This window comes from Mustelus asterias, chromosome 5 (genome assembly GCF_964213995.1).
Source record: "Mustelus asterias chromosome 5, sMusAst1.hap1.1, whole genome shotgun sequence".
NCBI lineage: Eukaryota > Metazoa > Chordata > Chondrichthyes > Carcharhiniformes > Triakidae > Mustelus > Mustelus asterias.
This window is the reverse complement of record NC_135805.1, coordinates 74,229,990-74,374,168: the sequence shown is the minus strand read 5'-3', so window position 1 is coordinate 74,374,168 and position 144,179 is coordinate 74,229,990. Positions and strand designations below refer to the sequence as shown.

At 41.4% G+C, this 144,179-nt stretch overlaps 3 protein-coding genes across 5 annotated transcripts; 1 reads left to right on the top strand and 2 right to left on the bottom strand.

Moving 5' to 3' along the window:
- Positions 1–44,277: 44,277 nt before the first annotated feature.
- On the bottom strand, positions 44,278–116,877 carry trmt11 (tRNA methyltransferase 11). 2 transcript variants are annotated; one of them, XM_078213711.1, is made up of 13 exons: positions 116,551–116,877; positions 113,267–113,332; positions 111,721–111,794; positions 107,496–107,577; positions 107,309–107,401; positions 104,132–104,266; positions 99,459–99,615; positions 96,548–96,628; positions 94,550–94,714; positions 93,658–93,730; positions 88,731–88,862; positions 80,193–80,313; positions 44,278–45,459 (listed from the first exon to the last, which is right to left on the bottom strand). In XM_078213711.1, the coding sequence occupies exons 1-13, from the start codon at positions 116,626–116,628 to the stop codon at positions 45,328–45,330; spliced, it is 1,389 nt and encodes a 462-aa protein (XP_078069837.1). In that variant the 5' UTR covers positions 116,629–116,877; the 3' UTR covers positions 44,278–45,327. The 2 variants fall into 2 exon arrangements, with proteins under 2 accessions (XP_078069837.1, XP_078069838.1); XM_078213712.1 differs by lacking the exon at positions 116,551–116,877 and adding an exon at positions 116,130–116,200 and having other exon boundaries at positions 45,134–45,459.
- Positions 116,878–119,291: 2,414 nt separating this feature from the next.
- On the top strand, positions 119,292–122,230 carry LOC144494120 (actin-binding Rho-activating protein). Its single transcript, XM_078213709.1, has one exon. The coding sequence runs from the start codon at positions 119,446–119,448 to the stop codon at positions 119,908–119,910; it is 465 nt and encodes a 154-aa protein (XP_078069835.1). The 5' UTR covers positions 119,292–119,445; the 3' UTR covers positions 119,911–122,230.
- Positions 122,231–125,752: 3,522 nt separating this feature from the next.
- hint3 (histidine triad nucleotide binding protein 3) lies at positions 125,753–135,639 on the bottom strand. 2 transcript variants are annotated; one of them, XM_078212822.1, is made up of 5 exons: positions 134,729–135,639; positions 131,483–131,600; positions 129,879–129,948; positions 129,061–129,187; positions 125,753–126,271 (listed from the first exon to the last, which is right to left on the bottom strand). In XM_078212822.1, the coding sequence occupies exons 1-5, from the start codon at positions 134,828–134,830 to the stop codon at positions 126,227–126,229; spliced, it is 462 nt and encodes a 153-aa protein (XP_078068948.1). In that variant the 5' UTR covers positions 134,831–135,639; the 3' UTR covers positions 125,753–126,226. The 2 variants fall into 2 exon arrangements, with proteins under 2 accessions (XP_078068948.1, XP_078068947.1); XM_078212821.1 differs by having other exon boundaries at positions 135,029–135,570.
- Between the last annotated feature and the right edge of the window lie 8,540 nt (positions 135,640–144,179).

Genomic DNA, 144,179 nt, shown 5'->3' with positions numbered 1-144,179 from the left:
AGGTCGCCCCTCATCCTCCGTCTTTCCAGGGAGAACAACCCCAGTTTACCTAATCTCTCCTCATAGCTAAGACCCTCCATACCAGGCAACATCCTGGTAAACCTTCTCTGTACTCTCTCCAAAGCCTCCACGTCCTTCTGGTAGTGTGGCGACCAGAACTGGACGCAGTATTCCAAATGTGGCCTAACCATCGTTCTATACAGCTGCAACATCATATGCCAACTTTTATATTCTATGCCCCGTCCAATAAAACAAGCATGCCATATGCCTTCTTCACCACCCTCTCCACCTGTGCTGCCACCTTTAAGGATCTGTGGACTTGTACACCCAGGTCCCTCTGTGTGTCTATACTCCTGATGGTTCTGCCATTTATTGTATAGCTCCCCCTTACATTAGATCTACCGAAATGCATCACTTCGCATTTACATAGAACATAGAACAGTACAGCACAGAACAGGCCCTTCGGCCCACGATGTTGTGCCGAGCTTTATCTGAAACCAAGATCAAGCTATCCCACTCCCTATCATCCTGGTGTGCTCCATGTGCCTATCCAATAACCGCTTAAATGTTCCTAAAGTGTCTGATTCCACTATCACTGCAGGCAGTCCATTCCACACCCCAACCACTCTCTGCATAAAGAACCTACCTCTGATATCCTTCCTATATCTCCCACCATGAACCCTATAGTTATGCCCCCTTGTAATAGCTCCATCCACCCGAGGAAATAGTCTTTGAACGTTCACTCTATCTATCCCCCTCATCATTTTATAAACCTCTATTAAGTCTCCCCTCAGCCTCCTCCGCTCCAGAGAGAACAGCCCTAGCTCCCTCAACCTTTCCTCATAAGACCCACCCTCCAAACCAGGCAGCATCCTGGTAAATCTCCTCTGCACTCTTTCCAGCGCTTCCACATCCTTCTTGTAGTGAGGTGACCAGACCTGCACACAATATTCCAAATGTGGTCTCACCAAGGTCCTGTGCAGTTGCAGCATAACCCCACGGCTCTTAAACTCCAACCCCCTGTTAATAAAAGCTCACACACTATAGGCCTTCTTCACAGCTCTATCCACTTCAGTGGCAACCTTTAGAGATCTGTGAATATGGACCCCAAGATCTCTCTGTTCCTCCACAGTCTTCAGAACCCTACCTTTGACCCTGGATTATCTGGATTAAATTCCATCTGCCATTTCTCCGCCCAATGTTCCAGCCTATCTTTTTCCTGCTGTATTCTCTGACAATGTTCATCACTATCCACAACTCCAGCAATCTTCGTGTCGTCCGTAAACTTACTGATCACACCAGCTACATCTTCCTCCAAATCATTTATATATATCACAAACAGCAGAGGTCCCAGTACAGAGCCCTGCAGAACACCACTATTTCTAGCTACAGTACCTTTCCTCCTAGTATGTTCCCTGTTGGTTTAGAAATTCTTCCACTCTCTTTTTAACCTCAATTTCTCTGCATTCTTCCTTATACTGTTGAGCTTTGTCTTTAGAATTTTCACCTTCTCAATTTTTTTCTACCATATCTGGATTAGATATTTTTCAAATATAGCCATCTTGAGGTCTAACTTTCTGCTCCAAAATTGATTAGTGTAAAATCTTTCCCTCCTAAAGAAGTAATGTTTGCCCCAAAGCCTTTCCCTGTTGCCAATGAAATCCATCCGCTGCTTTCCACACTACCTTTTGAACCACTTGTTAAGACCAATTATCCTGCTCAACCTTTCATCACCTTCTGTCATCACCAGAAGGAGCCCAGATCTCACCACCTTTTTACCTAATTCTGAAAAGCATATTCACCATTTCTATACACTTCTTCTTTAGTTCCTGAGACAGCCTGTCTCTAACATCACTCGGACCCACATGTGATACTGCCACCAGCTCTTCCCTAACTCATTTTAAAATCCTATCATGTGTCTATATTATATGAATATACGGGCTCTGTGCTAGACAAATAAAAGCAAAGACAAAGTTTTTTAGTGTTTTAATCAGATCTGCACCCCTATTCCAGGAAAATAACAATATTTAAACTAGAGCCATTAATGAACCATTCATTGTGTATTCTCCATAAGAATATGCATGGCGTTTTTAAGAATACACTTGCTTTTGAAATTAAAATAAAGTTCTTAGAAGGTGGCGCATAACTACCAAACAAGAAAAGCATTACTTGAAACAGTGGATTGGCACAGTTCACAGGTTCAATTTCAGCCTTGGGTCACTGTCTGGGTGGAGTTTGCAGGTTCTCCCTGTGTCTGCGTGGGTTTCCTCCGGGTACTCCGGTTTCCTCCCACAATCCAAAGATGTGCAGGTTAGGTTGATTGGCCGTGCTAAATTGCCCCTTAGTGTCAAGGGGACTAGCAGGGTAAATACGTGGGTTTACGGGGATTGGGCCAGAATAGGATTATTGTCGGTGCAGGCTCAATGGGCTGATTGGCCTCCTTCTGCACCGTAGGGATCCTATGAAACATTTAAAGTTATTAAAAAAACTTATTAATCATATTTTAAAAACTCAGTAACAAGAACTGCAAATTATGCTACCAATCACAACCTTACTCATTTCCCTGTGTACTAATTGGTAAACTATCTCGTCATCCCAATAGTTGTGACCTCTTCAATGCCCAGTTCCACAAAGAGCTCAGAGTTTCTCCAATGAGTAACTAAGCAATTTGCAGTATACCAATGCAGTGCATGTAAAATTATATTGTGGCAAAACAGTACTAACTCACTTGCATATAATGTCTCAGTGGCACAGTTTATACCAATGAGCGGTACAGGCTTGGAGGGCCGAAGGACCTGTTTCCTGTGCTGTACTATTCTTTGTTCTTTGTTATCTCTAAAGTGGAAATAATCCCCCTTTAAAAATTGCCTACCAGCATAGACTAGGGCCAATTACCCTAGAATTCTCCTTTTCATAATAAAATAAAAAAGTGCAATTACGTTTTAGAGGAATATTTAGGTGAGCTCAGTTTGTGGAATAGCCTAGTATAAAATTTGTGACATAGTTGCCACGATGTTCATACAGCAATTTGATGCTGCAGAATGTGTGATTTCTTGCAATCAGCTAAAACTCATTAAAACGCAATCAGCACTTGGAACCAGGAGTTATGCAACAGAATAGTATTGTCACCAATAACATCACTACACACTTCTCTAGATACAAATCCAGTAAACTATTTTGTAATGTCAAGTGTTAGCATGTCTTTAACAGAGCACACTTAGCTCCACTAATAATAGTACAAAGGAGTTAGTCATTGAGTGTCGGAGCCACAATGAACAGAACATTACCAGGTTTCCTCACCAGTCCATGCTGAGTTAGTTTAGATTGACAAATATGATGGAATTGGGACATTAAAATTGCCCTCAGCACTCCTGGAGAAACTTGACCATTACTTTAGTTCCCTATCACTACCCATCAAGCCCTGCTGGAAATCCCCACACAGAGATGCCTGCTGGGAGTTCACCGGCCCATGCTTAGCGGGCTATGAGGCAAGAAGAATCCAATAAAATTCCAGGGAGCCTGGAATTTTATGACTTATCATGTCATTAGAAATCCACTCACACTTGTATCCGCTCACAATAATTGCTTCCACCGCCCCAACTTATACAGCTGGGCCTCCCCAGCATAACTCACCAACTGCTGGTAGGACTTTATTCGGTCCAGAAATAGTAAAACGAGCGTTTTAATGATGCCAGAAGTAATGTTGGGCGAGGATAGATGGAAGTCTCACCCAAATACACTTCCAGTCAGCATATCACAGCACTTGGAATTTAAGGACAATCTGCCAACAGCACAACAAAACGTAGCAGCTCTTCGCTAAATTGCAATATTTGGCTTTTCAGCAGCTGTATTCACTGTTTTAGAGAGACACATGTTATCTGGGCAATTCTCAGGGTGGAAATGACTTTAGAAGTTAGGACTGATAATGCCATCCAGACCTAAATTCTCCATTTGTGTGACAACATCTTATCCAGGGCGGGTGGATCTTAGACCATCCCCAACTTGCAGTGAAACATGCAACAGAACTTAAACTTGTGGATCCTTTCTTCTAAATTCAGGTTTTCCACAGCATAGATCCACCTGGCTTTCACTCTGTTAAACACTTGGATTTTTAGACACTTTGGGGGGCAATATTTAAATTTTTAAAATCTAAAACCCAACACCCAACTATCTATTTCAGGGTTTAATGGAGATGGGATGGGGATTGGTAGCCAACTCAATACTGGAGGTGGATTAGCCATTTAATAATTATCATGAAGTTGGGATCCTCACATTCAACCAGTTTTAACCCTTGCTAACCAGTTTCCCAAGAAAAACCAGCAGTTCAAGGGAGGCAAGGACAGCATTGGAGATAAGGCAAATGCTTGCACAGTACTGCTTGTGGACCATGAGGTGCAGAAGGGCAAACCCTGGATCTAAAACTAATCTGCTTTCCTGTGGTCAGACCACCAGTCAGATTCCCCTCCGCCAAGACAGTCCCCATCATGGATCGGACCTCCCGCCCCGACACTCTCACTAGCAACTGCAGGTTCTTTCCCTGCTCTGGAACTTTCCCAACCTGTCTGGAAGCCAGCCTATCAATCAGGCTGATAAAGGCAAAATGCTGCGGGTGTTGGAATCTGAAACAAAAGCAAAAAGTGCTGGAGAAACTCAGCAGATCAGACAGAATCTGTGGAGAGAGAACAAAGCCATTGTTTCAAGTCAAGATGACCCTTCATTTGAGCTCTGAAGAAGGGTCATAGAGTCAGAGAATCATAGAGGTTTACAGCATGGAAACAGGCCCTTCAGCCCAACTTGTCCATACTTCCCTTCTTTTTAACTGCGAAGCTAGGCCCAATTGCCCACGTTTGGTCCATATCCCTCTATACCCATTTTATCCATGTAACTGTCTAAACGCTTTTTAAAAGACAAAATTGTACCCGCCTCTACTACTACCTCTGGCAACTTGTTCCAGACACTCACCCCCCTCAGCATGAAAAAATTGCCTCCCTGGATTCTTTTGTATCCCTCCCCTTTCACCTTAAACCTATGCCCTCTAGTTTTAGACTCCCCTACCTTTGGGAAAAGATATTGACTATCTACCTTGTCTATGCCCCTCATTATTTTATAGACCTCTATAAGATCACCCCTCAGCCTCCTACGTTCCAGGGTAAAAAGCCCCAGTCTATCCAACCTCTCCTTATATCTCAAACTATCAAGTCCCGGTAGCATCCTAGTAAATCTTTTCTGCACTCTTTTTAGTTTAATAAGATCCTTTCTATTATAGGGTGACCAGAACTGTATGCAGTATTCCAAGTGTAGCCTTACTAATCATCCCGACTCGAAACGTTGACTCTATTCTCTCTCCACAGATGCTGTCTGACCTGCTGAGTTTCTCCAACATTTTCTGTTTTTGTATCAAACAGACTGATTCGATCCAGAGATCTTTCAGGGAAAATAGTTGCATGCTGGAGAGCCAAACCTGGACTTACTGCTTTCCTGATTGAAACTCCGTGCCCCTACCTCACTCCTTCTCTCCCCACCCTTCCATTTACTAAACCCACTCCTGTCAATCTCGGGGTCTTGGTGCTTCGAAGTTTGGTGTTATTGTTCTGTTCATAATAATAAAGAAGTTTTATTGTTGTAAACAGAATATTTTGGAAGACATTGAGAAGGATTGTGTGGTAAATTGTATCTCTACTGGTTATAGAGTAATGTAGCAGCCTGGATTGCCAGTCCGGTGTAGAACCTGCCTAATTTATAAAGACAATGGAATGAAAAGTGGATGGATACTACAAAGAACGGTGATAAGCACAGGCAGTGGATAAGAAAATTTACCCCCACATTTCCATTTAAGAAAAGTCTTTCTGGGCCTTAGTTTTTTTTTAAAAATAGTATAAATTAGGAATGCATTATCTGCCTTTTGAAATTTTCCAGTGTGTCTCATATGAACATCTGAGTTGTAAAATCACAAGGGTTCTCTTTATTGTGGTTAACAACACATGACCACATTGGATCACATTAAAAAGTTTGTAGAAAACAGACAATCCACAGAAATTTCTGAGTTCAAAAAATTATTTTATTTCCTGCAAGTGTTCTTGGAATGATGCAAGACTCCTTATTTCAGGCTATAAAGTTTGAGTTACAGCAAACTGTGCTTCGCTGTCTATATCTGTACTCCAAGTCATTCTTTATGTGGTGCTGCTAAAACCTCACTCACAAACATTGGCAGCAAATAAAAAGCCTCCTTAAACAATGTGGTTTTGGTGGGGTGTCTGCTTTCTGTTACAGGTTAAAAGTTTTTAATTTTACATTCCTCTATTTATTTAACTGAATCATTTGAGTTATGTGTTGATGCTATCTTCAGCTTTTATGGAACTGTTTTTACATGAAAGAGGTCCCACATTATTATCTAAACACTGCTTACATGGAGCGCAGATACTTTGTGGTGAAACAGTTGTGCATGGTAGGAGAAATGTGGTTAAAAGAAGATTGTTCTTAGGACTGGAAACCATTTACTTTTGTTTGTCTTAACCTCTTCCAAGGTTTTTCCTTGCATGTTGTAAGGTTTTCTTTTCAAATTGGCTCTATCTGCAGAGATTTTCAGATAGTTTCAACTGGAAGGATAAAATCAAGAAAAGTAAAACAAAATCATTTGTTAGAATGCTATTCATGCAACATACCTACAGATGCAATTTGTGCCAGTTATTGGCCCTCTCTATCGTACAGATAAGCTACTCTGACACTGATTATGTTCTCATACTTCTTCTGGATTTACTGTAATCCATTGTTTAAGAAAAAGCTAAAATGAAAGCAAAATACTGCAGATGCAGGAATCTGAAACAAAAACAGAAAATGCTGGAAAATCTCAGCAGGTTTGACAGCATTTGTGGAGAGAGAATAGAGCCAACGTTTCGAGTCTGGATGACTCTCCATCAGACTCTTCACTGAGCTCTGGCAATGAGTCATCCAGACTCAAAACGTTTGTTCTGTTCCCTCTCCACAGATGCTGTCAAACATGCTGAGATTTTCCAGCATTTTCTGTTTTTAATTGTTTAAGAGTATTTGCTCAGCAGGACTTCAGGCATCACAATAATTATTTTTCAAGGCTCTTCTTGAGATTTTCACGGGGGTTACTTTTTCACAAGGAATTTCCTGGACACCATATTATTTCATCTGGCATAAAAATACAACAGACTAAAACTAACAACAAAAATTTTTCAAAATAACTAACACATTTCTACACACAAAAATTCATCAGTCTAAACATGCCTTCCATGGACTAATGTGCTTTCCATCACATTGCACAAAGCTGGAAAATCTTATCCAGACAGTTCTTACCCGTTTTACTGTATCTCAGATCGCAAACTCAGATTTGAATTAAACAATTGATCTAGTGTTGATATTGTTCTAGCATCGACTGCCATTCATGGAGAGAGTGCCAAACTTCTACCACCCTCTGTGTGTAGGAGTTTGGAATTCTCTCCATGAATCTTTCCTAAAGTCACTCCTGGAAGATTGGGCTCTAATTTTGAAATCGTGCTCCCTCGTCCTAGATTCCCCCAAGTAAATTGATCATTTACCTCATCTCAGGAGGTTTGGCTAGCGGGCCCAGAGATTTCAGTCCCGGGCCTGCTAATAGGATTTAAATTGTATGCAAATTAGAATTTGCATGAATTATTCAGTGCCGCGCCAATTTCTGGAAATCCGGCTGCTGGAGAATCGCAGAGGCTGTGGCGCCCAACAGGGAACCCGTGAAACGGCCTCCGCTCAAGTCTCCCAGACCACTGCCCTCCCACCACTTGGAAAGCAGAGGGATGGGAGAAGCGACCCCCCGCCCGAGTCTGCACTCAGTTTCCTCAGCTGCACTCCATTTGCCTTAGCTGCATTAAATAAGCTTATATTTACAACCAACTGATCTAGGGCTAGAGTAACCAGATTCAACCAGTTAGTGAATTAACAACTCAGCTCTCAAAGCAGAGTGAGTTTACCTCTTCTCCCTTGTGACTATGACCCACTTCGTAGTCTTTTGCCCACTTTGAGGTCTCTCCCTGACCTCCCTCACAGCCATTCCATTCACCCCTCCTATGCTGGCAGCCACTCCCTCCCCACCTCCCCTTCCCTCAACCCCTCCCTCGTCACCTCCCCTTCCCTCAGCCACTCCCTCACCACCTCCCCTTCCCTCAGCCACTCCCTCACCACCTCCCCTTCCCTCAGACCCTGCCTCACCACCTCCCCTTCCCTGCAGCCACTCCCTCACCACTTCTCCTTCCCTCAGCCCCTCCCTCACCACCTCCCCTTCCCTGCAGCCACTCCCTCACCACCTCTCCTTCCCTCAGCCCCTCCCTCACCACCTCCCCTTCCCTGCAGCCACTCCCTCACCATCTCTCCTTCCCTCAGCCACTCCCTCCCCACCTCCTCTTCCCTGCAGCCACTCCCTCCCCACCTCCCCTTCCCTCAGCCCCTCCCTCGCCACCTCCCCTTCCCTCAGCCACTCCCTCGCCACCTCCCCTTCCCTCAGCCCCTCCCTCACCACCTCCCCTTCCCTCAGCCACTCCCTCACCACCTCCCCTTCCCTCAACCACTCCCTCACCACCTCCCCTTCCCTCAGCCACTCCCTCACCACCTCCCCTTCCCTCAGCCACTCCCTCACTACCTCCCCTTCCCTCAGCCACTCCATCACCACCTCCTTTTCCCTGTAGCCACTCCCTCACCACCTCCCTTTCCCTCAGCCCCTCCCTCACCACCTCCCCTTCCCTCAACCACTCCCTCACCACCTCCCCTTCCCTCAACCACTCCCTCACCACCTCCCCTTCCCTCAGCCCTCCCTCACCATCTCTCCTTCCCTCAGCCCCTCCCTCACCATCTCTCCTTCCCTCAGCCACTCCCTCACCATCTCTCCTTCCCTCAGCCACTCCCTCACCATCTCTGTCCACTCCCCACAGCTTCTCTCACCATCATTGCTGTTGTGCTCAAGCCTCAGAGTGAATGTCGCCACTCATAACCCCACCTTCGGGAAGCTTGACCCGCCCTTTAAAGTCCTGAAAACATAATTGCTAAAGTTCATCCCACTGTCAGGAAACCGAGTTTTGGCCTCCTGATAAATTAAATTCCGCTGCCAGCAAGTTTCCCACCAATATTGGCGGGACCGAAAGATTCCATCCGTAGTTTCAGCCACAAAATGCTCCAATTTGTTGCTTAACAAAGATCACCATTCTGAGTCGTGTTCCTCCCCCATTCCCTGCCCCATTCCCAGTGCTGGTCCAACAATGTCACTCCAGAGATTCTTCAATAACAACGGAAAATTCAGAATTATATAAAGTTCCAGAGGCAAAAACTAAACACAGTGTTGACATGTGGCTCAAGAATTATACGATAAACCTGAGATATATTACATTGCTTGAGTTTGGACAACCTCCACACAAAATGAAACCTTAGACTCCATTTATTTAAATTTTGATACAACCATGCTTCAGGCTGAAAGAGCCTTGACCAACCCTGGCTCCCTGCCTTGTAATGTTGTCCCACAGCAAGCATTGTTAATAGTCATGGTGGCTGGGGACAATCCAAGTGTAAACAGCAAAACATGCTTGCAGTTGTGAAAGATATGAGCTGAACCGACAAAGGATCATAAGAATATTCCTTTTTGCTCTAATGAACAGTTTGATTGTGTAACAATCTTATAATGCATTTAAACCAGTTGTATACATTAGAGTAATATAGAATCTACTGCAGAGAACAAAACATTGTTGTAAAATCTTTCAGAGCATCACATAATCCTGCCACTATGGCAAAGTGGATGTTACAGAATGATGCCTAACTTTAGGTGAGAATGCATTGTTCATTTATTTTCTTTAAAATGAAACGACAACAATGTATGCGCTGGAATGAGGTAATGCAGCCACAGGGTTCAGAGGACATTTCTAACTAATTCCAGCAAAGGATTCTGTCACTCGAAGCTCTCAATTACATCCTTGTTAATCATTCCAAGTTTTCTGAAGTTGTTGATATAACCATGTATAACCAAGGATACTTCTAAAATCACAAAAGAAAATCATGATTAGATGAAGAATAGGCTGGAATTGATGACGAAAATGATCCAGGCACTTTTCTAGCAAATACTGTTTCCAGATTCCCAAAGCAAAACGTACTTTGGTCTGCTTCAGTGAATGATGATGTCACCGGCAAAATCTGTTCACTTCAGCAGATATGCAGCAGTGAAATTTGTGAGGCAGCAAGGAAGGTTTCTCCTTAGTGCAGGTGGTACAATGTATAACATTTCCACTACATTTATTTCTTGATCAACTACCCTGGGAACACACAAGTCATGTCATGCAGGGCACTTGGCTAAAATAACACAACACCCCTGTTCATCTACAGCGCACATGGATAATGCACTTCAGACAAAGTTGCAGTATCTACTCTGTTTTCCCTGGCATGCATTTGACATGAAATTTTTGGATAGCAGGCTGATAAATGGTACCATAAAACATTGGCACATGTTGAAGATGAAAACATGTTATTTTAGCAGAATATGCTACAAGTTTGCATTAATTTTGCTCAGGATGCTGAATGGATTGGAATCTGATTTTGATTATTATTGTGGTGAATGATTCAAAGAATTGACATTTTGTGGTGAGATTTTTGGCTAATTTAAAACTGGTGCATCTGGAATGCACTTGCAAAGTGCAGGTCGCCCAGTGTCATTGCTTTCATGTGTTGGATGCTAATAATACTATTTCCAGTACTGCTGGGAAGTCATATATAGTTGCGACATCACTGACTTTATATTCTTCTGGTCAACACAAACGACCTGGCTGGTTTTGGAGAACAGCAAGCCCACTCAAAGAGAAGCATAAATAAATCAGTCAGATTTCACCCAGTGCCTCAGCCATTAGTTAGTATGACATTCTGCTGTCAATTGACAGCCATCACACAGTTTCTTATGATCACATTAGATCAAAATATACTACTGTAAATCATTCTAAATGATATAAATATAAAAATGTTATTTTGGGAAACAATGGTCCAAATGTTTCCACTTTTTCTGAATGATGGAACCATATTTGGCTCCTGAATCCCATCGCTACAGCAGGGGGACTGCTTCTAATCTGGGGGAATCCAATTAAGAGGCTGCCTCTGGGATTGCCATACAATTAGGAACAATGGGGGATTAAGGAGGCAAGTGTGCAATTTGGAGTCCCTGATTACAAGGGCAGCCATCAGCTTGCGTCTGCAGGGAATGTGCCATTGAGATGAATGGAGGGCGGGAAGAAATGCAAGCAAGAAAAGGAGGAAATGGCAGTCACTCCTTCATCACCAACACCTTCCGTAACATCAGTCTCCAGGAGATAATAAATTGCAAGCCTCTGCCTTAGACAACCTCAGGCTTGCCAATTTGCATCTATAACATGCAGATTGCATGTTATTTTCACGGTGCAAAGACCTCTCACACTTCACTCACCACCTGCGAGTTAACGAGCTGCAGACACTGCGGGTGTCACATGCACCTCTGGTTAAATTCCATTGCCCTTGGAAATGCCTGCTAATTGCTTAATTAGCAACAGCAGTTGGCTTCCTGTCACAGCTGGGCCAGTTGCCATCAGCACACACAAGCCACCTGTGAGAAAAGCAGAAAGAGATGGGGGTGATTCAGATGGGGACAGGTGGTGGTGGGATAACTTTCCCTTCTCCTCTGGGTTGTTCGCAACAAGATGTATATTTTAAGGGGGAGTGCTTTTAAATATCTTTTGGGTGATGTGACTTAACAATAGTCAAGAAACAGGTTTTCTGGTCATTTTAAATCAGAAGACCTTCTTGTGATAAACAAGTTCCTTTATACCTTTTCTTGCTAAGTTTCAAGTTCTTGGACACTGAATCTGAGGGGCTTTTGGTATTTTAATTCCTATACATGGCCAACAATGGGGCTGTAATTCCACAAGTGCTCTCACATTTTTCATGTCTTTTCCAGGGATGGTCTTCCACCCATGGACATGTGCATTTTAATGACTTTCCAGAAGCATGGTTAGACATGAGTTGACCATTATCCATTGAAAAACTACAAACAGGAGTCACCTGATTTTCTAGCACCCATTTTGGGAGAGTGCAGTTGTTCATATTTTGAAGGTTATGAATGTGACATGCCTTCACTGAGCATGACGATTACTGTTCAATGTCATTTTTCCTCATTCTTGTGTGCCCCCCCCCCCCCACCCCTCCATCTCCAAACCTGCCTCCGAGGGCTTGCTAAAACTCCCCTAGTGTTTGACAACCTATGTGGATCACAATATTATTGAATTTTGTTTGAATCAATTTGACTTCTGCATTATCTTGGAGCTACTGAACAATTTGTCCAAGACTTTGGTTAAAGGAATCAGAATACCGATGACAGTGGCCTTGAAAGCTGTTAAAGGACAAAATCAATACCTGAGTCATCAAACAATCAAGAGTAAGCAGGAAGGACAGAGTAAAACTTATGCATTTTTCCAACAGCATCTGTGGAAAGCGAATAGAGCTAATGTTTTGAGTCTAGATGACCCTTTGTCAGAGCTGAAGACAAAAGAAAAAATGACGATATTTATTTCTTTGTCTTCAGCTCTGACAAAGGGTCATCCAGACTCTCAAAATTAGCTCTGTTCTCTATCCACAGAAGCTGTCAGACCTGCTGAGATTTTCCAGCATTGTCTGTTTTTGTTTCAGATCCCAGCATCCACAATATTTTGCTTGTACCTAATGCGTTTTTCCATTTTTTTGCCAGAGATTGAAATGTATAGATGAAGTTTATGTAAGGAAGTCAAAAATTGTATACACTGGGAAGAGTGTACTAACATTAAACCCTAAATTTAGAAACTCAGTTTACAAAAAAATCTATTTAGCCGTACTAGAAAAAATATGAATGCAGTATGGCAGTGAGACATCTGTCAGTGGCAGAGTATAGGAAACACACGTGACTAATATGCTAAAACATTATATCAAAACATTATGACTAAAGAATGTCTTTACACATATGCACCTGCGCACTTTTGTCTACAACTTATACTTCTATAGTGCCTTTAATTTAATGGAATGTCCCAAGACATCACAAATATTAGTAAGGAAAATAAGCATTGAACCAAGAGCGCTGATTAGCAAGGTTGATAGTTGAACATATAGGTTTTGAGAAGAATTTTTTGATTTAGAGAAAGTGTGGATGAACAGAATTAGGGAGGAAGTCCCAGAGAGTTGGAGCCCAACGAGATGTACACGGTTTTATTTATTTATTTAAACAAATAGGCCAATTCTGTTTAGATTTGGATTGTTGAATTAGACAATCTGATGTAATTTTGTTTGCTGAATTGAACAGTTTTGTATTGATCCCAGATAACCTGTCATTTTCTAATCCTAATACTGTTTCACAATTTAAATCTTCTATTCTATGCTATCTCATGTCCCACATCTCCACCTGCTTTTAACCAACTGGGAGATGCACAAGACTAGCTGAATATAATTAACTGCTGAATTTGAAATTATTTCCATCAGGAACTGCATAGCCTCTGCACTCTGATTTTCCAAATGGCACAACAATGATCAAAACTCAACATTGTGGTCAACCTGCAATATTAGCTTGTCACCCATCACCATGGAGCAGTTTGTTGGTCAGAGTACTATCCTGTCCAACTGCACCCACCAAAGGACAAACTCACATGCCTCACTCCACTAAAGGACAAACTCATACACATGCCATTATCTCTATACAATGAGTATGACTTTGCAACTGGATTTTACAAAGGTTTATAAGCATTAGTGATGTTATGCAAGGGAAATTTTAAGCTTAAAGCTTTTCAAATTCCCTGAACTGTCACTTGAGAAGATCAGTTACATAGGGACAAGCAGAACAAAAAGCAATCTCTCTTGGAACTTAATAACATATATCACAGCAACACATTTACAGTTCTCTTTATCATATATTTTGCAAAGTATTATGAGGCTCTCAATGTTCCCTCTAACCATTACATAAAGTGCTATCACAAGTGGACTGAGCAACAACTTAGTCTCACCCAAAGCAGCTGATTATGTAGCAATAAAAACAGAAAATGCTGGAAAAACTCGATATGTCTGGTAGCATCTGTGGACAGAGAAATAGAGTTAAAGCTTCAAGTTCGAATTACTCTCCATCAGAGCTCTTCAGTTCTGAAGAAGAGTCATGCAGACTCGAAACGTTAACTCGGTTTCTCTCTCCAAAGGTGCTGCCAGACCTGCTGAGTTTTTTGAGCTCGTTCTGCTTTTATTTCAGATCTACAGCATCCGTAGTATTTTGCTTTTATTTTAGTATCATCAGCAATGCTGTCTGACCCCCATCTGCAAGAAAAGTTAAAATAAAGTCAAATAATTCACTGTTGGTAGAATCTTGGGTGAGATGATTATGAGTATCTACTGAATCACTCTATTAATACTGGTGCAGAAACAAACAAATAGAACAGGAAAATGCTAATTCTAGTGCTAATAATGCTCCAGTATTATCTGAATTTGTGCTGATATTGATAGTATATGAGATGAATATCATTGTATAATGTCATGATAAACAACTACATACTCCCATTTCTCATTGCAAAGCATAACTGACTGACAAATGCTAATTGTAATAATTAACAGATTTTTAAAAAATTCATTCATGGGATGTGGGCATCATTGGCTGGACCAGAATTTATTATCCATCCTTGAGGACATCTAAGAGTCAATCACATTGCAACTGTAATTATTGACTATGAATAAAACATTTATTGCAATAATTTGTTAAATAACCACAATGTTTAACACTTTCTTCAGGTTTGTGTTAAATTTAGTTTTGGTTCAGCAAAGCGTTCGATAAGGTCCCCCATGCAAGACTTCTTGAGAAAGTGAGAGGGCATGGGATCCAAGGGGCTGTTGCCTTGTGGATCCAGAACTGGCTTGCCTGCAGAAGGCAGAGAGTGGCTGTGGAGGGGTCTTTCTCTGCATGGAGGTCAGTGACCAGTGGAGTGCCCCAGGGATCTGTTCTGGGACCCTTGCTGTTTGTCATTTTCATAAATGACCTGGATGAGGAAGTGGAGGGATGGGTTGGTAAGTTTGCTGACGACACCAAGGTAGGTGGTGTTGTGGATAGTTTGGAGGGATGTCAGAAGTTGCAGCGAGACATAGATAGAATGCAAGACTGGGCGGAGAAGTGGCAGATGGACTTCAACCCGGATAAGTGTGTAGTGATCCATTTTGGCAGATCCAATGGGATGGAGCAGCAGTATAAAATGAAGGGTACCATTCTTAGCAGTGTAGAGGATCAGAAGGACCTTGGGGTCCGGGTCCATAGGACTCTTAAATCGGCCTCGCAGGTGGAGGATGCGGTCAAGAAGGCGTATGGCGTACTAGCCTTCATTAATCGAGGGATTGAGTTTAGGAGTCGGGAGATAATGCTGCAGCTTTATAGGACCCTGGTTAGACCCCACTTGGAGTACTGCGCGCAGTTCTGGTCACCTCATTACAGGAAAGATGTTGAAGCCATTGAAAGGGTGCAGAGGAGATTTACAAGGATGTTGCCTGGATTGGGGGGCATGCCTTATGAGGATAGGTTGAGGGAGCTTGGTCTCTTCTCCCTGGAGAGACGAAGGATGAGAGGTGACCTGATAGAGGTTTACAAGATGTTGAGGGGTCTGGATAGGGTGGACTCTCAGAGGCTATTTCCAAGGGCTGAAATGGTTGCTACGAGAGGACACAGGTTTAAGGTGCTGGGGGGTAGGTACAGGGGGGATGTCAGGGGTAAGTTTTTCACTCAGAGGGTGGTGGGTGAGTGGAATCGGCTGACGTCGGTGGTGGTGGAGGCAAACTCGTTGGGGTCTTTTAAGAGACTTCTGGATGAGTACATGGGATTTAATGGGATTGAGGGCTATAGATAGGCCTAGAGGTGGGGATGTGATCGGCGCAACTTGTGGGCCGAAGGGCCTGTTTGTGCTGTGGCTTTCTATGTTCTATGTTCTATGTTCTCATTTCTTCAGATGTGGCCTAATGAGCCAAGTTGTTGTAAAATAGCCATAAGACATACAGTGGTTCAAGAAGAAGGCTCACCACTTTCTCAAGGCAATAGAGATGGACAATCAATGTAGCCAGTCAGCATCAGCCACATCCCAGGAACAAAATAAAATAAATATCACATATCGCCATGTCACGTGATGCAACATTTTATATGAGAATGTTCGCCATAACTCTTGACCTGGTGCAAGTCAGTAGATCGTGTTCTTAGAGAAGTGTTAACATGAGTTATTTGCTGCATAGAATCAATTGTGTTGATGACTTTTTAAAGTTTGTTGATTAGGGACACAAGTAGGCTTACATTAACACTGCAATGAAGTTACTGTGAAAATCCCCTAGTCACCACACTCCGGCACCTGTTCGGGTGCACTGAGGGAGAATTTAGCATGGGCAATGCACTTAACCAGCATGTCTTTCAGACTGTGGGAGGAAACCATAGCACCCAGGGGAAACCCACGCAGACACAGGGAGAAACTGCAAACTCCACACATACAGTCACCCAAGCCCAGAATCGAGGCAGCAGTGCTAACCACTATGCCACCATGCCAATTTACAAGCTGTAGCATAATCTCAGGATCTAAGTGAGATTCATAAACAAATCAGTTAAGAATTTTGTACTGTCATCTGAGCCACTTGCAACTCACTGAAAGCTAATGCTATGTGATCTGGTAATCCTGCATATAATCCTCCTACTCCATATATGGTGATGTCATGTACAGTATCTCCCTTGCCAACTGCATTTCTCTTTAGCACTTTAATTAGTTCTACATCATGTGCATCCAGTTTACTGTGTGCTTGCCATTCACTCACTTTCCTTATCTGACACAGACAAGGAAAGACCATTGCACACTTCCAAATGGGAATTCGGCAAACTGCAACTCTAGGACAATGACTAAATGAGGCACAAGAAGCCTAAAAACTTATTTGAATGTAGTTTAGGCGTTAAAGAAAACAATTGAGGAATTTGTCTAATTTGGTTATTATTGGAGGTAAATGATCAGTTTTGATTTAAACAGAGGTGTTATCATTTTGGGGTTGAATACTCCCACAGTCCTCAGAAGCCTTCCCTATACTTTGTTCCAATGAATCATAGAATCCTACAGTGCATAAGGAGGCCATTTGGCCCATCGAGTCTGCACTGACCACAATTCCACCTAAGCCCTATCCCCATATCCCCATGCATTCACCCTAGCTAGCCCCCCTGACACTAAGAGGAAAATCTAGCATGGCCAATCAACCTAACCCGCACATCTTTGGAATATGGGAGGAAACCAGAGCACCCAGAAGAAACCCTCGCAGACACGGGAACAATGTGCAAACTCCACACAGACAGTGACCCAAGCCAGGAATCAAACCCGGGTCCCTGGCGCTGTGAGGCAGCAGTGCTAACCGCTGGTCTCATTAATTCCTACTGCATCCTGCTGTATATCACCTCTGCCTCTAGGAAAGACATGCATCAGTGAGTTTCATGCAATTACTGAATGGAAGCGCTACGAAGCCTCTGAAATTAGAAAGTGCAGCAGATGCCATATTTTCAAAAGACTTTTAACGTGGCCGGCTTGCAGCAGCCACATCCCATGAACTAAATAAAATAAATAACACTTATCACCATATCACGTGATCCAACATGAGAACCATAACTCTTGTCCATGACACATTTCCATTAGGAAGTGCAGCAGATGCCATTTCTGCAAAGGAGTTTGAGCACACACTCCTAATGACTACAGATCAGAGTATTAATTGCTGCCATTGTGTGGATACATACTGCAGCCAACGGACTGTCTTCACCTCCTTCAAATAAACTTGTACTCAACAACATGAAAGACCTCCCCTCACCTATGACTGTTAAGAAATCATTAACTGCTTTGCAGTTTACTCATTGGATTTTCTTTCTAGTTGTTGCTGCAATTTGACATGATTTGGTAACTTTTCCAGACTTGTTTGAAGTTTCAATAGTCTAATGGTCTGAGTAGTGTCGAAGTACATTTTTTTTGTGATTTAAAGATTTGTGTACGTATAAACTGATTCTAGACATGGATCACCTTGTAAGATTTTCACTTTGCATTAAGCATAACTGGGAGAATAGCAGAGATCATATGGAGCAGGACAAGCTGGTAGAGGAGGGAGGAGAAGGAGAGAAGGGCTTTTATCACTGTTCCTTCCCACGTTGTCTCCTCCAAGGCGATTGAAACACTTCTCCCTCTCTCATTAATTCCTACTGCATCCTGTTGTATATCACCTTTGCCTCTAGGAAAGACATGCATCAGTGAGTTTCATGCAATTATTTTTGGGTGATGTGGCATGGTTGAATAGCTGTCAGTGTTTTTAAGCTGTGAGATGTGGGTATGAGCTTTGTAATAGTGCTAAGTGTGTGAGGGTGAAGTGAAAGCGCATGAAGGTAAGTGTGAGTTTGTTAGTTGGTGAGTGATGAGGGTGAAGAATTGAGCAGTAGATAAGGCTAGTGATGGAGTATAGCATTTGAAGATGTCCCCATGAAATTGGCAACTTGGGTGAAATTATTAAACATTTTCTTACACTGTTTCCAGATCCTTGGAGTTACCCTCCCAGTATTGACCACTGCTGCTATCTTTTGCCACTGTTTTCTAAGTGTGTGTCTGGATGGTCTCCAGCACCCCTGAGGATACATATATCTCTGCTTTCCAAATCAAGGCCCCTAATGCAGTGCCAGTAAACATTGGTACCTGCACTCCGCCATGGTCAGCCACTGTTGAATTTTCCACAACACGTTATATAAAATGATCAAACCTCCACCACCAGCCATGAAGCACTTCCACTTTAAATAGTGCAGACTAGCTTTAAGCAGTTCCCAGCATTCATGATATTGGACCATATACAAATGAGCGCAGTCGGTGAGCACTGCAGGGAGAATTGGCTGCTTGCAGCTGTCATAGAAATGAGCAGGCAGTGCAAAGTGGCATTTTAGCTGCAATGAACATGCATAAGTTAATCGCACATCGCAATCTCTGCACCTGGTGTTGGAGTTATCCAAATTAATCCCCAAAATGTTTTCTGTTCTAGTCCTAAATATAACAATGTAAAATAAGCCGAGGCAATGTATTGCCAAATGTTACTTTTTAGAAGATAGTTTCCCCTCTTCTTTATATTCATTAGTTAATTTAAGTAATAACCTGTAACGCCCCTCATCCATCCTGTCTCATCCCCGGCTGTACATGACACCTGCAGTGACAATTAATGAATCCTATGGAAAACATGGGACAGATTATCTCGGAACTTTAGTTGCCATGCATCAAGAACATGATACCACAAGTGATCTAGCATGTGACCCACAACCAGATTTTTGCAGAGTCGAGAAGACTTCATGGATCCGGATGTGGAAATCTCACTCCATTTCTGACAGATCCAATTTTACTTGTGGGAAGGAGGCAGGGTGTGACTCACACAGGAAGGAAACCAAAACTCAGGAAGGACATTTGAACTTAGGTACTTGCTGAATTCAAACAAATCTCATTTTAACTATTGCAAGGACCTTAACCTGAGACGTGGGTGTCACAAATTGATGGAGTAGACACAAATATTCTTGAAGAATGGGCAAGATCTGTTAAGTGCCATGATCTGAAGTTCTTTTTATATCTCCCACTCTTTAAATATGAAAATAAAGGCTGAAGCTGTTACTGAGAGTTTAAAAACCCTCTGTTGGGCTACTTGACTGACAGTTCATATGCTGTGGGTCAGAAAATATCATTAACACCTGGTGATACCGTTCTTTGTTGACATTTCCCCAAGAACTACGATTATGTCATAATGAATGTTTAACTGGGTTTCAAAATCTACAATTATCTCAGAATGGGGTTCTGAGTTCACATTTCAATTGGCTGTTTAAAGAGGCTATTAAAGGTTTAGCTGTCTTTAATGTGGGGCCTGAATAGAAGTTTGTTTGCTTTCATAAGAGATTGATCACTTGAGGAGATTTAAAAGCTTTGAATGAGGTTTTTCACGGCTAAATGTGCAACTGTGAAAGCTGCATTAGATTATTACATTTCCTTTTTCATCTCCACATGGCTCTTGTGTTCTTTCCATGATGGATGAGTGACTATGAAGATGACATGAGGGGCCTCAGGGTATGAGGGAGCATGGAGTTGGGTGTAGTTATGTTGGCATGGAGTTGGTATGTGGTGTTGAGGGGGCATAGGGATGCAAGGGAACATGAATTAGCATGAGGTGGATGGAGGGCAGGAGTTGGAATGGAGAGGCCATGGTGGGGAAGGAGGGGTGGGGTTGGGTGAGGTTGGGGGGTGAGGTGCAGGTTAAACACCTGGGGCTAAGTCCCAGCCAACCGAGACAGATCTTCACCCGCCTTGGCACTAGCCTGTCCCCATGGCTAGCTAGGATCTGCTTCCTGGTCAACAGGCCCAATTCGATGCTTCCCTACTGCCCTGGAAATTGAGTCTAACAGAGCTTGTTAAACCAAGGCTGGTCTACCAAGTCAAGGAATTGCCCAACTTGGGTTATCCGCTTTGGGACCGAAAATCCACTACTTGTAGTTCACTCAAGCTCAGCACGGTTCATCCACTATCTGATTAGATGTATGTTTCACACATTGGCATGCCAGTTCTTTTAATTACAACAAAAAAAACACCCGGCTGATTCCTGGCAAGAAATACTTAAGAATTGTTTCATGTCAGCTAACAATTTGATAATGGAGAAAAAATTTCATTTGATGACACTTTGATATTGCATTTTTAATTTATTATAATTCCATGTGGAATTTAGTTTCATTGCACAGTGTGGCTTCTGAAACAGCTGAACACATGTTTCTCTGAATCTTCCAAAAGCTGTGGGCATTGTTTTATTCAGCAGGGGACCAGTTAGCTAATACATTATGTCCTAAGTATTAAGAACAACTCACAATCAGCAAATCCATATCAAGCGCACCCAGCCGAAGTCCTGATGCTGTTTTCAAGTGTGAGAATGTTCTATGTACAAGCTGTTCCCAATTTACATTCAAACTATAACAAATATATCAGTAAAAGTTTATCCTTGATACACTAAAACACAGGTCTTTACATCTTGGTATTTAGACTATGTGGGCAGTTATTTAAAATAAAGCGCACGGCAAACAAAAACAAGTAATCATATTCACTTCAGGAGCAGACATTATACTAAAAAAAAAATTTTCAGCTAATATCAGAACTAGCACTTAAGCAAGACTTAAGCAACAGCTCTTATCTGTGACCTTAGTAAAATACAGTCTATTTATATAGCTGCTTCGGACCGGGCAAAACATTTCAGCAGTTTTCTGAGAACTGACAAAGTTTCATTGTATGAGTACTAAGTTATCAGTTTTAAACCATTAAGCAAAGGGTTAAGAAGAAATTAATTTCTCTTCCCTTAAGCAGTTTTAGCATTACTGACCTAATTGTTGATGGCACATCTGCTTTGCAGGCATAAAACAGACACCAATGTGTCCAGTGTGGCAACAATGGGCTGCACATATTCCACTCGGTGGGGGAAGATCCACCCATATTGTCAAAGGGAGAAAAAACTGCATCTGTGCATCTGGGTAACAATGAAGTAACTGAAGCCCTGAGTTTGGCTGGTTCAACCCGATTCCCCACAAAAATGAATCCAGAAGAGGCAGATTGCCTTAGATTGGAATCAAGTTTATAGAACACTTGTTAAAAGTATTTGACTGCGAAGCTGTACCTAGGCCCAGAACATTGACTCAAGGGGCAGTAGAGAGCCCTGGATTGGGAACAGCTTGGTCAAGCACACAAGCATTCAGGTAGTCCTCCGTAGACACCCCCAAAGTTTACAGGCTGTATGGCGCAGTCTTAAATGACTCCATGAAGTGCTGATGCTAAACAACCAAGAATCTGGATCTCTGGACACAGCAGCTAAAGGAACACTCGAGCTGGCTTTCTGTCCACCAAATTTCACTTCTGTGACTGTCCCTCCACTTTCTCCTCCTCACTCATGCTCTATGTTTTATCCTGCAACTCACTAACAGACATTCCCCCAGAATGGAAAGATAGAATCATAGAATCCCTACAGTGCAGAAGGAGACCATTTGGCCCATCGAGTCTGCACCGACGACAATCCCACCCAGGTCCTATCCCCTTGACCCCACGTCACATATTTACTCTGCTAGTCCCCCTGACACTAAGGGGCAATTTAGCACGGCCAAGCAACCTAACCGGCACATCTTTGGACTGTGGGAGGAAACCGGAGCACCCGGAGGAAACCCACGCAGACACGGGGAGAATGTGCAAACTCCACACAGACAGTGACCCAAGGCCAGAATTGAACCCAGGTCCCTGGCACTGTGAGGCAGCTATGCTAAACACTGTGCCCAACCGTGCCACCCAATCTGAAATGATGCTTGCCACTGACACTGATCCTGTGAATTCCTGGCATCAATAACAGTGGAAGATCACTGCCATTACGGCATGAATTTGAACCATCTAAAAATTTCAATTAAATAAATAAAATTGAATGGTTAAATAATGTTCGGTATGTGAAGTAATTGAGAGCTGGAGACATTTACAGCTGTAATAGCTGATTGATAAGTGTTCAAAATAACACAATGGGTTTTTTACGCTCCCTGGATTGTCTCAAATGACTCCAAATTAAACTTGATAGGGTTAAAATACATAGATCACTTTGTCTGGAGAAGACTATTTAATCAGATCATAGGGAATCAGATTGAACCAGCCAAACGCAGGGCTTCAGTTACTTCACTGTTGCCCAGTGGTCTGCACTGATGCAGTTTTTTCTCCTTTTGATAATGTGGGGCAGCACGGTGGAACAGTGGTTAGCACTGCTGCCTCACAGCGCCAGGGACCCGGGTTCGATTCCCGGCTTGAATCACTGTCTGTGCGAGTCTGCACGTTTTCCCCGTGTCTGCGTGGGTTTCCTCCGGGTGCTCCCGTTTCCTCCCACAGTCCAAAAGTTGTGCTGATTAGGTGCAATCGCCATGCTAAATTCTCCCTCAGTGTACCCGAACAGGCGCCAGAATGTGGCACCTAGGGGATTCTCACAGTAACTTCATTGCAGTGTTAATGTAAACCTACTTGTGACTAATAAATAAGTAAACTTAAAATAATGTGTTACCATTCAAGATAAGATGTTACTGTTGCTTATTGTGTCTGCTTCGTCATGCCATTGTTTTATAATTTTTAATTAAAAGTGTAGCAGTCTCTTGTTTCAATGTTACCACACGGAGCTGTTTAGGTTGTTTCCTCCTGTCTTTTGAAACAATTTGCATGTTGCTGTGGTGATTTATGGTGTTGTCTCCAGGGTAACATGGCAGAGTAGGGGTCTCCTGGCTTGGGAGATCGATTGAGACTCGGAATGAGTAATCATCCCAGGGGGCAGAGTCCACTCTTAGGCAGAGGACATGTAGAGGACTGTGTACAGGCGGGAGGTTGTTGTACTCCTGTACAATTTTTCTTATTGATAAATACCTTTTACATTTCTAATAAAGTCTGTGAAAGTGCATCGTTACAGGGCACAGCAGAATAACTATTCTGGCTCCCTCAGGAAGACAGCAACTGTTAGCAAATTATTTATCTCAAGGGTTCGGCATGATTCAGGCAGGCTGTGGGGGAAATATAAACTGATGCCTCTCATATGATTGTACAAATCAGTTAGAGTTGAAACAAAGGGGTACAACAATCCTTCCACTGCTTTTACGATAGAGAGGCCTGCACTGTTCCTCTTTCAAGCAAATCTGTGAACTTACTGTGAGTCTGTGCCATTATTCTCATTGGCACTTGGACTGTTTGTTAGGGAAGGAAACAGCTGTTGTTGTCAAAAGTTGTTGCAAATAAACCTTCTGATGATAAATTCCAAATTCAGTAGACAAATTAAACTCCTTTCATATTTTTGGTCTGACTTAAGTATGAAATTTATCCTGGCCTCAAAATTCCGGTGGTTTGATCGGCAGGAAATCCAGTGACTCAATCTTGGATATGTTGGAATTTGAGACATAGCCCAGACTCACCAGATATTCATGCTACTTAGGTCTAAATTCTACTAGAAGCGTAGGCACCAATCCTGGAGAGAATGTAGCCATGCAAACGAAACATTTTGGTTTGGAAGATATCATAGAATCATAGAATTGCTATAGCATAGAAGGAGGGTACTCACTCCATTGTGTCTATGCTGGCCCTTCGAAGGAGCAATTCACCCAATGTCACACTCCTGTCCTTTTTAGATTATGATCTAATTCCCTTTCAGAAACCTCAGTTGACTGTGCCTCCACCATTCCCTCAGGCAGTGCATTCCAGTTCCTAACTACACGCTGCATGCAAAACTTTTTTCACGTCACGATTGCTTCTTGGTCCAATTACCTTTAATCTGTGCCCACTGGTTCTTGGTCATTCCACCAGTGGGAAATGTTTCCCTATATCTAGACAAGTATTTGTATAATTGCATCAAATCTCCCCTCGCCCTCTGTTCTGCAATAACAACAGTCACAACTTCTTCCATCTATGTCACTGAATTTCCTCATCCCTAGAAAGATCCTTGTGAATCTTTCCTGCACCTTCATTAATGCCTTCACATCCTTGTGTTGCCCAGAATTGGACACAATGCTCCAGTTGAGGCCAAACCAATGTTTTATACTGGTTTATCATAACTTACTTGATTTTAAACTCTATGTCCCAATTGATAAAGCCTCAGATCCCATATATGCACTCTCTCAACCTGTTCTTGCACCTTCAGTCCCCTTCGAAATTCCAGGTGTTACGCATAAGGAGGCTGCTGTTTAGCCCACAAGATCTGAAAGAATTTTGCACCATTTGCAGGAAGTTCTGTAAATTTCTTGAGGACATAGATATCTTGTGTGGTTGGATGAGAATATGTGGGGGATGGTTAGTAAGTTTGCAGATGACACCAAGATTGGTGACATAGTGGACAGTGAAGAAAGTTATCTCCAATTGCAACGGGATCTTGATCAACTGGGCCAGTGGGCTGACGAATGGCAGATGGAGTTTAATTTAGACAAATGCGAGGTGATGCATTTTGGTAGATTGAACCAGGGCAAGACTTACTCAGTTAATGGTAGGGCGTTGGGGAGAGTTACAGAACAAAGAAATCTAGGGGTACATGTTCATAGTTCCTTGAAAGTGGAGTCACAGGTGGACAGAGTGGTGAAGAAGGCATTCGGCATGCTTGGTTTCATCGGTCAGAACATTGAATACAGGAGTTGGGACGTCTTGTTAAAGTTGTACAAGACATTAGTAAGGCCACACTTGGAATACTGTGTGCAATTCTGGGGCACCCTTTTATAGAAAGGATATTATTAAACTAGAAAGAGTGCAGAAAAGATTTACTAGGATGCTACTGGGACTTGATGGATTGAGTTATAAGGAGAGACTGAATAGACTGGGACTTTTTTCTCTGGAGCGTAGGAGGCTGAGGGATGACCTTATAGAGGTCTATAAAATAATGAGGGGCATAGACAAGGTAGATAGTCAATATCTTTTCCCAAAGGTAGGGGACTCTAAAACTAGAGGGCATAGGTTTAAGGTGAGAGGGGAGAGATACAAAAGTGTCCAGAGGTGCAATTATTTCACACAGAGGGTGGTGAGTGTCTGGAACAAGCTGCCAGAGGTAGTAGTAGAGGCGGGTACAATTTTATCTTTTAAAAAACAGTTAGATAGTTACATGGGTACGATGGGTATAGAGGGATATGAGCCAAATGTGGGCAATTGGGATTAGCTTAGGGGTTTTTTAAAAAAAGGGCAGCATGAACAAGTTGGCCCGAAGGGCTTGTTTCCATGCTGTCGGTGCAGACTCGATGGGCCGAATGGCCTCCTTCTGCACTGTAGGGTTTCTATGATTCTATGATCTATGATGAAATAAATTGGAAGAATGCTACAATGAAGTTCACATTGCAATCAAATTAATATTGAATTGGCCACTAGACTTTTAAAGGAAGATTTTGGTACTTAGGTAAGTCCTGAAGCTCCCTCATCTCTACTCTCAGTGTTGTGAATTATATTACTCTGCTATGTCCTCCACAATTTTGCTATTCAAAAGGCAGGATAATTGTCATTCCTGATGACCTGAGACAAAGAAATGTGAATTTGAAAAAGAGTAAGGAGGGTCATTAGCATTTTGATTCACTCCACATGGTATCAAGAAATAGTTGAATGCACTATATACAGCAATGCTTATGAGCCTAACATCACATCTGTACCACTGAAGACTTGTGCTACAGAACTAGCCTTGTTTCGAACCAAGGTATTCCAATACAGCCACAACACTAGCATCTAGCCAGCAAAGTGAAAACTGTCCAGGTTTTTCCTTTCCACATAAAGCACGACAGATCCAATCTGATAAATTACTGTCCCATCTGTCTATTGTCAATCATCAGCAAAGTGACAGAAGGTGGCAGCGACAGTACTATCAAGCAGCATTTATTCACCAATAACCTTCTCAATGATGCTCAGCTTGGGTTTCACCAGGATCTCTCAGCTTGAAACCATATTGCAGCCTTGGTCAAAATAAGGCTAAATTAGTTCAATTCCAGATGTGAGGTGAGAGTGACTGCCATTGTCATCAAGGCATTATTTACCTGAATGCAACATCAAACATCCCTCATGAAATTGAGGAATCGGAAAGGGGAGAAAACACTCCATTGGCTGGCACAAAGAGAGATCTCAATACCAGGACATTAGGAGTTCCTTAAAATAGTGTCCTATGCCTAACCAGCTTCATTAATGATCTTCCTTCCATAAGCCCAGAAGAGGAGTTAATGGCTGATAATTGCATGATATTCAGTATCATTCAGAACTCCTTAGATAATGAAGCAGTTTGTGCCCAAATGTCACAAGACTGGAACAGGATTTGGGCTTGGGCTGATGAATGATAAACCTCATTTGCATCTAATAAATTTTAGGCAATGAATATCTCCAGTAAGAGAGAAACCAGCACCCCTTAGTGTTCAATGACATTATCTTCATCAAATCACCTAGCATCGACATCCCAGGAAGTACAAATTTAACTGAACCAGCAGCAACATAAAATATGGAGGCTATAAGAGTGGGTCAGAGGCTGGGTATTCTGTAAAGAGTAACTTACCTCCTGACTCTAAAAAGCCTTTTCACCGTCTAAAAGGAATAAGTTAGAAGATAAAATACTTTCCACTTGCCTGGATGAGTGTCGCTCCAACAGCACAAAGAAGTTCAACATCATCCAGGACAATTCAACAGCCCACATGATCAGCACCCATCCACCACCTTGAGCATTCAATCCCTCCATCACCGGCACATCGTGTCTGTATTGTGTACCATTTACAAGATTCAGTGCAGCAACAAGGCGTCTTCAATAGCACCCTCAAACCTGTGATTTGTACCAACTAGAAGAACAAGGGCAGTAAGCGCTCCTGGACAGGACCATCTACAAGTTCCCCTCAAAGTTCTAATTATCCTGACAAACATACATCAGCTAAAGTTTGTAATCTCCCCCCCCCAACTATCTGAGTATGAAAGATATGCCTGAAAATGCTAGTGCCACTCTGTGCAAGGACTAGACCACCATTTTTATCATACCTTAAAAGCTACCAGCACATTTTGCTCATTTTTCAGGTGCTATTTCTAAAGTTGAGCAAAAAAAATCCTTGCTTCTAAACCAGCCAAAATATTATTATTTTTTTAAATGCCTAATATCAAAATGTACTAATTGTAATAAAAGGATCCGTTAACCTAAAGAGTTAACATGAGACTTAGTACCACTCATACAGTGACATAAGAACGCACATGACCTAGAGCTACGGCCAGTCTAGAAATAAGTAGCAATGTGTATGGACCTAGTATGGAGTCCTCTCTATATCTACTGTAGTATGTACATGGTTCAGTATTGTTAATAAAGACTCCCTTGTAACGTATACAAGACTGCCCCATGGTGTACAAGCAGTAAGTATCCTTCCAGCACAGGGACAACAAAACCTACCATGGTATCAGCGGTAGGATCCATCAATAATCAGCTCAATGCGTGATATGTTAATCCAGGAATACTTGCTTCCCAATCAGTAAATTAATCAATGGCCCTAGACTCCAATTACATTCAGCCGATGTGGTAACATCTGGACCCAGTTTTACCTGTCATCTTTCAGAGCTTACAACAATCAATCATCGACCTGTGTGCTGAGGCCTTGATGTCTCATTTCTCAAAGCTAAGTTAATTAGTTTGCGTCAGTGAACTTGTATTTAACTGGACAGCTAGGGAACTAATCAGAAAACAATTGAGGAATGTACTGCATTAGTACTTTAAGGGTAGGCTGACAGATTTGTTATATTTAATTGACAAATGCTGAATATAAAACCTATGGACTGGTAACTGTTTTCACCTCATTATAAGATCTGTTGGAGAGGAAATCATTACGGTGTCTTAAAATGGATGAACTAACCACTGGATTTGGAACAGGCTCTTAAACGTAAAAGTAATACCATTTATTATTTGGAAAAAGAAAGATTAATGTGTCTGGATCATTTATCAGTCCCCAAATAGCAAGTTGACACAGATCTTGATATAAATTTGCAGGGCAGGCTGACATGAAATCTTCTCCTTTAATTGTAATGTGGCACCATATTTATGCAGAATGAACATGGTGGAGTAGTGCCAGCCCTGACTAATGCCTATCCCTTCAACTCTTTCTTTCCTCTCTCATTCCAAATGTTTTTTCTTTGCGATGAAAAACCTTTCATGTTCCAAAAATATTTCTTTTTTTGTTCCATCAAAGCCAGCTTGTATGAAAACAGCAAGCATTGGATGAGTGTTAAAATAGAGATAGAAGAATAAATGCACAGCAAAGAATTGCAGATGTTGATCAGTCAGCATTGTGGACAGAACAACACCAGGTTACTTCCACCCCACTCCTTTTTTTTCCTTCTTACTTCTATCCCACTTTACACATGCTGCATGACAAAGTGCAGTTGTATTCAACAACTAATCATCAACTTTTCCTTGTCCTTCACACTAACAGCCAACTCTTTCGCTACCTTATATTTCAGGTCTTGATAGGTGAAGATTCAGTCCACATTTTTATGGATCCACAATATCTTCAGGATGACGAAGCCAGGCTTGTTTACATTATGGATAACAGCCAACAGAGGAAGACCCATGGGTTCATAGTCAGCTGCACTTGTGAGTTGTAAAAGCTTAGGTCACAAAACCCCACACAACTCCAGTTTATATTGGCAGTAAAAAACTACTGTTGAGGTAATTCTGGGCGAACCTACAGAGTATACAATAAGAACATTTGCCTTCGATCTTTGGCATATAATGTGCCCTCTAGAATCCAAGTACAAACAGTTGGTTCAATCAGTGTAAATTATCCACAACAATGTTGATGGTTGGAAAATCAGCAGATAAAAGCCAATGCACATGTAAGCTATTTCCAAGAATTTACCTGAGGGATTTTTAGGGCAAGCAAAGATTAATAAACATAAAGTACTAACATTGTATTTTCTCAATGTTAATGTTTCTCCATTCTCTATTCATTCATGGGATGTGAGTGTCGCTGGCTGTGCCAGTATTTATTGCCCATCCCTGCTCAGCCATTTCAAAGGGCATTTAAGAGTCAACCACATTGCTGTAGATCTGGAGTCACATGTTCACATGTAGGCCAGACCAGGTAAAGATGGCAGATTTCCTTGCCGAAGGGACATTAGTGAACCAGATGGGTTTTTACAACAATAGTTTCATAGTCATCATTAGACTTTTAAATTCAGATTTTTATTGAATTCAAATTTCACCATCTGCCGTGTTGGGATTCAAACCCGTTTCCCAGAGAATTACCTTGGGTCTCTCGATTACTAATCTAATGACAATACCACTGCACCACTGCTTCCAGTTTTTACTCAGAAAAGATGCAGAGTAATTAGAAGATTGGCACTGGGCTAGTTTTTCTGCTCAACCATTTAGTGTCAAATTGACTTCAATGAATTTTCCAGGGTCAGTCTTATTTAAAGAACGCTGCACAAAGCAATGCCATCTCCTGGACATTGAGTTGCAGCCAACTCAGTGATGGTTCTTCTGACAGTGCAAAGATCGTTAGTCTGTTAAACTTTCATGGCATTGGCTCCTTCCAAACCACCATCATGACGTATGTCAAATTGCTCCACATCAAGCAGGTGACAGAAGCTTTGTTTTTAAAAAAAACAGTACACTCATCACATACAGTGTGGTAAGGGGGCTCGAGTTTGATGGAGTACAGAATGGTGCCAGGGTGGCAGGGTTCCTAAAGGTGCATAGCATCATAAATTGCACATAGGTGGCCATCTACTCAGCAGCTCTCTGCTCCTCCTCTGCCACGACCACTCCCTCTCCCACAAATTTGCACTTTATTTAAATTGCCGTTACCTGGTGTTACCTCATTGTGCTAACAAATTGCATCTTTTAGGATGTGCCCAGTTGTGCTGCTGCTTGTAACCTCTGGTTGAGGGATGCAAGGTGCTGTGCTGGTGGCTCAGGTTGTTTATCTAGGTCTGCAGTGGTAAAAAAGACACAAATGTTAGATTACTGGTTCCCCAGCAAACCTTCAAACAGAGCAGTGCATCATTGTCTGTCAAAAAAAAAGTGGTTGTCTGAGGGACAGATGTTACGTCCTACCCAACTTTCATCTTCCTCAAATACTCAACACTGTATAAAAAAGATTGCGTGTGAATGCTTTCACTGCGAAATACTATTTCTCAAGTGGGTATATGTTTATATAGATCACTAATTGGTGTGAGGACAGGAGGTAATGTACAGGCCTTTCATAGCATAGGTTGAATTTCTTACTGCAGATAGGGATAACTAGACTTATGCACTTTCCCCACAGCCAAACAAAATTTTCTTTTTTATTGTAGATAGTTACTATTAAATTTGCTTCCACCACCCTTTTGGGCAGTGCATCCAGATCATAACAACTTCGTGCACAAAAAAATTCTTATCTCTATTATTATGGCATTATCTTGAAAAAGTATTATCCCTGGGGTCTTGGCCAGTATTTATTCCTCAATCTACTTCACAAAAACAGACTACCTGGGAGTTTGCAGTGCATTAATCTGCTGCTGCATTACTAACATTGGAACAGTTACATTTCAAAAAGTACATCGTTGGCTGCAAAGAATTTAAAAATGTTCAGTGGATTGTGAAAAATGCTAAAATCTCACTTTTTCTCCCCTGGCCATTTTGCTAATTATTTTAAATTTGGATCCTCATTTTTTTTTAACCATCTTCCCAGTAGAAGCAGTTTCTTCCTATTAATTCTATTAAAACCCCTCAAAATTTTGAACTCTTGTAGTAAAATTACCTAATCCTTCTCTGCTCTTTGGACAACTATCCCATCTTCACCAGTCGCTCAATGTAACTGAAATCTCTGCTCCTGGTTCAATGGCAGTAAATCTCCTTTGCAACCTTCCAAGGCTTTGATATCCTTCTTGAAATGTGGTGCTCAGATTTGAGCATAATACTCCAGCTGAGGTCTAACCAGTGATTTAAAGGTTTAGCATGATTTTCTTGCTTTTGTACTTAACGCATCTATTCATAAAGCCCAGTATTCCAAATACTATGTTCTTTCAAATAAATGTAAATGTTTTAATAAAATATTCTGAAATGTTCCTTCTCTCATTACCTAAACTCATGTCCTGTACAACGCCAGCGGCCCTCTCCCTTCTCCACGGAACCAATCAACAAAGGAATGTTTGCCAGATCTCATGTTCCCTGGATGTTCATATCCTGGAAGGTTCACTGGTGGATCCCCTGGAAGTCCCAATGCAAGGACTCTGCGGGAATGACCCGGGATGTTTCAACTTCACTGCATCTGGAAACTTCCAATTCTCTGAGTTAGTCAAAGATGTCGGATGGTTCCCACTCAGTCACCCTGGAAAAAGTTAGAAGGATTAAAACCAGTTCTAACTCCTGAATATATACTGTTGATCCCCCGACTCCCCCCACTCCACCATTCCCCCAATCCCTGACTACCTTGCAACCAACCAGCCAACTACCCCTGAAGCCCCCCCACACCAATACTCCCCACACTCACTTGCCTTGCACACTTAGCTTCTCTCCATAGCTTGTCAAAGTAGCTTTGGGGAAAGTTGTACAATTATCTGAAGAGAAAGAAATTGCAAAGCTACAGGAAAAAAACAAGTAGTGGGACTGGGTGAGTTGCTTTTGTAGAGGGCCAGTAAAGACATAGTGGGTTGAATGGCCTCTATCTGTGCTGTAATCATTCTAAGATTCTATGAACATGGTAGTCAGGTCCCTATTGCACATCATTATTTACAAGCAGCCATTTTTTTAATCCAATAATATATGTGCTCTGCCCAGAGATAGGGAAGATGCCATCACCCCTCAGCTAGGTTTCTATCAAGGCCAGGATGTCAATGCAATCATCCACAAGGAATACAAAGTGTAGTGGTATTGTCACTAGGCTAGTAATCCAGAGACCTGGGGTAATGCACTGGAAACTAGGAGATGGTGAAATTTGAATTCAATAATAATCTTAAATTAAAAAGTCTAATGATGACTATGAAAGCAATGTTGTAAAAACCCATTTGGTTCACTAATGCCCTTTCGGGAAAGAAATCTGCCGTCCTTACCTGGGTCTGGCCTACGTGTGACTCCAGATCCACAGCAATGTGGTTGACTCTTAAGTGCCCTCCCAAATAGCTTAGCGAGCCATTCAGATCAAGAGTGATTAGGGTTGGGTGATAAATGCTGGCCCAGTCAACAATGTCCACATCATGTGAATGAATAAAAAAAGTTAGTAGATGACTTGGGCCTTGTTCACAAGCGAATGGACATCCTGGAGGGAGATGCATAGAAGGGAAATGATAGCCGAACTACTAGCAGAGACCACAGGGTCAGTAGTGTAAGAGATGACTTGGACATGGGGAAGATTGGCAAGGTTAGTACCTTCCACTGGGCAAAATAGACAAGAACGTTGATGAGAAAGTGGGATTGAGAAATTGGGGCTCCTGCTTATAAGTGAGCCAGTGCTGAGTATCTTGATGAGAAATGGCATTAATTGACAGTTGCACTATTTCTCCAGAGTTCCTCCACCATAGTAAAAGGGGAAATTGAAATAACCCACTCAGAAATTCTAGGCACCAAATCAACTGATTTAGGTGTGCCAAATGTCAGAAAGAACAAAACCACTCCAAAAGAAATCTGATGTGGTCAGATTGTGATTGATGCGAAATACGATAGGTTCATTTACCTTGACTTTAAACTTGGCAGTGAGCTTCCATCATCAGCGCTAAGAAAGCGGTATTAGGATTCATTTTTCTCAGCTTTGAACATAATCTGTAGCACTTATACTGGAGGAATGATATGTACTGAACCTCACTTCCAGTGCTGACTTGCTCCATCCTGTGAGGATGTCTGTGCCAGACTGTCTGAAATGTTGTGACTTTTTATCTTTACCCTTGTCAGGGCATTACTGAGTGATGGGGCGTGTTGTGAATGGCCTATTCTGTATGAGGAGAACTTGGTGTCAATATCAACCAGAATTTAATGGTTGGCAACTATTCCCTGGGGATGCGGGATACTGAGATCTTTGCAACCCCCGCCCATGTCAGGTGCCCCCTTTATGCTGATATTGACGCTAATGCTATTTGTGCTTTGACAGAAACTGATAACTTTATTTTCAAATTGAGCAGTGCCAATTGCCTTCAATAAGCAATGCAGTTTAACCTTTTCTTTCCTCATCAGGCAAAATGTGCACCCAGAAATCTGTTAAGGTGAATCTTTCATCTTTTAATTCACAATATTTCATTTTCAGTGGATTAAAAACATATCACGAGATCACAGACATAATTTACTATCTGCACATTTAGTTAGAAAAATGGGTTGTCTTATGGCTCATTTGCCTGAAAGAAATGCAGATGAGCTCAGGTTCGGGTAAGAGTGGCAGCAGTGTTTGCTCATTGAGGTAGTCCCAAAACACTTAAACCTGCCGTCATGTCAAGCTCCCACTGCAGTGAAGTCAGAGAATTTGGCAGCCAGCCAAATCTCCGTTCACTGCGGCGGGATGGGAAATGTCCTGTTGGCGTGAACGGTGATAAGATTCTGGCTATAATTTCTCTGGTGCCTCCAGAAGAGCAGGCTCCAGTGGTGACTTCCTCCATTTATTCATGCTGCAGCTTCCCACTCCTCAGCCAATTGATAAAGGCCAGTACAATGTGTCTGAGATCCCTGTCCGGTGCAGTAAAACATCAAACTAAGGTCCCCGCTGCCCTCTCAGGTGGACTTAAAAGGTCCCATGGTAATATTTCAAAGAAAAGCAGGGGAGTTTTCCTTGGAGTCTGAAGTCACATTCGTCCCTCAACCCAACATCATGAAGAAGCAGATTATACTGGTTATTGTCATACTGCTATTTGTGGGAACTTGCTTTGCTCAAATAGGTTGCTGTTTTGCTCAGGCTACAACAATTAATTTAAAAAACTATGTTGTTTGCTGTAAAGCATTTCAGGATGTGCTGAGGTAGTGAAAGGCACTATATAAATGCAAGTCTTTCTTTCTCTTAGAGGACAGAAATTAAACTGTGAGTCTGTGGCTGCCCCCAGTGCAACAGGATTGCTTTGACTGGAAGTCGCTGTGTTATAAATAATCCTTATTCATAGGTTCCCCACCCAACACACAAAAACAATTGTGGTTGATTGATGAAATTTTGGCACCGATCTGCACTGTATAATTTTCTAAAAATTCATTCAAAGGAGGTGCGCTTCAGTGGCTAGGCCAGCATTTATTGCCCATCACTAATTGCCCATTAGAAGGTGGTGGTAAGCTGCCTTCTTGAACTGCTGCAGTTTCTGTGGTATGGTTACTCCCACAGTGATGTTAGGGAGGGAGTTCCAGGATTTTGATCCAACGATAGAGAAGGAACTGTGATATAGTTCCAAGTCAGGATGGTGAGTGACTTGGAGGGGGACTTCAAGGTCGTGGTGTTCCACTTGCCTGCTGTTATGGAGAGACATCCATTTTTGGTAATATTCTTGAAATCAACCATGTTTTTCAGGATGTCCTACTATCCTTTTTATTTTTAAAATTTATTTCATGGGATGTGAGTATTGTTGGCTCGGCCAGCATTTGTTCCCATTCTTTACTGTCCTTGAGAAAATGGTGGTGAGCCACCTTCTTGAATTGCTTGTTTCCATTTCACCCACACTGCTGTAAGGAAGTGAGTTTCAGAATTTTGACTTGGCAACAATGAAGGAATGGTGATATATTTCCAAGTGAAGATGGTGTATGGCTTCGATGGGAATTTGCAATGATGGTGTTCCCATGCAACTGCTACTCTTATCTTTTTAGGTGGTGGAGTTTGCAAGCTTGTAAGGTGCTATTGAAAGAGCCTTGGTGAGTTACTGCAATGCATCTTGTAGCTGTAACTGTGCGTCAGTGGTGGAGAGAGTAAAGATTTAAGTGCCAACTATGTGGGGTACTTTGTCTTGGATGGTATTAAGCTTCTTGAGTGTTGTTGCAGCAGCTGCATTTGTCCAGGCAAGTGGAAAATATTCCATCACACTCCTGACTTGAGCCTTGTAGAGGGTGGACAGACTTTGGGGAGTGAGAAGGTGAGTTATTCTCTGCAGAATTCCCAGCCTCTGACCTGCTCTTATAGTCACAGTATTTATATGGCCAGTCCAGTTCAGTTTCTGATCAATGATAACCAATGATAAATGTTGTTGATAGTGGGAGATTCAGTAATGGCAATGCCATTGAATGTGAAGGGCAGTTGGTTAAGGGACTCTCTCATTGGAGATGGTCATTGTCTGGCACTTGTCAGCCCAAACCTGAATGTTGTCCAGGTCTCACTGCATTTTGACATGGACTGCTTCAGTATCTGAGGAGTCACGAATTGTGCTGAATATTGTGCAATCATCAGTGAACATCCACACTTCTGCCCTTATGATGGAAGGAAGGTCATTGTTGAAGCAGCTTAAGATGTTTGGGATTAGGACACTACCGTGAGGAACTCCTACAGTGATCTCGTGGGACTGAGATGATTGACCTTCAATAATCACAACTATCTTCCTTTTAGCTCAGTATGACTCCAACCAGTGGAGACTTTTCCTCCTGATTCCCATTGACTCTGGTTTTGCTGGGGCTCCTTGATGCCACATCTAGTTAATTCCAGGCTTGATGTCAAGAGCATTCACTCTAGCTTCATCTCTGGAGTTCAGCTCTTTTGTCCATGTTTGGACCAAGGCTGTAATGAGGTCCTGGAAGAAGCAAATTGAGCTTCAGTGAGCAGGTTGTTGCTGAGTATGTACCATTGTTAGCACTGTTGATTACTACTTTCAGCATGACTCCTTTCATCACTTTACCGATGATCGAGATTGGCCAGGTTGGATTCGTCCTGCTTTTTGTGAACAGGGCATACCTGGACAATTTTCCACATTGCTGGATGGATTGTTGTTTCACAAATGAATCCAAACGCTAAATCCTACAAATTGTACAGGAGACAACTGAAACAAAAAGAACCAGATAATGGCTCCATCAATGAATTGATTCGAAGTGCCAATCCAATCAAAACCTCAGCAACTGACCCTACTAAGATTCAATAATTAATAACAGGATGTAACTGTTGCCCTACCCTTGGGAACATAGAACATTACAGCGCAGTACAGGCCCTTCGGCCCTCGATGTTGCGCCGACCAGTGAAACCAATCTAAAGCCCCTCTAATCTACACTATTCCAATATCATCCATATGTTTATCCAATAACCATTTGAATGCTCTTAATGTTGACGAGTCCACTACTGCTGCAGGCTCCCATACACAGCATACCTCAGGCTTATGACTTGAGTACCAAGCTAGAACTTACACATTTCTTTGGGATCAAAATTTCAGTTCCTAAACTTTACCTCTTTCTAGTCGGTTTACAATTTTGGCAGATTTACGTGAATTATTAAAACTCTTGTGTAGCATTAAGGTTGGTAAATAGCTCACTTTGTTACCAATGACTTTCATTTTTAATGTCACAGCCATCCACACCCTCAAAATTATGGAATTTAATTTCAGAAGATCATTAATATTTTTAACAAAGTTCAACTAAGGAAATATGTCTGTATACTATAACCTCTGTTAGACATCTTATTACAACTTATTAACTTCAAGCCCAGTTCTCAGTCAGTAATTCAGAAGATAGATCTCACATCAGTGCTGATTGAGGTCGTGCCAGTTACAACTAGAACACAAGTCAGGAAAAGGAACGAAGAGCCAACATCCTTCGAAGAACCAAGATCTGGATTTTTTCAATTTGGAAGTTGACAGAATGTGCAGACTTTTGGCTCAATAAAAAATAACTGCACCACAACTTCTGATTGAAATACATTTAACGACTCTCAGCGAAGTTATAGTGCTCTTTTTCTATTGTCATGCAAGTTCCAAGTTATTTACAAATAAATATATTGGCACCCTCAAATCTTGAATTGCAAGAACCACAATTCACAGATCCATCTGTGTGCTTATCTCAATTCACACTTCCTACAAAGGACAAGCACTGAATGGTGGAGCAGGCTTGAAGGGCCAAGTTGCCTACTCCTGCTCCTAGTTTGTATGTTTGTGTGGTCATCATGGCTACTTTAAGATTTTAAGAAATAGGAATTATTGTAGGCCGGTTGGCCCATCAAGCTTGCTCGACCATTCAACCGCAGTTGATCTGATTGTGGCCTTACCTCCACTTTACTGCCTAGCTCCCATATCCCTTCGCTCCCTTATCAATCCAAAATCTGTCTAACTCAATCTTGAATATATTCAATGGACAGCCTCCAGTGGTTCCCCTTTATTAACCTTGCTTATTATTTCCTCAAAGAACTTTAATAAATTTATCAAACACAATTTTCTTTTCACAAAGCCATGTTGACTCTGCCTGATTGTATTATATTTTCTATTGCGACTACCTCCTTAATAATGAATTCTAATGTTTCCCAATGACTGATGTTAGATTTGCAGTTTTCCAATTCACTGGGGCCTTTCAAGAATCTGGAGAATTTTGGAAGATTATAACCACTGAAGATGCACAGAATCTTTGCTGTTGGCCTGGAGTTTAAGCTGCAAGGGAGAGATGGACAAGGAGGTACACCATAGTGTCATGGGCACCCGGTGGTTTTATGTAAATTTGGTGGGCTTTGCCACAAATTCTGGCAGGTACAATGGTAACATACCTGTCAGGATCCCTGCCCACTTGTTCTCAGGGTCAATGTGATTTACTAAATGAATTTTGATGCCGCTCTAGCCCAGGATTTTAAAAGAGCAAAATCAGTAATGGAAAAATGTAATCACCTTTTGGTTACTGTAGAATCTCAGACCATTCAGCTCATCATGTCTGTAGTCCTTAGGATAAGGATCTGTCACATGTAGGGTTCCCCGGAACGGAGAAGCTATGACATCTTCTCCAGAGCCTTCAACATGTAATTGATGAAGACGAACATCTCGCCAAAGCCATCCCCACACCCCCCACTTCTTGCCTTCAAACAACTGCACAACCTCAAACAGACCATTGTCCACAGCAAACTACCCAGCCTTCAGGAGAACAGTGACCACGACACCACACAACCCTGCCACAGCAACCTCTGCAAGACGTGCCGGATCATCAACATGGATGCCATCATCTCACGTGAGAACACCATCTACCAGGTACACGGTACATACTCTTCCAACTCGGCCAATGTTGTCTACCTGATACGCTGCAGGAAAGGATGTCCCAAGGCATGGTACAATGGGGAGACCATGCAGACGCTACGACAATGGATGAATGAACACCGCTTGACAATCACCAGGCAGGAGTGTTCTCTTCCTGTCGGGGAACACTTCAGCAGTCATGGGCATTCAGCTTCTGATCTTCGGGTAAGCATTCTCCAAGGTGGCCTTCACGACACATGACAACGCAGAATCAGAGCAGAAACTGATAGCCAAGTTCTGCACACATGAGGGCGGCCTCAACCGGGATCTTGGGTTCATGTCACACTACCTGTAACCCCCACAACTTGCCTGGGATTGCAAAATCTCACTGACTGTCCTGGCTGGAGACAATACACATCTCTTTAACCTGTGCTTAACCCTTTCTCCACTCACATTGTCTGTACCTTTAAGACTTGATTACCTTTAAAGACTCGCATTCCAACCATTATCTTGTAAATTGAGTTTGTATCTATATATGCCCAGTTTGTGAACACAACTCGTCACTCACCTGAAGAAGGAGCAACACTCCGAAAGCTTGTGCTACCAAACAAACCTGTTGGACTTTAACCTGGTGTTGTGAGACTTCTTACTGTGCCCACCCCAGTCCAACGCCGGCATCTCCACAACATGTAGGGTTAACATGGGACTGAATACGGTACCACCCACATATACCACACCTAGGGGTCAGTCCAGTGTCGGACAGAGCCATGTGCACAAGAAAGCATGGAGACAGCTAGCCTGAATCCTTTACTGGATACGTTTTGTAATTAATAAATACGTACAGTTAACCTACTTAAGAATACCAAGATTTCATTAAGACCTACTGAATGTATCCAACACCTTACAACAGATACCATAGGAACTTAGGCCATTCAGCTCATCATGCCTGTGTCAGCACTTTGAAAGAACTATCCAGTTAGTCCCATTTCCCAATGTTTCTCCCTAAAGCCCTGCATTTTCAAATATATATATTCCGTACTGAATCTGCTTCCACCACCCTTTTAGGCAGTGCCTTCCAGGTCATAAACACTAATTTTTTGCCAGCTCCCGGACGGTTCTTTTGGCAACTACCTTTAAATCTGTGCCCTCTCATCCATGTGCCAATCACTCGTGGAAACAGTTTATCTTTATTTACTCTATTCAAACCCTCATCATTTTGAGTATTACTATTAAATCCCATGCTACCCTTTGTTCTAAAGGAGAATAAATGCCAACTTCTAATGAACAATAATAAACATTGCCAATGTAGACAATTTTGGATCAAAAAGCTTCCTGTTTGGTGAGTTGTGTTTATTCTGTGTTTTCTGTGAAACAGAGTTCCTGGCATTCTAACTGCTGGTAACCTCCAAAATCAAGTTTGCAGAGAAACTAACTTGGCTAACATCAGCCCCTACATCTGTGTCTGCTTTCATTCAAGCAGATACCTTATAAATGGCTCTTTATTGTATATTTGCAGAATAAAAAGTGACAAGTTTAAAGAATGGAGTTACCTAAATGTTGCTAATACTTAGAAAACAAAAATTTAGTTACACGTTGCGAATCTATACCTGGGCTTACAACACAATTTCAAACTCCGAGCATTTGTGAGAGAAGGCTAGTTTTTTCTCCAAGGAGATGAATTCTCTGATTTCTTCTTGTGCCTTTAAACTGCACATCAACTGGGATCTATTCTCCAGGCTGCAATCAGCTCTGGCCTGATGAGAGATTTCCCATTGATTTCACCTCCTGCTTGTGATGGAGCAGTTGGCTATTGCAGTTGGGATGGATTGCAGATCTACTGTCGTGTTCTTCTACATTTTAACATTGAGGGTTTATCATAAGACAATTATTGATGTCTCTTCATTCTTCGATTGCAATACCAAATTGCATCGACCCTGTTAAATTTGTCAACACTTTGAACACTTCAATTAGATCACCAATTTTCCATGATCCTCTATAAGCAAGCAAATATAAACTAATTTCATTTCACTGCCTCTCCTAGCTTGGTATAATCTGCAAAGTTGCCCACATTGGATTCAGGAAATGGAAACAATCGTGATTCCAGAGCTGAGCCCTGAGGCGACGAACTCAGTACTTTCCACCACATTTAACATAATTTTTCTGACAAATACTCATTGTTTCCAAACCTTCAACCAGTTTCTTGTCCATGGCCAGGGTTTATCCTGAAACTCCACAGTTTTGAGTCTATTTAATAATCTTTCATTCGGAACTATTCAAAACCCAGTTTACCGTATTATCGAGATTACCACAGTCGACTTGGGTTTTCTCTTCCCCAAAGAAATCCGCAAAATTAATCAAACAACACCTTCTCTATTGGAGCCAAACCCACTGTTATAGCTGGCTTCCTATTGTATAGATGGTCTGCAAACTTACTCTCGATAAACAACTTCATAATTTTACCTTTATTTTGGAATTTCTCTATGTATATATTATATGTTTATATGTGCAAAGAATGTGATTTTGAATTTTAAATGTAATTCTACAGCTAAATGGTGCATAGCTACATTGACCTTAAAGACACTTGGGCACCGATATTATAATGAAATAGAAAAGGGCCAATTCTATGTGAAGAACCTGAGGCTAGAAAAGTAAGTAACAGCATACTTGGCACCGAATGTCTCATTATATTGAATCAGTGTGTATGTGCATTAGGCTCATTACTGATTACAAAATTATACAAATTAATGTAACTAGTACAACAACACCACTTAAGTGTAGATAATAATGAGTGTAAAATGGTGAGAATATAAGGCAGCCTGCCATATGAAAGCGCAGAACTAACAACGGGCAATATTAGATTTAGTGATGGGTACCGAGTCCCATTTAGTCAACAGCCTAACCATTCATGAGCATATATCGAAAAGTGATCATATGATTGAATTCATTGTAGTGCTTGAAAGGGAAAAATGCAAATCAGCTACTAATAATCCAGAGTTAGGTCAAGCTGACTTTATTGTGATGAGATAAAGACTGCCAACAGTAAACTGGGCGAGTCTGCTCATGGGTCAAATATTAGAAGATCAGTGGAAAATGTTTCCAAAAATAACTTAAGATCAAGTGTGAGATCAGATGTAATGCATGTTTCTTGTCAGCTTGGATCTCATATGTCCATTTTGTGGGGATTGTGAATTGGATTCAATTTGAATTAAGTTTTTGGAACAAGCAAGGGAATGGATTAAGAGTTTACCCTGTCCATTCTGCGCACTGGTTTGGTAACTCTGTGAAAGGAATTTTAAAAATTTTAAAAATAAGTTAAGATGATGCAGTTTACATCCCAAGAGCAAGAGGTCTATTCACCAAAAAAACAGTCATGGATGACTAAAGAGGTAAGAGAAACAAAATTAAAAGAAAAAATGTATACAAAATTAGCAACAAAAAAATGATGAATGAGAAGCATATAAAAAATTTAAATTGTCACTAAAAATAAAGAAATGGCAGACGTGTTGAATAATTACTTTGCATCAGTATGATAATCCTCCAAAATTCTCTCAATTCAGGTACAAATGAAAAATTGTACAAGTCACTCCAATATTCAAGAAAAGCAAGAGGGGAATATAGACCTAATATCAGAAAATAACTAGAATCTGTAGTTAAGAATAGGGTGATTGAACACCTTGAAAATTTTCATCTCATCAAAGAGAAACGGCATGGACCTGAACTTTTTGAAGAGTTAACTAAAGAGACGACCATCATCCCGGTACCAAAGAAAAGCCAGACAACGTGCCTTAATGACTACCACTTGGTGGCTCTGACATCCATCATGATGAAGTGCTTCGAAAGGTTTATCATGGCACGGCTCAATTGCGGCCTCCCAGATTGTCTGGATCCACTACAGTTCGCCTATCGCCGCAACAGGTCCACAGCAGATGCCATCTCCCTGGCCCTGCATTCAACCCTGGAACACCTAGATAACAAAGATACCTCAGCCTTCAACACCATAATTCCAACAAAATTCATCTCCAAACTCCGTGGCCTAGAGCTCTGCTCTCCCTCTGCGACTGGATCCTCAACTTCCAAACCATAGATCACAATCAGTAAGGATAGGTGACAACACCTCCTCCATGATTATCCTCAATACCAGTGCTCCGCAAGGCTGCATCCTCAGCCCCTTAGTATACTCTCTATACACCTATGACTGTGGCCAAATTCCCTTCCAACTCCATTTTCAAGTTTGCTGATGACACCACTGTAATGGGTTGGATCTCAAACAATGTTGAGATGGAGTACAGGAAAGAGTTTGAGAATCTGGTGAAATGATGCAATGACAATAATCTATCCCTCAATGTCAGTAAAATGAAGGAGATAGTCACCGAGTTTGGAAACAGTGGAGAACATGCCCCTATCTACATCAATGGTGCTGAAGTGAAGGTGGTCAAGATTTTCAAGTACCTAGGTGTTCAGATCACTAACATTCTGTCCTGGAGCCTCCACACTGACACTACAGTTAAGAAAGCCCACCAACGCCTCTAGTTTCTCAGAAGGCTAAGGAAATTCAGCATGCCCACTACGATTCTCACCAATTTTTACAAGTGCACCATAGAAAGCATCCTATCTGGTTGTCTCACAGCTTGGTATGGTTTCTGCTCTGACCAAGATTGCAAGAAACCACAAAGGATTGTGAACGTAGACCAGTCCATCATGTAAACCAATCTCCCATCCACTGACTCCGTCTACACTTCCTGCTGCCTCAGAAAAGCAGTCAGCATAATCAAGGACCCCACACATCCCGGACATACTCTCTTCCACCTTCTCCCGTCGGGAAAAAGATACAAAACTCTGAAAACACATATCAACAGACTCAAATACTGCTTCTTTCCTTTTGTCATCAGACTTTTGAGTGGTCCTATCATATATTAAGCTGATCTTTCTCTTCATCCTATCTGTAGTTGCAACACTATATTCTGCACCCTATCTTTTTCATTTTCTCCCATGTACTTCATGAGTGGTATGTTTTGCCTGTATAGCAAGCAAGAAACAATACTTTTCACCATATCCCAGTACACGTGACAATAATAAATCAAATCATTTTAAATCAAATCAGGGTGTGTCTATGAAATGTTTCTGGAATCAATGTAAATAACATCCACAAAATCTTTCATAAATGACAGTTAGCTGAAGTTTAACTCATAGATTTGAGGCAAATTATTTACCTTGTTAAGAATTGGCTGATTGGCGGGATATAAGAGAGTTTGGAAAATTGCCAGGTACTCTAACTGGCAAGATGTGACTACTAGTATCTGCAAGGATCTGTATCAAGGCCTCTACTGCTCGCAGTATTTATTAACAACTTGGCTGACGGGATAGAAAGCCACATATCCAAATTTGCTGATGACACAATGATGGGCACTGTTGTAAACAGTACAAATAGAAGGATACAATCAAAGAGATATGGATAGATTAAGTAAATGGGCAAAATTGCAGCAAATGGATTTCAATGCAGACAACTGCGAGGTCATCCAGTTTGGATCTAAAAATGATAGAGCTGGGTACTGGTGAAAAGCTAGAAACAGAGGAGACCAGAGTGACTCCGGGGGTCCAGGTACATAGATCATTAAAGTGTCATGAAGAGGTACAGAAAATAATCGAAAAGCTAATTGAATTCTTTAGTTTATTTTATTAGTATCACAAGTAGGCTTACACTGCAATGAAGTTACTGTGAAAATTCACTGGTTGCCACACTGTTCGAGTACACTGAGGAAGAATTTAGCTTGGCCAATGCATCTAACCAGTACATCTTTCAGGCTGTGGGAGAAAACCAGAGCACCTGGGGGAAACCCATGCAGACACAGAGAGAGCATGCAGACTCTGCACAGACAGTGACCCAAGCCGGGAATCGAACCCGGGTCCCTGGCACTGTGAGGCAACCGTGCTCAGGCCTTTATATGTAGAGAGTTAGAGTAAAAGAAAATAGAAGTCATGCTTAAACCATACAAAATCCTGGTTAGACCACATTTGGAGTACTGTGAGCAGTTTTGCCAACCACACCATAGGAAATGATACATTGGCTTGCGAGGGAGTACAGAATATATTTACCAGAATGACACCTAAACTATTCACACCGGCGAGATCTCTGGTCCTGCCGATATTGCACCCGTGCCAGAAAATCCTACAGTCATGCAATTGCATTGAAAAACTGCAAGTCATTCCACGATTTCTTAATTTTTCCAGGTATTTTTACCATCATTGCTCTCTTTACATGCATATCCACTTTTCAATATTCAATGTTGTTCATTCTTTGTTTGTAAAAATACCTCCTAATTGCCATTCATTAATTTACTGTTAACTAGTTTGAACTTATGTCCACTTGTCCTTTAACGCTATTTTATAAAGTGGTAGGATTACCTGTTTCGTCTCAATATTGACCTTTTACGACATCTTAATGTGATTTGTTTTACAAACTGGATACTTTTGTGCCTTCCTTCATACCAAAGAAATTATTTACAAATGCACTTAATTCATACAAAAGGACATTTATTGTTTTGACTGTTTATACATATTCCGTTTGGCCATTTCATATAAAAAATACAGTTCATACTAATCATTTCTGTCTCTCACATATAAGAAAGCTATAACAGCCAAATAAAATGGGCCCTTATCTATTTATTAACTAAAAGGTTTTCTGCAACTCAAAATAGGTTTTAACTGTTTAGTTTTGTGTAGTTTCATTTTCTTTAGAAATCTTCTTTGTTACCCCACTGAAGTACTTGTCGCGGAATGAATTGTGGCCCACATATGGGCTATACTTTGCATCAATAAGATGGGCATATCGATCCTTATCCTAAGGGAAGAAGGAAAATAGATTAGTTTGAAATACATTATTCACTAATCTACTACTAGCCTAACTAAAACAGAATTCTAATTAATTAGGCTTCAAAAATACATGAAATATAAATATTTGGATATACCACTCCATTACCTCCCTGCCCTTCTTCTCAATGAACTTATGGTGAACTATCCATTACCCTTCCTATCGCACTCTCACCCTAACACTACCCCTACTTTCTCCTTGGAACTATCCGATGTTTCTCCACATTCTCTCCATTTCCTCTTTCTGCTGTCACCTCACCTTTAATATGCAATCCACTCCTGTCCATTGGCACTTGCTCCTCTCCAAGGACAGGAGAGAAGTATGCAGAGGCCTCCTCCCACTTAACCAAGTTTCCTCCTTTCTTGCCCTTCCTAATTTCCCTTTCTATCAGTTTCCTTCAAATATACTTTGACTGCTTTCAAACTTCGACTTAAAAAAACCAGATCAATTTAAAACTAAGGAAGTCATCCATCATCTACCTCAGAGATGTTAAAAATTAGAATCCCAGTCTTACAGGTCTATATGGTCAGCATTATTTTTTGTGTAACTGTCAATAACAAGGGCGGAAAAGTAATTGGCTTAAAAATTCAACTGAACTATTGCTTGAAACTTGAAGTAATATTAAATAAAAATGAAGTTCACTTCCCATTGGCAGTATCATTTAACGACTTTTAACGGTGGAATTCCAACTCAGAATTCCAATCGGAGGAGCAGCAATCCTGGCAGTGTCACTGGGAGCGGTGGCCACTGTTGGAACTGCAACCGGCGTGGGGAGGCAACACAGATTGCCACCGTTGGGCAAGTGGGATCAGAATTACACAGCCAGTGAGGCAGAGCATGGCAAAGGGAAGTGCGGTGGCTTTTGAGGGCAGGGCCTGTTGCCATGGGGATGGCACTGCTAATAAGGGAAGGGCGGGCACTCTGTGGCCAGAAAGTGTCTGATCAGGAGAGCCCTCTCATGCACCTACAGGGAGGTTGTCAGGGTTTACCTGCCAATCTACCCAAGTGATGGAAAGCCCACCTGCTGCAGGTAAAACGCCAGTGGCAGTGGGACAGGGCCCTTATTTGGCTACCTAAGTGATGCAACTCAGCTCTGAGTGGGAAAGCCATCCGAGTCTTTCTATACCGATGGCAAATTTACCATAATGCAGAAAGCTGATGGGCATGCCACCCCCATCCTTCCTACTTTTCAGTTCCCCCCCACTGCTCCCCACCTCCTATCCTGGTGTCTCCCCTTGCGTTCTCTCTGAGCCCAGTCTCACTCTTTGACACCCTTCATTAATATGTTTTTTAAAGTTTACAGAACGCAACAAAGCTAATAAAGGTACGTAGTCAGAACACCTAGTACACAAGCATGTTACCACCCTGTTTTTTGAAACAACACAAGACAAAATTTTACATCAGTAAAACTTTTAAACTTTTCCTCATTTTTCAGTATTTATTAACAAATCAATAAATGTTAAAAGTTAAAGCAAATGAGTAGCTAACAGAACAGTGCCAATACATCCTTAGAAACTGTTCAAACTTCACATTACAAATCCAATTCAGAGACACAGCACTGGACAAAACTTCCAAGTCCCTGCCAAGGTTTTGGTAGATGTTGCACTCTTCAGGTGAAACTTTAACGAAAGCATTAAGTGATTCACAAGAAAAAAATTACCTGATAACTTAATATTATTGAAAAATGTAATGCATTATAAATGTGTATATAGGAATTTATAATGGAAAAACCTGATGCCTAAAGTATATGCGAAATCTGACAACAGGTAATTAAGGTATGCAGTTACAAGATGCATGGAAGATGTTAATTGCAAAAGCACAGGTGGGTCAGTGGTTTGCTTGTGAATATGCTAAGTAGTAGCACTAACTAATTCATTCAACTATAGAAGGTGAGCACATCCTCTATTGTAGGAAATTGGAAGAAGCTCTGAAAGGTAGAGATTGTTGAACCAGTGTCAATCCATATAGAAAGGCAAGTTTTAGACAGTTCTTTTCTCTCTCTCTCGGCGTAATGAAGAATCTACTTTTCTTCAATGTAAGATATATTTCATTTCTTTCTCTTGACTTTTATTTTGTTTCTTACATTCTTCCCTTTATCTTTTCTGCTTCTCCTGAAGGTACAGTTTCATAAGTACCAACAATTTTCCAATAATCTTATCCAAAAACCTAAGAATCTGCTGATGACCATGAAACCATTGTCGATTGTCAGAAAATAACATCTGGTTCACTAATATCCTTTAGGAAAGGAAGTCTGCCGCCCTTACCTGGTCTGACCTACATGTGACTCTAGAGCCACAGCAATGTGATTGACTCTCAACTGCTCTCTGGCAACTAGGGATGGGCAATAAATGCTGGCCAGCCAGCAATGCCCATGTCCCATGAATGAATAGAAAATAATGGCCACTCTTGACATATAAGTGGAGACATGCAAATTGACATTCTGTTCATGGGAAATAACAGAACTGTGAACAGGTAACTTATTTAGTTCTTCCTTCACCCTTAGCACGCTCTGCTGATCTAACAGAACCAGTATTACCAACCCGAGATTAATTAACTCAGCGCACCAGAATTTGGACCTGGCCTTTTTTTGGTGCAACCCTCACTTTTTCTTTCGTCATTGCTCCCATTTTAAAAAATTAATAGCCTGTTTAAGCTTACTATCAACTCACTCAATGACATGTCAACGTAATGAAGGAAGCATCCAAATTATTACTAGAGAACAAAAGCTATGGTCAATAAATGAAAGTCCAGGAGTACTTCTGGACAGAACAGAGAAAATGTGGGGAGAGATAGTTGAAGTAAGATAATTTAGTCGGAAATAGTGCATTTATTTTGCTTTTTATTAGAATCAACTACAGCATGGAACATGCGGTTTTAAAGAAAGCTTGTAGTTTGTTAAAGAATAAGTATTTTAATTCAATCTCCCAAGGCTTTTATAGAGTTAACTCTGGAAAAATTGTTCCATTGTTTTTAAAATGCATACAGATATTTGACATAATTAGATTTAATGTTACTAATAAATATCATTATCTCTCTAATGCAGCAATTAAGAAAGAGACAGTAACTTTATTTCCTGTTTAATGTGTATTCCAATTCCATTCCAATTAAACACAAACTAATTTATCAAGGAAGGTTATGCTTGGATCAGGAAACTGCAGTTAAAAGCAGCCAATTTTCAAGTCCCTGTACCGCAACCTATTTAATTTTTTACCCAGCAATTCAATCGAAACAAAAACAGTCACACCCTGAACAAAATCTTTTTCTCGAGTCAGCAGGATGTTTTACAGAGCCTTTACCAATAGACTCGCTGTCTTATCATGCGAATCATTGAAACCAGATAACTCGAGATATTTTGTGCTTGGATCAGCATTTTTTTTTAATGTTGCATTTGGATCAAGAGTTACTACAAAATTACAAGTGAATGCCAAGTAGTTTAGTATAATGGAATCTTATGCTTGGATCAGAAATGCATTTATTTGGACTCATGTGTAACCTCTAAATTTGATTTATCCTTCTCAGATGTTAGAGGGTTAAACAGTGTCTTCCTTGACCTCCAGTGGTTTGTGCCACTATTATTACATTAAAACTTACAGACCCTCTTCAAATGATAACATAATCATTGGTTGAGGTCTCTTACTGCCATGTTAACCACAACTCATTTACCAGCCTTTAAACACCAGCTGTTTGGAGAGAGAAATGTTGCTATCTGTAAACTTTTAGCAGCAAACAGCACTTGAAAGCACAAAACAAAAGAAAATTGCTCCCGTGTGTTTCTCACCTCAGCTTCTGAAACTTCCAAATAACCCTTGACAATTGGCCTCTAAAAAAATTGCTGACCTAAAACATTGCTCTGGCAATTGTAATATCCAATCTGTTATTAGCTATGCTATTACCATATTATAAACAGGAAAAAGAAAGTATCAGGTAGTGTTGCATTTGCTTACACTTTTTAAAGATTCATATCCTACATTTACTCAAATGGGCCTCAGTTCAGCTTCAGGGTAATTGCCCATGTCTGGTTTTTGTTTAAAAAGCCTGTCTTTCTTATCACAGCTTTTCACTGCTCTACATCTGCTGCTGTACAGTAGCTATAGAAACCACTTGTGCAAAATCATACAGTTATAAACATTGTGAAGGACAACTAGTTCTGACATAAAACCGCTGACACGAAACTGGGAAATCTATAGGAGGGGAATGTCATTGGAAAATATATCCAAAATAAATTATTTTACTGCAGGGCAACATTTAAATGGCAATTCATTCTTAAAGAATTATGCAAGAAAATTCATAACAATTAATATTGAGGATTAATTTTTTCAATGGGCTCGTTTTACCACAGAAGCCATAATCCAGAATTGGACAATAATCAACTGAAAGGGTCTATGCTACAACTCCTAAAACTTCTCAGCTTTCAAACAAAGTACTTTCTTCCTTCCACTAAAGTTATTCCATTTCAGTGTCCTCTTTTCCAAAATGTACAAAACCAAAGAACTTCTCCTGCAATACACTCAAAAGAAAACTGCGACTTTGTTTAATCTTTGTCTGAGTCTCAAAATTCTAATGCATCCATAAATGTTGTAGTAAGAAGTTTTTTGAAGGCTCCGGAGAAGATGTCGTAGCTTCTCCATAAATGTTGACAGACATTTAGGCAGAATATTTGAAACAGCTCCAGAGGGCTGGTGAAATTTAGACCTAAGCTAGGAGACAGGAGGGTTCAGAAAATAGCATCAGAAGAGACAGAGAAAGAAACCCGATGTCTTCCCATTGCCACAGGATATTCTCAGAAGTGGGGACGGCAGTGGTGTGGCCTGCCAATGACTGAAGGTGTTGGGCCAATTGATCCAATTAACCAGTAAATGAACAGCCACTTAATGATAAAAAAAATCTGGAATTAAGCATCTACTGATGACCTTGAAACCATTCTCAGTTGTCAGAAAAACCCATCTGGTTCACTAATGTCCTGGGAAGGAAATCTGCCGTCCTTACCTGGTATGGCCTACATGTGACTCCAGAGCCACAGCAATGTGGTTAACTCTCAACTGTCCTCCAAGGGCAACTAGAGATGGGTAATAAATGCTGGCCATACATATATCTCTGAATAAAATAAATAATTTTTTTTGTAGCCATCTGGTACAATCGTATGGGTTGAGAGGCCATTTCAGAGAGCAGATTAAAGTCAGCCACAAAAACAGAAAATGATGGCGAATCTCAGCAGGTCTGATAGCAATTATGAAGAGAGAAAGAACCAACATTTCGAGTCTGGATGACCCCTCTCCAGGCTCGAAATGTTGGCTTTATCCTCTTTCCACAGATGCTGTCAAACCTGCTGAGATTTTCTAGCATTTTCTGTTTTTGTTTCAGATTCCAGCATCCGCAATATTTTGCTTTTATAAAAGTCAGCCATGTTGGTATAGGACTGGAGTCACACATAAACCTAGCTAAGTGAGGACAGTGGGTTTCCTTGTCTAAAGGATATTTGTGGGCGAGTTGTTTGTTTCTGACAAAACATTTTTATATCCAGATTTTCTAAAATTTCAAAATACTCAATGACTCAAGAACAGCTTCTTCCCCGTTGCTGTCAGACTTTTGAATGGACTTGCTTTGCATTAAGTTGATCTTTCTCTACACCCTAGCTATGACTGTAACACTACATTCCGCACTCTCTCGTTTCCTTCTCTATGAACGGCATGTTTTGTCTGTACAGCGCGCAAGAAACAATACTTTTCACTGTATGTTAATACATGTGACAATAATAAATCAAATCAAATCAAATCCCTATGCTGGAATTTGAGCTCATGGCAAACCGCTTATATCACTACACATCACACTCTATCCAACAGGAATCTTGCAAACAGAAAATTGTTTTCGAATGATTGTTTAGGAAATATTTTGTTCCCATCCAGATTTTATTTTCTTTAAGTAGTCAGTGTACTGCAGGTATCTTTTATGATTCAATGCTATGGATCCTGCTTTTAATTTTTTAGACAGGTATTTGTTGGTGATTTTAAAAATGTCAATTTTTTAAAAATCCATTACTTTCCCTTTCTGTATCCTCTTCCCTCTCTCTTAATCCAGTTTTTATTTTCCTCGATTCATTTCTCTTTCTGTATCTGATTTCATATCATCACTGAACTCTGTCCGGGGCTCCATCTTCTGCTGGTCCCTCTAACTACCAGTTAATGTACCAAAGGTTGCTGTGTGTAATTGGTACATTGTCTTTTTTTTACCTGGACTGCTTTGTATCTTATCTGTACTTTAAAACAGTATCACAGCTACCTTTTACCAAATATCTCTTTAAATTATATTATACTATTACATTCATCTCATAATTTAGCAGTTAAATCATCGTCACAGATTTTCTAGTTCCCATTGTGCATGTACTACTGGTTGCTTTGATGTTACAGACAAAACATTGTTAAAGCTACCACCTGTATCCTCAAAAGCAGCACGAAAGCATGAAAATTGCAACATCAACAGCCCAGTAAGTGTCAATGTTTACATATAAAGTAGCCAGTAGAAAGAACCAGTGTAACCCTGTATGTAACCACATTCTTAATATATTAGATTATCCGCAGTTTAACATGGGTGCCCTCATTATCTGAATGCAGATTTACATTTTCCACGCTAGCTATTCTTATAGTCGCTCAGATGAAGGATGAAAATTAGTGCCAGACTTAGTGCCATTAGGAGCTGGGTTTTGTCTACTCAAACATTTTTAAACATTTAGCACCAATAAAGCCAGCAAACAGTGAAGATTCTCATCCAGCATCCTGCCCTGTTTTTGTATCCTCATTCTAGAGGTGTTGGGATACTGCAGTTTTCCATTGCTCTACTTGCATTGTCTATCTATACATCTTTTTGACTCAGTATAGAGCAGGTTGAACAAATGGGAAAATGTGATATTCTTATCAAAATATGCCTATGCCAAAGAAAGGAAATATAGATTTTGATTGTCAGTAGTTGATCATTTTGTGTTAAAAACTTTTGAGCTATTAAATAATTCTAATTAATATTGCTGTAAAGAAAGACATATCGTCAAATCTTTTGTCTTGAACTCATCAGAGTAAATGCAAGAATGCCAAATTTTAAACAATCACAACAACTTATACCTCAGAGGAAAAGGATGCCAACTGGTTGGCAAATCGACTCTCATTGGCCAAGTCATTGCCATGGAGAAGGCAATGGGAAACGATAGGTCCCCAAGCCCCTAGCTAATTCAAAATAGGTGCAAACCTGAAACATGTTCCTTTTGTTTACAGTGAAGCAGGTCCCTCTGTATGAACGTATGCTACTTTTAGTAAGTGTAAATGAACCATGTTACAAGCTCGACTGATTGTTTTTAGTGTTGCTATTGGCGCACTCATGATTGTTCAGCAAGTACCGCCCAATCGCAGAATCACACCTCACGGCAGATGGTTTGTTTTGGAGATTGCAAGCATGGGCTGATCAAGTTCTGTCTGTATTCTGCCTAAATAACTACAGGAATATGCTGTTTGATTCAATCATTGGGACGTATGGCCTTTGTACCTGGCATTATGCCAGCACTAAAATTCAAAAACAATGTTGTTCACGAGCAAAGTCACTGCATAGTAGCAGAATGGATCAGCTTGTTTAGCCTATAGTGCAGCTAAATAAAAATATTAAGATAATCAGGTAGATTATTCTAAACATATTGCATTCTGCAAGAAATAAAAAGTACTTAGTTCTGTCCAATAACTTTTAAGTTAATGTCCTGACTGCTAATTTACTGGTTTAATTTGAAGTAGTAAAATTCTATATCACTTATTTTATATGCTTCAATGTCATCATCTTCCCATAGAAAGTTTAATTTTCTTGTTCTTTTTCATTAGTGATCATTCTCTTTACACTGTGATCAGTTTTGGCACTCATTTATGTTTTCAATTGTCTATATTGTTTGTAGTACAGAGATCACATTGAACCAGGTTCATTAATGACTAGCACTGTGCAAAGCCTTAGTGCAAGCGGTGAAGACTCCCACTTTCTATTAGCTTTATCACACTGTCTGGAAAGTGGCGACTGGTCACGTCAGCGGGATTCTCCGGTCTGTTCGGCGGCACACTCTCTGCTACAGGTTTCCTGGCGGCGTGGGGTGGCTTCAATGGGAATTCCCATTGACAGCAGTAGGACCAGAGGATTCTACCACCAGCGAATGGCACGCTGCCTCCCTCCAGTGAGAAAAACACTGAGAGGAGACCAAACAATCTTGCCCGACAAATCTACCATTATTGTCAGGTTCAGTGTTTATTTTTATAAACTACCTCTATGCTCAAATTACAATAACAATTTAAAAAATTTCTGCACAAGCGGTCTCAACTATTGTACTTCTTTAGTGTCATTAGCAAATTAGACATTTTACATTTGCTTTCTATATCCAGTTCACTTATGTAGATTAGGAAGAATAGAGATCGTTAATTTAAAAGCTCTGTCCAATCTGTCCATGGCGACACAGTGGTTAGCACTGCTGCCTCACAGTGCCAGGGGCCCGGGTTAGATTCCCACTGTGGGTCACTGACTGTGCGGAGTCTGCATGTTCTCCCATGTCTGCATGAATTCTCCCGCAGAGTACCTGAACAAGCTCCAGAATGTGGCGACTAGGGGATTTTCACAGTAACTTCATTGCAGTGTAAATGTAAGCCTACTTGGGATAATAATAAATAAACTTTAATTTTAAATCAGGCCCTACATCTATCGGGTATCTTCACTTTCTGTTTTTTTACCAGTCCATATTCTGCTCTGGATTCTTGTAGCTGACAGCCTTTTGTGTGAAATCTTGGCATAATATTTCCAGAAAGTTTTGTGATCCCACTTTGAAACTACATCTAGGGAGCTCTGTCATTTACTTTTTAAAAAGTCAGCAAGTTTTGTCAGACAGTACCTTCCTCTTGTTACTCATTTCAGCAACTGCCATTTCTAGAGTCAGAGAATCATTTACAGCAGAGAAGGAGGCAACCCGGCCCATCAGGCGTCTGCCAGCTCTCAGCAGAGCAATCCAGTCAGTCCAGTTCTCCACTCTATCCCTTTAAGACCTGCAGGTTTAATTCCTTCAAGTGCCAATCTAATTGCTTCTTAAAATAATTTTGCTCTGTAAGATAAAAACAAATTCCAGTTCTTAAGGATCTGATAATCAATACTGAAGGGAAAAGTAGAAGAGGCAGCTTTGCCCAGCTGGTTGGATGGGGGGACGAGGCGTAGTGGGTCAGACACAAGTCATGTTTTTGAGGTGTGCCAACAGCTATGTCCATTCCTACGCAAATTAGACAAATTGTCAGGGTTACCTCTTTCTGACTCCTAACCATGACAGCAAAGTGCCTGCACTATTTGATCTTTTATTAAAAAGCCATTATGTTCTGGAATTAAACAAAACTTCTTTGAAGAATACAGATAGATGGCTAAGAGGGATGAGGGGAGAATAGAAATAGCAAGGGGCATCTCATCATCCATCCTTGGGTGGCACAGTTGCGGGGAGGCTGAGAGGGCAGCTGTGTTGATGGATTTCAACGGAGAAATGAGTGGAGGCAGAGTAAAGAGAAGGAGCATTCATTGTGCATGAAGGAACAAACCTGACAACAGACAGGGAACAGCAAAAAGCTTGGTAAGAATGGGAGACTAAGAACACATAGGTATGGGACACTATGGGATGTGAAGGAAAGGGTTACTTCTGTGACGAGAAGCTCCAAAGGGAACCGCTAATGGCTGCAGGCCAGTTTCCTCCCAAACTCCAGTCTACAGTCATCTAGGGGCTCTCTTTTTCACCACAACAGACCTTGCATTACTTCCCACATCCTTTATTTCAGCAGTCAACCAGACTACAAAGCAACCAGGACTATTAGTAACAAAGACTAACATAGAACAATATTTGGGAAGCAGCTTAGGACTTAGAGCCTTGGGAGTGATCATATAGGAAAAGTTCAGCAGCATTGTATGTCAGTGTGGTGCTGCACTTGCAAAGTCAAGACCAAATCCAATATTTAGGTGAAGAAAGTTAGAAGACAATGGAATAACCAAACTCTGGTATGGGAAGAAGGTTAAATTAAGGGAGAGAAGGCAAATAGGAGGAGGAGGAGGGATAAAGTGGGGCAGAGAAAAAGAGGAAGGAAGGATATTATTAGATGTGCGCAACAGGGAGATGGAAGGAAAAAATGGACAGACAGTAGGTGTAGAGAAGCAAATGGCCAATCCACTTAACCTGCACATCTTTGAACCGTGGGAGGAAACCAGAGCACCCGGAGCAACCCCAAGCAGACATAGGGATAATGTGCAAACTCTACACAGTCACCCAAAGCTGGAATTGAACTGGGTCCCTGGTGCTGTGAGGCAGCAGTATTAACCACTATGCCACCCTGCACTCACTTTTTAAAAATTGACCTTTTCTACACAACTAAAGAAAAACCGGGTAAAATGAATTCAATTTATTAAGCCATTCAGAGCTAATGTACTCAACATGTTTGCCATTTGTAAGTTGTGAACTTCTCTATGTGAGTGAAGGATATATTCCTTGGAGAGAGAGAGTAGCACTAGTGGTTAGCTGCACTGGGGATTTCAGAAATCCCCTGCCTTAGAAACAGAAAGATTTACGACACAGAAGGAAGCCACTCAACATAATCATGTGCATGCTGGCTGGAAAAGCTATCCAGTCTAATCCTGATTTCCAGCTCTTGGTCTGTAGCCCTGTAGGTTATGGCATCTCAAATGCATATCTAACTGTTTTTTTTAGATGCAATCAGGGTTTCTGCATCCACCAACCTGGGTGAAAAGATTACTCCTCAACTCCTCTCTAATCCTTTGGCCAATTATTTTAAGTTTATACCTCCTGGCTATTAACCACACTGCTAAGAGAAATAGCTTCTTCCTATCCGCTCTATCTAGGCCCCTCAATTTTATGCACATCAGTTAAATCTCCCCTTGGCCTCCACTGTTCCAAAGAAAACAATCCTATGCTATACGATTTCTCCTCATGGCTAAAATTCTCCAATCTTGGCAACAGTATTGCAAATATCTTCTGTATCCTCTCTAGTCCGACCGCATCTATCCTGTAACGCAGTGACAAGAACCGTAAGCAGTATTCCAACTGTTATGTAAGCAGCGTTCTATATAATTCCAGCAAAACCTCTTTCCTCCAATACTCCAGGTCTCAGCCATAGAACCATAGAAAATTACAGCTCAGAAACAGGCCTTTTGGCCCTTCTTGTCTGTGCCGAACCATTTTTTGCCTGGTCCCACTGACCTGCACTTGGACCATATCCCTCCATACCCCTCTCATCCATGAACCCGTCCAAGTTTTTCTTAAATGTTAAAAGTGACCCTGCATTTACCACTTTATCCGGCAACTCATTCCACACTCCCACCACTCTCTAATATTCCCTTTAAACTTTTCTCCTTTCACCCTTAACCCATGCCCTCTGGTTTTTTTCTCCCCGAGCCTCAGTGGAAAAAGCCTGCTTGCATTCACTCTATCTATACCCATCAAAATCTTATACACCTCTATCAAATCTCCCCTCATTCTTCTACGCTCCAGGGAATAAAGTCCCAACCTATTCAATCTCTCTCTGTAACTCAGCTTCTCAAGTCCCGGCAACATCCTTGTGAACCTTCTCTGCACTCTTTCAACCTTATTTACATCCTTCCTGTAACTAGGTGACCAAAACTGTACACAATACTCTAAATTCGGCCTCACCAATGCCTTATATAACCTTACCATAACACTCCAACTTTTATACTCAATACTCCGATTTATAAAGGCCAATGTACCAAAGGCACTCTTTACGACCCTACCCACCTGTGACATCACTTTTAGGGAATTCTGTACCTGTATTCCCAGATCCCTCTGTTCAACTGCATTCTTCAGAGTCCTACCATTTACCCTGTACGTTCTACTTTGGTTTGTCCTTCCAAAGTGCAATATCTCACACTTGTCTGCGTTAAATTCCATTTGCCATTTTTCAGCATATTTTTCTAGTTGGTCCAAATCTCTCTGCAAGCTTTGAAAACCTTCCTCACTGTCCACTACACCTTCAACCTTTGTATCATCAGCAAATTTGCTGATCCAATTTACCACATTATCATCCAGATCATTGATATAGATGACAAACAACAATGGACCCAACACCGATCCCTGCGGCACACCACTAGTCACAGGCCTCCACTCAGAGAAGCAATCCTCCACAACCACTCTCTGGCTTCTTTCATTGAGCCAGTGTCTAATCCAATTTACTACCTCCCCATGTAAACCCAGCGATTGAACCTTCCTAACTAACCTCCCATGAGGGACCTTGTCAAAGGCCTTGCTGAAATCCAGGTAGACAACATCCACCGCCTTCCCTTCATCCACTTTCCTGGTAACCTCCTCGAAAAACTCTAATAGATTGGTCAAACATGACCTACCACGCACAAAGCCATGGTCACTCTCCCTAATAAGTCCCTGTCCATCCAAATATTTGTAGATCCTATCCCTTATCACACCTTCCAATAACTTGCCCACCACTGACGTCAAACTTACTGGCCTATAATTTCCCGGATTTCTTTTGGAACCTTTTTTAAACAACGGAACATGAGCCACCCTCCAATCATCCGGCTCCTCCCCCGTGAATACTGACATTTTAAATATGTCTGCCAGGGCCCCTGCAAGTTCAACACTAGCTTCCCTCAAGGTCCGTGGGAATACCCTGTCCGGTCCTGGGGATTTATCCACTCTGATTTGCCTCAAGACAGCAAGCACCTCCTCCCCTTTAATCTGTACCTGTTTGCCCTATTTCCGTAGACTCCATGCCCGTTTCCTCAGTAAATACGGATGCAACAAAACCATTTAGTATCTCCCCCATCTCTTTTGGTTCCATACGCAGTCTACCACTCTGGTCTTCAATAAAGGAAAGTATCGCACACGCCTTCTTCACCATCTTATCTACCTATTTTGCTACCTTCAGAGATCTGTGGACATGCATTCCAGGGTCCCTCTCTTCTATATTTCCCAGAATTTTGTTATTTATCGTTTATGCCCTGTTTGTCTTCTCCAAATGCATTACTTCATACATCTCAGGACTGAATTCCATTTGCTACTTCCCCACCTGATCAGCTCATTGGTTATCTTCTTCTCCTGCAGTTTCTCTGGATTGAGGATGAGTTGCTTCCACTCTAATGCTTGACATCTATCTGAATGAGCCTTCTTCCATAAAAGTCCGACATTCGGCCCATCAAATCTGTACTGACTCCCTGAAGAGCACCTCACCCAGGCTCACCCCATCCCTATAACCAGTATTTACCATGGCTAATTCACCTAACCTACATATATTTGGACACTAAGGGGTAATTTAGCATGGCCAATCAACCTAACCCTGCACATCTTTGGACTGTGGGAGGAAACCGGAGCTCCCGGAAGAAACCCATGCAGACATAGGGAGAACATGCAATCTCCACACAGACAGTCACCCAAGGCCGGAATTGAACCAGGTTCTTGGAGTTGTTAAGATAGCAGTGCTAACCACTGTGCCACCATGCCATCCTCCGCTTGGTCAGTCACAAGCTAAGGTCTCCAATGAGTTATGGGTGCATGGGGATGTCTGACCTCTTCAGGAATGCTCGAGGACATTTCAAAGCAGCTCTGCTATTCTCCTAGGAGGCACCTGCCTCGACCGAGTTCCAAGTCGTGCAATTGTTTCATGAGTCTGGTGTCAGGCATATAAATGACACATCTCACCCAGTGAAGCTGGTTTTGAGGCATTAGAACTCAGTGTTGCACAAGTTTGTTGGGACCACCTTGATGCCAGGTTTGGAAAATCTTGCAAGGGTAATTCATTCCTAAGGCGTATAATGTCTGCCTCATTAAGAGGAAGCTCTTGCGATATGGAAAATGGTCCGCATTTTCCAAGATCTCATTGGTGATCTTAATCGGCAGGAGGTGGTGTTGCTGTGAGAGTTGGTTGGAAGAGGACCTTAGTTTTGTAGGTATTTAGCAAAAAACCCATATTCTTATATGTTTCAGAGAAGTAATCAACAACGATTTGAGCTTAGTTTCTGAGTGAGTGCACACACATGTCATTTGCATACTGAAACTCTATGACTGATGTGGAATGGATTTGGATCGAAGGTAGCGTATGTGCATAATTTCCTGTCTGTTTTGTGCAGATTATCTGAGGATAGGTAAAGTATGGCATTGATGGAAATGAAGAGGTGACACAATGACATAGCTCTGCTTGACCTCAGTTTTCACTGTGATAGGTTAAGGGGAGGTGATGGTATAGCGGTATTACCACTGGACTAATCAAAAGACACAGGGATCCAGGTTTGAATCCCAGCAAAACAGATGGTGAAATGTGAATTCAATAAAAATCTGGAATTAAGTCTAATGATGACCGTGAAACCATTACCATTGTCGACTGTCCAAAGGTGGTAAAAATCTATCTGATAGGGAAGGAAATCTGCCATCATGTGAATCCGGATCCCCAGCAACATGGTTAACTCTTAAATGGCAATCCAGGATATGCAAATAACTGCTGGCCCAGGCAGTGATGCCCACATTCCATTGATGAATAGAAAAAAAGTGTTTGGTGGGTCTGTTGGTGAAGGTCATGGGATGTATGTCGCCGCAGAGTAGGCAGAGGATAATGATCAATTTCTGAGAATAAGACACTGCGGTTAACAGAGTCTAGGGCTGGGATTTTCCAGCTTCAGGGTGTGTTTTCTGGCAATGGAGTTAGTTCACTATTGGCCATCTTCTGGTCCCGCCGATATGTCTATGATGTTTTGTGTGGCTCATCCGTCCTGCTGCTGCACCGCAGGTGGTCACCTTCAGCAGGACCAGAAAATCCCGCTGACTGGAAGGGTGTGAAAATCCTGTCCAAAGACTTTCATGAGGTCGGAAAAAACCATGTGCAGAGATTGGGACTGTTTCTTGCATTTTTCTTGAATTTGCCACACTAACAAGGTCATGTCTGTGGTACCTCTCAATGGGCAAAAACTGTACCGCAACTCTGGAAAGAATTCATCAATTACGGGAGGAGGTGGTTGAGGAGGATCCTTGCAATGATTTTGAGACACTCGCATATTTTCTGACTCTGGTGTTGACATTTCCAAGGAGGATCAGTTTGTCACTAGCTGGGACCTGTGCTGAGGATTGATTAAGGTTGGTGTAGATTCCCTCCTTGGTCTTGCTTCTTGACTTAAGTGTAGGAGCATATGCGCTGATGACTGTAGCATGCTGATTCCTAATTAGGGTACGCCAAAAGTCATGAAGTATGCACTTATCTCACAGGGGGAGTTGCTGAGGCGCCAGACAAGCTCATTTTTGATGGAGAAGCTCACCCTGTCGAAGGCCATTCCAGAAAAAGGTGTACCGCTGCCTTGTTCCTTCAGTTGGCCTTTCCTGGACATCATGCCTCACTTAGGACGGCAATGTTGATGTTGAGATGCCCGTGTTCCAGAGTATACCTGCGGTGCAGCATACAGCTGTGTCACCTTTAGGATTATCCATGAGGCTGATGATGTTCCAGGTCTTAAACTTCATTTTGTTGAGTATAAAAGCCTTGTATAATTTTGTTTTGAAACATGGGTTGGTCTTTGCAAGCTGACTCAGCAGAGTGGAGCGTTGGTCCAATGGCAAGGTGTTTCAAAAGAATTGGAAGCCAGGCTCTGCTGTGAGACACCAGCACATCCTCTGTAGATGCCCACCATTGAAATGTTCCTGCAGTCTATAGATTTTCTCCTCACTATCAACCACGGGGACAATTCGTATCATCTGTAAACTTCACACCCGCTCTATGTGTGAGTCCAAATCATTGATAAATACAAGCGACCCAATGTGAACCCTGTGCAAACCCATTGGAAACAGCTTTCCAGTCACAAAGCACCCAACATAGCTCTTTGCTTCCTCCCACCTTATCTTGGATCCTATCAGCTTTTAATTTTCTGACCAGACCTTCATCTTTCACTAACACTGATGCATGTAAAACTCCTCTCGAAGCAAGTTAAAGCTAATCATTCATCTTGGGAGTTTAGTCCCAAAACCCGATAGCAAAAGTGGGAACAATCAGGAGGGATATTCCCTCTGTGCTTGTGGCTGAACTGCCTCTATTAGAGATGTGTCTGATATTGCCACTTGATCAACCGAAAGCTTCATATTGTGAGATGAGAGCCAAGTAAGCGCCAGAGCTGAAGGTACTAAATTTGTCTTTTTGATAAAAATAGAGGACTCTTTGTTTTAAAAACCCTAATACTAAAAAGCCAGATGGCCAAAGCATCAGAATCCAGGACAATAAATCAGGTCAAATGAGTTCCTGGGTTTACAACCATACTGTTATAAACAGAAAGGGCCAGAGAGAGTGGGGAACCATAAAAGTCTTTTTTATCTTTGTGTTTACAATGAGAGAAATAAATGCTTGTTTTTCACTGGTTAAAAAAAAAGCCAAAGCTTGAAGCTTCATCATGAGCACCAGCGTTTAAGACACTGGTATAAAACAGGAAAAATGTATTCAGAGATCATTTCTTTTTAAGGAAAACATTTCCTGATAATGCCATTCTAACCAAATCGTTGTAGTGACCTTAGGTGTGAATTAGCAAAACATCCAAATATTATTATAAATGTACAACAGGTTAAAATGTTAAAACCAAAGCCTAAATCTCAGCACTATGCATCAAAACGAGCTACAATTCTTCACTTTAACTGGACAGTGAGGTGTAAAAGAGAGACCTCTATCCGAGCTTTTCAATAAAAAGCAAGAGGCAAGAAAACGAGACTCGACAAAGTAAGGCAGTTTAGAGAAGTGATTCAGATTACACAAAGTGCAGGAGCAAAAAAAATATTATTTGAAGCGGCTGTTGCCTAGTCGTCACAGACCTGGTGAAAGCATGAGTGAACTTATAAGACCATAAGACATAGGAACAGAATTAGGCCACTCGGCCCATTGAGTCTGCTCCGCCATTCAATCATGGCTGATATTTCTCTTATTCCCATTCTCCTGCCTTTTCCCCATAATCCCTGATCCCTTTATTAACTTCCACAGAAGATTATTGCATCAGACTGTGACTGTGAATGAATAGATCACTTTGATTGCAGATCAATTCAGATCAGTGGAGGGAAATGAAACTAATTCCATGAGAATCAAATCAACCAGTTTCGGTGAGTTATTCAATAAACCTCAACTGGAAACAAGAAAACCTAGTATAACGGTTAAAAAAAAGATGGCGCTGGAGCGAGGTGACTTCTTGCGAGCTGACCCCAGCATATCCGCTAATTCCATCTTTTACTCTCATTCTATGCTCTTGAAACTTAACTCTACCTCCTTTAAACTGTCCGATAATGTTCAAGAATAGCTTCTCTCCTGCTGCCATCGGACCTAACCTGCAGGTCAGAATCAATACACCACATAAAATAAAGACAGAATTAGGGAAAATACTACTTCCACTAAATTAGGATGATCTTATTCTATATTAAATCAATCAGTTACCTACTGTGCTAACATAGAAACTTTGAGAAATGTATATTGCATTACTGTAATACTAGAATTCCAACATCAGGAAAACAATCTTAGCTAAAACTGCAGTAAATACCACTGGCTTGAGACACTCTGGCTTAGAATCCTTGAGCTGGAGTGTGAGTTAGAGACACTCCAAACAAGGGAGAGGAAGAGGAATTTGTACAGTCTTACTTCAGAGGAACACACAAGTTCAAGAAGAGAACATTGTTGCCAGTCAGCAAAGTAGGAACCAAGAGAAGGTAGAGGAGGAGGTACTGCAGACATTGGTCCTGTCCAACAGGTACAATGTACTTGCTGGTGGCAGTCCAAGAAGTGGGGAAGAGCAAAGCAGAAGGTTGCAGTCATGGTTATAGTTAGTGTTCATACGCTAGAGAAGAGGTTGAGAAAATCATCCCAGGTCCCTGCTCAAATCAATACCAAGTGACTGCCATTCAAAAATGCATGTGTGAGGAGATAGTCAGACTCAGTTGCAATGCCATCCAGTCAAAAGTTCAGAACTGTTCAGGTTCACAGGTTAAGAATACCAACTTGTGTTGCCCTAGTGTACAACCAGTAGTCATTCACTTATACATAGGGAAAGATACCACACACACAATCATTCTCCACATATAAATTGGAGAATATGGCTAATCGTTTAACTAGCTCTAATGTCATGTTAATTGTGAGGACTGCTGTTGAGATAACTTTTCTCCCCATCAGAAGTCTACAAGTGGGAGTTAATTTTTGTTTGTGTACAATCAGAGAACTGGAGTGTGTCTCTAAAGCACCAGACTTTTCAATGATAACCAAAAGGACCACTCACAAATTGTTTCTAAGTTCCAGTTTACCCCTCTAATACTGTATTAGGCTAAGAAAGCAGTCTTAAAATAGATTGAGAGTTGTAGCCTATTAGAATGACACAGGGACATTGTGAAATCCTCAATGTAAATGGGCCTTTTCATTCAAGGACTTGAGAATTCAAGCTCCAGGATTCAGACAAGCCTGGGTGGAGGAAACTTCAGGGACATCTTTAAGATATAGCAAGTGATATTATGTGTAGCTTTAATGGATTTTTAAATTTGTTTTCAGTAAGTTTGTTTGTTTATGAATGTTAGCTGCACTAAACTCAGCTGTCAGAAATAAAAGTGATAATGACAGTAAATGAATTCAATGATGTGACTGGCTGAAAGTAGAGCTTTTGAGTTAGTTTCTGTAGGATATTTGCCAATCTATACTTACAAAGTTGCTAAATTGAGTCAATAAGGAAAATATACTACTAAATTTTCTCCCTCATCACTGGCAGACTCAAAAAATTATCCATACAAAACAAGACGGATACGCAAGTGGTGAACAGATGCAAATACAGATTGACATATTAAATTTTAAAAGTAGAGCAGTCACAGAGTTCAAATTAAATTAAATATTTTCCTCTAGTGTATAATGTAATGATCTTCTCACCCTTTCCTCTTTACTGATCTGTATCGGTTTCAAGTTTGTTATCCGGAATTCTTGAAATTAATTGAACCAGGAATAATTGCGGTCTTGAGCTACATTGCAAGCAGAGGCTTCAGATGGAAACAGATCGCTTAACTTAATTCCCAAGAAAATAAAGCTAATAAAAAGAAGTGATTTTAGACGCATTTTCAAAACTTTTTTTAGGCTATTTCTAATTTATTCTGGAACCACATAACTGAATATGAGAGGGAAGATCATCACTAACATTCAGGGGTCAGTTAAAAGACGTAACATGACACAAAACAACTTTTTTAGGAATTGAAGATGGCTTAATGTCTGACATTCATATATTATCTTTTACTGTTACATTGACTGTAATTATAGGAAGATGGGAACAGGATGGCAAGGTAGCACAGTGGTTAGCACTGCTGCCTCACAGCATCAGGGACCCAGGTTCCAACCTTGGGTCACTGTCTGTGTGGAGTTTGCACATTCTCCCCAAATCTGCGTGGGTTTCTTCCGGGTGCTCCAGTTTCCTCCCAGACTCCAAAGATGTGTGGGTTAGGTTGATTGGTTATGGTAAATTGACAATTAATGTCAGGAGGATTAGTAGGGTAAACACATGGGGTTACGGGGATAGAGCCTGGGTGGGATTGTTGTCGGTGCAGACTCAATGGGCCAAATGGTCTCCTTCTGCACTGTAGGGATGCTTTGATTCTAATACGCTATTCAGTTCCCCAATGTTTCGCCATTCAATTAAATCAAGGCTGATCTGCACCTCAACGCCCTTTACACATACTCACACCCTCCCCTCCACCTTGATCCATGTTCCTTTGTACACTGATTCAACAAAAAAACTATCTTAGTCTTGAGCATTAAACTGACTCAGCATCCAGAGGTGGGGCAGAAAATTCCAGATTCCCATCTCAGATTGTGTGAACAATCTTCCTGATTTCACCACCATCGAAGGTATGTGGAGATACTATTTATTAATTTGGTTGTCTCCAAAACTAATAGATGGATTTCAATTTTTAATAAATGGTACACAGGTAAGTTATCGCTCAAGAAAGAACTGATTAGTTTATGACAAAGGTGCAGATCCAGATCTGGGTTGTAGGAATATAGGATCAGGGCTAGTCCATTCAGCCCATCAAGCCTACTCCACTATTCAATATGATCATGGCTGATGCACTTCAATGCAATTTTCCCACGCCAACCCTATATCCCTCTACGTCATTGGTATTTAGAAATCTGTCCATCTCTACTTTGAACTTCAGTTATGAGGACAGACTGGAGAAGTTGGGAATATTCTCTTTGGAGAGCAGAAGGCTAAGAGGAGATTAATAGAGATGTTCAAAATTATGAGGGGGATAGCCAGAGAGATAGGAAGAAATGTTTCCCGCTCATTAAAGGATCAAAAATGAGAGGGCACAGATTTAAAGCGATTTGCAAAAGAAGAATGTGATGTGATAAAATCACATGAGTGATTCGGGGTCTGGAATGCACTGCCTGAAAGTGTGGTGAAGGCTAGTTCAATTGAGGCATTCAGGAGGGCATTAGATGGTTAATTGAATAGAAACAATGTGCAAGCATACAGGGAAAAGGTAGGGGATGGCACTAAGTCATGATGGAGAGCCATGGCAGACACGATGGGCCAAATGGTCTCCTTCTGTGCTATAGCAATTCTGTGAAACACATTCAATGGCTGAGCTTCCACAGTCCTCGGGTAGCGAGTTCCAAAGATCTTGGAATTTATTTAAAAGGATCGGTTAATGATGGGCGTTGGGCCCAAAATGGCTTTTATTTTAGAATGTTGTGAGTTGTTTTAATTAGACTGTTGTTGATTGTTTTAAAATGTTGTGGATTGTCCCAGCTGCTGTGGTTGAATTAGTTACATTTGTCAGAACGTGAGCAGAGTTTTCAGAGCAGACTGTTGGGTGTGGGTTGCTCTGAAGTGTCAGTTGGATGGAAGTTTTTAAACAAAAAGATCTTTTTTCAGTTTTGCAGTAATAGAGCATCAACTAGACAAGGAAAAGCCACAAGAGCTGAATGTGCAATTGTAATAGCGGCGAGTGGGTAGCACGGTGGCACAGTGGTTAGCACTGCTGCCTCACAGTGCCAGGGACCCGAGTTCGATTCCCAGCCTGGGTCACAATCTGTGCGGAGTCTGCACATTCTCCCCATGTCTGCGTGGGTTTCCTCCGGGTGCTCCAGTTTCCTCCCACAGTCCGAAAGATGTGTTGGTCAGCTAAATTGGCCATGCTAAATTCTCCCTCAGTGGACCCGAATACCTGGAGTGTGGCGACTCGGGGATTTAAACTTTAACATTGTGTAACAGTGGTATGCATTCTACATTAAAAATGTGTCTCCATGATCATTGTCAATTGAAATAGCTTTTTTGTATTCAACCTATCATAGTTTTTGTCATTTTAAACATCTCAAATAGAACATCACTCAACCTTTTAAAGTTAAGGGAATACAAGCCAAGTTTATGCCATTTGTCCATGCAATTTTATCTTTTGTAAGTCTTGGTATCATTCCAGTGAATCTGTGCTGCATCCCATGCTAATACATGTTTTCTGATGTACAGTTTCCAAAACTGAACATGGTACACTAGATAGTGCGGCTAAATATTTGTACAACTGAAGTATAATTTTTTCTCCTTTGTATTCTAGCACTCGAGATAAAGGATGATATTCCATTGTCTTTTTGATTACCTTTTGGAGATACATGTTTTCTTTTAGTGATTTATGGACCAGGACACCCGTTCTCCCTTAGCTCCTCCACGGTTAGTGGCTTTACAACATCACGAAAATATTCCAATTTATTTTTCTTAGATCTAATGTGGACAAACTCACACTTATCCACTATTCTGCCCATTCCCTTAATCTATCCATGTCTCTGTAATTTCCTGCTCCCAACCACCCAACTTACTGTGCCCCTTAACTTAATGACAGCTGCAAATATTGGATATACAACATTCTACTACTTCATCCAATTTATTGTATTTATGAGGAAAACTGAGGCTCCAGTACAGATCTCTAGTGAACACTACTTGTCACATCCCACCGGTCAAAGTATATCCCCTTTATTCCTACTCTCTATTTCCTATGTCACAAACAACAAGCAACCCACATCACAAGGTTGTATCCAATTAGATAAGCTGAAGCTAATAAGAATCAGGTAGGATGGCGTAACAGACAAAAGCCAGTTATCAAATTAAAATTTAAAATTATCTTTAACCTACGCAAAGACTTATTAAGTTGGAAAGAACTAATGAGGATTAAAATAGATTCAAATTTTATCAGTATAGCATTGGTCAATGACACCACTACACGATTAGGCTTGCTAACTGAACAGCGTATACTGTGAAAATTGAATTAAAATTATTTTTATTTATAAAGCAGGAAACAGCAAGATACGACAGAGAACATCTTTGAGGGCCTGATTTAAGACTGCATACTGCATGAATGGAAACAGGAGAAAGAAAACTATTCATAGAAACATTGAAACGTGGAGCAGGAGTAGGCCTTTCGGCCCTTTCTGCCTACTCCTCCATTTAACATGATCATGGCTGATCTTTTATCTCAATGCCATATTCCCGCTTTCTCCCTATACCCTTTCATGCCATTAAAATAAAAAAAACTTTCTTGAATATATTCAGTGACTTGGCTTCCTCAGCCTTCTGTGGAGGTCCACTACCCTTTCAGTGAAGAACATTTTCCTTATCTCAGTCCTAAATGGTCTACCCTGTATCCTGAGACGGTGTCCCTTGGTTTTAGATTCCAAAACTAGAAAAAACATCCTCCCTGCATCTAGTCTGTCCAGCCCTGTTAGAATTCTCTACGTTTCAATCAGGTCTCCTCTCATCCTTCGAAACTCTAGTGAACATAGAAATCATAGAAGAAATCATAGAAGAAATCATAGAAGAAATCATAGAAATCCTACAGTGCAGAAAGAGGCCACCCGGCCCATCGAGTCTGCACCAACCACAATCCCACCCAGGTCCCACCCCCACATCTACCCGCTAACCCACACATCTCAGGACATTAAGGGGCAATTTTAGCATGGCCAATCAACCTAACCCGCACATCTTTGGACTGTGGGAGGAAACCGGAGCACCCGGAGGAAACCCATGCAGACACGAGGAGAATGTGCAAACTCCACACAGACAGTGACCCAAGCCGGGAATCGAACCCAGGTCCCTGGAGCTGTGAAGCAGCAGTGCTAACCACTGTGCTACCGTGCCGCCCCAACCACTGTGCTACCGTGCCGCCCCCAGGAATCATCTGCAAAGGCCCAGTTGAATCTCTCGTCTCCTCCTAGGACAGTCCCGCCAACCCTGGTATCAGCCTGGTGAACCTCCACTGCACTCCCTTTATGGCAAATGTATATTTTCTTCGGTAGGGAGACCAAACCTGCATGCAAAACGTCAAGTGTGGTCTCATCAAGGTCCTCTGTAACTGCAGTAAGACATCCCTTCTTCTGAACTCAAATCCTTTTGCAATAAAGGCCAACATGCCATCCGCCTTCCTAATTGCTTGCTGTACCTGCCTCTCCACTTTCATTGACTTGTGTACAAGGACACTCAGATTCCTTTGTATATCCACACTTCCCAATATCGCACTATTTAAATGATACTTATTCTTTCTGTTTTTCACACTGCAGTATATAACTTCACATTTTGTACTACATCTGCCATGTGTTTTCCCACTCACTCAACTTGTCTAAATTACCTTGAAGCTTCCTTGCATCCTCCTCTCAACTCACAATTCTGCCCAGTTTTGTGTCGTCAGCAAAATTGGAAATTTTACATTTGGTTCCCTCATCCAGGTTTTTTGCAGCCAGAGTCCAAGCAGTGATCTCTGTGGTACCTCACTAGTCACCGTCTGCCACTCAGAAAAATACCCATTAATTTCCACTCTCTGTTTCCTGTCTTTCAACTAACTCTCATCCATGCCAATACATTACCCCCTGTCCCATGTGCTTTAATTTTTTCCACTAACCTCTGATAAGGGACCTTATCAAAAGTCTTCTAAAAGTCCAAATACACCACATCTACTAGTTCTCTTTTCTACTAGTTACATCCTCAAAAAACTCCAGTAGATTTGTTAAACATGATCTGCCTTTCATAAATCCATGCTGGCTTTGTCCAATCCCATTAATGCTTTCCAAATGTTCTGTTATCGTGTCTTTTATAATAGACTTAGCATCTTTCCCACTACTGATGAAAGGCTAACTGGTCTGTAGTCTCCCTTTTTTTAAATCTCCCTCCCATTTTAAATGGTGGGGTTACATTTGTCACCCTCTGTCAGAACTGTTCCAGAATCTATAGAATTTTGGAAAATGATCACCAATGCAGCCAATATTTCCAGGGCCACTTCCTTGAATAATACGTCTAAATATAATGGAAATGAAGAACATGTTGAGGTCAAGTGCACATTTAGCACAAAATGATAATTGACAAAAGTAACACAGACGTTCTAAAGCCAAATGTATTTAAAGTAAGTAATAAATTTGGTCCTTTCACATCTTATAATAATTGTTCAGGGTTAATGCTGACCTGTATGAATTATTTTTATACATTACATAGATTACTGTTGAGGTCTTTGTTAATGGGGCACTGGACATGTTGTCGAATTAAATACTTTTAACTTTCTACAAAGTGGTAGCAATATCTCTCTGTAACATACAATTTAGAATGTGAAGTTATTCAGGACTCTAAGGACATTCTTCCCATTATTAATCAACACAACTAGTCTCAAATTTTTCTTTGCAGATGATTCCTGCAGAACTTCAAGGACTTTATAAAAATTTCTAAAAGACGGCATTAGCTACTCCAATGAAAACAGTGCTATCACAGAAGAAGAATTAGGACATAATTAATTTTCTAGCATTAATAAGAACAGTATAAATACGAGCTTCCAGTAAACACACACAACCTACTGTTTCACATTTGGGCTCATTGCCAACTGAGGACTAGATTGTAACCATGAGAATAAATACTAATTAAGAAGTCATAAACTAAAAATCAATTAATATATCATCTGCAACCAAATACCAATATCGCAAAAACTAACTTTGGGGCAAGTTTATCACAAGATCAGAATAATGATGAGAATCCTTTTGGATAAATAAGCTAAAATGGAACTATCTTGCAGTCCTGAGCAAAGAATTATGATTAGCATTATCATTTTGTTGATTTCTAGTCAGGTCAGGTTTTTTTTGGCAAAGTATGTTGTTTACATTTCTCCATATTGTACTTGTAGTCTTAATCGTCATTGATAACAAATTAAATGTTAATGCCTTGTTAATTTTGATATTCCTAATATTTTTTTATGTCCCATGTATGGTGTTAACTTCATTTGCAAAATGGTTTATACTCTTCTTTCTGCAAGTTTTCAGTCATCTGAAGGCCAAATAACATATTTTGTTTAAACTTGTTTTATGGCATATGAAATAATGCATTTTTTCCAGATGTGGTTTCTCGTGTTCTCCTAATGTACTTTCAGCATTTATGCTAAAATGTGATATCCCTTTGCTAATCCAATAAACTGATCAATTCAGTAAAATTAGTTAGTTAAGGAATATCACTGGTCTCAAGGGACATTAATTCATGTTATATCTAATGCATCCATATTGTACAGTACACATTTGTAGGTAAAGGCAACTTTCTGAGCAGACTTTTCACAACATAGAAACAGCGATATCCAAAGCCACAGCCTACTCTTAAAATACAAATAACAATCATAAACCACACTGACAATTTAGAAAGTCATTGAAATCCCATAAATATTATTCTCTAATAAACAATTCAGGTAAACTTTGTCTCAATATTGTGTAAGATTTTCAATATGCTCCTTCAATGGCAATCGGTTCTTTGTGTTAGGTCAACTAAAATGTGTTTATAGTCTATCCAGTCTTCTACAATATAGTAATTCCCGGCGTATATTGCTGTTGAAACACATGGGAATTCATACACAAAGCTCAAGAATACAGTGTGCTGGCATCATTTGTTACATCTGAAACAGCATTGAAGGATAATTTATTTTTTTATATAAACAAAGACAGATTTTCTAACAACCATTACCCACGAAACTGAGTAAGGCTGCCAATGTTCAGATTCTGTGAAGTGCTCTCATCAGGAACTGGAATAATTTATGTAGGATTTGGAGTGTCAACTGATATGGTAGCACAGATAAAACATGAGAAGCATCGACTGAAATCTTGCCAACTTTCCTGTTGAATCAATTCAGGTGCCCATTGTATTAATGAATCACCATTGCAAAGCACGAGTTTAATTACTTCAGCTTAATTGCATGCGTGATGAGCTTGAGGAAAAATTACATTCTTCTCAAACCAGCCGATAGTTACTATTTATATATTTAACCAAATGTGAACCGATCAAAGGGCTGGTAACGCTATGCTACTTTTAGAAGTGGCCGCTGCTGAGACGGCCAGTTCCATCATATCAATCAGATAACGATATCTCCAATCACTTCCTTGCATCACTCTCCACCACATTCCCCTTTCATCCCCAACCCATCTCCTTCTGAAGCTTTTCCTTTAACCCATTTACAGTTGCACTTTCAAAATCCCGACTGTCTATCCTTTGGTTTCTGTCCACACTACACTTCTACAGCTACTGATTTGCTCAACCGCACATGAACTCCAACTTGGATACCCTAATCTCCAACAAAACCATTACTCTGTCTCACCCTGTCTGTTTTCCCCCCTCATCTCTGTACCTTAAGGCCCAAGTGATGCAGACTTAAAAGAGTATGGCAGACAACTGGTTGAGCTAATCAACTCCATTGCCCCATCTCTCCGTTCCGTTAGCTCACCAAGCCAAACATCTTCTAAAGATCCCACCTGCTCTATTTCCAGTTCTAACCACATAATTTTCTTTAGTATCTTTCCTATCTTCCCTCATCTCTGAGCTCATCTTGTTGAAGACAGGCCTTCCTTGATCCTATTTCCTAGTAATCTACTGATTACCTAATGTTTCCTCATGGTCCCTGGGTTATCTGACGTTATTAACAACTGGCCCTTCAGGTGTTCTGCCCCTTTCATTTAAGTCTGCTGTCATTAAAAAACAACCTTTGATCTCACTGTTCTTGCAAACTCTCCAACTTCCCTTTTCTCTCCAAAGTCCTTGAACATACTATCTTCCAAATTTGTTCCCATCTTTTCTGGAACTCCATGTTTGAATCCCTTCAATCAGGTTTCTTCCATCACACTACTGAATTAGTTCTTATCAAAATGACATTCTGTGACAAAGGTAAACTTCTCCTCTCGTCATTCTCCACACATTTGCAACTTTGACAGAGTTCACCCCACCACCCTTCTCCAAGGCCTCTCTGTTGTCACCAGCTGGGTAGGACTGCACTTACCTGGTGCCATTCTTATCTAATTATATCCAGATTGCAAAGCTTTCTCTTCCTTCTCACACACAGTTGCTTCTAGGTCCTCCAAGGTTCTATCCTTGGCCCTCTCTTATTGCTCAGCTCTAAGCTGCTGCTCAATGACATTATCCAGAGGCAAAGTGCTCATTTTCACATGTGCATTGACAGGACCCCAACCCTACCTCACCATCAATTCTCAATTCGTCCACTTTGCTAAATTGGTCGACTTCTTATCTGAAATCCCAAACTGAGTAAGCAAAAATATCCTGCAATTAATTATTAGGATTGAAGCCATTGTTTTCCATCCCTGCGCCATATCCCTGATTTGAATTGCTCCATCATGGATGGCCATGCTTTTAATTGCCAAAAACCTAAGCTGACAGAAAACAGAATACTGCAGATGCTTTAAATCTGAAATAAAAACAAAGTGCCAGAAAAGTTCAACCAGTCCGGCAGCATCGGAGTCGAATTTGAAGAGTTCCGAAGAATAGTCATATTTGATTCAAAACATTAACTCTGAATTTCTCTCCACAGATGTTGCCACATCTGCTGAGCTAAACACGAAGATATCAATTAGGGGCAGGGATAGGCCACTCAGCCCCTTGAGTCTGCTCTGCAATTCAATAAGATAACGGCTGATCTGTTTCTTCGGCATTTCCTATTTTTATCCCCAAGTTCTGGAATTCCCTCCCCATATTTATGAAACTCCTCAAACCTGCTTCTTTGACCAAGCTTTTGGTCACCTGACTTAATAGCTCCTTATGCGTCATATTTTGTTTAATAATGCACTTGAGAAGAATTTTGGTATGTTTTGTTACACTAAAGATGCTACATAAATATAAGGTGTCTTTCCAAGACCCTGCACAATCTCTTACCACCTGAAATACTACCTGCTGTTCTCTGGGAGAATATGCCCTGAACATAAAACTGTACAGCCCTTCTCACACTGACTTAATGTGATGCCATTTCCATTTACCCACTAATTAAAGAGGAGCTCATGTGTTATAAACTCTTCTTATCTTGCCCACAGAAGCTGTTTTATGATTTCATGTTAAGTTTTCTCTCACTTGATTTCTGCCGAGTGCCTTTCCCTCTCACTTAGCCAAGGCTAACAAGTATCTGAAATTAATTTTGGTTGTTGGTTAAGGCCAAAATAAATATTTGTTCACATATGCAGGCATTTCCCTTTTAATGTGCAGATCCCTTAATTTGGACCTGCTGGTCAGAATTTCCACTTGTCCCATTGGACTTGCTCTCTGCTTTGGCAGCTATGCATACTAGCTGAAGTGGAATGTCAAGGCAGTTAGTGGCACTGCTCCACAGGCACACTCTGCAGCATGAAAACCTTAATTGTGCTGACTGCAGAATTTTAGCCCCACAGAATCTTTAACCGCTTTGTCTTAACAAGTGGAATTTTTATTATGTGTCACGTTGACTCTGCCACTGCTATCTGCTTGCTGCCTTAATATCGTGCAAAGCTGCACGAATTCCCCAATGTTGCTAAAATGTGTACCATCAATGATACAAAGAGCATTGCGAGCTCCAACTGTTAGTCTCCTCAATTTTAATAGTCCCACTTGCTAAAAGTCCAAATTCTTTGTAACCAGTTGCAGATAATGCCAGATCTTGTGTCCTCGCTAGTCACAGCATGCTGTGGCCTACACAACTTGGTCTGGTTAGGGAGATCCCCGGGAAGGAAAGCGAACCTTAGCTGTTTTGAAGGCAGAAGTACATGGAGTAGAACATCAGGCTGAGGATTCCTGAATGATTGCTGCAGAACACAATATATCAATGAATCATTCTCACCGATTTAACACGGACCACTGTCACCATCGTCATAACTCCTTCTCCTCCATCTTCAAATAATTGAAAAATCTTTCAATCGACTTTCTATCTGACATCATGCCAGGCTTTATAAGTATGCAATGCTTCACTATCTAATTCAATAAATCTATTTTAAAGTAAGCAATTGCACCCTTTCCTGCATGAATATAATCTCTGTGAACAACAGAGCATAAGCATATATTTTTCTTTAATACAATTAACTCAAAGTGATCATAAGACAGTTCATTCCTTCCTCACACTGGGTTTCACCTGATATCAAAATGCCCTATTTTCTCCTACTCTAGTACATCCATTAGGTAATTGAGAGATTTTTTGATCAGCTTTTTGAAAAGCGGGGAGGGCTCACCTGTGACCATTTGGTCCCAAATCTTCCACATCCCTACTCTACAGGCCACACAAATCCAGACATGTAACTACCAAAATATCTATATGAGATTCCCAGCTCGGGTCACTGTCTGTGTGGAGTTTACACATTCTCCTCGTGACTGCGTGGGTTTCCTCCGGGTGCCGTCCGGTTTCCTCCCACAGTCCAAAGATGTGCGGGTTAGGTTGATTGGCCAAGTTAAAAATTGTCCCTTAGAACAAAAAAAAGAACAAAGAACAATACAGCACAGGAACAGGCCCTTCGGCCCTCCAAGCCCGCGCCGCTCCCCGGTCCAGGATTGAATCCTGAATCCAGGATCCCCGCCCAATTTTCCAGCCTATCTACATACCAATATCCTATCCACCGAGCTGTCCCTCACAGCTACGATGCTTTGTTCATTACAACCTATTAACTCACCCCCACCCCCCTATTCCAGACCATGTGATCCCCAGGGAGAGGCGAAAACCCAGAGTGAAAAACCCCAGGGCCAATATGGGGAAAAAAAAAAATCTGGGAAATTCCTCTCCGACCCCCTGAGGCAATCGAAACGAGTCCAGGAGATCACAATGGCCCTGATCGGAAAATGCTTCCCAACCCTAGTCATTTCCACTTCCATGAACACCATATGAATTCCCTGCCCCCGAGACAGGTTCCCAACTATCCGCAGTCTCGCTCTGTACTGGCACCAGCAAGATGATCATAGAATGAAGCCTTGAAACGAGAAACAAGGAACAATTAGCCCGCGCCGCTCCCTGGTCCAAACTAGACCACTCTTTTGTATCCCTCCATTCCCACTCCGGTCATATAGCTGTCTAGATAAGTCTTAAACGTTCCCAGTGTGTCCGCCTCCACCACCTTGCCCGGCAACACATTCCAGGCCCCCACGACCCTCTGTGTGAAATATGTCCTTCTGATATCTGTGTTAAACCTCCCCCCCTTCAAAGAACAAAGAACAAAGAACAGTACAGCACAGGAAACAGGCCTTCGGCCCTCCAAGCCTGTGCCGCTCCTTGGTCCAACTAGACCAATCGTTTGTATCCCTCCATTCCCAGGCTGCTCATGTGACTATCCAGGTAAGTCTTAAACGATGTCAGCGTGCCTGCCTCCACCACCCTACTTGGCAGCGCATTCCAGGCCCCCACCACCCTCTGTGTAAAAAACGTCCCTCTGATGTCCGAGTTATACTTCGCCCCTCTCAGCTTGAGCCCATGACCCCTCGTGATCGTCACCTCCGACCTGGGAAAAAGCTTCCCACTGTTCACCCTATCTATACCCTTCATAATCTTGTATACCTCTATTAGATCTCCCCTCATTCTCCGTCTTTCCAAGGAGAACAACCCCAGTCTACCCATAGCTAAGACCCTCCATACCAGGCAACATCCTGGTAAACCTTCTCTGCACTCTCTCCAATGCCTCCACGACCAGAACTGGACGCAGTACTCCAAATGCGGCCTAACCAGCGTTCTATACAGCTGCATCATCAGACTCCAGCTTTTATACTCTATACCCCGTCCTATAAAGGCAAGCATACCATATGCCTTCTTCACCACCTTCTCCACCTGTGTTGCCACCTTCAAGGATTTGTGGACTTGCACACCTAGGTCCCTCTGTGTTTCTATACTCCTGATGACTCTGCCATTTATTGCATAACTCCTCCCTACATTATTTCTTCCAAAATGCATCACTTCGCATTTATCCGGATTAAATTCCATCTGCCACCTCTCCGCCCAATTTTCCAGCCTATCTATATCCTGCTGTATTGCCCGACAATGCTCTTCGCTATCTGCAATTCCAGCCATCTTTGTGTTAGAGTCCTGAGATGCGTAGGTTAGAGGGATTAGCGGGTAAATATGTGGGGGTAGGGCCTGGGTGGGATTGTGGTCGGCGCAGACTCGATGGGCCGAATGGCCTCCTTCTGCACTGTAGGGTTTCTATGATTCTATGAGATGGCAGATCACTCTACTCGTCTTACTGCCAGCATGGTCTGAAGCAGAGTTTAATGGATTCCGCTTCGCCACACTTAAGTCACAGTAGGTCCAAGGAATATTCGACTCTTTGCTTTCTTACAGCCTTGTATAAGCTTAGTCTTCATGCACAGACCGGTGGTGAGCCATCAATAGCCTGCAAAGACCTTTCCTGACTGCGGATTAATGTCCACCATCCAGAAAGGAAGTTGCGAACTGTATTGTTTCTTTTGTGCTATCACAGATCTGCCCTAACATATAAAAGGATGGATTTGACAGGACCAGCAGTATAGTATAAAACAGAAGCGCCTTCCCTGAAGGTGCTCTCTAACACATAAGCTACAGTGTGAAACAAACCAGCAAGAGCGAACACTGGCAGGACAAAACAACAGCAGTTTCTTATTGCAGTACAATAGAGCAGAATAAGGCATCCTAAAATGGAGCCAAAATAGTCACAGCCATGTAATAGTTAAAAACAACACTGACAATGACTGTAGAGAAGATTGGTTTCATAAAGATGTCTATCATGATTCATGCCATGCATCTATTAAAACAGCGTCTGCAGGATACAATTACATTTTTAATAAAGAAATCTTATTTTTGAATTGCGAAGCAGAAAAGAAGCCCGAGGCAACCTGCTTCATTGAGCTCACACGATCATCTCTTAAATATACAGCTCCAATTACATTTGAATGAGAGTCATCCAAGTGGTTGAAATGGCCACTTTTTTGAGAGTGGAATAGAGGCCTCTTGGACCTCTAATTGCAGTTCACCTTAATTGTCATCTGAACAAGCAGAAACACTGCATTATCCATGGGCTACAATGAGATGGGGCTGGAAGATGGATTAGGGAGGCAGAGGAAAGGGAAATGAGTAACTAAGTGCAAAATTCAATTATTTTGTAGATAATGGCACATGCCTTCAGTTATACATACTCTGGGTAAAAGATTGCTAGGAACACAGACATGCAGCTGAACTGCAGCTGTATCTATGACAGAAAATAAGAACTCATTGGGCTAAAATTTCCTGGCCTTGTGGAAACGGCTTTGGAGCTAGGAGAATGGGGGTAGCTATGCAGGGAATGCCCAGCTGCAGCGCTCCCTGGTTCTGGGCAGCACTGCCAGGCAGGCTGCCCTGAGAATCCTTGTTCCTTGGAGGCAGGGAGGCAATGAAACCAATTAAGTCCTTAATCGAGGGCTTCTTCCCCAAGGCTGCAACTTTCCCATCAACTTATGTGCCCCTGCACTGTGTTAAGAGCCCAGCAATGGATCAGAGATAGCTTTGCAGTGAGAGGTCTGAACTGTGACTCAATTAAGGGCTTATATGCATTTGTCAGCACTAATTCACAAAGGAGCTCCGTCCACAAGCAGTAGGCATGCTCTTTCAACCATGTCATGGAGACTACTGTCTCCACTAATGCTTGCCCTGCTTCAATAGCAGCCATATCTTTCCTATGACGCTGCTGCCACTCACACTGAGGGCTGGAATCACACACACTATAAAGGTCATCAGCGGCCATCTCCATGGGCCATATTGTTTGAACCTTCTGATGCTGAAACCCTGTCACTGTCCCTAATTGGACGGGCCTCCCAGATTCGGCTTCTTAATTGTCCACCTAAGGGAAGATTGCAACCAATTCAGAATTCATTCTAATTGCAAGATCAGCACACTAGCAACAAAATTCATCCTGTTGGCCAAGAAAAGTCCATTTCGCCCACCACATCACTTTTTCATGGACCATGTAGTCATCAATGCTGCCTCACAGCGCCAGGGACCCAGGTTCAATTCTGGCCTTGGGTCACTGTCTGTATGGAGTTTGCACGTTTTCTCCTTGCCTGCATGGGTTTCCTCTGGGTGCTCTGGTTTCCTCCCATAGTCATGATGTGGAGATGCCGGCGTTGGACTGGGGTAAACACAGTAAGAAGTTTAACAACACCAGGTTAAAGTCCAACAGGTTTATTTGGTAGCAAAAGCCACACAAGTTTTCGAGGCTCTAAGCCCCTTCTTCAGGTGAGTGGGAACTCCGTTCACAAACAGAACTTATAAAGACACAGACTCAATTTACATGAATAATGGTTGGAATGCGAATACTTACAACTAATCCAGTCTTTAAGAAACAAAACAATGGGAGTGGAGAGAGCATCAAGACAGGCCAAAAAGATGTGTATTGTCTCCAGACAAGACGTGTGAACGGAGTTCCCACTCACCTGAAGAAGGGGCTTAGAGCCTCGAAAGCTTGTGTGGCTTTTGCTACCAAATAAACCTGTTGGACTTTAACCTGGTGTTGTTAAACTTCTTACTGTGTTCCTCCCATAGTCCAAAGATGTGCAGGTTACGTTGATTGGCCATGCTAATTTATCCCTCAGTATCGGGGATTAGCAGGGTGAATACGTGGGATTACAGGGATATGGTTTGAATACGATTGTTGTTGGTACAATCTCGATGGGCCAAATGACCTATTTCTGCGGGGATTCTATGACGATTCTATGTACTTTCTGCTATATCATGAACTCCAGTCATCCCATTTAATCTCCCCAGGAGAAGTCCTGCAACACTTCTCTCTGCTTACTCAAAATGAAGTCAAACAAAATTCGAGAGTATCTGAATAAAAAACAAATACCTGCAAAGGCTGGAAAATTGCAATCAAGAAAGACCAATTCTCTCTACTCTACCCAAAGTCTGACTTGACCACCTACGTATTTCTAGTAATTTTTGCTTTTTTTCTGGCATATATGACTTTGCATCCTGTATTATTTATCCAACACTAATTGTCTTCCTTGGTAGTTCCCAGTATTTTACAATCACTGTGCACTTAATCTTGCAACTTTCTATTCCAATCAAAAAATAATTAAACATTTCAGTTTAAAGTACAATACCCATAGACAATATTTCTCAGATGTTAAGTCTTTTTGAGGTTTGTTGATTTTAGACTCAAGTCTCCAGCTGGCATTCAACATTCAGGGCAAATAATTTGAATGCATCTGCATTAATATTCTTCACACTACAGAGCTTAAAATGCAAATAAAGTCATAATTGTACAACTCTGCCGACATCACCTCTTGAATATAGATAAGGAAGTCTACTTAGCACACCCTCAGGCGCTTCCTTTCCCATTAAAAATGCAGCACTCCACATGGTAAGCGCCCAACCCCTTTCCTGCTAAAGACAAAAAGTGAAAAACAAACAGAAGCACTGCTGTTCATACCTCAAATTCTTTCACCTTTTCCATTGTAATTAACTGCCGTGATGTGTGGGTTGTGAGAGACTGTTCACAATTACTAATAAGTTTCAGGCAAGGGTGCTGGGGGATAACATCTTCAGTGTAGCTGAGAGGAGAAAAGGTGAGAAATTATGAAACAGTAGTGGAAGGAATAGCTGCTGCCTAAACAGAAACATTTGATGACTCTTGTAGGAAATCATTCCATGCCCTTGTGCCTTAACCTTAACAGTCACTTGCATTTGGATGCAATAGGTGGAAAACTCAAATACAGGACAGTGCAAACACAGGAACATCACAGTCGCACAAAGTATGGAATAATTTCCACAAAGAGACCATAATATTACCCTTCCCTTTCTTGTACTATAATCCAGCTTCTCTCATTATGTCACTTCTATAGCAAAAGTACAATATGAGAATCCTCATTCCCACGTTTCTGTTACAGTCAACTGCAGATTTACACATGCTGGTATACCAACATGTGTATGATTAGACTGCAAGCTCAGAGGTGACATGGTTAGACGAAGGGAAAAATATTTTAACATTCTACATGTAAATACATGGTTGTCAAATAGAGTGAATAATAATAAGAAAACTTTGAGCAAGCAATCAAGAATGTAATTAATATTATAAAATTTTCTTGGGTGAAAAACTTACCACTTGTAACATGTTACAACTGATAGCTCACAATGTATATGTATAAGATCTTTTATCTCACATGTAATTTTAATCCATCTTCCATCAGAAACAAGACTGGGGCAATAAGAATGTAGGATGCGAAGCATTATAAACTCTCTCTACTACATGACTGCTATTGGCTTTATCATTTTTCTGTAAACATTAACAAAATATCATAAAAGAAAATCAGGGCAGCACAGTGTATAGTACTGCTGCCTCACAGCGCCAGGGACCCGGGTTCAATTCTGACCTCGGGTGACAGTCTGTGTGGAGTTTGCACGTTCTCCCTGTGTCTGCATGGGTTTCCTCTGGGTGCTCCAGTTTCTTCCCACAGTCCAAAGATGTGCAGGTTAGGTGGATTGGCCATGCTAAATTGTCCCTTAGAGTCCAAAAATGTGTAGGTTAAGGGGATTAGTGGGGTAAATATGCAGGGTTTCGGGGGATAGGGCAGGGGGGGTGGACCCGTGTAGGATGATCTGTCAGAGTCGGGTCAATTGGCCTCCTGCACTGTAGGGTTTCTATGACTAATACGATGATTTGCCTCACTGATCTTTAGGATAGACTGGGGTGGTGGGTGAACAATCTGCAAAGATCACTATCTTGTGACTCCTGCTGGAAAGCAGATGTCAGGTACCAACACGATCAAGCTCGCTGCAATCTCACATGCAGCCAATAGCCAGCCAACCTTCACATCTAAAGAATGATCACTTAAACAAAGTAACAAAGAATGGTTGATGCCTATGAAACCCTACCCAGGTGCAAGTCACCACCTTCAGGAGAGAAAGACACTGTACCAGAGGGATATCCGACATGGGGCACTGGAGTGGTGTTGCAAGGAAATGTTCAATTGCTCATCAATTCTGCAATGCCATGGGGAATGTGTTGGTATTAAAGGTGCAACAAGTACAAGGTTTTGTAGTCAAGAAGTTTCTAAACCCCCAAACAAATTTCTTAATCACAAATCTTCATTTTAAATGTTGTGTTCCTTTGAAGCATTTTGTAAGGTCTTGGTAAAGCACTAACCTAGAATAACCCAACTTAAAGAAAACACTCCTTTCATTATGGAGATATGCTGTCAAATTTGTTTTGCTTTACAGTTTCCTTTCAACTGTTTGGGCTGCTGTCAGATTGAATCCTGCCGTGCATTCCACCGCAGCCAAGGGTAACCTAATGTGAAGTTAGTTGCATTTGTTTACCTTCTAAGAGGTATCACATTAATAGTAACTTTGGTGGAATTAAACAGGAACAGTAGCCAAATATTCATCACTGCCACAATGATAAAATGCTACAACCATTATATTGTGTGGTAGAAGTTGTAGAATCAGTTCAGGCCATGAACCCATTCAGTGTAAAAATATGCTAAATGACACAAGCGGTGACGTGTCACAAGCTCAAAAATCGTTCCTTAGAACCCCAAACCATTTAAACACAAAATATTGGAAGCATTTAATAAGTCATAAGTATATTCAAAACCATCAATTTGACATTAAAACTTGGCTGAATAAATATTTTTGGGGTAAAGAAGCTGGCCTGAAAAAGTGCATTTGAGTACTAGACAAGTCAGAAAGTCAGTATCTGCAATGCTACCTTTCCGGCCACCCATCTCATATTAATTCGTCAGGTCCAGTGCTCTGTGGTAAAACAGCTCCCTGATTTAAAATTGGGGGGGGGGGGGGGGGGGGAGGGGGGAGAGAAAAAATAGAAACAAATAATACAGGACGGTAGCACAGTGGTTAGCACTGCTGCTTCACAGCTCCAGGGACCTGGGTTCGATTCCCGGCTTGGGTCACTGTCTGTGTGGAGTTTGCACATTCTCCTCGTGTCTGCGTGGGTTTCCTCCGGGTGCTCCGGTTTCCTCCCACAGTCCAAAAAGGTTAGGTTGATTGGCCATGATAAAATTGCCCCTTAATGTCCTGGGATGCGTAGATTAGAGGGATTAGCGGGTAAAATATGTGGGGATATGGGGGTAGGGCCTGGGTGGGATTGTGGTCGGTGCAGACTCGATGGGCCGAATGGCTTCTTTCTGTACTGTAGGGTTTCTATGATTTCTATGACAGTGACCTAAACTCACCCAACAATGTGCAATACATTACCCAATAGGGAGCTGCACTGATGATATCTATTGAGAATTCTGCAAATTAACATAGCCTGTCATCCTTGATAAAGGAGAACAGCACAGAGTTATTACAGCAAAGTGAGACGGAATAAAAATAAAGATTAGATAAGGTCCACTGCAAATCTGACTTTTGTGTGTGTCTATGCAGGGTAACTGCCATTAGGACTTGCACACTACGATCCCCAGTAACCAAGACAGAAAGCAATCATTGCAATCTTATCATTGGCGAGATAAATTCCTCAATGAAGCAGATGAGCAGCTATGACATATAAAACACACATGGATTGTGAATCTACAGATTGCCATACAAAGACAGCAATTTTCTCAATGTACTATCTGGAGAGAAATCGTAAATATAATATTTAGAAAATAGTTTATGATTTCAGTACATATAGTGCACAGAGGACATCGTCCCTCTCTAGATCTTTGCCATGAACACATCAGTTCTCATGGCTGTGAAACCGAATCTTCCTTGCCTGCATCAGTCCAAATAGCAGCATTGGAAGATCTGTAGCAGCTAATCTAATACAGGCTATGAAAATATTTTCATAAATTTATAAGGATTGCGTTTATACAATTCAATCCAGCATTTTCTGATTTGACTGAATTCTTGGTTTGTAGCATCCCCTGCTGGAACTATTTACCCAAGTATACATTTTTTTTTCCAGAGATGAACTAAAAGGTTCAACATAATTATTGTCCTCAGTCAGCAGATGAAAGCAAATCTGAAAATCCATACACCAAGTATAAAATTTTGATGTACTATCCTTATTATGTAACTTTTAACAAATGGAACTAAACCCTAAGTGGGGCTCACCTTCAATGGAGTGGAGCTGAGAGAAACCTAAGGTGCAAATACAGATATTGTTGCAGATAGAATTAACCATCAAAAAAACCATGGAAGGGTAAATGATTTCCTGTGCATTATACCTAGGAACATGGAATACAAAAGTAAGGAGCTGACAGCGAATCAACGTGACTTAGGGTACAGTCACAATATCATGTGTGCTGTTTTGGGCACGCCATTGCAAAAGAATATTAGAGCCCTGGACAAAAGTGCAACATTGATTTGCTAGTTGATAACTATGATGAAAGGGCAGACTTATAATAATACATCCACAAAATGCCAAACTTTTATCCACAGGAGCAGAGGGTTAACACATGGGGAAAACTAACAGAAGTAAAAAGGAAAGGATATGGTGAGGATAAATAGGCAAAGGTTATTTCCAACAATGAATTGGTAACAAGGGGGCATAAATTTACGACTAGTACTTTCAGAGCTAGGGCTTTCCCAGTCTTTCACCACTTGAAGCACCACCTCTGTAAAATCAGCAGCTTGAATGGATATCAAGCAGCCATTGGAAGCTGAGGTAAGATAAAAACAAGAGTTCAGCAGGAACATAGGACTCAATGGGATATATTTTGACCTTTAGAAACCAAGTACAGAGCATGCTAAACAGGCTCCCAGGATTGAGGCCTGAAAGTCAGACTGCGATGGCCAGTAACAGTTGCAGTGGAGTGCAGCTGGGCCTTTTTGGTTCCATCACCTCACCTGCACAGCATCACGCAGGCTCTGACCAGTTCAGACCTTAAATGGTAATCTGGGTCCTATTTACATGAAAGGACCCACAACCTATATCTTAAAAGAAGCTTATCTCTGAAACAATGGTCGCTTTTAACACCCTGCACTAGATCCCTTACAACATGCAGCAGGCCACTTTTGTGTTCTTAAAGGGGACCATAGGCCCACCAATGCCATTTTGAGTCCTTTACAGTTAACATCAGGTGAATGCAGTCTAAATCATCCCCAATTTAATTTGGCTTGGTTCAAGGGTCCGCTTAAACACTGCCTCCTGTTAGTATGCCACTGAATGATATGAAAACTATAGTTCCAGGTGACACTGCCACGGAAGGATTTCACTGTCAAAAATTAAAAAGACAATGGTGATCATTCATTATCAATTTCTGCAGAGACAGCAAGTATGAGACGAAGCAAGTTCATTTTAAGCCAAAATTCATACATAAACCTTGATCTATGGATATGACTTTTTTATATGTGGCTGAAGTGAAAGGCGGTGCAAGAATTTGCATGTCACACAAGATTTCCTTTTGCATTTGTGAGCTTCAATGTTATTTGATGTTTTGGCTGCGTTGCTTCAGCCAGATAGTTCTTGATGATATTTCCTCATGCTATAGCCCTGCATCATATCATTCACAGGTACATTATGACCTGAAGTTTATTATTTGCAGCTTCCTTGCAAGCAAATATTTCCGAAATAATTGAACAATCATTTTTATACACAATTTCTAAAATGATAATAAGCAACATCTCAGCAATACTCGTGTACTTAAATCTGATAGGCCCATATTAGATATCACTTTATATGGCTCTATTAGGTATAGGGAAAGTATACTCCAATTTCAACATGTATAACATCAGAAAGTAGTCTCAAACCCATCTTGACTTACAAAACAAAACATTGCAATTAATTTTTTTTGAAAGCCAAGTGTAATAAAAAGGATATATCTCAGGGCCATCGCTTGGTATGATAAATATCACCACTTGTGAGGTAAACTCTTAAATATCTCCAGTCAGCAGTTATCCATTTAACTGCACTGGTAGAGATATTTCTCATGTTACATGGCTGGCTCCAAAGGATCCCCCATTTGTAACATTTGATCGAATGAAACATATTGTCTTTGAGCAGTAATCAGCAATGAGACAGTTCAAAAGTAATTAACTGAAAGCTTGATTTCATGAAATGTTTCGCTCTGTAACTGAAAGCATATCCTCTCTTTAGTACACTTGATGCTGGTTTGTTTCCAAAGGAAATATCTTTATTCATGAGCTTTTGAAAATGCAAAAAAATGTTAGTACTTTGCACATTGCGCTGCATGGGACAGTAACATATGAACCTGATAAGATCTAGAAAGTATGAGCAATGTTGTAAACATTACAGTAATACTGGACTGTTAATTTTACTTGCGAAAGCTTCCCGTTAATATGTTTCTTGTTGGAGTATTATTAACATATCAGAAGCAGGTGGGAGAGCACTGCTGTGAACAGTTCCACTTGAAAAACCCAACTGAACATTGAATAGCATCTAATTAGTCTAAGCATGAACAGCGCACCGTAAATAAGTAGGAGGAAATTCTATTGTGCTTCAGATCCATGTAAAGTGATACCTAATAGGGCCTTTCAAACTTTAATAATGACCTTTTCAAACTGCAAAGTGAAGTGCGTATAGTATCAGAGCAGCAATAATCGACACCAAAATTTAAATACATTTCTAAATATACATTTCCACAATGTACAGTTTAGAGTTTGCTACAAACTGGTGCATAGGTTCAGACAGTAAAGCTCAAGCTAACATCACCCGAATCCCACAAGGAATTTTGCATAATGGAAACAATCTCCAATCTTTATGAGGTATACAGCCACGATTTATTAAATATAAGGGAGATAGTGGCCTAGTGGTAATGTCACTGGACTGGTATTCCAAAGGTCCAGGCTAATGCCTTATGGACAAGGATTTAAATGCCGCAATAGCAGCTGGTAGAAATTAAATTCAGTTAATAAATCTAAAGTTATAAAGCCGGTCTTACTGACCATGACAACTATCATTGATTGTCGTTAAAAACCCTTGTGGTTCACTACTGTTCTTTAACAAAGGAACTCTGCCATTGAGTCCAGACCCACAGTAATTTGGTTGACTCTTAACTGCCCTCTGAAACAGCCTAGCAAGCCACTCAGTTCAAGGACAATTAGGGGTGGACATCTAATGTTGGCCTTGCTAGTGACACCCACATCCCACAAAAGAATAAGAGGAATATATGATTTTGTTCTTTTTTCCCAAAGAATTGTGTTTATGTCAATGCAGAGGACGATGTGAAGGAACAGATGTGTTACTGTGTTTTATGATTTCAACAAGAATATTAGGTTTCCCTTGACTGCATCTACCAGGAAATGTCATACCTACTATATACTATGAAATACTGACATTTCAATTGTACAGTCACATGGGCCAATTTAGTAGCTTTCCCCCTGCTTCCAACTATTAGTTTCATTGAATGAGTTTTTACTGAATAACACTATTATTTGACGATATTGTATTCTCTTGCTATTGACTTAACTCCTCTTCCTGGCAATTGTCTGAAATTAAACTAATCTGTTCACCACTTTAGACCACCTATTTCCACTTCCAGAATATTGCACTATTTCACCCCTCGCTCAGCTCATCTGCTGCTGAAACCCTCATTCACACATGTTACCCCTAGATTCAACTATTCCAATGCATCCCTGGCTGGTCTCCCACTTTCTACCCTCCATAAACTTGAGTTCATCAAAAGCTCTGCTGCCTAGGTCTTAACTTGCATCAAGTTCTATTTACCTTTCACTTGTGTTCGCTTATCTTCACAACCTCCCAGTCAAGCAACATCTTGGTTTTAAAATTCTCACCCTTATTTTCAAATCCATCCATGGTCTTGCCTGTTCCCAATCTCTGTAATTTCTTCCAGCCCCACAATCCTCCAAAATATCTGAGCTCCTCTAATTCCAGCCTCTAAAGCATTTTAATTGCTCTACATTTGTGGATGTGCTTTCAGTGGCCTGGGCCTAAGCTCTGAATACCCTCCCTACACCTCCCTCTCTGCCTCTCTTTCCTCCTTTAAGACACTATTTAAAATCCAATATCTTCTGAGGGGAGACAGTGGTGATGTTACTAGGCTAGTAATTCAGAGATCGAGACGAATGCTCTATAGACATGGGTTCAAACCCACCATGGCAGCTAGTGGAATTTAAATTCATTAAAAAATCTGGAATATAAAAGTTCATCATCAATGATGGTAGCCACGATAACCATCAACGATTGTTGTAAAAAATCATCTCGCTCACTAATGTTCTTTAAGGGTATAAAAATAAACAGAAACTTACTCGAGTTTATATACAGGTAGCCAGTAAACCAGACGACCATTCATAAGATCCTTCCATGGTCTGGCCTACATGTGACTCCAGACCTTAACAGTATGGTTGACTGTCCTCTGAAATGGCCTAGGACACCACACAGCTTAAGGGCAAATATGGATGGGAATTGTCAGTGACACCTACATCCCATGTAATAAGAAAAAGATATGGCTTGGTGTCATATGTTTTTTTTCGATATTCCTGTGAAGCACCTTGGGACATTTTATACATTAAAGGCATTATATAAATTGCAAGATTGTTGTTGCTCAAACAATTAAATGAATCTGTGTATAAGAACATCACTGTGTATAAGAATATCAATACAATATTTAATTGATTTTTGGGGATGTGGGTTCACAGGTATGATCCCCTATGTGTCGAACTCTCGAGCACTATTTCAAGCCAAGCCCTGGATGGGAGTATTTTTGATATCAAGTCTTCCTGGGAAGTGTTTTTTTTTAAATTTCCAAATAGCAAAAAAGAGGAACTATGATACACTTTTGACAATCCAAAAACAATCTCTTGGAGGATACTCGCTATTCCATATACTTCTTCAATAAAAAAAGCAAAATTCAAAAAAACTCAACAAAGTAATCCCAAGCAAGTGTCCTTTATACCTTCATACTTAAGAAGGTAGAATAGTAGCACTAAAATGTGCCAACAACAATTCACTACAAGTCAAATACCAGATTTGTTATTACATGATATTGGAAAGTTCAGAAATAAAACAATATATTTTGAGAAAGTATAAAAATAAACAGAAACTTACTCGAGTTTATATACAGGTAGCCAGTAAACCAGACGACCATTCATAACCAGGTTTTCTGCAGCAAGGTTTAGCAGGTCGATGAAAATGTCACTCAGATGATAACTCATGGAGACTGGAACATGGCTTTCGATACTGAAAAGTAATAAAAACAAATCCAATCATTCCTCAGATGAGGTAAATTTTATTTTCTATGATGAGTACATAACTTTTAATTGATTTGTTTCTTATTTAGTTCTTGAATGCCTCAATTTCTTCCCCCTCGCTTTTAAAGTAGGCACATGGAGACCAAATTAATTTTTTCAACGTCAGATAGGAGAAAGGTACATTTTTCACCTTAATTGCCTAGTTAAAAGAAAAATTGACAGAACTGACGGCTTTGAGGTGTGCGACCCTAAAAATGTTACTTTCTTTGTGGTGGAGAAAAATAGAAGCCAACGAGGCAACTACGAAAATTATCCTTTAATGCTTCACGAGCATCTGGTAAGTACTTAACCGGTTTAAATGTCAAGGGTGAAAGAAAGCAGCCTTAGTGAAAATGCAGGGGAGGTAAAAAAGCGCAATGTCTTTTGATACCGGCTTGATACTAAGGTTCCAAACATCAGAGGTTAACCCGAGGTGACAGTCTGGGAGGTTGATAGAGTCGAAGCTGGAGGCATGTAGGTGTTTGTGGGAGCCAGAGTGGATGGCTTCAGTTTTACTGATATCTAGCTGGAGGAGGTTTGAACTCTGCTGTACAGCCACTGCCTGGTGTAATGCCTGCTGTGAATCGTGTGTCACCTAAACCCTCTGCACTTTTCTGAGATCGTCTCTTATCTCCCTGCTCCACTGCAATGTACCCATTAATGACCACTTCACCATGCCTACTGACAAAAAAAACTGCTTTTCGATGTTCATTCTTATTTTAAATCGGTGGTGGTGACATTTCAAAATCTGTCCTTTCATTGCTCAAAGCAGGTCTAACCTGTGGTAAAATACTCACTTTTGATTTAACTGTACAGATACAGAATGCTGCCCAAGTTAATCTTTAACCTTAGCAGCCAAAAAAGGGAGAGACTCACACTTTTCCACCCTGTAGGGTCCACTTTCAAAGGGCTTAGAATATTTAAATCACTATATTAATAGAAGTCTGTAGTCTATTAGTGATTCTGTCAATATTCAACCACTTCTTAATGACATCTATGTTTTCCAAAATTTTGGTCTATAGAATTAACATTTCGCCCTTTAAATAAACAACTACTCATTTATATGATCACAGCACAATAATGCTATTAATAATATTTAACAGGTTAATATGGTCCATTAGTCTGAAAAGAGCAAGTGATTAGAAGAGAGCTTTGGAGTCCAGATAATATCATGTTAGCAACTTTGGCATGTTAAAAACAATTTAAAATCTGAGACTTTTAAAAAATTACAGATATGTTCTACTTGCTTCTAACAATTTTGGAGATTTCTCCATGAGAGTTTTAACAGAGTTTACATCTTCAGTTAGAGCCATCAATGTGGCTTCTGAATTTAATCATGTGTCTGTACAGTGTGCAGTATGAAGAATGGATATTTTATAACATGCTACAAAGATAAAATACCCATGTAAATATTAGAAGTATTTGTAGTTTGTAAAGAGACATAGAATATTGACTTGCAGAACAACCTGAAAGGAAATTATGAATGCAATGAAATAAAAGAAACTCTAACAGGATGTTTAAATTAAGATCATCTGGCAATCATTTCCACTTTATTTTTGGGGGTGGGTTGAACTGATTGATCAAAGTGAGGAATGTTAGTCCTGAGGAATAGAAAATTAATGGTTTCTATTAGCAAGAGAGTCATTCACGAGATAAACGCCAATAAGGAAGGTCATTCAGTGCCTCCTGGTCCATTCATTCAGAAAGATCCTTCTCTTTCCCAATGAGGCATCGAATTGTTTTTTAATTCCAGAGATCTCACATCCACTACTCTACCCAGAAATCTGTATTAATCACACAGGGAACGTCCTGCTTTCTTGTGTTCACGGTTTGGGTTTGTAATTCATTCAGGAAATTTTTTTTTTTGGATGAACACTTCCCATAAAAATTGGCAGTTTTAAGTACCTCCATCGCCTCTCTGTCTCTTCCTTTTGAAGCTGAAGGGTCCAAGTTTCCCCAGTCTTACTTCAAAACATTGACACAAGGGATCAGCCTCCTGGCTCTTTTCTGTATTGCCTCCAGCACCTGAATATCTCTTGTGTCACAGTGACCGGAATGGTTCACAGTATTCAAGTTGTGGTTTGACTAACACACTATAGAGATTCTAGCCTTTCAGGGGTACCGTTCAGCATTCTATATGCTTTACTGATGGCTGTTTTCAAGCAGTAAAACACATCAACAATCAATTCTGAGCCTCTAGACCACTTTCAAATATAGCTTTAGATATTTCAACAACATTTGTGGAGTACACGTATTCATTTCTTCCAAATGAAAGGAACAAAAAAAACTCCACCTTACCCTTTCCCTGCACTTTTTTTGAGATTGTATTTAGCAGAGAGACAATATTTGTGCTGTAAGCAGAGATAAATGGTGCCACCTAGGGGTTGAACTTGACATCTTGAAGCATATAACTAGAAAGAAAGAAGCCAGCAAGATGTGACCCGAGATCCAGAATGGGAAGCCCACTCCATTCCTTTGTCCAGGCCTCATTTATCATCCATCCGTTCAACTGGTCATCCACAACAGGAATTCAAAGGCAGATTGCCAGTTGCTGGCCTGTGGCGGTCAGCTGCCTAGAGGCCATCATGATGTGGAGATGCCGGCGTTGGACTGGGGTAAACACAGTAAGAAGTCTCACAACACCAGGTTAAAGTCCAACAGGTTTATTTGATAGCAAAAGCCACTAGCACTAGAGGCCATCAGTCAGCTTAGTTTAGAAGATTTTCTGGAAAGGGAGGGTGGGAGAAATCCAAACTCCTTTTGTGGTGTCTGGAGTAGCACTCCTGCTCCTTCTGCTTCCATAGAGATAAATTTTTAACTTTCCTTACAGAGTCTGTGCCGTGGACACCATGCGCAGTGGGCAGTTAAAATAGCGTCAGTATCCTTTCTACCTGATAGGATCCCAATTAGCATGTATTTATGGAGCAATGTCTCAATTGTCCAAGAGAACAGCAACGATAAAATAACCATAGGACTGAAACGAGTAATAAGAATACTTCTAGGAGTTTAATTTCCTTTTGGCCCCATTTCTGCCAAGCAACGGGAAATTCAAATTCTCCTCCGTGTCTCATGATTCAGAATGTATTCAAGTTGCTGAGTTCTTAAACATGAAAGACTATCTGAGGAGAGAGCTTTCTGTTTGAAGTATTCACCCAACCCCTGCTTCCCCAATTTCTATCTGCAAAAAAGGAAAAATGGCAACATATCTAAGTTAACCTTTGAAAAAAGAATCTTCCTTCAACAGTGCCGGAACTTCCCTCCCTTTTAACGTTTTAATTGGCTAGTTGCAGCAACTAACCTGGAACATTTTAATATACTGTCCTTTTAACCTGCCTATAAGGTTGGCACAGTAAGAAGTTTAGCAACACCAGGTTAAAGTCCAACAGGTTTATTTGGTAGCAAAAGCCACAAGCTTTCAGAGCCTCTGTAAGGCTCCAAAAGCTTGTGGCTTTTGCTACCAAATAAACCTGTTGGACTTTAACCTGGTGTTGTTAAACTTCTTACTGTGTTTACCCCAGTCCAACGCCGGCATCTCCACATTATAAGGTTGGCCCCAGAAAAACACACAACTGAGCATTGCTACATACACAACCACTACCAGCAGCAAATTCACTCTAAATCATCTCCTAGACCATTCTTACGTGTCTGCATTTAGTAAAGCAAAGGGAACCATATGAGGACATCGATCAGACAGCAACTGATGAAGAAAGGAAACCAAATTGCTATATCGCCATGAGGCTGCTTGAAAATATTTTACCATGGCTGTGATTCTCCTAAATAGGGACCAAGTGCCCAAGCCAGTGGGAAAGCTGGAGGATCTAGCAGCGTCTATCAGGTAGGTGCTAATGAATGCATCGTGGACAGCCCGCCAGCCAGCCCCACTGTTCCGAGACCGGGCCGTCATTTTTAAATGGCAGCCCGATCTCTGCTCTCGGAGACAGCATCCCGCCCCCAACAAAAAAATAAATGATGGCTCCCACACTAACCAGGGGAGCACCACCAACCGCTCACCAAAGATCTTCCACTCCTATCATGCAGGCATGAGGGTGACCCAACCCCCTACACCCTGACTCAGCATTCAGGCTCCCTTCCCCCTAAGACCTCCCACTCAGCCCCTCTTCTCCTTCAGACTCCCCTCCCCCCCCCCCACCCCACCACTCCCACTCAAGCCCCCTTTCCCCATCAGATCCCTCACTCAGTGCCCTGGCACTGACACCCTGGCCTTGTGCCTTGGGCCCAGTGGGGCCTCAAGGAGGTAGGTCCAGTGCCCATTTGTCCCTCTGCTGATACCAGGCTGCAGAGGAAGTGTCCTTCAAGGGTGCTGGGGATTGGGTGGGCTCAGGCAGGGGGCGACTCTCCGCCAGGATAGGAGTGTTGTGGCTGGACGATCCCTTCTCGCCCTGGCAGACCTAAGGATCACCCCTGGCAAGGTGATTTCAGGCAGCCCTATGATCAATATTTGCATTCCTGCCTGTCGGCTGTGCTAATTCTGAAGTTGCCTCGTTACTTTAATCCCCATGCCCACTTTTGCGCCGATGTCCGATTCTCCTGGCGATTGTGATTACGATCGGAGTGAGCGGGCCCAGAAATTCCCCCCATAAGGTAGCAATCGATTTGTAAAATAATTTCAAAGCTCCAAATATTTCCAAAACCGTTGTCCTATAATGTTACCTAAAATTGCTAAGCTGTTAGTATTTGCTGCATCCAGAGGTGTTTTTAATTGTTCAAATCAAATTAATACTTACTATTCTTCTGTTGGTTTTAAAATTTCTTTCTGCGATCCTGTTTTCCTTGTGGATTCCCTTATACCATATGGAGCTAGAAAAAAACCAATTTGACAAAAAGACTAAACAAAAGGGATCTTTTGCATCTCAACAATTAAGGCGACTCGCATTGTTTTCTTTTATATTCAATTCCTGGGTCATGTTGACACAATTAACCATGGAATGATTTCTGGGCACAGGTGAAGCTTAAACATAAGCACACTTTAAACCACAAATTAGTCAGCATGAGGAGATTTTACAAGCTGTTACAGCAGAAAAACATGTCCAAGGAACTCTTCAATATTTTAAAAGATTGTGTTTTGTTTTTTCCCAAATGACAGTATAAAATATTCACCAAATGGGCCCAATCTCTTTTCAAAGACAAACTGACTCATATGAAGAATAATAGTGAATTATACGTATAGTAATCATATACATTAGAGCAGTAACTACACTCTAATGTACTTCACTGGCTGTAAAACATCTTGTGATGTCCTGACTGCTTTGCAAAATACCTTTTTTCTTTATGATACAACATTCACAAAAACCCATTTGTACTTTTTGCATAGGTAATTGTAGTCAATAATAATAGTCAATTGTACTGATCTGATGCATGTTGCACAAGAATATGCTCTATTCATTGTTCTCAGAATTTCTCCGCCCTGTTTTAATGCTACTCATCGCAAAACAAGGCCAGAAGGTGGGAAACCTACAATACCCTGCACAGAAACCTTGAGCTCAAATCGAACACTGGCTCGAGCTGGTGAGCAACGTTGTTGGGAAGCTGCAAAGTGTTGATCCTGCAGTTAAAACAAAATGCAAAATATGCTGCTCAGTCTCTTCTCCCCTTCACCATTCTTCAGTATCAACTTACGATCTGTGATAATTGCATTGAACAATTTCCCTCTCCTCCAAATATTTTTTGATGCATCAGAAACAAGCACATCAACATAGAATTCCTCCAAGCCATACTGGCGAAGGTTTGCCCGGATGTTCTCATCTGGTCCTCTCCATTTCTGGTTCTTCCTGCTGGCCTTCCCTGCAGAAATACAGATTGGTTGACAGTAATCACTCCATCGTAATTAAACTGACCTTTAGTTCAGAATACACAAATTCTACTCTGTAACTAACAGAAGTGAAATTACTTTTATCTTATTCTTTACACTTTATTACATTGACTTCTCCCAATGTTTCTTTTTCATACTTCTACTCTCCACTTTCATATTTTATGCTCCTTTCATGTGTTTTCTATTTAGTCCTATCACTTGCCTTTCCTCTTTGCTCTTACAATGTTTTCAACCCCCACTCCTGCCATTCATCCCCAAGAGCACTTACTTCAATTTGTAACATTAACTCCCAGCCCCAATGTCTGCATATTTTGTAACTTCCAGGCTTGCTTATTCCAACGTTCTCCTTTCTGGCCTCCAATCCTCCATATACTCCAACATGTCCAAACTAAAACTGCCTTATTCTGTCTCATCAAGTCCCACTGACCCCATTGCCCCCAAACTCATTGACCTAGAGTGTCCCCCAACATGTTAAACATCAGCTCATCTTCAGATTCCTGCACTGCACAGCCCTTTGCAACCTTTACCAATTGTTCTTCATACCCTTTGCCCTTCTGAATCTTGTCATATTATAGAGGAGATGGTGGCATGGTGTAATGTCACCGGGCTAGTAACACAGAGGCCCAGGCTAATGCTCGAGGGACATGGGTTCAAATCCAGCCGTGATGGCTGGTGGAATTTAAATTCAATTAATGAAATCTGGAACTGAAAGCTAGTGACCATGAAACCACCATCGATTGTTGTAAAAACTCATCTGGTTCACCAATGTCCTTTAGGGAAGAAAACCTGCCACTATTACCTGGTCTGACCTACATGTGATTCTTCACCGTCCTCTGAAATGGTCTCAGTTTAGCCACTATTACGGATGGGCAACAAATGTTGGTTTTGCCAGCGACGCTCATGTCCCACGGAAGAAAGAAGTCCATGTCATTTTTCATTTTATTGTACTATACTATAAAACTTACCACTGTCTTTATCCCAGACCTGCCTTCGTGAAACCCCTTCACCTCTCCATTCCTCTCCCACTCTTTTAAAACAGAAAAGCTCTCAGGATGTTCTACAAAGCCTTAAAAGCAAGTAAACACTTGCTAAATGCAAGCAAATTTGCAGACTGCAGGATCACACGAACAGAAATCAGATGAATAACAGTTCATCCGTTCTGACGCAAGTGGTTGCAGAATAAATATAGAACAAAACACTAGGAAATTTTCTCTACTCTTTTGTGAATTCTGCCACTGGATTTTTTTTACATCCTTCAGAGCCTGCAGATGGAGCCTTGGTTCACACTTCAACCAAAATACAGCACCTCTAACAATGCAGCACTCCCTCCGTACACCACTGGAAATAAAATACACAATCCAGCCTAAAACAAGCCCTGAAGTGCAGTTTTAACCTTCTAAATCAAAGGTAAGAGTGTACCACTGAACTAAACCTTAACAATACTTTATCAACCTAGCTTTCAATCACCCACCCTAATCTCTCTCACCATAGCTTGATGTCCGTTGACCAACTTATTTCCATGAATTCTTTGGGACTTTTGTTTAACTGTTAATGATGCTATGTAAATGGAAGGTCTTGTTTCCTTTAACAGAATATGTATATCTAACTCAAATGTTAACCAACTGAAGTGAACTTAAAGGGGGAAAAGTTTTATCAGTGATTTTGTTTTAAAGAAACACCAATTTCCCCAGCAAAGCTAAAGAAGTAAATCTTCTCCAACTTACTTTTAACCAAGAAAATATTTCTTCATTAACAAAGCAAAACTTTATGAAAGGGTTTGGTTGTTTTCTCGTGTGGTTACTTACCACGCCCATGAATAATGTTATAGTCAATGTCAGTCCCGCATACATATGCTCCAAAATGAGCACAAGCTACAAGGAGACTACCTAGAAAAAACAAGATATGATCACATAAATATGAACTGCTGTATCAGGACATTCAACTATGAATATAATACTGCAAGGAATTTATATAGGATTACTAGCCTGAAGCTCTGCGGGGGTTTTCCCATCTCAAACAGGAACATTGACAGGAGACAGCAGGCATGCCCCACCCACTTCCCCATCAGAAAACCAGCTGAAAATGACTATTCACTTTGACTGTCCCCCAGTCTTGACATTTGAAAACAGATCTGTATGATTTAGTTTCACAACTGAACAGATGGAAATGGCTTGTCCCAGGTCAACTGGACTGTAGTGCCCCAACCTTGGGTAGTGGAGCACAGCTTTGTTGACATGCGCAGTATCCTGTCGCAAACAACAGGATCTATCTGAAGAAAATAACTTTCCCATAAGTAGGAAAATCATTGACCTGGATATCACAATAGGAATAACAGTGAAAGCAACAGTTTGCTTCATGTATGAGGACACCTAGATCCCGCTACAATGCATCATTCTGCATGTCTCTCTCCATTTAAATGATATTATGCTTTTCTATTTTTGGTGGGAGGTATCACAAAAGGTTAACATGGAGGTACGTCAAATAGTTAGGCAGGAAAATTTTTATTGCAAGAGGGATGGGATATTAAAGTAAGGAGGCTTTGCTACAATTGTACAGGGCATTGGTGAAATCTCATCCAGAGTACTGCATACAATTTTGGTCTGAGGACTGATATAATCGCATTGGAGGCAGTTCAGAGCATGTTGATCAGGCTGATTCCTGGAATGAAGGGACAGGTTGAACCAGTACTCATAGAAATTCAGAAGAATACAAGGTTCTCATATTGAATCACATAAAACTCTGAAGGTGAATGACAGGGTAGATGCTAAGAGAATGCTTCTTCTCGTGGGGCAACCTAAAACTAGAGGGTAGAGTTTCAAAATAAGGGGTCTCGCACTTAACAAGGAGGAATTCCTTCTCTCAGAGGGTTGTTCACCTATGGAATTCTTGGGGGGGGAATCAGGTAGCAAAGTGGAATTAAAGCCTCATTCAAATTAATAATGTGGAATTGTGGAGCAGGCTGAAGGGTCAAAATGGCCTATTCATGCTCCTATTCCTTATGTTCTTATATTATGTTCTTATCAGTGTTCACCATTATTAGAGTAAATCAGGCAGCAACTTGCAGTGTCAGCACATGCACAGTTAAAGGTGGAAATCAGGAAGCTTGCCCCGTTCCTCCACAGGCTTCACTACACTGATGCCTCACAGAGAGATCTGGCATTAAAACACACACAAAGCTTGCATTTACGAGCTGCCCACTAAACGTGCCAGAAAAAGAAAGAGCTTGTCCATTCAAGCACAAGTGATTTTTAACAGCATGGTAAGTCGTAACTACTGCCAAGCAATCTATTGGTCACTGAAAAGAAAGTTTTAAAATTGTGGAGTCCTATTCCTTCAGATATTAATTACTGTTGGGGATTCAACAAAATTAAAAATAATAAAATTTTACTTTTTCTGTCTCCTTATTTTGACTCCCATCTTTTTTTCACCCTATTTATTTCACTTTCTGTGCATGATTCAACATTGAATTAACATTCTAGCTTACATCTCTTGGTTTAAACTCTGCAGGCCTCAATAAGGATTCTTCAGTTTGTTTGGTTGAGAAGACACACCATTGCTTGTTTTGTTCACACAAGTTCCAGATCCCCAATGGAGGATGCTGTGTTGTTTTAACTGTCTGATACTGCAAATTCCAGTATTAGAACCCACAGAAATTCTATGGTAAAGCATAAGCATAGGGAAATGTGCGATGTTCATTCACAGCTAACTGCAAAGTCCAAGTCTTTAGGTCAACAACTATTGCTAAGGTACTTAAAAAGATGTAAACATAATGCCAATCATATAAATTATAAAGGCAAAGGAAAAAATCCAATCCAGGCTATCCATAAAATATGTTTTAAACACACCCAAGTAAGGCGAACACAAAAATTAATTTGAAAACATGCTAAGTCCTTAAAGAACTAACGTAAAATGCATTGTTTTAGAAAATAACAGATAGGAACCTGAAATTAAACTAAATTGCATCCATCAGAAACAAATGCAAAAAAATTTAAACAATCACAACAATTTTACGACAAGAGAAAAGGGTGCTGATGGATTGACTGAAGCATTGCCATGGAAAAAGTGTTGGAGGAATATAAGCTCTTCAAATTTCCAGGTAATTCAAAAAAGACACTAGGCTTGAACATATTCCTTCTGTTTACAGAGAAGAGGTTCTGCCATATATGAATGTATGTGACTTGTAGTGAGCGTAAATGAGCAACACTACAAACTTGGCTGTTTATCTTGAACTGTTAGTGTAGCTATTAGCACATTCAGGATTATTCAGCAAGTGCTGCCTAATCACGGAACTACTTCTAACAGTGGTAATTTTGTTTTGAGTTTTGCAAGCACTTGCTGATCAAGTATGATCTCTACTCTGCCTTTTATGAATAATTGAAGGAACATGCTTTTTGATTCAATCAGCCAATCACTGAGACTTACAATCTACGTACCAGTATCACACATGCATCAATATCATGTGGATCATTTGAAATTTAGCATTTTTGCATTTGACCTGATGAATGGAAGATGAAAAGTTTCTGCAGCATGTCTCTCTTTTCAGCAATATTCAAGTTCAGAATCACCAAGTGACTGTTTAAATTGCATCTGCATATTTTCTTTACAATTTGTCTTTGGATTTTTTTAAGGTGTAAAGGGAAAAGAAACTAAATTCTTAGCAAGCAAAAATGGAATAAAGTGTGAACTTGGTATCTGCTTCATGAGTCTTGTATTTACCTGTTCCCACAAATGGATCAAATACCAAATCATTAGCTCCTGCTTTAGCGTGATTTGCCATTAGAAAGGAGAGACCCGCATCCATGCTGGTGTTACCAATGAAGTGACGCTTCTTCACACTGTACACATTGATTAGCCCTCTTCGACCATCAGCAAGCTAAAACAGAAACCAATCATGATAGCAAGTTAAGGATTTATTTCTTTAATTCTCCAAATCATTTTAAGGTATACTATTTCTATTTTTTCTGATCAATACTAATTAAAACAAAAAAATTAGAATATTAAAAGAGATATATAAAAACTTTTAATCAAGATTTCTAACTTCAACAAAATTGATGAATTTGCCAGTTCAAAATTATATTAATCCTTCATTGTTTATTGCTTAATTTCAACTTAACAGGATTGAAAACAAAGACAAAAGTGAAGCATGTCCTGATCAGAGAACTTCTGTATACTGAAGATGTTGTACAGACAGACCAGCTCTAAAGGTTCATGAATCTTCTGTCCCATGCTCGTGTCACGTTTTCCCTTACCATCAGTGTCAATAAACTATGGTTATGGGATGGCGCGTTGTGTCTGTCTGTGATCAGACTCAGCAACATACCATCGAAAGTCCTCAGCAAATACTGCTACCTTGGATCGCCGGTGTCAGAGGACCGGTCTCATGGTGAAAAACTCAGCACGTACACTGGAAATGCAGCCACCAACTTTGGCCAACTAACAAAATGGGCATGGAACAACAAACAGACCCATAAAACAATGATGTTTGTCTACGAGGCCTGTTGCCCCACATATTGCTGCATGGCAGCAAAGCCTGGACAACTTTCACCGAGCAACAAAAAAGGTTTAATAACATGCATCACTGGTGTCCACAGCACATAGCATCACAAAGTCACCGTTAAAGCAATCCTTTCTGGGCAAACATTTTAATGATGCTAGCAATAATCAAGAAGGCTTTGACAGCTTGGGCATGTTCACAGGATGGAAGATGGCTGCATCCCTAAGAATGCAGGGAGGCAGCCTTCACATGTAGCAGACTTTGCATTTCCAGAATCGGCTTGATCAGCCTTTAAAAGAAGCACAGCAGATGATCTTATAAAAGTCTTGAAGACGGAAGGATGCTAGTCACTTAAAGAAAGTGCTTTTCCTCAATGCGGGAACATTTTTATTTTAGATCCCCTAATTCCCCTTCACTTTCCTTGAACATACTGGCGCTTGGAGGGTACAGTGCAATAGCTAAATACTCCCTACTCCCTCTTGGTCAAGTGTCCACACTTCAAGTGTCTGCCTTGACAATAAGACTCTAAAAGCTCATGCTCCTGTTCTCCATAATGGGGATGGAGCAGGATCATAGGTGCACCACATAATTTTGAGCCTGGCCCACTGCAATTCCCAGGATCAGGTTATTTATATAAGCAGGTGAGCACCCAATGGTAGAGATGGAGCTGGATGAGGGGATGGGTGGGAAGAGTGAAACTGTTGGTGTTAGACAGCTACCAAAGCAAATGAAAGATCAGAGCATTACAGGCCTCTTCTGGTGAACGTCAGCTTTGAAATTCATCATAGATTCCCTACAATAGAGCAAGAGGCCATCTGGCCCATTAGGTCTGCACCGACTCTCCAAAATAGCATCCCACCCAGGCCCTCACCTCCGTCCAATCCCTATAATCCCACACATTCATCATGGTTAATCCACCTGACCTACACATTTTTGGACTGAGGGAGGAAACCGAACCACCCGGAGGCAACTCACGCAGACACGGGGAGAACATGCAGTGCGAACCACTGTGCCGCCCTCGACTGACGCAAGGAAACCAAGGTCTCTTGCCTGGCTTAAGAGTACTGCACGCCTGCTTTAAAAAAAGTTTTTAAGTTTATTTATTAGTCACAAGTAAGGCTTACTTGGAATAGAGTGGCTAGAGTGAATGTTGGACCCTTGGAGGACGAGAGGGGGGATTTAATTGTGGAAAATGAGGAAATGGCTGAGACTTTAAATAGGTTTTTTGTGTCGGTCTTCACGGTGGAAGACACAAATAGTTTACCGAATGTTAACGATTGAATGTTGGTAGGAGGAGAGGTACTCAATACAATTATTGTTACTAGAGAGGCAGTGCTTGGTAGCCTAATGGGATTGAAGGTGGACAAGTCCCTGGGCCCGGATGGAATGCATCCCAGGGTACTGAAAGAAATATCAGAGGTAATAGCAGATGCGTTAGTGGTTATTTATCAAAATTCACTGGACTCTGGGGTAGTGCCAGCTGATTGGAAAACGGCTACTGTTACGCCACTGTTTAAAAAAGAAAGTAGACAAAAGGTGGGTAACTACAGGCCGGTAACTACAGGCCGGTTAGCTTAACGTCTGTAGTTGAGAAAATGCTGGAATCCATCATTAAAAGAAGAAATAGCAGGCCATCTGGATAAGAATGGTTCGATCAAGCAGACGCAGCATGGATTCATGAGAGGAAAGTTGCGTTTGATGAACTTACTGGATTTTTATGAAAATGTGACTAGTGCGGTTGACGGAGGGGAACCGGTAGATGTGGTGGTTTTGGATTTCCAAAAGGCATTCGATAAGGTGCCTCACAAAAGGTTGCTGCAGCAGAATGGGGCACACGGAGTTGGGGGTAGGGTGTTAGCGTGGATTGGGGATTGGCTATCCAACAGGAAGTAGAGAGTTGGAATAAATGGGTGCTTTTCTGGTTGGCAGATGGTGACTAGTGGCGTGCCACAGGGATCGGTACTGGGGCCTCAACTGTTTACTATTTACATAGAGGAGGGGACTGAGTGTAGGGTAACAAAGTTTGCTGATGACACGAAGATAAGTGGGAAAGTGAATTGCGTGGAGGCAGCGGAAGGTCTGCAGAGAGATTTGAATAGGCTGAGTGAGTGGGCGAGGATCTGGCAGATGGAGTATAACGTTGGCAAATGCGAGGTTATTCACTTTGGAAGAAATAATAGCAAATTGGATTATTATTTAAATGATTTAAAAGTGCAAAGGGACCTGGGGGTCCTTGTGCATGAGTCGCAAAAACTCAGTCTGCAAGTACAACAGGTGATCAAGAAGGCAAATAGGATGTTGGCATTTATCGCGAGGGGGATAGAATATAAAAGCAGAGAAGTCTTGCTGCATCTGTACAAGGCATTGGTGAGGCCGCAGCTGGAATACTGTGTGCAGTTTTGGTCCCCTTACTTGCGAAAGGATATATTGGCCTTGGAGGGAGTGCAGAGAAGGTTCACCAGGTTGATACCAGAGATGAGGGGTGTAGATTATGAGGAGAGATTGAGCAGATTAGGTTTGTACTCGTTGGAGTTTAGAAGGCTGAGGGGTGATCTTATAAAGGCATATAAGATAATGAAGGGGCTGGATAGGGTAGAAGTGGAGAGATTCTTTCCACTTAGAAAGGAAACCAGAACTAGAGGGCACAGCCTCAAAATAAAGGGGGGTCAGTTTAGGACAGAGTTGAGGAGGAACTTCTTCTCTCAGAGGGTGGTGAATCTCTGGAATTCTCTGCCCACTGAAGTGGTGGAGGCTACCTCGTTGAATATGTTTAAGTCACGGATAGATGGATTTCTGATCGGTAAGGGAATTAAGGGTTATGGGGAGCAGGCAGGTAAGTGGAACTGATTCACTTCAGATCAGCCATGATCTTATTGAATGGCGGGGCAGGCTCGAGGGGCTAGATGGCCTACTCCTGCTCCTATTTCTTATGTTCTAATGTTCTTACATTAACACTGCAATGAAGTTACTGCGGAACTCCCCTCGTCGCCACATTCTGGCGCCAGTTCGGGTCAATGCACCTAACCAGCACGTCTTTCAGATTGTGGGAGGAAACCGGAGCACCCGGAGGAAACCCAGGCAGACACGGGGAGAACATGCAAACTCCTCACAGACAGTGACCCAAGCCGGGAATCGAACCCAGCTCCCTGGCACTGTAAGGCAGCAGTGCTAGCCACTGTGCCACCGTGCTTTATTCAAGTGTACATTGTGTTAGGGAACCACTGAGGATGGGAAGGATTTTTTTTCCCCAGTGGCAATATCATCCTGGCAGTCCCAACAAGAAGTCTCACAACACCAGGTTAAAGTCCAACAGGTTTATTTGGTAGCAAAAGCTAAGTGGCTTTTGCTACCAAATAAACCTGTTGGACTTTAACCTGGTGTTGTGAGACTTCTTACTGTGTTTACCCCAGTCAAACGCTGGCATCTCCACATCAGGAGTCCCATCAAGCACAGATGGACATAGTACCCAACTCAGGATCGAGACCAACATAACTGGATCCTGTCCTATCCTCTATCCACTCCAATTATGAACAGCATAAGTGCCCCAACTGCACTGTAGGTTTTTTGGTGCCCAAGTGTCCATAGGCTACTTAATCATGGAAGTGACCACAGAAAAGACTCAATCTATTTGCATTTTTAACCATAGTTCACACAGTAGGAGTCCTAGCAAGATTCCATGCAGGCCAGGAACTAAGATCATATGAAGAATCCTACTATCAATTTGGTTGAGGTCAACTAACTCAATACAGGCATGGGTTAAGTGTTTGACATTTTCTGGTTTAACTCACCCTGTAGTTCAGACAAGCACATTTACCCAGCGAGGGAGGAGTATAAAAAAGGTGAATTATAAACTAATAGTCAATTTCCCTTAAGATGCGTGTTCTATAAATCTTACCCATCTTCCAAAGTAAACAGAAAAGGGCTTCTCTGGGGCATTATTCGGGTCTGTGCCATAGTCTTCAAGCAACCAGAACACATGCTCTGGATTCTTTAGGTTCACTGTCCCTTGAAAGGGAAGAAACTCTAAATTCTGTGTAACAGATGAAAGATAAAACCACATTAACACCCAGTACAATTCACTAGCTAAAATTAATATTTTGTTAACTTTTTGATAACTTCAATAATGAGGTGAATGCGCTATTAGTTACATTAGTAATGTGAGAATCATTTTACTCTCTAGAGCATTTTATCATTGAGGATCTGATGCATTGTCTTTTGCAGGAATGCTCCAGGCTTCATTCAAACTTTCTAATACCTGTAAGCATTATTTAGATTGACAAAAACATTGAAAGTCCATTTTTATGATTATAAGAAACAAATAAATTCTAACCATTATAACCAGTATTTCTGCAGTGAAATTCAGGGATGAAAGGTGCCTATCCCTGTACTAAGTTTGGGGAAGCTTATTCTAGACTAGATATTGTCTCTGCAGCAATAGAGGTAGGTCCTTTACTCAGAGAGTGGTAAGGGCGTGGAATGCCCTGACTGCAGTAGCAGTGGACTCGTCAACATTAAAAGCATTCAAATGGTTATTGGATAAACATATGGATGATGTTGGAATAGTGTAGATTAGAGGGGCTTTAGATCCACTGGTCGGCGCAACATCGAGGGCCGAAGGGCCTGTACTGCGCTGTAATGTTCTATGTTCTAACACGTCAGAATCTCTCTGTCTCCTCTGAAAACACTTTTAGTTTGTTCTTGGGGTGTGGGAGAAATTGACATTGCACATCCCTAGTTGTCCCAAGTGCCTCAAGAGTCAACCACATGGCAGGTGACTGGAGACATGTGTAGGCTAGGCCAGGTAGATGTTGCTAGTCCTTTGCATCAATTGGTGATGATTCAGCTGGGTTTCTCCAACAAACTAGAAGTTTGTATAATTATTTTTCTGATGAAGAATTGTCACATATATCACAAGCTGCCATGGTAGCATTTGAACTCACAACCTCAGGAATACTAGTCCAGTAAAATAACCAGCAGATTATCCTAACCTTACTTGTGTGTCAAAGGATCTTTTACCACTTTTTCCTCAGCCAATGTAGCTTTTCCATCCAGCTGGCATCCTAACCAGTCCCCATCATTCTCCCTGACCCACAGGGAAGTTTCCACTCACATGTTTCCCAGCAGACTGCATCTTACACATTCCTACTCTGACTGCTGGATGTTTTGATTTTACTTTCCCTGATTTGAAAAGACTCTAATAATACCCATCCCTCCCTGAGAAGGTAATTGTGGTCTTCTCTCTGAACCACTGCAATCCTTTGTGGTGTTGGTGTTTCCACAATGGTATAGAAGGTGACATCAGGATATTGATCCAACAAATGAAGGAAAAGCAATATACCGTGGAGCCCCGATTTAACGCGCCCCGACTTAGCACGAATTCGCATAAAACGCGATGGTGTCATTGGACCCTTTTTTCCTGCTAATAATTGGCAAATTTAGCGCAACCCCGATTTAGTGCGACCCCCGCTTTTATGGACCCCAACCATCGTGTTATAACGGGGCTCCACTGTATGTCCAAGTCAGAATGATGTGCAACTTTGAAGTGATGGTGCTACCACCAACGCTGCTTGTGTCATTAGAATTGTACGATGGTTTTAGCAGGGATGGGGGAGACCATTCGGCTCATTGTGACCACGATAGCTCTTTGAAAAAGCAACTCACGTAGTCCCATTCCCCTGCATTTTTGATGGAATAGATGACTGGGAAGGAAGCCGGTATCGAAATGACCATGGTGAGTTTCTGCAGCATTTCCTTAGATTGTACATATAGCAGCCACAGTGCACTCACTGGTGATGGAGGGCCAAAATATTGAGTCCACTCATGCAACAGCCATGAACTTGTTTGATTATAAAACTATAAACATATCGGTGAATATTTATATTTTTCTTCTCATTTTTTTCTGTGTGATAGGCCAGTTAGGAAGATGGCCCAGTCTCAGGCCTCTGATGATGATAGCAACAAGGAGATACATAAGCATGAGCTATGTAATTTCATATTTGCCATCGATCTTTGCAAGTGGCACCCTGCACTGGTATGATTGCACATGAAAGTATTAATACATGAGGGAAATCTAGGCATAAATAGTTTGATGGAAAAAGTTTAGCAGTTTGTTAAAATGCTTTCTCGCTTTCAGCTTTAGTGAAAAGAAAGCAGACTGTAAAATTAGTAACATAGGGCAAAGTATTGACTGAAGTAAAAGTGTAAATTCTGCTTTAAGAAATTATTGACTGACCTTTTTAGTTAGAATAACAATGAAAACATGAACAACAAAAACAAATTCTGGCAAAAGAGGATTCTAAAAGAGTCTTAAATATTTTGACACAAATATCAAGCTTGAACATAAGTGTCTGCTTTAAATGAAGCAAGTCTTAGGCAAATTATTTTTACTATTTCATAAATGTCTCCCTGTCTCTCTTGAAGATAAGGATCCCTGCTCTAGCAATGCAGCTCTCATCTGATACCTCTCTCTGGTTCTCATCATTCCAACTGTTTGGGAGTGTCAACAGCTCAGCTTTGTTTAGCGTATCTTCACATCCACACTTTTTTTTCCTTCGGGAAATAATGGGGGCAAGTGGTGGAAGGATTCCTGAGCTGATTATCAGGTAGTTGAAATGCATTATGAACCCTCCTTCCATGGCCAACAAGTCCTGACGCTGGACTCGAACCTAGAGCTTCTGGTCCAGCAGTAGAAACGCTACCACTGCACCACAAGGCCTCTCAACAGCTCAGCTACTGTGAAGAATATCAGAACGCATCCTGATCCCAGTCCAAATTTTCCACAGGAATCACCTTGGCTTACTTTTCGCGCCCTAGCCTAGATGTGATGAGACCAATTTTGGTGCTCCCTTTGTGACCACTTAAATCATTGAAAACAGGAAAGAAAACCCAGCACCTTCCTGTTGTTTGTAGTTTAGTGGCACACTTAGCATTAGTCACCAACTGAGGTATCGAGGAAGCTCTTTGTCCAATCAAAATTCCAATCATAATGTCAGAACTCGAGACTAATCAATGATAGTATAAAGCAAACATAAGATAAACCAAAGACGGTATAATAAAAGAATATCATACATACATCAATCTTTTGAATCCTCTCTTTATGTGTCAATGTTTTATTGAATGTATAAACATTTATCTGATATGTTGAACCATTCTGAAGAAATGGGATCTAAAGTAGGGAAATAAATATGGTTAATTTAACTCAAACCAACAGTTTTAGCTACATGTACAAGACAATATAGATGGTTCCTGTGCATACACACCATTCTGTCTGCAGGGTAATTTTTCAGTGAGTTATAAAGCTCTTCATGTGTTCTTCCTTGACCCCACAATTCAAATATTGATCTGCAAAGTAAAGCAGGGTTGTTGTGTCGAAAACAACTACTTCAAACATGGATGCTGTTGCCATGTGGTGGCCAAGGTGCAATACCAGGAGAAATACTTGTACTGCAATTCTTCCATTTGTCTGTTGTAAGCCACGATGCTTAAACCCGTTTTCCTTTAAAGATAAATGGGCCAATTTTCCTGACAATCCCACCCAGGAAACACTCATGTTCCAGGTATAAAGATCACTCAAAGAGTGTAACAATCAACTTACCTGGATCAATGCCCCTTTATAATACCCTGAAAATTCCAGGGCTTCTGCAGGGAGGGGAAATAACTCAAATCTGCCTTTGCAGAGAACATAGGGCCAATGGATACTTATGTGAATAAATGATACCGAGGGAAATAGGAGGCATGAACATTATAGTGGCAGTGATGGAGGATTCTTTAACAAAGTTATTGACAGTGTTTTTAGCCTTTGCCCATCCCATGACCCCTCATAGCCCCTATTCCAACTCAGTGCTAATTCAAGAATAGCCCATCCAGCACCCTTTGCCCTTACATGCTTCATACAATTTGCCCATATCTACCTTGGGCAGACCTCAGAAGCCATGCTGACATGAAAGAAAATAAAGTTCTAACTATATTTTACAGATTTCACTGTATGAATAGAATTCACATTCATGAAAGCCCATTCAATATATCCAAACATCTTCAAATAATTAATCCCTTATAAAAACAAACATATGTATTTATAACCCTACATCAAAACAGCTAATCCTTTAATGATCTATTTGTGCTGTCAATAGATTGTAGAAAAGTCAAGCAGTAATAATTCTACCATGATTGCCTTTTAGATTATGATAATAAACAGCTTTTGAAACTGCTAGAACAGATTTTCTTCAATTCCCAGATATAGGCAGGCAGTTTTATTTTCAATTTTTAAGCAGCGATGGAATTCAATAACTTGACAGTTCTAGACATTATCTGTCGACTCTAAAAATTCATAACACACTCAATGCGGATTAAGGCCTTTGCTCCAGCAGAAATGGGGTCTGTTGGAACTCAGCATTGAGTTCAAATAGCCCTGCTAAGTTTGGGTTTTCCACATGTGGGAGTCATGTCCCAACATCACTCCCCCTCCCGGGCAAAAATGGTTTCTGCTGGCTACGGAAACAGGCTTCTGGATCCAGGGTTCGTCCACCATTTTCCATTTGTGAAAATGCAGGCCAATGAGTTTAAGATAAGGTGCTGGGCTGATAAAGAGCAGAGTTCAGTGAGATATAAAACGATCTGACCTAAATCAAATGGGAAGAAAATTTAGAAAACAAGTTAACAGATTAGTGGGAAGCCTTCCAATGCGAGATGGACAGAATACAAAATAAATATATCTCTACACAGCGCAGTAGAGAAGCAGATGTCACACCTTTGTTCAGAAGTGAGAAAATCTGGTAATTATAGACCAGTTACTCTAATGTCAGTTGTGGGAAACAATATGAATTTATAATTTAATACATGTTTCAATGAATCTAATGGAGATTTTAATGAACTGACTGAATGAACAGATGAATAGAAGGCAGTTAATGGATTTTTGGAAAAGTTAAAAGAATGTAAGGGGGAATGGAGACAAGCAAAACTATTTTTCACTGTTTATTTCAGTAAAACAAAGTAACTGAAATTGTCATTTAGGCTTAGACATTGCGATAAACAAAGAGTTTCTGCAAGTACATGTTTTTCTGAATGCTGGTGCCATATTTTTGATAATAGCGGCCACTTTGATATTCCACTAAGACCACGTTTGAACCTTGCACCTTACACAGACAGGAGTATCATGCAGAGTACTACACAACCCATTTTCAACAAAACGTGGGTTTCCTCCGGGTGCTCTGGTTTCCTCCCACAGTAGTCATGATGTGGAAATGCCAGCGTTAGACTGGGGAAAACACAGTAAGGAGTCTAAGAACACCAGGTTAAAGTCCAACAGGTTTATTTGGTAGCAAACACCACTAGCTTTCGGAGCGCTGCTCCTTCGTCAGATGGAGTGGAAATCTGCTCTCAAACAGGGCACAGAGACACAAAATCAAGTTACAGAATACTGATTAGAATGCGAATCTCGACAGCCAACCAGGTCTTAAAGATACAGACAATGTGAGTGGAGGGAGCATTAAGCACAAGTTAAAGAGATGTGTATTGTCTCCAGACAGGACAGCCAGTGAGATTCTGAAAGTCCAGCAGGCAAGCTGTGGGGGTTACTGATAGTGTGACATAAACCCAACATCCCGGTTTAGGCCGTCCTCATGTGTGCGGAACTTGGCTATCAGTTTCTGCTCAGCAACTCTGCGCTGTCGTGTGTCGTGAAGGCCACCTTGGAGAACGCTTACCAGAAGATCAGAGGCTGAATGCCCGTGACCGCTGAAGTGCTCCCCCACAGGAAGAGAACAGTCTGGTGATTGTCGAGTGGTGTTCATTCATCCGTTGTCGTAGCGTCTGCATGGTCTCCCCAATGTACCATGCCTCGGGACATCCTTTCCTGCAGCGTATCAGGTAGACAACGTTGGCCGAGTTGCAAGAGTTGGTACCGTGTACCTGGTACTTGATATTCTCACGTGAGATGATGGCATCCGTGTCGATGATCCGGCACGTCTTGCAGAGGTTGCTGTGGCAGGGTTGTGTGGTGTCGTGGTCACTGTTCTCCTGAAGGCTGGGGAGTTTGCTGCGGACAATGGTCTGTTTGAGGTTGTGCGGTTGTTTGAAGGCAAGAAGTGGGGGTGTGGGGATGGCCTTGGCGAGATATTCGTCTTCATCAATGACATGTTGAAGGCTCCGGAGGAGATGCCGTAGCTTCTCCGGAGCAGTTGAATCAGGAGCACTCCTCGTCACAATGGATGTCTCGGCACTCTACACCAGCATCCCCCACGATGATGGCATTTCTGCAACTGCCTCAGTACTCAACGCCGACAACTGCCAGTTTCCAGATGCAATTTTACAACTCATCCGCTTCATCCTGGACCACAATGTCTTCACCTTCAACAACCATTTCTTCATCCAGACACACGGAACAGCCATGGGGACCAAATTCGCACCTCAATATGCCAACCTCTTCGTGCACAGGTTCGAACAAGACTTCTTCACCGCACAGGACCTTCAACCGAGGCTATACACTAGATACATCGATGACATTTTCTTCCTTTGGACTTATGGCGAACAATCACTGAAACAACCATATGATGACATCAACAAGTTCCATCCCACCAACAGACTCACCATGGACTACTCTCCGGAATCGGTTGCATTCTTGGACACACACATCTCCATTAAGGACGGTCACCTCAGCACCTCACTATACCGCAAGCCCACGGATAACCTCACGATGCTCCACTTCTCAGGTTTCCACTCTAAACACGTTAAAGAAGCCATCCCCTACGGACAAGCCCTCCGTATACACCGGATCTGCTCGGATGACGAGGATCGCAACAGACACCTCCGGACGCTGAAAGATGCCCTCATAAGAACAGTATATGGTGCTTGACTCATCGATCGACAGTTCCGACACGCCACAGCGAAAAACCGCACCGACCTCCTCAGAAGACAAACACGGGACACGGTGGACAGAGTACCCTTCGTCGTCCAGTACTTCCCCGGAGCGGAGAAGCTACGGCATCTCCTCCGGAGCCTTCAACATGTCATTGATGAAGACGAACACAGTCCAAAGATGTGTGGGTTAGGTGCATTGGCTATGCTAAATTGTCCCTTAGTGTCCTGGGATGCGTAGGTTAGAGGGAATAATAGGGTAAATATGTGGGGTTACGGGGATAGGGCCAGGATGAGATTGTTGTCGGTGCAGACTCGATGGACCGAATGGCCTCTTTCTGCACTGCAAGGATTCTATGATTATATTCTATGAAAATCTGCATAACATCCAAATGTGTAGATTCAATGTACTCTCCACATTTTTCAATAAAATATGGTACAGGATGATCAGGAGTAACCACATCTTCAAGGGGCACCCCCAAATTAATTGCTGTCCCAGTTCCTTCTTGAATTTCCTACATGTCAGGGGCTGGCACCATTAGCACAGGAGACAGTGCAATATATAAATAATTAGAGAGGCGAATATTATTATCCAACTCGTGTGTATCAATTACAATTATGTGAAGCACCTACTTTGCACACACTGTCCGCTTCATGATTCCTTTTGCCATCTGCTCAGAGGGAATGTGTAGAATCCAGAACGGGGACTGAAAAGAAAAATATACTTGTACAATAAATCACCTTGGAACATCAGCAACGTTGTGTTGAAGAAGTTTTTCAAAATATGTAAATGAATGTGAATCAAAATTTTAATACTGGCTTAAGTGGAACTTAATATCGAGAAAATTTTCAGAATTTATTTAACATTATGATAATCTGAACCTTTATGTTCATCTGTCTCCAATAAACATGCGCTTTGAAGTTTCAAACATTTCATAACAGCTTTACACATCTACTGGAAAAAGTGAGTGAAAACTGCATCAAGAATTAGAGCTGGCAATAAAATTCCACAGACACATTCACAATTCCACAGACACAGGCATCAAGTTTCTACACTTTAGCCTGGTGTTGTGAGACTTCTTACAATAAAATTCCAACTCAGACAAACAGGTGGAAAAGTCTCATTAAACACACAAATCCTATGCAACAGAGAGATGATTTGTGACACCTCTAAAATCAAATATCATCACAAACTGCTCATGGTTCATGAAATAAGTCCAAAGAATTTATGGCAATTGCTACACAGACAGATACAGCCCATCCCTTTTTGTAACACTTTCCCTTTAACAGACCTTGCAGTCCCTGGATATCCGAGAGCCAACACTCAAACCTAGGAATTGCAGATCCCTGGGGACACTTGGGACACCCAGCACTATTCATTTCTAAATGCACTAAGACTAAGCAGGCGAAGGTTTGTGATCTCTATATTTTTTCCATTATTTGTCCTGTTGTGGCATAAAATTTGATACCGGACATTTCAGCGTCTGTAAGAACAACATTATTCATATAGCAACTTTAACATAGAATAATGTCACAAGGAGTCTCACAGAGGAATGTGGAAAAAATAGACACCAAAGGTCATAAGATTTTAAAACCCTCAATTGATGTTGCTTCGCCTTTTATTTCAAGTTTTGAACGTCTGCAGTAGTTTGCCTGCTGGCTTAAATTCAGTTTCTCATTTCACAGATGGGCGGAATCAATGATTTTGTATGATGGCAGAGGGGGTGAAAATGTACCTGGGAGAACACGAGTGAAGCCACAAGGATAGAAGAATTAGGCTGGCAATTTAGCCTGGAATGCAGAGTATAGAATAATATGGGCCAATTGTGGAAAATGGTGGTCATTAACAGCCATTAAAAATTACTTAAAATTTTGATTCACATTCATTAATGTACTTTGAAATGCTTCTTCAAAAGGCTTTTCTGACTATTGATGTAGAAACAGATACTTGCACAGCCAATCGTCACGAGCATACGTAGCTCATAAACTGAAAATCCCACAAACAAATCAGTCTACATAATATTGAAAACAACAATGTGCAAAGCACAGAATCAGAATGTAACATTACTTCAAATTATAAACAATGTAACATTACTTCAAATTATAAACAAATCCATAATTCTGCAGATGTAGCGTAGTGTGACTATATTATTATTTCATGGTAGAAACTGTACCCTACCTTTTCATCAAAGTTTTCTTCATATCTTAATTGTCCACCGCAAAGGGAAAACAGGGATTTAAGCTCCTGCAACAACAATAAAAAAATTGGTTGGCACAGCAGATATATAAATTCTGAAAAGCAGCTGAATTAAAAACCCTTTTGAAACATGGCGCATTGCGCACTTCCTTGATCACACCATAGAACATTCCAATCTGGGCTGCAATCTTTTATCTTTTGTTTGGAACACTTTAGATTTGCTTAATAATAGCGACATAAAAATATTAAGGAATAAAAATATATTAAATAAGATTTCTAAAATTCTTCATACCTGTGATGATAGTCTTGAGAATTACTCTGGGCAAGGAAGGATAGTCTAATGAATTAGCAACCAGCAGTCAAGAGGCATTAAAATGATGACACTTACTTCATATTTTTACATCAATAACTTTGAACTACGAATGAGACAGTGATGTTGTCTCGTGTTTAGAAGGATCACTCAGTGGTATACAGGTTGAATACTGGCTAATTCACCAGTGTTGACCTTCAACTTGAAAACTAACAGCTTTCCTTTCATTGGACTAGAACGTATCACCAGAAAAATGCTATTCATTTTGCACTACCAGAGCAGATCTTGTGCTAGGTAACGTGCACACACACTCAAGAGTTTTTTTGTGAATTAATTCACAGGATGTGGGTATTGCTGGCACAGCCAGAGTTTTGCCCATCTTAACGGCCTTCAAGTAGGTGGTGGTGAGCTGCCTTCTTGAACTGCTGCAGTCTGAGTGGTGAAGATATTATTAGGGCAATTGTTCCAGGATTTTGACCCAGCAATGAGGGAATGGCGATATCATTCCAAGTCAGAGTAACTTGGAGGAGAACCTTCTGATGATGTTTCCACAAGCCTGTTGTCTTTATCCTTCTAGTAGTGATCCTGAGTTTGTGAGTTACATTGTGAAACGAGCAACCCATTTTCTGGGGCTGTAGATATAAAAAGGAGAAACAACAGTGCTCTAAACTATCAAAACATTTATTCCTGCATAGGATGGCACCATCAGCAAAGTTTACAGCGTTACAAAAATAACTCATTATTTATGGGCTAGTGAGGAAAATTTTTTAAAATGTTATCAAAATGCTAGAGAATCTGACAAATCATCACTCGTATGAATTAATTAATATTGGGCGAGGGAAGGGAGGATTTAAATTAATTTGGCAAGGTGATGAGCTTAAGATGAAAACCTTGGAGAAGGTTTGGAGAGGCAAGTAGCACAGAGTAAAGTGATAATCTAGAAATAGGAAGAAAGGATCAGACTGGGGGAAAGGGTTTGATGTGCATGTGTGTAAACACATGGAGTGTATTAAATAAGGTCAGTGAGCTGCAGGCACAATTTGCCATTGTAGACTGTCCTTTGATTCGAGGATGACATGTCCTCAAGGCTGTGAGTCTCTGCCGTGGGTCTTCATGTGACTGAACAGGTTGATTCTCAACCCACAGATATTCAGGCACATGGGGCAGGACATTTCACAAGGTAGTACAAAGGGCAGGATTAGAATCTTAATATTCCTGGCAAGAAAGATAGGGAAAAATAGGAGAGTGACATGGAGTACTGATCAAATTATTTGAGCTCTGGAAAGGAATGATATAGTTGAGGGGGCAATTTGACTAGAATTAAGGAGCAATAGAGGAGTTATTCTATTCAGTGCACTCTTCTATAGGCTACCAAATAATGGGACGATGATCAAGGAGCAAATTTACAAGAACTATAAAGTAGTCACTTTATGGTACAGCACTTGTATGTTGCTAAAAAGAGAAATATGTTGCCAATGCTTTTTGGCTTCCACTCATAAGGATAAATGCAAGAATGCCAAAATTCAAACAGCAATTTACACTACAAGAGAAAAGTACTGCTGATTGGTTGGCCAGGCAATTCTGATTGGTCGTCCATTCTAGTCGAGGCACTGTCAAGGAGAAAGCAATGGGAACTATAGGTTCTACTGGGTAATTCAAAAATGGTACAAAGCTTGAACATATTCCTTTTCTTTGCAGAGAATGGTTCCCTGAATGTGAATATATGTCACTTCTAATAAGTGCAAATGAGCCACATTAGAAACTTATCTTAAATTGGTTTTTCATGCAGCTATAAGTACATTTAAGATTAGGTAGGAGTTGCTGAACAATCACAAAGTCACATCTACAGTAGACATTTTATTTGAGTTTTGCAAGTGCAAACTGGTTGAGTCCAGTCTGTAATACATTGTTTGTTTGCTGGTTGTTTCGTTCAGCCAATTGTTGGGGTGTATGGTCTACGTGGCATTGCACTGGCACCAAACATCACTCAAAATACGTAATATGGAATTGCGTGGTAGGCAGCTTGGCTTTTTGGATTGAAGGCTGCATCCTGTTACTGGAAAATACCACTGCACAGTAGCAGCATGAAGCAGTATGCCTAAAATGTTGTTCCACTATGACTGGAGCACAAATGTTTGAAGATTCCCCCAACCCAAATGTATTATGTACATCTTTTACATCTACGGTCCTGAAAACCTGCCATATCTTCATGTCATCCAGTGGAAAGTTTTCCCTATGCATTCAGCTAGATTTTTGATGAAAATGTGATGTGCAACCACACTGACATGAACTCAAATAGCTGGATATTTTGAAGTCTGGCTGTCATTGGGTGGAGCGATGCCTAATGCAAGGGGTTAATTACTTTTTTTAAAAACATGCTGCGGTGTTTTTAAGGGGTCAAGACCACTTCACTGCCCTAGGTCATATAGTAGGGCTCATTTCCACCCCCAGTTTTACCCACCCCACCAGCATTATGCCAAATTACTGCCAGCCAGGAAAGTAAGAACTCCTGCAGGGAGGGGCTGGAGGTTTCACCCTTTCAAAGGGAGCCACAAAGAGACTGAAAGATGCCAGAGATCTTGCGGATCATCGGTGCCCATCACAACATGACAACCCGCCCTGTCATTGATTGCTGCAAGAGACACCGAGACTAGGACACCTAGGGCACCGACTGTCCTCAGCAAATGATCTGCAAAAAAAAACCTCAGACATTTCTGAACGGACTGATCCTTTATCCAGGATAACAAGCTGGTGTCGCGCGAACAGCAGCAAAACGCTGCGGGTGCTGGAAATCTGAAATTTCAGCAGGAAACCCTAAATTCTCCGCCGCCGTCTCTCCGGAGGTTTCTATTGTTATTGATGTGGGGCCTGGTCTAATGTGGAGCTCAGTCACAGCTCCAGTCACAATCCCACTCCTGATATCAGCGGGGCTGAACCCAGCCTGACTCGGACTCACCGGGAGCCGGAACTCCAGGTTTTCTTGAGCCAAAAGCAACAAAAATCTCCGACACACATTCCCACTGGACAGCGCCATCTTCCCGTCCGTCAGCAAAACAATCCCGACCCCCTCCTCATCCCCGAATATTGGTTCCGGCGCTGACTCATTCTCCACCTCTGAAAGCAAACTAGCCCAGATTTTATCTTCTTATCAATGCATCCTTGCTTTTTTTTCGGATTCTTCCAAATTGAATTGTGTTATTCTATTCATTAAGTATTACTGGTGTATACAGGCAGGAAACAGCGAGTGGGGTTTCTTTCTCAAGTTGGCGACCTGTGGATCTGTGCTGGAAACTCAACTGTTCACAATGTATATTAATAACTTGGAAGAAGGAAGCGAACGTACTGTAGCCAAATTTGCAGACAACACAAAAATAGGTGGGAAGGCAAGTTTCCAGAAGGATATAAACAGTTTACAAAGGGATATTGATCACTTAAGTAAGTGTGCAAAAAGTTGGCAAATGGGAAAATGTGAAACTGTTCACTTTGGAAGGGAGAACAAAATACGATTTAAATGGAGAAGAACTGGAGAAAGCTGCCACACAAAGGGACTTGGGTGTACATGTGCACAGAAAGCTAGCACTCAGGTGCATTAGGAAGGCTAATGGAATATAGGCCTTTATTTCAAAGGGGTTGGAATATCTGGATAAGAAAGTGTTGCTGTACAAAGTTCTGGTGAGACTGCATCTGGAGTATTGTGAGCAGTTTTGGTTCCCTTATTTAAGGAAATATATTATTTCATCGGACGCAATTAAGAGGTTCACTCGTATGGATCCCCGATATTTAGGGATTGTTTAATAAGGAAATGTTGGGACTCATTGAAATTTAGAAGAATGAGAGGTGATCTCATTTAAACACAAAGGATTCTTAAAGGGCTTGACAGGGTAAATGCTGAGAGGATGTTTCTCCTCACGGGGGAGCCTAGGACCAGAGGGCATAGTCTCAGAATAAAGGGTGCAAATTTAAGATTGAGATGAGGAGGAATTTCTTCTCTCAGAGGTTTGAGAATCTTTGGAACTCCTTGCAATGGAAAGCTGTGGGGACAGAGTCCTTGTGTATATTTAACGCTGAGATAGATTGATTTTTGATCAGTGAGGGAATTAAGGGTTACGAGGAAAGGGCAAGGAAGTGATGTAAGGAATGTCGACCAATTTTTTATAGTCTTATATGCTTTTATTTTTTATATTCGTATTTAAAATTGTTTGCTTCAGCATCTCAATATAACCATTTTTGATTTTTTTATACAAAAAACTCACAGATCTTTCCACATTCACAGAGTAGAAATTAAGTTAAAACAAAACATACGATTACAAATGAAATTCAGTGTAGTGAACAGTAACTATAGTATAGAAATACAGAAACTGAAAAAAATCTTGCTGTTTCAGGGGGACAATTCCGTTAAAATTGCTTCATGTTTCCAAGGAAGCAGATGGAGCATACGGCATTAACCAGCTGAAAATAAGCAGAGAAAAGGGTAGAAATCAGATCATCTACCAATTCTCTCCATCAGAAATTGTTGCCCTGAAAAAGAGGTATCTATAAAAGGTATGTATAGTGGTTTTCAACTCTCCTTCTCAACAGTAAACTAATTCTTGCGAATTTCTTGCAGTTGCCATAAACATATGGGGCGGCACGGTAGCACAGTGGTTAGCATTGCTGCTTCACAGCTCCAGGGACCTGGGTTCAATTCCCGGCTCGGATCACTGTCTGTGTGGAGTTTCCTCCGGGTGCTCCGGTTTCCTCCCACAGTCCAAAGATGTGCGGGCTAGGTTGATTGGCCATTCTAAATTGCCCCTTAGTGTCCCGGGATGCATAGGGATTAGCGGATAAATATGGGGATAGGGCCTGGGTGGGATTGTGGTTGGTGCAAACTCGATGGGCCGAATGGCCTCTTTCTGCACTGCAGGATTCTATGATTTCTATGTCTCCCTGCCAAGGGTTCAATATGCTGCCCAGGTTTCATCCTTTCATAGTATATAGAAACTAGAAATGGAGTAGGCTGTTCGGCCCTTCGAGCCTGCTCTGCCACTCATTATGATCATGGCTGATCATCAAATCAACCACTGTGTATCTGTTACATCGTATGTTATCAAATGCTTTTTAAAAGTTCATATGGACAACATCCCTCGTCAACCCTCTCTCCAACTTCAAAGAACCCAATAAAGTTAGAGTCAGACTTGAATCTATCCGGCTGTTTGTCTCCCAGTCAGGCATTCTTCTCCAAATAAGAATGGGGTTTGTCCTTGACATTGGTCAATAGTTTCCCCATGTGTCCTCATTTCCATAACACAGCAGTGAGCACACTTTAAAAGTACTTCATTGCCATTTTGGGACGTCCTGAGGTCATGCAAGGCCCTGCGATGTAAATGCTAATCTTTCCTTTTAACTCGCTGCTTCAAATCTATTTGAATCTTGCCAACTTCCTGAGCATAGCAGAGCTGCGAATTTAACTCAAAAGAAGCGGGTAGACTAAAGAGCGAATATTCCATCTACAATTCGGGATTGTGAGCACTATCAGAATGACTGGGAGACAACATTGTCCAATGGACAGGAGGCACTCCCATCCTCTGTTCTTCGCCATTGGTGCCCTGATGGAGTGTCTTCTTCTATTGGCTGATTAAACTGTCAATCATAATGATCCCGCCCTGGTTCGGTGACCCTCAGTCCAAGGCTGCAGCCCGGGGTTTGGAAAGGCAACACCAAGCTGCAACTCTCCAATGTCAGTCAGAAGATGCGCGGGTGCACAAGATAAAAGCGAATCCGACTGTCCAGCCTGCGGGTTATTCTGGGGAAAGACATGTCCGAGAAAACCTTGCAGGATTAGAGGATCCTAACATTACGTTGGGGGAAACAAATGGCAGAAAGTGGAGGCAATCAGAAAGTGACAGAGGCGCCGGGACTGGACGGAACAGCCAGACTGAGGCGCAAGTGGCAGGAATGGGCTGATGACCACCGGGAGTACCAGAGGTGCAATCCTTTCAGTGGCTCCCATGCGGTGACTTTGCGGCTGCAGAGAGAGGGAGAAGATTACGGGCATCCCCAGAAGGGAACTAAGACCGAGCAGCGGGGCAAAGATGCACATGCCCTGGTCGGGAAAGAAGTCGAAGAGTTGCTTTCTATTATTAGGAGGTGCGGAGAAGCCGGACCGGATGGAAACATTTGCGTAACTTTTGGGAGATTGTTTGATGCCTACGTGACAATTTCCAATAAAGTGGTGGGGATCCTGCTGCGAGCGAGGAAACACGGTCTGGTCCACTTTGATGGGGAAATGCTTTGGCAGGGAAGGGATGATCGCGCTCTCATCACCCTGCTGGTATGAGGATAGGTGCCAGTTTGTAGGAAATGAGACCGAAGAATTTGTGAAGTTCGTTGTGGTCACAGTATAGCGAAGCTACGATTATTTTAATCCTTTACTGAAAGACAACAGCAGGTCAAAATGTGAGTGTATTTGTCCTAAAAACAAAGGGCGGGATTTATAGTATGAAAAACAAGGTACTCTAATGCAGTTGTAGTAAATGCAAAGCTGCCAACTGTAAAAGTTGGCATGGAAGCAAAGCACCGCGGGTGTTGAAACGGTAAATAGAGAATTCTGGAAAAGAGAAAGAGCTAACGTTTCAGTACAATGATCTATTGTCATAATTGACAAAACTTACCAGCAGTTATTCTTGTACTGTAAATATTTTTGAGATCCATGTGTAAAAAAGCTGTAACAATCTATTTAGAAAGCTGATTACAGATATAAAGCTATTAAATTGGATGCAACAATTTATTATCAACAGAGAAAGATAAACAGAGTAGGATGTGGTGGGGAATCAACCTCTCCTAGAAATGTCCTCACTGTGGTATCCCAAGGGAATGTGTCGAGACCGTTATGCTTCTTGACATATATAAATGATCTTCGCAAATTAAAAAAAAGTTGCGATATTTGCAGTGGGTGGTTTATGCATCAGAGAAAACTCAAGATCGTATCAATTCACTACAAGATAATCTTCTGGAATTGCAGAATGGCATTAGATGACATTCCAAGCCAAAAATGCTATGTCATGTGCACCACCACCAATAGATATCTTTAAGTTCTGTCATTAAATTCTCCAACAAGTAGATACACAGTCTGCCTGGGGGTTCAACATAAGAACAGTCTTCAGTAGGAATAACACATTCAGCAGATAACATCCAAAGCAAACAGGGTTCTTGGATTTCTGAGAAGGAACCTTTGACATTGCATCAAAAAATACATTTGTTCATCCAGTACTGTACTATGCAAGTTGTGTGTGGGATCCTTAAATGGCAAAGGTTATAAATAACATTGAAACCGTCAACAAAGAGGGCTGTACGAATCAGTATGAGGAACACACCAGTGTCACATCCTTGATCGAAGATTTGGAATTGGAATCATTACAGAAAATGATGGATAAAAACAGACTGATCATGCTCTATAAAATATGGTAACCCAACCCCCCCCCCCCCCCCAATGACAAAACAAGGGAGTCATCCACACAAACAACAAAGACCATTTGTTTCCAAGATATTGTATCAACAGTATTTCTTCTAAAGGACAACCCCACAATGAAACAAGCTGCCAAAGGAAATAATCACAGCCCCATCACTTGAAATCTTCAAAACCCATCTTTAGATTATTTCCATTTCAAAGTTAAAGTTTACATTATCAGTACTACCATCTCAGCAGCTCATACCTGGTTTAGTTAGCGTGGTTGGTGGAATACCGATATTAGTCAGTGATGCCAACACAACTGAAATAGAAAAAAGCCAGAAGAGTTACAATTGGAAACAAACAACATGCTGTACCTGACTTTGTTTATGTCCTATTGTACATCCTTATCCTAATTAAAAATAACCAAAGCAATTTGCATTTGATTAACACCTTTAAAGTGGTGAGGCATCCCAAGGTGCTCCATAGGAGCATTATCAAACAGAACCTGCACTGGAACCACAGATATTAGGACAAAAGCTTGGCAAATGCTCTAGTTTGGGAATTACGGAGCCTTGGGCCCAGACTACTGTGGAGATGCCAGTAACAGAGCAATGAAATTCCAGGATGCAGAGGAGGCCATAATATGAGGGACAGAGATTTAGGGGTGGAGATGGTGGGGTGCATGTTGTAGGAGTTATAGAGATGGGGGGGGGGGAGAGAGAGGAGGCTCCCTATTTTGAAAATAAGATTGAGAATTTAAAAATTGAGGCAGTATTCAAACAGGAACCGACGTAAATTAGCACTCACAGGAATGATGGGTGAACAAAACTTAACAGCTGATCATTTTTTTGAACAGATTGTAGATCGCGCTAATGTGGTCAATAAGGAGTTAATTTTCTATAAACCTCTACTGAAATCAGAAAAGTAAAACAGCACAATACAAAATAATACAAATATGTGAAGTTCTTGATTCTTCATTATCACAGCACATTTTGGATGCCATACTAACAGTGCTTTCCAGATATAACCCAATGAGGAGTGACAAGTTTGACTTTGATGACTGTAGCAGAGAAAAGTCAACATTTTTAAGTTTGGTACCAACAGGCACTTGTATACCCGAGGTCAAACTCGTTCTACCAATTGTGGGTCAGCAAAATGGTAAATTTTACATTTGAACTCCTATGCAAGATTCACACTGGCAGAAGGTATTCTTACCAGTGTCTCATCTACCTTAGATAATTTCGAGTACAGTGGTGTGGATCATTCCCACAAGCAGTTTGAGCATCTCACTTTCAACAAGGTGCTTGTACTATCCAATATCTAAAAATATATAGAAACATAAACCAAGGATGTAACAACAGACTAGAATCACAGTCTTGTTATGATACAGGAGGGCATTCAGCCCATTGTGTCTGCACTGCCTCTCCAAATGAGTATTATAACTTGGTATTATATAGAATTATATTTTTATATATCATTGAACACCCTTGTGACCGTAACTGGCAACTTATAAACTGCAAAAACATATCTCCTGTATTTCAGTTTCCAGGTTCCTCAGTGTCTTATTTTAAAGCTGGCTGACTGTTCAAGTGCTACTTTCCCTGTACTATCTGAATATTCCAATGCTGTGCAGGGTGGCCTCCCAACTTCCAGCATCCATAAAGTTCTGCTGCCCACAGGCTCACGCAAAGTTCTGTTCATCCACAATCCTTACACTATCTAAATTGACTTCCAGTCCAGAAACACCAAAATTTTAAAATTCTTATCCTTGTTTCCAAATCCCTCATTCCTCCCTATCTCTGTCACCTCATCCAGCCCTACAACTCTGAGCGTTCAGCACTACTGCAATTTCAGATAGTTCTGCAGTACTTACCGGAACAGTTACACAGGAACAAAGATGTGCAGGTTAGCTGAACTGGCCAAGCTAAATTGCCTTTAGTGTCCCAAGTTATATAGGTTAGATGGATTAGCCATGGTAAATGTGGGGTTACGGAGATAGAGTGTAGGAGCGAACCTGGATAAGAAACTCTATCAGAGAGTCAGTGCAGACTCAATGGGCCAAATGGTCCCCCTCTACACTGTATGGATTCTATGAAATGTTCAGACAGATTAAAACCTGGTCTAACTCCTGTGTAACTACACCCTGACTACATCCTGACCTGACACAACCACCCCTCCAACCCAACCACCCTCCTGACTTGACTATCCCCCAGACCCAACTACCCCCAACCTGACTGTCCTACCTTACTAATACCATGACCTGACTACCCAGTCACCCACCAAATCCCTAACCCACCTTACCCACTTAGACATCTTTCACCTACCCATTCATTCATTGACCTATTCACTAACATTCAAAATTAATAAGTAAACTTAGCATACAGCAGCTACTGTTGAAAAAAAAATCAACATGTTCTGTTTTTCCGTGATTCACTCCGTTTCAATGGATTTCCCCCGAGTGGAGTTGTGCTGTGCATTTCGGTGAAAGATGGGTTTGGAAGACCATGATAGAAATGTCCGGCAGTGTTGGCTCAGGGGGATTTATGAACTCAGCAGCGATCGGATTATCATTGCCACTGCTTAGACGATCTGGGTCTATGACTCCACGTGAAGCAGCGCAAGGTCTCCAACACTTTCCCAGAGATTCCTCAATAGCCCAATCGACCAAGCTGATTATTAATTCTTTCAAAAGTATATTCTCACCAGACCCATCATACTGGCCTAACAAAAACAGACCTAACCAGAACTGGTGCTGATGTTCTGTTAAGTTACCAAGGACAGGATAACTAATGATCAGTGCTGTGTATTTCTTTCCAAATCTTTGAAAATACACTTTCAAAATACATTAAACACAAAAAATCATTCCTTCCTCTTTAGAGGAAAAAAAAATCAGAATGTCCGAAAATGTCACATCTCTCTTCTCTGCAGAGTTGATCTCACATGCTTACACCTACAGCTTGCCTGAAATGATTTCAAATTAGGTATTTTACAACAATACCCAGGAACAGTAACATGGAAACCTGAGTGAGGCAGTCTTGTACTGATGATTCTGACAGAAAAATATAAGGGGACAGAATTACAATACTCAAGTACAAACTGCTTTTTTTGAACAATTATGTAAGGATACACAAAATAGTCCAGGAGCTTATAACTTTGATTTAGTTGACAGGTTACATTGCTCCCAGTTTAACAAAAAAACAGATAGCAGCTATTATAATAAATGTCCAATGAAAATTATACTACTTACTTGGGAAAGGAAATACTGGCACTTGAGGGGGTGCAGAGGAGATTCAATAGGTTGATTCCGGAGTTGAGAGGGTTGGCTTATGAGGAGAGACTGAGTAGAATGGGGCTATACTCATTGTAATTCAGAAGAATGAGGGGAGATCTTCTAGAAACATGTAAGATTATGAAGGAAATAGATAAGATAGCAGGGAAGTTGTTTCCACTGTCAGGTAAAACTAGAACTAGGGGGCATGGCCTCAAAATAAGGGGGAGCAGATTTAGGACTGAGTTGAGGAGGAACTTCTTCACACAAAGGGTTGCGAATCTCTGGAATTCCCTGCCCAGTGAAGCAACTGAGGCTACCTCATTGAATGTTTTTAAGGCAAGGATAGATAAAATTTTTGAACAGTAAATTAATTAAGGGTTATGGTGAGCAGGCGAGTAAGTGGAGCTGAGTCCACGAAAAGATCAGCCATGATCTTATTGAATGGCGGAGCAGGCTCCTAGTTCTTATGTCTTCTTATGTACTAGATGTTGGTGCGCCAATACAGTTTCAGGGTGGCAGACTTGGATGTTGGTCCTTGATTTCATTCAAAGGTTCAGGTAATGGTACTAATTATATGCACGACTTGTAGGTTGCACGATTGCGACATTAGCAAGAACAGAATGTTAATGTCCAGCATTTCAGAAGTTTTTAAGTTTGAGTTTATTTATTAGTGTCACAAGTAGGCTTACATTAACACCGCAGTGAAGTTACTGTGAAAATCCCCCAGTCGCCACACTCTGGTGCCTGTTCGGGTACACTGAGGGAGAATTTAGCATAGTCAATGCAACTAACCAGCAAGTCTTTTGGATTGTGGGAGGAAACCAGAGCACCTGGAGGAAACACACACAGATACGGGGAGAACATGCAGACTCCACACAGACGGTGACCCAAACTGGGAATCAAACCCGGGTCCCTGGTGCTGTGAGACAACAGTGTCAAAATCTCGGATCTGAGCTGAAAAGCAGATTTCAACTTGTTAATAAAGTTAGTGATTACAGGCACAGTGGATCAGAAAATCCCATGCTATAAAAGCAAACACAGTGGCTATGGCATAGAGAACTACCAGCAACTCAAATTATTATATGCACTTATAAGTCATGGCATGAATGTTAATGAGCGTAAATTACAACTGTACATTTTTGCCATTTTATTAACATCAATTTAATAAAATCTTTCATGCTGTTAGAACAAACAATTTGGTCATTAACACAAGATGATGGCAGAGCGGTGACTCATTTTTATCTCAACCATCTGTAAGAATGCATTGTACATTTTCTGAATTACATGCAAAAAATAATTTGTCTGTTCTCATATTCAGTTCTGTAAGGCGAGAACAATTCAGTCAGGAATACAATAGTTAAAATGTCTCTGAAAATCCTGATCCAAACTAATATACCAGTATATTACATGCTAATGTACTAACAATCTTTCAGACACAAGATAAATATTTTACTGCTGCAAGTGAAAACATATTTACACATTTATTAAAATGTTTTACATTAATGTTGATGCAATTAAATTTTTCATGTAAACTTAGTATTTCAGAGAAAATCTTACATATGAACATTACGCCATTAAAGTTCTTCAATCTTTCCGATTTTACATTGCAGTTAACCTTACTGATTGGTATGCCACTAATTGCATGCTAATAAGTTTAACAAATCATTGCCTTTGACTTGCATACATGGAAATTTTGCAGTCTTTGTTAAACAGTTTAAGAGGATAGTTACAGGTCTTTTTAAATCAAAAACTTTGGATTTTATAGAAGAGGAATCCATTAAATGGCATTTTTCAATTACATTGGACACAAATTAATTCTTATTGACTAAATTAAAAGCTGGAGCAGGTTAAGATCAACTGTAGTCTTGAAATCAAGTCACTTCTGGAATCGTCTGCAATGGAATTCAACTGCAAGGATTCGGCTTCCACCACTCAATTATCCGGAAGAGATGTTAGCTTTTTAATCAACTGGTCAACCTTTAAGTGAGGAAGAAATACATATTGTGGTAAGTCAGGTACAATGTGTGCAAAACACAATCTATAATTGAGACTGGATGAAGCAGCGTTTTTTTTATTAAATCTTTCAGGAGATCATCTTAACCTTAGCCGATATTGATGGTTTGAAAGTTTCCTCTGCCTACTGCCTCTACAGATTCTATGTAAAAATATTTTGGGCAATTTCAGTCCAGTTCCCTGTAAGCATGCAGAATAAAACAACCCAATATTCTGTTTAATTTGGCAACTTTCTTTAAAAAAAAGGCTGGTTGGTGTAATAAATGAAAACATCACATTGACACAACAAGGGTATGGAGATACAAAGCTGGACAGAGTCACAAGTAGTTTTGCTCTGCATCCAGCTATGCTATATATTTAAAGAATATATATGGGGCTATATGAACATACCAATATAGCATTTACCTGTATCCATTTGTTCTTTAATTTGGTCAATCTATACTTATTAGCAATGATAATGTAGGCATTAAAAGGGCAAGATATGACCATCTAACTTTTAAGTACAAAATGGAACAAATACAAGGAATTCTGATTAACCGTCTTTGCCTACTGTTCATTTTTGCAATTTTTTGTTAAAGCAGATTCTTGCAGAAGTTTGATCATGAAAGCGTGACAGAGATGAATATTTACAATTGCAATTGAGTTGATTGATGTAATGATCCAAGTTATTGACTACAAATCTGATGCTTGAATCAGCTCATCCACGTATTTATGCATAGTGTAGTGGGGGGTGGTAATGTTCAACTTCAGTCAAAATGGCCAGAGTGATCCAGCATGATCTTCTATAATGTCCTTTCCTCGTAGACTCTGAAAAACACTCCTCAGAACACACCTAGCAGCTCCATTAATTCTTTTTTCTCTCCAGGTACCTCCTCACATCCCCATCTGAACAGCCAACATTCACGGTCATCCTATTTCCCTCTCGCACACGGACCTCACAATCATCCCCCACAAATGTTGTTCATCTCTCCTCTCCAGTCACCTTCAAATCTAGCCATGTCTGCATCACTGAGGGGATTTAACTGCCCACATGCACCCAAATCCACTTCCCCTTGGCCCAGGATTATGAAAAAAAGCTGGGGTCTTGGGCTAAATTGGACACCTCTTTCAAAGAGTCAGTGAAGACACAATGGGCCACACAGCCTCCTTCTGTGCTGTAAGTGACTAAGATTATTTTAGAGATAATTTAAAGTATTTGGTAATTGTCATTTGTGAAATTATTTTCTTACAATGTGGACTGACAGGGTGTGCGTTTTAATCTTCGAGTTTGCAGGAGAGCCATTTTTAATTCACAATAAAAGAGCAATTTATACTATAGCATGCCATTTCCTTTATATGGCAGAAATTTATGATTCAGATTTTAGTTTCCACAAGCTGACATAAGTCTTATGTTTTTTGAAGTAAACATCAAAGAGGGAAATTTTGTCAACAGTGTGCCGTTCCCAACCAGAAGGATGCACCAGTTCTATTCCCTTGTTTTTTTCCCTTATTTCCCACACAATTACAATTAAAATTTCAAGTACTGGTGGCATGCACAGAGACGCATGAGCTCATGCGGAGCAGGATGCTTTTCAGTGAGGAAACCTGACAATGCTGCAGCTACGGGCAGTTTATAGAAGAGCCTCCTGGTCAAACCTGGAGTTATGAGCATTTCCTATTTTGTGGATGATTTTTTTTGTACACTCTTTATTGAATGTCCAGTGCTGTATTTGCTATTCTATGGGACGTGGCTGAACCTGTATGCTCAGCTGACCACCTCCCCCCCCGCCTCCCGTCTATGTATTGTAAATGACATTGTCTGAGATTATTTTCAACAGGGATAACTGAAATGCCATAGGCAATACAGCTCTGCAAAGACTCTGCCAGCCAATACCCTGAGATGGACCCACATTTGGTCAGTATTGACACTGACCGTCAGGCCCCTCGTTTCTTACCATGACCAACAGTTCCATCACCCTCTCACACACCTTTCCCTCCCATACTCAGGACATTACACTTCACTCCTCCATGATTCTGATCCCAGCCTTTATTCTCCCCTTGATTCCTCTTCCATGCCACCAGCCCCCCTCAAGACCAACTCAATCCCGAGCCTCCATGTGAGCATTCTTTTGCTCCCCTCCCTTGTGCAATAGAATTAAATAAGGAAAATTGCACACTTTACACACAACTGCAGAAAGCCAACTGGTTCTCACCACCGTTAAACAAATGCAAACAAGTGCCACAAGATTCTTGAGCACCATTGAGCTTGTCTTGAAAGTAAATGTACGAGTATCATGGTATGCAAATATATTACAAGTATGAAGCCATCACAGGCCAGTGTGAGGCCCCATATGTGGCAAACACACTGTTGACTTGATTTTTGCATCTCAACCTATCAGAAATAGAGATTTCACATTCTACCTAAATAAGTCACCACACACCATATTTTCTGCTCTTGCAGGCTCCATAAAATCTCCCCCAAAGAATTAGGAGTAAGCCTAAAATGTAGCAGTCCTTACAGATATACTTTTCAGCAGGGGTCATGCAATAGCAACTGAAGACATAATCTATTGTTTATACTCTTCCTAGCCTGGGCTGTTGAAACCAATATCAGTACCTCCAACATCATTATAGGACAGACCAAGGATTGGAACTGTATTACTGCCCAGTGTTTGTGAGTGAATATTCTATCTAAGCCATAGTGGAGTCAATGCAAATTGTTTATATTTTCACCTATCACAACATTTTTCAACAAGGGAAAGAAAAGTACTTACTGTAATGAACCAGTAGGAATTGGCTCTGTAAACCATTCTCGATATGAATCCCATCTGACTAGCTGGAGCCAGTACATGCAAGTGCAAATGATTTATTGTGCAGAATGGGGGCCAGTGAAAGCCCAGCCTGTAAATAAATATTATAATCAACACAGTGTACAATCAGAATAATCCCAAAAATCACATCACAGCAACAAAGCTACATAAAAACAACTGAATTAGGTTCAATGTAACCTGCAAAATGTTAAGTTTGTTCATATTTTAATTTTTTTTAAATTTTGTAGCTTCATTGTAATTTTCACATACAATACTTAACCTGTAAAAATAGTTCAATCCAAGTTATATGAAACATACCAAACCGTTTACAGTAAAATTGAAAGTGAAGAGATGTAGTGTATTTTGAGTGTCATTTTAATATTGTTTTGTTATAAAAACCTGCTGTTCTTTTCACCATGCTTAAACAGTGAGGATCGTTTTCAGTAGATTAGAACATTGCAGCACAATGCCTGCTACCAACATGTACTCAGATAATGACCCTCACAATAATTACATGCCAGCTTCCCCCAGCAATACAATGCTGTATTCAATTAAAATTCAAGCACTATACATTGCTCCATTACAATCCATATTGAAATACCTTTTTAAAGGATGTTGTTAATTCACTTAAAAGTTTACGAGGGAATGCTAGGTTGAAGTTTGTTATTTCTAATTGGTCTGAGCATCTACATGGCTTTCCAGAAAATTACTGGAAAAGTTCACAGGCAGAATATTATTCAGTTACCAAGCATCCAGTTAGTTTTGTAGAGTACTCTACATACCTTACATCTGTCAGGTCATCAATACCGTTTTGTTGTAGTACATTTTCTCCAATGTTCACCATTTTTTCAACTATTTATTAAAATAGAATTTTACAAATTAAAGCATACCACTGATGCATCGCTTACATCAGGACTCATGTAGATGAGTCATAAACATACTTATGTACATCGGGACCAACATGTAAAATTGGAACAGAGAGTCTAAAACTACAATTTAGGTTGCATTCTTTAGAATCAGGGCTTCTTAAATTGGGCTCATGACCCCACAAGATGAAATTCTGGGGTGACAAAGTCTGAGGCAGCAATAGCTGACGAGGAGCTTGGACTAAATGCTAATAGCTGTAAACCCCTTTAAATTCTTGTTTCTTTTCTAATGGTGGGATGGTCTAATGGACAGATCTTTGATGTCTGATTTCTGCTGCAAAAAAAGGCTGTGAAAAGATAGTTTTTTAAAAAAGTTTAAACATTTCCTGCCATGCTCAAATTTACACCCCAGCTGCAACCCTCTCACCCTTCACCCCCACACTGTCACCTTGTTCAGCAACTGAAGCTATCCCACTCCCACTCAATGACTCTCGTACCCCCAAAATTTTCACTCTGGGGAAATGCAAAGTCTGGGGCATTCAAATGGAATAACACGTGGAAAAAAAGTTTGGGAAGCATTGCTCTAGAACATAGTCCTTTCCCATTTTAACTGCCAACTGCCTTTCAATCGCATTCTGGCCATCTATGGGTATCTTACCATGTCTCACTCCCCACTACTGAGCCTCTTGTAATATAGATCGGTATACATGTTAAGGTAGTTAACTGTGTTGTCAAAATGAGGATATGGATTAAAATGGCAGAGCACCAACCATCCATCCCCTCTCAATTGCTAATATAGAGCGAACACCAATAATGGCAATATAATAGGGCAGAATATTACACAACCACCAGTGGAAATCTGATATTCCATTCAAAGGAATACACAAGATTGCTTTGTATTTCAAATAGAAATTTATTCAATAAATCCCCTTTGACATAGCACAAGACAGTGTAACATCACACACAATGCATGCTAACTATGATTTAAAGTGGATGCCGAAGACAATAAAATAGCAACTATAGGTTGTCCACAATTCTAACCAAAATATAGCTGTCCTTCATTCTGTGTGAATAAAAAATATCTCTACTGTGGTATAATTTTGTCAAATATTACACGAGAAAGAAGTCAATGTTGGCATTTATACAAGACTACTCCATATCCTGGGGTGCTCTCAGTTCAACAGAGGCGGTTTAGAAGACAAGGATACTAGCAGAAGCTTGTGCTGGAACCTGAACTTTAATACAGCTTTAAGATTTTAAACTTCTGAAAGAAATACTGGACTCTCAGATGTGACCAGGAGGCAAACATGCCACCAAGTGAATCATTTGTAATTAGGACCTAACGACTCTTCAGCATTTGAGCTTGGTCTTTTGCCCTTCAGTAACTGATCTAAAGAATTTTGTTTTTGAAGACTGTTCATGAAACGCATTTGTAAATCTTTTGCAAGCAGGTTTAATTAAGAAAAGATGCAGTAGAGCATTGTAATATGATCTGAAGAATGAAGTGAATGCAATCTCACCTGTCGATATGTGCTCCTTCTTCAAAGATTTACAATTTGCAATGTGTTTTCTTGGCACAACAAGATAATGATGGGGTGCACCAGGTCGAATGTCCCTAAAACAAGCAAACTGCTCATCCTACAAAAAAAGCATCAATTTAAATTTAACATCTCTTGACTCCTTATTTTATTATATGGCAATTTGACATAAATGTAATTATGCATAAAACACTGATCAAAACAGGAACTTCATTGTAGACAGCAATTTTCATTTTTTAATTTCTCAGCTGTTTATTCATTTAATGCAATAGGTTAAATATATAAAAGCAAATACTGCAGATGTTGGAAATCTGAATTAAAAACCAAAAATGGTATAAATGAGCAAGTCTAGCAGCATCTGTAAGACAGGGAAAGTTTCAATGTTTCAGGTTGATGGGTTCTGCTGAAATATGCTGCCGGACATGCTGAGATTAAAACATGTGCTTTGCTACAACTAAATACATGAATAGAACAAGCAATATTTTAAATTTATTAATCTTAGTGGGCATTGCAATGCAATGCTGGTCACAAAATTAGACATTAGCAGTTATTAAAAACAGGATCCTTCATTCTGAAACCTTTGAGTAGGCGCATTTTGCAAACTGCTTCACAGATATTAATAGGCAGGATGTCCAAGTGATAATTAAATATAATGCTGGCAAGCTAACATTTCAGGTGACATAAAAGCAAAAGACTGCAGATGCAGAGTTAACATTTTGAGTCCATATGACTCTTCTTCAGAGCTGAAGAGTGGTAGCAATGTGATGGATCATACAGTGGAAAGGGGGTTGGAGAAGGTGGATCAGAATAGAAGGTCAGGGATAGGTGGGAGCTAAAGAGAGATTAACAAAGATGTCATGGACACGAGACAAAGGGAGTGTTAATAGTAGCAAAGAGACCAAGAAGGTGCTGATACTGGCATAAAGGTAAGAAAGCAGAATGTGTTCATAAGAGGACAAAGATCAGTGCTCAGTGAAAGCAAAACAAAAGGTAAAGTGACAGATGATCCGGCGGGGTTGAAGGTTGTGTTGGGACAAATACAAATAAAAAGGGGGTCAAGGGGAAAGTTCACAGTATAAAGTTGTTGAACTCAATGTTGAGCCCAGAAGGTTGTAATGTGCCAAATCGGATGATGAGGTGTTTTTCCTCCAGTTCATGTTGGGTTTCACTGGAACACTGCAGTTAAAAGTTTATTTATTAGTGTCACAAGTAGACTTACATTAACACTGCAATGAAGTTACTGTGAAAATCCCCTAGTTGCCACACTCCAGTGTCTGTTTGGGTACACTGAAGGGGAATTTAACAAGCCCAATGCACCTAACCAGCACATCTTTTGGACTGTGGGAGGAAACCAGAGCATCCAGAGGGAGAACATGCAGATTCTATAAAGACAGAGACCCAAGGCGGGAATCGAACCCAGGTCCCTGGTGCAGTGAGGCAGCAGAGATAACCACTGTGCTGACCAAGTTGGCCAAGGACACATATTTGGTCATGAGAGCAAGACGGTGAGTTGAAATGGCAAGTGACAGGATGGTTGGGGCCATGCTTGCAGACTGAGTGAAGGTGTTCTGCAAAGCAGTCACCCAGTCTGCATTTAGTTGCCCCAATGTAAAGGAGACCACATTGGGAGCAGTGGATACAGTAGACAAATTGAAGGCAGTGCAAGTGAAATGCCATTTCACTTAAGAGGAGTGTTTGGGGCCTTGGACAGTGAGGAGGGAGGAGGGAAAGGGGCAGGTGTTGCACTTTCTGCAATTACATGGAAAGGTGCTGTGGGAAGGCACAGTGGTTAACACTGTTGGCTCACAGCACCAGGGACCCGGATTCAATTCCGACCTCGGGTGACTGCCTGTTGCAGTTTACACATTCTCCCCATATCTGCGTGGGATTCCTCCAGTACTCTGGTTTCCTCCCACCGTCCAAAGATATGCAGGTTTGGTTGATTGGCTATGCTAAATTGCTCCTTAGTATCAGGGTAAATATGTGGGGGTAAGGAGATAGGGCTTGGTGGGATTGTTACCAGTGCAGATTCAATGGGCCGAATGGCCTCCTTCTGCACTGTAGGGATTCTGTGATTCTAAGTAATGGCACAAACTGAAGTATGGTTGCTTCAATTCAGTTACCCTTGGGTCATTTATATTGTAATTGAAACATAAGGCGCCTCATTCACATAATCTTTCTTCACGTAGATGCACACTGACCATCAGCATAGGCTGATAGGACGAAGGAGTCACAACTAAACATAAACTCCAAACAACATTCACTGACACGTACACTTCATGCAAGGCTCATAGTACTGCAATCCAGGTAGGAGTATAAGCAGGAGGTAGGCGTGAACGCACAGTCAAGGAAAAAGATTACGAAGAGGATTTTTAAATTGGAGAGATAAAGTGCTGAGCATTGTGGCAGAAGAACTGGTATTAGCCATTGGGTTGCATTTAAGCTTCATATGTTTCATATGAGGCCATTTTTAAAAGCGGTATCTCGGCCTTTTGGCTAAGATGCAAATGAGATCAAACCTGGGAGGGGGGGGCGGAGACGTCTGCCGACTCCAATCAGCTTGGCTCATGTAGATCAGGCCCAAGACAGGGTAGAGAGGATTGCATGCCGTGTCTTGTCAGCCTGGATCGGAAATGTCTCAACTTGTTGAGACTCTGAATTGGACTTGATTTGATTGAATTGGAAAAGTATATTAAAAAAAATTTTTTTAAAGAACTGCTACCAATGATGGAGTAGAGAAAGAAGGAACTAAGGAAGTCTCTTGTGCAAGGATGCATGGCTGAAGGAGGTTTAAGTAAGGATGTGTATTACTGAGCAGAGATTTAACACTGCATTCACATAAAGTGCAGCATCTTTGAAAAGCAAATGTGCGTGTAATGGATGCCATCTACTCCATCACTGGCATCTATTCTTTTGGTCCATCCCTACATCCCCACTCCAATTTCAAAATCATTTTTATAAACTTTCTCTGACGGTGTTTTACCTCCTTCTACTTGATGCCCAACATTTACTCTGTAACGAACTGAGATGTTTCACTCCATGAGCAACACTTTTGAGATGTCGCCTTATGATTTGTAAAATGTTCTAATGTTAATTGAAGGTTTCTCTCCAGCAGTTGTAAGCAATACTGTGGCTTTATCAGAGTAGTTGCTGAGAATGTTGACTCGCACGGTGAGATATGTTAAATCCGCTTCCACACTCCATGCACAGGAGTTGAATGCAGTTTACCCTTTGGCATGATGTTTTATCCTGGTTTGGATTAGTGGAGCTGATCATGATGACAGCAGCTTTCCTCTCCCTAATATTTCCCTGCTCCTGAACTCCAGTCATTCCAGCTGTTATAGATCCAGCTGATAATTAATAAGCAATAACCAATCCAGTCAAGGACACACGCCGGTTTATAAAAAACATTCACACATTCTGCTTCTTCTCTCATCAGCAACGACGCAGAAAGGTTAAACACTCGCTCCAACTCATTTCCAGGCCGGTGACAGCAATCACACTCTGTAATTTCAAACCCCTCCTCACCCAGTGCAGCAGATCCACCGACTCCTCTTTATTCCCGATTTTACAGAAGATGCATTTCTTATCAAACTCTGCATCGGCCGCTGCTGGAGTTTCCGCCTCGCCCTCTCCTCGGGCCGGGACCTGGGCCGGGACCTCAACCTCAGTCGTCGCCGCCATGGCAACTGCGCCAATCGAACCCAGAGAGACTCGCTTCACACCAATGAATCGAACCCAGAGAGACGGTTCGCACCAATCAATCGAACCCAGGGAGCAGCGGCCCAGTTTACAGAGTGGTAGTTTGTTGGTGATATTTTGTTGTGTGGAGACCCGCTTGTTCCCATCCCGGTGTCAGCTAAATGACAGTTTGTCTGAATGCAGAGATTAGACTGGCATGGGGTCAGTCAAGGGTTCAGCCTGTATTGGTACTTGGACATTTCTGTCCCAACAAATATCAGGTTCAATTTGTTTTGAAAGGGAAAGGGCCTGCAACAGGTCAGCCCATGCAGCAATTAAACAGACAATTGGCCTACACAAAATGTGATTCCAGTAAATACCACTCCCGTGACACTGTGCAATTTAACCCAGGGAGAGTTTCCAGGATCATTGCTGCTTGCTGCACAACCTAATATGGCAGAGGGTTGAGGCCTGTCAGCCAGAAGGTTTGGAGGAGATTCAGTCCTTATCCGGTGAGGAGGATGTTATAGAGTAAAGGCAGTAAGAAGTCTCACAACACCAGGTTAAAGTCCAACAGGTTTATTTGGTAGCACAAGCCACTAGCTTTCGGAGCGCTGCCCCTTCATCAGGTGAGTGGGATTTCAGTTCACAAACAGGGCATATAAAGACACAAACTCAATTTACATAATCTGCTGCACTGGGTGAGGAGGGGTTTGAAATTACAGAGTGTAATTGCTGTCCGACCGGCCTGGAAATGAGTTGCTGATGAGAGCAGAAGCAGAATATGTGAATTTTTTTAAATAAACCGGTGTGTGTCCTTGACTGGATTGGTTATTGCTTATTAATTATCCTTTTGTAAACTGAGTTTGTGTCTTTATATGCCCTGTTTGTGAACTGAAATCCCACTCACCTGATGAAGGGGCAGCGCTCTAAAAGGTAGTGGCTTGTGCTACCAAATAAACCTGTTGGACTTTAACCTGGTGTTGTGAGACTTCTTACTGTGTTTACCCTAGTCCAACGCCAGCATCTCCACGTCATAGAGTAAAGAGTCATGGCCCTTCAGCCCATCGAATTTGCACTGACAATATCTACCACTAATGGTAGATAGTCCCATTTTCCTGCACGGCCCATATCCTTGAATATTATGATATTTCAAGTGCTCATCCAAATATGTGGCGGAGGATATAGAGCAAGGAGGAAAGTTGGATGAGCTGCCTACACCAGAGGCAAGGACCTTAGATGTGTTTGGGAGGCTTGAGACAACCTCATTCACAGCTGCTAGCTGCAGACAAGCGCCTTGAACTGAGACCACCAGGCCATGTCACCCCAGCATTTCATCATATGTAGTACTTAGTGTCCATTGTTGAGCCTCCCCAAGCTCATTGCTGCATCAGTGAAGAGGGCAGGACTACGTTTTTCCCCATACAAACAGGCAGATACATGTCCAAAGATTCAGTCTGCAAGTGAGAAGACATCTAATAGAATAAAGCAATAAATGCTGCAACACAGGTACGGTGGCACAGTGGTTAGCACTGCTGCCTCACAGCACCAGGGACCTGGGTTCGATTCCTGGCTTGGGTCACTGTGCAGAGTCTGCATGGATTTCCTCCGGGTGCACCAGTTTCCTCCCACAGTCCGAAAGATGTGCTGCTTGGGTGCAATGGCTATGCTAAATTCTCCCTCAGTGTACCTGAACAGGTGCCGAAGTGTGGCGATAGGGGATTTTCACAGTAACTTCAGTGCAATGTTAATGTAAGCCTACTTGTGCCTAACAAATTAACTTTAACTGAATTGATGACACACAAAGACCAATTTGTAACTTTTAAAATGTAAACACCCCCACCACCCTGGGGGGGGGCTCTAAGTGCTTTTTCTTAATCATTTCCAAATGCTCCGTCAAAGTGTGGCCTTGAGATCTGGAGCCGAGGTGGAGGCAGGCTATTGATCGCAATGCCCCATGGCCTGAAATGAATTTGGCAGCTGTCCTTTAGATACCTGAGACCTAGAGGGCCCAGGCACACTGAGACTCTTCTGCACATGTGTAGCTGCCTCCTCTGTGATCACAGCTACTGGAAGTGGTCAGGTCACTGGCAGAGGTGCTGTGAAGTGCCTGTACACCCTCAGAGCACTTTGAGAGGAGCCCCAGAGATGGCAGATTGTTGCTCCTCCACCACCCTCTCCCTTGCTCTTGATATGCAATACCAACTCTGTCTAATGGAGATGGCGGGGCACCTAGAGGGCAGTCCAGGCATCTCGCCACTCTCTTATGCCCCTCTGACCACTGCTGCATAGAGCTCATTTTCAAATTGATGGTTTGCAGATCTGGGCCCATAGTCGACAGCCACTGAAGGGTCTCCCTGAGGGTCACAAACCTCTCCTTGGATGAAACCATATGCCCACAGACCTGGGACATGGAAGTTGTTGTTCTGGGAGATGAAGGTTGTTGGTCTGGGTCCAATGCTGGCATCCACATTGCTGCAATTAAATCCTACCCTGTGCCTTTTGTACATTCACTTGTTGGTTTCACTATCTCGTCTCAATCATTTGCATATTTCAAATCTTTTCACATCTCTATCCATTCTCTTTTGTATAAATTTCATTTTCATTGCATTCGTCTCATGCACTTCTCATTCACCTTTCCTTGCACACTGCTACCATTCTATTTACATTTCACGCAGTCCCTCTTGTTGTACTATGCATTTAAGGGATAGCAGCATGCCACCATTTAGGAAACTCTGTCACGTGATCCAGCCTCAATTTCACTTTGGCCTGGAGCAGGTCAGAGACACAAACCTCTGATGCTCTCAAGCTTTCTATCCATTCATTGCTGTTCACATGTGCAGGTTCTTAATCACTGAACCTATAACGTGTTTGCACAATCCCTTATGAATGATTGTGCCTCTATATCATTTATAACATACATGACATGCTGTGCAGCAGTGGTTCCTTCTAAATGACATATTGTTTAGCCTGACAGCAAGATTAAGTACAGGTACAACATAGTAAATTGTCTTAGATTATGCTATATGGAATTAGACAACCCTCGATGTTTTGATCAGATCGCAAGGAAGCTGCAGCGGTGGAGAATGTTGAAACGCAACGTGGTGACTGCACAAAAAGGCTTTGAAGACACAATGCAGATAGAGTGCTCAAATTTAAAAATAACGGTTAGCAGATAAATCCCTTATGGTGAGGAGGACAGTACATCGAGAGGACCAGCATCAGTCAGGAAAGGCGAGTGACCAGGACGTGGTCAAAAAGACAAACAAAACTGACATAGAAATCAGGCCAGAGAAGGTTAAAATTGTAACAGGTGGAGCTTTAGAAAAGTGTGAAAACAGCTGCAGCGACTTTCATCCCAGTTACTGTGGGAGAAGGAATGATGTGGAGATGCCGGCGTTGGATTGGGGTGAACACAGTAAGAAGTCTCACAACACCAGGTTAAAGTCCAACAGGTTTATTTGGTAGCAAGTACCATAAGCTTTCGGAGCGCTGCTCCTTCGTCAGATGGAGTGGAAATCTGCTCTCAAACAGTGCACAGAGACACAAAATCAAGTTACAGAATACTGATTAGAATGCGAATCCCTAAAGCTAGCCAGGTCTTAAAGGTACAGACAATGTGGGTGGAGGGAGCATTAAACACAGGTTAAAGAGATGTGTATTGTCTCCAGACAGAACAGCTAGTGAGATTCTGCAAGCCCAGGAGGCAAGCTGTGGGGGTTACTGATAATGTGACATAAATCCAACATCCCGGTTTAGGCTGTCCTCATGTGTGCGGAACTTGGCTATCAGTTTCTGCTCAGCGACTCTGCGCTGTCGTGTGTCGTGAAGGCCGCCTTGGAGAGCGCTTACATGACGATCCAAGGCTGAATGCCCGTGACTACTGAAGTGCTCCCCCACAGGAAGAGAACAGTCTTGCCTGGTGATTGTCGACCGGTGTTCATTCATCCGTTGTCGTAGCGTCTTCATGGTTTCCCCAATGTACCATGCCTCAGGACATCCTTTCCTGCAGCGTATCAGGTAGATAATGTTGGCCGAGTTGCAAGAGTAGGTACCGTGTACCTGGTAGATGGTGTTCTCACGTGAGATGATGGCATCCGTGTCGATGATCCGGCACGTCTTGCAGCGGTTGCTGTGGCAGGGTTGTGTGGTGTCGTGGTCACTGTTCTCCTGAAGGCTGGGTAGTTTGCTGCGGACAATGGTCTGTTTGAGTTTGCGTGGTTGTTTGAAGGCAAGAAGTGGCCTTGGCAAGATGATCGTCTTCATCAATGACATGTTGAAGGCTCCGGAGGAGATGCCGTAGCTTCTCCGCTCCGGGGAAGTACTGGACGACGAAGGGTACTCTGTCCACCGTGTCCCGTGTTTGTCTTCTGAGGAGGTTGGTGCGGTTTTTTTGCTGTGGCACGTCGGAACTGTTGATCGATGAGTCGAGCGCCATATCCTGTTCTTATGAGGGTATCTTTCAGCGTCTGAAGGTGTCTGTTGCGATCCTCCTCATCCGAGCAGATGCTGTGTATTCGGAGGGCTTGTCCGTAGGGGATGGCTTCTTTAACGTGTTTCGGGTGGAAGCTGGAGAAGTGGAGCATCATGAGGTTATCCGTGGGCTTGCGGTACAGTGAGGTGCTGAGGTGACCGTCCTTAATAGAGATGCGTGTGTCCAAGAATGCAACCGATTCTGGAGAGTAGTCCATGGTGAGTCTGTTGGTGGGATGGAACTTGTTGCTGTCATCATATAGTTGTTTCAGTGATTGCTCACCATGACTCCAAAGGAAGAAAATATCATCGCTTTCAACATGTCATTGATGAAGACGAACATTTCCCCAAGGCCATCCCCACACCCCCACTTCTTGCCTTCAAACAACCACGCAACCTCAAACAGACCATTGTCCGCAGCAAACTACGCAGCCTTCAGGAGAACAGTGACCACGACACCACACAACCCTGCCACAGCAACTCTGCAAGACGTGCCGGATCATCGACACGGATGCCATCATCTCACGTGAGAACACCATATACCAGGTACACGGTACCTACTCTTGCAACTCGGCCAACATTGTCTACCTGATACGCTGCAGGAAAGGATGTCCCGAGGCATGGTACATTGGGGAAACCATGCAGACGCTACGACAACGGATGAATGAACACCGGTCGACAATCACAGGCAAGACTGTTCTCTTCCTGTGGGGGAGCACTTCAGCAGTCACGGGCATTCAGCCTTGGATCTTCACGTAAGCGTTCTCCAAGGCGGCCTTCACGCCACACGACAGCGCAGAGTCGCTGAGCAGAAACTGATAGCCAAGTTCCACACACATGAGGACGGCCTAAACCGGGATGTTGGATTCATGTCACATTATCAGTAACCCCCACAGCTTGCCTCCTGGGCTTGCAGAATCTCACTAGCTGTTCTGTCGGGAGACAATGCATATCTCTTTAACCTGTGTTTAATGCTCCCTCCACCCACATTGTCTGTACCTTTAAGACCTGGCTGGCTTTAGGGATTCGCATTCTAATCAGTATTCTGTAACTTGATTTTGTGTCTCTGTGCACTGTTTGAGAGCAGATTTCCACTCCGTCTGACGAAGGAGCAGCGCTCCGAAAGCTTATGGTATTCGCTACCAAATAAACCTGTTGGACTTTAACCTGTTGTGAGACTTCTTACGGAGAAGGAATGGCCAGCTTTCCAGCAATTCTGCAAAGCATGTGACAGAAAGAGCCATGGCAGTGAACTGAAGCAAAGACTGATGTAGCTACAAAGAGCCATGCACTGGTCCAAACAGATCGTACAACATGGGTACCTTCAAGCAATAATAACATCTGGTATCCCGTCAGAAAGAGGTACACGAGGTGATTGACAAAACAGCAAAGGCAGTGAATACATTTTTACACCATCAATCTCATGGAAAATGTACATGCCATCACACGTCCAGAGTATTTGCCAAGATTTAAATTACCTGCCTAAGAAAGTTAATAACTACTCCTTATGGTCAAGGTTGACACGGGAAATTGCCACCATACTACATGGTAAATTGTATAAGGCATGTATCCGCAGACATGGAGTGTCATAGTGGAATCTGCTACTGTAAAACTTTCAGCCTACACCAGTTCACTAATTCCATGTGCAGGTGACATAGTGCTGGATGGTAATCACAGGTCTGCCAGTATGTCATGACCTCAAACTAGTGACCATCAGTGGAATTAATCAGACATTGCAAAACAGATCAACCTCAGAAACTACCCCCGTCACCTTCATTCATGACCTATCAAAATATTCAGGTTTCAAAAAATTTGTAGGTTCAAGGGAATTTCTCATTATGCTTGCAGGAGAATGCAAGTCGGTTAGTTGATCTGGTACATATTGTGCAACACAATTGACAACAGCTGCAAGAAGAAATGTTGAAAGGTTGCACACTAGAAAACTGTGGAAAACTCTTATTAAGGTTGGCCTGCTTCAGTTCAGCATGTCTGCGAACACATGAGACCATTTTGGCCTTGTTGGGACGAGCCATTGTATACATAACATCAACAATAATTTATATAGCAGCTTTAATGTAATGAACAGCCCCAAGCCACTTCACACAGATATTCTTAAACAATGTATGACACCCAGTGCACATAGGAAGATATTAGATCGATGACCAAAAGCTTGGTCAAAGAGATAGGTTTTAAGGAATGTCTAAAAGGAGGAAAGTGAGGTGGAGAGGTGAGGAAGTAGAGGGAGGCTTGGGGGGCCACTGAAGACATGGCCACCAATGGTAGAGTAAAACAATTCAGGGATGCTCAAGAGGCCAGAATTGGAGGAGTGCAGCTATCTCAGTTGTGGGGTTGGAGGAGATTGCAAAGATAGTGAGGCCATGAAAGAAATTGGATGAGAATTTTAAAATCACAATGTTGCTTAACTGGGTAGATCAGCAAGCACTGGGGTGATAGGTGAGAGAAGGGCAACAGAGTTTTGAATTACTTCAAGTTTATGGAGCGTAGATTGTGGGAGACCAGCCAGGAGTGTATTGGAATGGGCAAGTCTAAAGGTCAAACCCATGGATGAGAGTTTCAGCAGGTCAGTTGAAACAGGAGTGAGGTAGGGTGATGTTAAGGAGCTGGCAATAGGTGGGCTTTAGTGATGGTGTGAATATTGCAGGACTCTTAACCAGTAGGTCTCACTCCCTCTAAGGTCCTTATCCCGCACTTTGGTATCCACACGAAACAAACACGATGTGGAAATCCTTTGTTAACCCACTGAGCAATAGTATATTGAATCCCTATAGTTCAGAAGAGGCCATTCAGCCCATCGAGTCTGCACTGACTCTCCAACACAGCAGTTTACCCAGGTCCATTCCCCTGTTCTAGTCCCATAAACCCACACATTTACCCCACTAATCCCCCTAACCTACACATCTTGGGACATTAAGGGGCAATTTAGCATGGCCAATCCACCTAACCTGCACATCTTTGGAATGTGGGAGGAGAAAACCCATGCAGATATGAGAGAATGAGAAAACTCCTCACAGTCACCCAAGGCTGTAATCAAACCCAGGTCCTTGGTGCTGTGGAGCAGTAGTGCTAACCACTGTGTCACTGTGCCACCCTTAACAAAACCACTTGCTTAGCAAGACCCACATGCAAGAGCTCGTCCCTAGGTGATCAGTCTACTGAATGGATTCTTCCACAGGACTTTGTCTGCAGCCCCAATGTCCTTGACTGCTGTGGATTTATATCTCTTTCTGACTCTCAGCATATAAAGTAGTATCTTAAACCGAGTCATCTGACTGGATTATCAATCTTGCCCAGGCATGCAAAGACACATGGTCATTCACTGAGGGTGTCTCCAGCTATCTGCCAGCAATGGATGTGATTTCTGTATCTTAATAAGGCAGGAAGAAAGCCATTGAAACATACCAGAGGCACCATTGTCTAGGTCACTTTCTGTATTCAGGGTGTCTGCTGGTTAGCCACCACTCCAGTGGCATGCCCTGATGTGTATGTGTGGCCCCGTCTGTCCTTGTCCAGGCTCGGTTTTATTAAGAAGTTCCATACAAGCCTCAGCATTTGATGTCTTCAGTCAGAAATCTTCATCTGATGTCCTCCGTACTCCATGTTACTACCACCTGGTTCTGAGCTCAGGACATTGGTCCACCTCACAATTAGTTACATTTTAACACAAGTATAAAGATAATACATATTAAAAAGAAACAAAGTCTGACCTTACTGGGCAAAAATACGCAAAATATCAAATTGCCTTGCAACACGCGGTCAGAAGCTCATCTCGGTGTCAAATGTGACACCAAGGTCGAGAATAGACTGGCTTAATCTCATATTGTTGCCAGGTAGAGGGATTGAACCAATAGCAAGGAACGAAGTTTAGAGTGAGGATCAACAACAATGGTTTCAGCCCTAATATTTAATTGGAGGAACTTTGTATTTATACAGTAATGGATTTCAGATAAGCACTCTGCTAATTTAGCAACAGTAGATGAGTCAAGAGAGGTCGTGGTGACGTAAAGCTGGCTGGAGTCAGCATACATGTGATAACTAACGCTGTGCTTTTGGATGCTGTCACCAAGGGACAGTATGGAGAGGAGCAATAGAAGCGGGTAGGGGTGGCAAGGATAGATCCTTGGGGGCTACCAGAGATAATAGTGCAGGAGTTGGAAGAGAAGCCATTGGAAATGATTCTCTATGATTAGATCGCGAAGAATAGAACCAAGTGAGAGCAGTTCCATGGAGTTCCAGAAAATATGGGAACAGATTTGAGATGCAATTACACATTCAAACTCTTGAGAGAAACAGGATGTTGGATCAATAAATAGACCACTCCAATTGTACAATTGTAACAATATCCACTAAAATCTAATGATTTTAATATTACCAATGTAAAATTGAATAGATGAATTATTCCAAATCAGTGCATGAATTAGCCACGATTCATAGCATTACAATACCTTAACATACACATTGTGCCTGTGCTAGTTGTAACACAGAACCACCACTTTATGGGGCATTT

What these genes read in the sequence shown, in the direction of transcription:
- hint3 (XM_078212821.1), bottom strand. Translation starts at nt 135,184, where the DNA reads ATGGCGGCGACGACTGAGGTTGAGGTCCCGGCCCAGGTCCCGGCCCGA. An exon ending in GAAGGAGCACATATCGACAG is followed by an intron (nt 129,949 to 131,482) that starts GTGAGATTGCAT and finishes TTTAATAAATAG; the next exon opens with TTGAAAAAATGGTGAACATT. An exon ending in ATTCCTACTGGTTCATTACA is followed by an intron (nt 126,272 to 129,060) that starts GTAAGTACTTTT and finishes CCTCACTTAAAG; the next exon opens with GTTGACCAGTTGATTAAAAA.
- LOC144494120 (XM_078213709.1), top strand. Translation starts at nt 119,446, where the DNA reads ATGGCAGAAAGTGGAGGCAATCAGAAAGTGACAGAGGCGCCGGGACTG.
- trmt11 (XM_078213711.1), bottom strand. Translation starts at nt 116,628, where the DNA reads ATGGCGCTGTCCAGTGGGAATGTGTGTCGGAGATTTTTGTTGCTTTTG. An exon ending in TAACATTATTCATGGGCGTG is followed by an intron (nt 94,715 to 96,547) that starts GTAAGTAACCAC and finishes GTATTTCTGCAG; the next exon opens with GGAAGGCCAGCAGGAAGAAC. An exon ending in TTAAAACCAACAGAAGAATA is followed by an intron (nt 88,863 to 93,657) that starts GTAAGTATTAAT and finishes ATTACTTTTCAG; the next exon opens with TATCGAAAGCCATGTTCCAG.